This window comes from Pteronotus mesoamericanus, unplaced genomic scaffold, assembly GCF_021234165.1.
Source record: "Pteronotus mesoamericanus isolate MK-2021 breed Mesoamerican mustached bat unplaced genomic scaffold, CSHL_Meso_final contig_130, whole genome shotgun sequence".
Classification (NCBI taxonomy): domain Eukaryota; kingdom Metazoa; phylum Chordata; class Mammalia; order Chiroptera; family Mormoopidae; genus Pteronotus; species Pteronotus mesoamericanus.
Window position 1 is genome coordinate 62,071 of NW_026555060.1, and position 132,100 is coordinate 194,170.

General features: G+C 35.4%; 2 protein-coding genes and 2 pseudogenes across 5 annotated transcripts; all 4 read right to left on the minus strand.

The window, feature by feature from the left end:
• Positions 1–11,829: 11,829 nt before the first annotated feature.
• On the minus strand, positions 11,830–23,856 carry LOC129084929 (UDP-glucuronosyltransferase 2A3-like). Its single transcript, XM_054591248.1, has 6 exons — positions 23,100–23,856; positions 18,950–19,098; positions 15,608–15,739; positions 14,277–14,364; positions 13,665–13,884; positions 11,830–13,216 (listed from the first exon to the last, which is right to left on the minus strand). The coding sequence occupies exons 1-6, from the start codon at positions 23,821–23,823 to the stop codon at positions 12,937–12,939; spliced, it is 1,593 nt and encodes a 530-aa protein (XP_054447223.1). The 5' UTR covers positions 23,824–23,856; the 3' UTR covers positions 11,830–12,936.
• On the minus strand, positions 17,190–17,484 carry LOC129084935 (protein dpy-30 homolog; annotated as a pseudogene).
• Positions 19,939–20,649, minus strand: LOC129084915 (S-adenosylmethionine mitochondrial carrier protein-like; annotated as a pseudogene).
• Positions 23,857–34,195: 10,339 nt separating the features above from the next.
• LOC129083658 (UDP-glucuronosyltransferase 2A1-like) lies at positions 34,196–87,505 on the minus strand. 4 transcript variants are annotated; one of them, XM_054589536.1, is made up of 7 exons: positions 86,793–87,505; positions 76,112–76,743; positions 47,825–47,973; positions 44,732–44,863; positions 42,530–42,617; positions 41,601–41,820; positions 34,196–34,475 (listed from the first exon to the last, which is right to left on the minus strand). In XM_054589536.1, exons 1-7 carry the CDS (start codon positions 87,503–87,505, stop codon positions 34,196–34,198), a joined length of 2,214 nt encoding a protein of 737 aa, XP_054445511.1. The 4 variants fall into 4 exon arrangements, with proteins under 4 accessions (XP_054445511.1, XP_054445520.1, XP_054445529.1 ...); XM_054589545.1 differs by lacking the exon at positions 44,732–44,863; XM_054589554.1 differs by lacking the exon at positions 76,112–76,743 and having other exon boundaries at positions 86,791–87,505.
• Between the last annotated feature and the right edge of the window lie 44,595 nt (positions 87,506–132,100).

Below are 132,100 nucleotides of genomic sequence, written 5' to 3' on the forward strand. Positions count from 1 at the left end.
CCCTGTTTCATCTATTTACTCTTTTAATGGTGTCTTTAATGAGTTTAAGTTCTGCATTTTAATGTGCTTAAAATTTTCATTTTTTATGATTAGCACTGTCACTGTCTTGTTTTTAAAGCTTTTTCCCCATGTTGAGATTATGAAAATGTTGTTCTATAATGTATTTTAAAAATAGTTGGTGGTTTTGCATTTTGCATTTTTATCTTTAGTATGTTGGGTGTTGATTTTTGTGTATGCTGTGAGGCAAGAGGCCAGTCTATTTTTTTCTTTCTTTATAGGTAAGCCATTGTTCCAATGAAATGTGTTGACTTCCCCCTCTGATGTCTCTAACAAGCTCTATCATATAGAAAATATCTATGCATGCATAAGTGTTTTTCTGGGTCTGCATTTGGTTCTGTTGCTTAATCCGCCTGTCTTTGCTCTGATGTCATATTGTCCTAAACGTTATAGTTTTATATCATGTCACAGTTGGGTCCACAGGCTGATTTTCAGGTGTTTGCATGGGCATGGCTTTCCTCAGGTCTCTGGGAGGACTCCCATTGGGTCTCTGATGGGTCCTTGAGCAGGCAGGACTTGACCTGGACCACAGCTGAGTGGGTAGAGTCAAGTCATAGTGTTGCTTTAAGGTCCACATGCAGGTCCAAGGTCTGCAGGCCTGCCTCTGGGGGCATGACAGATGTCTCTCAGCTGGATCTCTGGGCAGGCAGGACAGATCCTGGACTGTGACTAGAAAAGGGTGGATCAGAATCAAAGGGTTGCTTTAGGGCCTGCGGTCATACTGAGGTCCTCAAACCTGCCTCCAGGGATACAAATGGGCATGTTTCCCACTGGATTCCTGGGCTGGCAGGAGTGCTCTTGCACCACAGCTGAAAGTGCTGGGGCCATTATAGAGCTGCTTCTGGATCCCCAATAGATGCCAAGGTTACCCAAGTGACGGGCAGGTGTGGTTCCTCCAAGGTCCCTTGGTGAATGATGCTGGAGGCAGGACCAGGGCCACTGAGGGCTCTAGTCAAATCCCCTGGGGTATGGGATCTGTAGTTAGGGTCATGGTTGGTCAGTATGGGTGCAGGCCTGCCTTTTAAAAACAGCCCTCCTCAGTCCTGGGCTCCATTGAGGTTTCACAGGCTTCATCCTGGATCCCAAAACCGTCTCTCGCACACACACACACACACACAAAACCAAATAAACTTGACCTTGGATGGCTGCTAAGTTATTGTCGTTGTGAGTGAATACAAGTGAGAGACTTCCTATATGCTATTGTAATTGCTGACATTTCTTGGCTATCTCTGAGCATTTTAATAGCTAAAATATTTGAACCAAGTCTCTAAGGTAGATTATTCCTTAATATAGTAAACAATAGTCCATTCTATTCTGTATTGAACAAACTCTATCTCCAGCATAATTTCAAATTCCAATTGCTGCAATCAAGAATTATGTTTAAAAACAGAATTCTTTGGAGACCAGAATTTCTTGCAGCAAAGAAAAGCTAAAGTGATCATTTATTTCAGATACAGGGAAGCTATATGAGACTTTATTATAAAGAAAATGTGTTGATGATTGAAGTTTGAAGCTTATCTGCCATGAAGTTATTTTATAGAATGCATTTAGAGAAAAGCTGTCAAATGGTATAGGTATATTTTTGTTCTCAAGCAATTTTTGAGGTATTTGTGGTTTGAATAAAGAAAATTAATCTTTAAGTGCATGATGGCAGTAGTAGTTGTTGGGTAGGAGAAAATTGAATACATTTCTCTGTTTAAGACTTAACAGGACAATGTTATTGTTTTTTTTTCCAAAGAAAAAAATTATTACCACAATATAAATCTATTATTTTCTCTGCACTTTACTGAACAAGAAATGACCAATAATGTGAAACTAATTACAAAAATTGAGGTTTTCAGATTTTTCTCCTGTGGTTTGGTATTGACATAACATATTATACAATACTTCTATTATTATAATTACTTTAAAACACTTAACTATAGACATTCTGGCATTGTGAGTATAAAATTGTATGTGCGTGTGTGTGTGTGTTTTCATTTATACCGTAGCAGCTGTTACCTAACATTTGGCATGACCTTATTAGATTGCATCCCAGAAGAAGTTCCTAAAGTCACTTTTTCATTTGAAAAGATCTTGATGTAACTAAACCTGGGCTCAGCCCAAGCACAGGAAACCTATGATCCATAGTTATGATAAGTGTATTTCATGCTTCAACGTCTCATCCAGTTGATGGTTAATGGGGCTGAACTTTGGACAGCCCGCCAATACCAGTGTTTGAGATTAAGAGCAGCTGCTTTGATATTAAAGGTCAATAATATTGAGCAACATAGTTCAAGTTACCAAAAATTTTCTAAAAGCAACATTTACAAGATAGGAGTGTAAGTGCTTAAAACTAAACACAAATCAAACTAATTTCTAATTGGGTATATCAAAAAGAAGCCTACCATTATGTCTTTTGTGTTTAAATATGATGATTTGGCTTCTTTATTTCTGAGATTAAGTTCAATGTTTATTTGAGCAGAATATTTTGTCTCACTGTATTTTCTTAATATTGGGGTGATGGTAGATGTATATTTCGAGGAATCATACTCTAATTAACTACTGATTTTTTGTGACTTGTTTATTTCACTTAGTATAATGTCTTGATGGTTCTTTATGTCATAGCAAATGACATGACTTCCTTCTTTTTTTAGGCAGAAAAATGTTCTTGTATATGTACCTACCTCCATTGTCTTTATCTATTAATCTGTTCATAGAGATTTGGGTTATTTTCTCTGCTTGGCTATTATAAGTACTGCTTCAAAGAACGTGAGTGTGCACGCATTTCTTCAACATTCTGCTTTCAATTCTTTTGGATATAAACTCACATAAGTGGAATTGCCAGATCATATGGCAATTCTATTTTTAATTTTTTGGAGAACCTCCATTTAGTTTTCCATAGAGTCTACATCATTTTACATTCTCACCCACAATGCACAGGGTTGCTTTATATCCACATACTTTGTCAATATTTGTGAGTTTTTTAGCTAGTGGCTAATGTGGATATGGTCCATAAGTTTGTTTATAAATTAGTAGTCCAGAATTTAGACTTTCGTTTTTCATAGAAACAACTTGCTATATAAATGTTTGCCTAAGTGATAAGGTAGTGAAATTTCAATATGTAATTATTGAATGAGTGTGGAAAATAGTATAGCTGCAGATTTAAATAAATGATGAAACAAAATTACTAAATAAAATAAAATTATTTTTAGAGAAGATTATATTTAAAATTGATGTAGAAGTCAATGATAAGCAATATAGAAAACCTGCTTGTGATGTCCAGGTATAAGACCTAAGTTTTTCCTATGTAGCTCCTTTCAAGATTAATATGCTGATATGCTGACTGAAAACCCAGATTACCATGTTCCAAGGATATTTGAGCTTATTAGTGACATTTATAAAGTGCAATGGTAATATCAATCATATGGAATTACTAACAATTATAATTTAATACATGAAAATCATGTAACATTATTCCTGGTAAATTGCAGTGTGTCTGAAATAATAGATATTATTAAATCACTAATATATATTGGTAGGATATTTATTGATAATAAAGTAAAAAAAGAAATAATAATGTTGAAACTTAGTAGTGCTATTTTTTTCAGAAAGCAGATATATGGGGAAAACCCAAATAGATTTTAAAGAGAAATTGGTTACCTATGATAAGGATTGTTTGAAAAGTATACAAAACTACAGTGGAATATGAGGAGAAAGTGGAGAGCAAGACATTCATAAAATAGGCTCCTTACTTCCACTATCACAGAAAGTTGTTTCTTAGGAGGAAGTATTAAATAACCTCATTTATCCACTGGCCAATAGATGACATGGTAGGACTGGACAAGATGAACAAAATAAGGCCAGGTGAATGTGGAAACAAAAGTGTAACTGAATTCATTTGTACCGATTAATGACATGGAAGCAAGGTGGTGCTACTTTTTTCCATAGCGTTAATACTTTGGAAGTAATTTTCATAAAAAATTTATTTGCACCAATTTGGTCAAACTTATTAGTAGGTTTTAAAGGCACATATATTTGGTACTTAGTTTAGACAGCAACAAAATGGCTCATGCTTGACTTAACCATTCCCCAAATTTATCTGTAAATTATGTATCTCAAGTAAAAAGTAACCATGTTCTTTGCTCATCTAGACCTTAATCAGTGTTTCACACTCTCTACTGCATATTGGAATTACCTAGGAAGCTCTTAAAAATATTAAATAATTAAAAATATTAAATTTTGGCCAAAACTCCAGACATTCTGCTTTTGTTTGTATGGAAATGAGCATCACACTAGTATTGTTAAAAGCACTCAAGGTGGTTCTAATATGCAACAAATATTCGGACTCACTCATTACCTTAATCAATTTGATGCACGGAAAACTCATTTTTTATTCATATCTGTTAGCTATCTATCTATCTTGAAAATGTAAATCCTTCCACTTTCCCCACTGATCACATATGAAAACAATAGTCTATTATTAAAAAGTCTCTCCTTCACTCTTCCCTTCTCTCTTGCTGAGAACTTGAGGCTAGGAGCTCCCACTAGGAGAGAGCCAGCATCAGCAGGCTCCTGGTGACAGATGAAGTGGTGAAAGTTAGAAAGTAATTATTTGATCAACTTACATTTCTTGAAGATAGCGACAAGAAATAATATAATGATCTTCTTACTTTTAGAATGTCTTTATTTTCTTCACAGTAAATTATACCTTTTATTATAAATAGTGTTTATAGATTAGTAATTTTAAACATAATGAATTGATATTTAAATTCAAGTTTTATCCAGTGTACTGTTCACTAAAATGTCATAAAATTATTAAAATAATTTTTCTATATTTTTAATAATTACATCTAAAATAATCTCTTTACCTTTAGCACATTGTTGACATTTTCTCTCTTTGGGAAAACACTGATTCCATTCATGGTCTGAAGGCAGTAGCAGATACAGGGAATATAAGATATACTGGTGGCCTAAGAGCAGAGTATAGGCCAGCATTATCTGGAAGAGCTCAAGGAAAATATAGTAAATCTTTCCTATAATTGTTATATAAATTCATGCTCTAATCCTAGCAATGCTGAACATGTAGAAGGGATCATTTTTATTGACAAAGGGATATCATTATTTCTCCTAACAAGGATACTTTCCTGATTTGTGTGTTCTATTGCCACTTGTGAATTTTGCTCTTCTAAATTCCTTACATCCATTGAATTTAAGTCATATATTGTGCACTCCCCAGAAATCAGCATATTACTTAAGGTTAAAAATATAAATAAGATATCATGAGTATAACGTTTTACGTATGGTGCTCCTGCACCAGGAGTGTGAGAGGAGGATAAAGACTGAGGGACTTCTAGATTTCTGTCTTCCATGCAATTTTGCCTCTCCATGTATAATTTGTAAAAATAGCTCTGTACTTCACATATTTCCAAGATAGAATTATTAGTAACTTTACTGAACATTTCAAACTGTGATTGTGAGAAGTCCTGTAAAAAATTGCAGTAGTAGGTTCCTAGTGAGTATGGCATGAAAGATTACACCTTCTTTTCTGAAAGATTGTTTCACACTATATTCAAAGTACTGTATTCTATGAAAAGGTTGTTTTCAAAAGAATAAGTTATACATTGAAATAAAATTGTTTGATCAACTGTTTTATTCTTAATAGAAAAATAATAAAATCTTTTTGAGGATTATTCTTATTTGATAGTAAAAGAACTTCTATTTCTTTATGACAGAATGAAAGAATTAGAGCTATCATATATCGTGACTATCTGAAGGGTTTCCCTTTAGAATCTCCCTGTTTTATTGCATCTAGGAGATAAAAGAGTTGGCGAGTGTGTTGGACCTGAAATAAGTTCATTAAATGTAACAGAAAACATATTAAGAAAGTTAAACACTGGATATTTTGTCAACAGGTTGCTCAACTACCCCAGCTGCAAAGTCACACAACTTTACCTCATTAGTCAGAGATGAGAGAAGGCATTAGGGATTATGTCTCTGCTTCCTATGTGACATGTGGTACTTACTCTTCAAATGAACAAATCCAAAGCAAGATACAAAGGCTTTCACTTTATAGTCACTGGTGTAATGATACTTGCCATTCCATGGCGTGCACAAATACTTTATTTGCTTTTCTAGTGACTAGGTGGTAGGAATCAAGTAAAAACATACAAACAAAATCTCAGTATAAACTGCAGTCTATACTGAGTTAAGAACATGGAAAAGAAAGGTTTTATGAGTTTTAAAAATGAGTTCATTTTTGACAAAATTCTCAGGATTATCCTAAGAAGATATGAGATTGCATTGACATATTAGGGAAGCAATAGGAAAATATAGGATTATGGGAGAAAGTTTGCTTTTTAGCACTCTGATTTGTCACTTGATAGGCATCTTTGGAGTAAAAAAACAAAGTAATCCTCCTGTATCTTAGGGCTTCTCTTCATATACGATAAGCAGTCACTGCTACGGAAACAAACCTCTCCCATCACCAATGAGAGTGGCTGAATACAAAAGAGCAGTGTGATCAAAGATGGAGAAGAGAGAGTATGGAGTGGTTCACAAAGCCTAGACAAATGCCCAGTTAAGCAGGAGGGACATGGAGTTTACCAGAAAACAAAAGATAAAATGTCAATAGTAAGTTATTCTATATCAATAATCACCCCAAATGTAAATGGACTCAACTTCCCATCAAAAGACACAGAGTGGTTTGATGGATTAAAAAATACTCAACCTTATGCTACTTTCAGGAGACCCATCTCAGCTCCAAAGGCAAACATAAGCTTAAAGTAAAAGGTGGAAAAGATACTCCAAGCAAATTATATCTGGAGAAAATTGGGGTACCTATACTTATATCAGACAAAATAAACTTTGAGTCAAAAAAGATGACAAGAGGCAAAGATGGACATTTTATAATGATAAAAGAGACAATCCATCCAGAAGGCATAATATTTATCAATATATATGCACCCACCATGAGCACCAAATTATATAAAACAATTATTAATGGTCCTAAAAGGTGAAATAGACAGCAACACAATCATAGTAGGGTAATGTTATACCACACTTACAACAATGGGTAGATCATCCAGATAGAGTCAACAAAGAAACATTGGCTTTAATTGATCTACTAAGTAGATTAATAAATATTTATATAACCTTCTATACCAGAGAGGCAGAATACACATTATTCTCAAGTACCCATGAAACATTCTCAAGGATATGTTGGAACACAAAACTAGTCTTGAAAAATTTAAGATTGAATTCATATCAAGCAATTTTTCAGACAACATCAATATGAAACTAAAAATCAACTACAAAGAGAAAGCTGGAAAAATCACAAATATGTGAAAATTAAACATGTTCCTGAATAACTGTTGGGTCAATGAAGAAATAAAACAAGAAATTAATAGATATACAGAGGCAAATGAAAATTAAAACATTACATACCAAAATTTTGAGGGTACAGCGCAAGTGGTAGTAAGAGGGAAAATTTTAGGAACACAGTCCTACCACAAGAAACAAAAAATTGTAAATAAACAATCTGACACTATACCTTAAGAAACTTAGAAAAGGAGAAGAAGGAGCCCAAAATCAAGAGAAGACTGAAAATAATAGATATCAGAATGGAAAGAAATAAAATAGAGACTAAAAATGCAATATAAAAGATTAATGAAACAAAGAGCTGATTCTCTGAATAAACAAAATTAACAAACCCTAGCTAGACTTACTAGTAAAAATAGAAGACTGAAGTCAATATAAACAGAAATGAAAGAGAAGTTGTAATGAATACTACAGAAATACAAAGGATCATATGAGAATATTATATAGAATAAGGATACTATGAGAGGCTATAAACCACCAAATCAACAATCTAGAAGAAATGGGCATATTATTACAATCATGAAATCTTCATAGGCTGAATTATGAATAACAGAGTTGAATAAACTAATCAGTAGCACAGAAATTGAAAGAGTAACCATGAATTCTACCAAATATTTGAAGATAATTTAATACCTGTCCTTCTCAAATCCTTCAAAAAAATGAGAAGAGAGACTACTTCCTAACTCAATTTATGAAGCCAATATTACTCTGCTATCAAAACCAGGCAAGGATAGCACATACAAAAAAGAAAATTACATGGCAAATATCTCTATGAACATAGGTGCAAAAATCTTTAAAAATAGTAATAGCAAATTGAATGCAACAATACATTAAAAAGATCATACACCATGACCAAGTGGGACTCGTTTAAGGGATGCAAGACTGGTTCAACATCTGCAAATCAATCAACATGATACACACTATGTTAAGTAAATGAAGTATACAAATCATATGACCATATCAATAGATGCAGAAAAAGTATTTGAAAAGGTACATCGGTTTATGATAAAAAAGTCAATAAAATAGTTATAAAAGGAAAGAACCTCAACATAAGGGTCATATATGACAAACCCACAGTTAATGTCATACACAATGATGAGAAACTGAAAGCTTTTTCTCTAAGATTAGAATAAGGAACAGAGATGCCCACTCTCTCTACTGTTAATCAACATAATGCTGGAAGCGTTAGCCAGAAAAAGTAGGCAAGAAAAATAACTAAAAATCATTTAAATTGGAAATGAAGAAGTAAAGCTGTCACTATTTGTGTATGACATGATTTTTTATATATAGAAAACTCTAAAGATTCTACAAAAATACTATCAGAAACAATAAACAAATACATTAGATTTTAAGGATACAAATTCAATATATAAAACTCTGTTGCGTGTCTATATTCTAACAATGAACTACCAGAGAGAGAGAAATAAAGAAAACAATTCCACTTATGGTTTCAACAAAAAGATTAAAATACCTAGGAATAAACTACAAGACATTGAAAGGAACTTAAGAAGACATAAATAAAGTCAAAATAGTCTATGTCTATAGATTGGAAAAATTAACTTAAAATAGCCATATTACCTAAAGAAATTTACAGATTCATTTTAATCCCTATCAAAATCTCAATATTTTTGTCCGCAGAAATTGAACAAAAAGATCCTAAAATTTGTGTAGAACCACAAAAAAATATCCCCAGCAGACAAAGCAATTCTGAGAAAAAAAGAGAAGAAAACTGAAGGTATTACACTTCCCATTTAAATATATACTGCAAAACTTCTGTTATCAAAACAATATGATATTGTCAAGAAAATAAAGAAGACACACAGACCAATGGAATGGAATTGAGGCCTCTGAAATAAACCTACACACATATGGATAACTAATTTGAGATAAAGGAGCTAAGAATCCACAATAGAGAAAGCAAAGTCTCTTTAATAAATGATGTTAGGAAAACTGGACAGCCATATGCAAAAGAATGAAATTAAACCACTAACTCACATTGTACACAAATATTAACTCAAAATGGATTAAAGATTTGAATGTAGGACCTGAAACAATAACATATACATAGAAGAAAACACATAGACACTAAGCTTCTGGAAATAAGTCTCAGTAAGCCTTTTAGTGAATTTGACTCCAAAAGCAAGAAAAACAAAAACAAATGGACATACATCAAAGTGAAAAGCTTCTGCACAGCAAAAAGACAAAAACAAAAACAAAAACAAAACAAAACAAAGAACCACACACAAAACCAAGAGGCAACTAACTGAATGGGAATAGATATTTACAAATGATATTTCAGATAAGGGCTTAATATCCAAAATATATAAAGAGCTCATACAACTCAACAACACAACAAAAAGCTAAATCTGATTTAAAAATGTGCAGAGTATCTGAATAGACACTTTTTTTTTCTGAGGAAGAAAGGCAGATGACCAATGGACATATGAAAGATGTTTTACTTCACTATTAGAAAAATGCAAATCATCATGAGATATCACCTTACACCTGCTAGAACGGCTGATACCAAACTGGCAAAATGAGACAAGTGCTAGAGAGGATGTGGAGGAACTCTAGAATACACTGGTGAGATTGTAAATTGGTGCAACCAGTATGAAAAACAGTATGGAGAGTCCTCCAAAAATTAAGAACCGGGTTACCAAATGAATCAGCAATCCCTCTGCTGGGTATTATCTAAGGAATATGAAAACACTAATTCAAGAAGATATATGCGCTCCTATTCTTTGCAGCATTATTTACAATAGACAAACTCTTCAAACAAGTGTTTAAGGACACTTACTTGACCCCAGGGACCAGTTCAAAAGGAGAGGAATATGAACAGCAGCTACTGAGGGGCAGCAATAAAAAAAAAAAATTCTATGCCATCATGGCCAGTCTCAGAGTTCAAAGGATGTCTTAGTGTTGAGTACTACTTTGTGTCACACTGGGAACAGTAGCCCCACGTGAGCCAGGCCCTGAGAAGGGTCTGTAAGCCCCGACTGGAAAGCCAGGAATGCTGGGTGGCAGACAGGACCCGATATTAGCACTAAAGGTTCTAGGGAGAGATCTGGACTAAAGAGTGCATTATATTTACTGAAGCTTGTTCTACTTTATACTGTCCTGATAAGGAAAAACCAAGTGTTTAGCCTCAAAGCAGGGGAAATGATTCCCAAGCCTCTGAACCCTGGCTTAATAATCATCTGGCATCAGTATGTCTAACAGACCCCAACCCAAGGCTGATCTATGTGTTCCTCTTATTGTTATCTATAACCCTCTGATGTGGATTGATAAACTTTGCACGTATGCTGTATACCCCTGCACATATTCTCAGTAAAAGCCACTTCAGAGAAGGGCTTGGGGCATTTTCCACTAGAAGGAATCAGCATCCCCTTTTCCTGACAGACAAATCGTTTCTGGTACAATTTATTTCTTCATCTACGGCAGTTGGGAGGACTCCGCTGGCCTCCCTCACCTTAGTGTATGCAAGGCTTAGCCTCAAAGGTATCAGGCAACCTCTCCCTGGATCTTAGTCATTTGTTGCATTTTGTTTGCAGAGAACAGACTTATCTTAAAGTAAATATAAACAGCTTCCCAGGATATAGTAAAATTATAAAAGTAGGTTTACAATTGTCAGTACATGAAACACAGAGTTTATTTTTGTATTAAATATTTTATTTATTTAATTTTTAGAGAGAGGATAAGGGAGGGAGAAAGAGAGAGGGAGAAACACCAGTGTGCGAGAGAAACAATCAGTTGCCTCTCCCATGGCACTAACTGGGAAACTGGCCCATAACCTAGACGTGTGCCCTGACCAGAAATCAAACTGGTGACCTATCGACTTGCGGGACAACACCAGTCAGAGCTGTTTTTGTATTATTACTTACTAATTATTATACCATTTTCCATGCCAACAACTGTAAACCTACATTTTCCTACCCTGTGTATCAAACATGGAAAGTGAACATTAAGTAGATGTATCGTTAAGATTGTGAGAGCATAAAACTTACTGCAATGTTTAATGTGTTTTTAAAATAATGTGTAGCTGATTAAAATAAGAATATTAAACTTATATTAGAGTACTGCCTTGATAAATGTTTAATATACCAAGTCTTCTAATATCTTATACTGGTAAATAACAATTAATTAATAAATTTACATTTGTAGAATTTAGAGACTAGAAAAATTGGAATAATTTTACAATCAGAGTTCATGGGTTTTTTCTGTAGGAAATTATTTCTTTGATTATACAGAATTATTACTTAAATTATGAATACTAGTAATTTTTAATTATAATGTATTGACATTTAACTTTAAGATTATCAATTTTACTGGTCTTTAAAAATCTTATTAAAATTAGTAAAATAATTTTTCTATAATTTTTAAACTTATTTCTCTTAAATAATTTTTTACCTTTAAGACATTACTGACATTTTCACTTGTTGAAAAAATAATCATTCCATTTATTATCTTTATTGTCTAAGCAAATGCTCACAGTTGTCCCTTGTATATAAAAGGCACATAATATATATTTGTTGATTTAAGGCAAAAAAAAGCATAACGGTTTTGTAGAGCTTGTTATGGACGGAATTATGTACCCCTCTCAAATTTATATGTTGTAGCCCTAACTCCCAATGTGACTATGTTAGGAGAATAGGCCTTTAACAATATATTTAATATTAAATTAGGTCATGAGAGTAGACTCTAATCTTACAAGACTTGTGTCCTTGTAAGAAGAGGAAGAGTCATAAAGCATCTTTTTCTTACCATGGGCATACAGAGAAAAGGTCACAAGAGGACAAAGGGTGAAGGTAAAGATGGCTGTCTACAAGTCAGGGAGGGAAGCCTCACCAGCCCTGCTGATATCTTGATCTTGCACTTGTAGCCTCCTGAATTATAAAAAAAATAAATTACTGTTGCTTATGCCACTGAGTCTTCAGTATCTTGCTATGGAACCTGAGCAGACTGATGCTGAGTTTTCTGGAAACTGTGAACATTACAAAGCAGAATGTCCCATCGTTATTATTTTCAATTTTGGCCTAATCCTAATAACATTGGGTAAGTAGAGAGGCTTATTTTTATTTAACTAGGAAATCATATTTTCATAGCAAACTAATTTTTGAGGCTACTGCCCTGACTCTATGATCTGTTGCAATTTGTGAACTGTATTAGTCTAAGCTCCTTATAACCATGAAATTCCCAAGAAGTTCATCTTTTGTTCTCTCCAGCAATTACCATATCACTGAAGGTTATAAAATTAAAATAGTCATGTCACGAATAGGACTTTTAGAGCTATTAATGTCCCTATGTCAGAAAGTAGGCAAAGAAGAAGACGATAACAGTAAACTGGGACTGGAAAAAAAGGAAGAATGGGACACGCTCACCAGTTAATGCTCTTGTGGAATTCTAGGCTTTTTCTTTAGGCTAAAGAAAACTAGGCTAAGGGGAACAGTAATTTGAAAACAGGAAGAAGGCACAGGAATAAACAGGATTTTCCACTAAGACCTTTGCCAAAGTTGGAAAGATCTATTCCCTTTTTTTCTTCTTTCCTGTTTTACCAAGTTTTTGACAAGAAAATAAACAGCATTTTGTGACCAAAAATATAGCAGCAGCCACACAGGCCAGCAGGAACCCAATCACATCCAAAGAGTGGTACTGGAACCAAGTGAGGTTGTGAGCAGCCGGCCGCAGGTGTTTGGCTCCTTTGTGGCGCATGACAAACTCGATCCAGAAGACTGCTCGATCCAGAGGCTTTACAGGTTGATCATGGTGAATCCTTGATAACCTCATAGCATTCTCTTTATAACTAGAAGGCAAATAAGAAAGAAGGTAAAAAAAAAAAAAAAAGGAAAGACATTAATGAAATTTTGATTGTTAGTTACATGACAAATGTTATTAAAATTGATCTAAGGGCCACAGAATTGTTGTTACATGAACTCTGCTGTTAGCATAGAATTTTAACATGTATAGTGGGGAGCTCATAAAAGAAATACAGTCTTAACAGAATGTAGTTAAATGCAGATATAGAAAAAATCAGAATAAAAGAGTTGTTAATTGAAGCCTAATTTTTCCAAGCAGGAAATGTGGCATTGTATGAACTATACTTTCCAGGAGATTTCTAAGACCCAGATAGTGAATGGCACAAGATTATGGGAAAAGATCCATTAAAAAATCTGTAAGCATAATCTCTAACATTTTGTTGTATGGTGCATAACGCAATTCGTGGTAATCCTTTCAAAAGCAGTAGTACTTACGAAGGATCATTAATGACTGTTCTCAAGGCGTTGAGAAAATCTGCACTTGTCATTGTGTTTATGTTCACCTCCACAGCTGCTCCTTTGGCCTTCATGTGAGCAATGTTATCATACTGATCAGCAAACATGGGAACTCCCACCATAGGGACCCCATGATAAATAGCTTCATAGATCCCATTTGTTCCACCGTGAGTGATAAAAGCTCTGGTTTTCGGATGACCTTGTTTGGGGATAGAATGAGAAGTGGGTGAAAATGTCATAACACGTAAACAGAAATTCAGAGACAAAAGAGGAAAATCTATGGGATAAACTACTGAAGAAGACAGGACTTTCTGTAGGGCACAGCTACCACAGAAAATTGCTATCCCAGGAAAACGAGGCACTAGTTCCCTCTGTGTTGCCTGAAATTCTGATCTGAATTATAGTAAGTTTGAATCTAAAAATTAACCATCAAATCTTTAATTACATCTTTTAAAATTGGAGGTAAAATGAGAAACATTTACAGTTGTTAACTATTTGTTGATAGTAGTTTTTACATCAATGTTAGCTGTTAAAGAATGAATCAACTTGTCCATCAACCAATATACAGCTTTCCCTCCCCCATAGTCTTACCAAGAAGGTCATTCTGGGGTATCCAGTCATAGAGTTGAGTGTTGGCTCCTAATGTGGCTGGTTTCTTTCCTTTGTGTCTCCATAAAACCTGTGGAAGACAGTGCGTATATTTCACTGGATAATGACATTTTAAGGTTGTAGAGTTATGTATAAATCATGCATTTACTCTACTTAAGGTGACAGTTGAGAAGGAAGCATGGAGGTGTACTTTGTAAACACTGAAAGCAATAGTGGGATTGTTTACAACCACCTTTTTAAAAGCATTTGTGGTAGTTGTCTATTAAGTATACTATTATCGTTTTGTCTATTAGCACTTAAGAACTTTTGGGAGTGAAAATATAAGTGAAGAATTAGAAAATAATGTGTATTAGCCTAAGGAATCAGAATTGGGAAGTTAAAATTTTTATAGTCATTATGACTTCTGTATAAATTTATGTCACTGGCATTCCTAGCTCTATCTTCAAATTACTGTTTCTTACAAATATCATTGCCTTAGATTTTCTCTGCTTATTTTTAGGGTAACTGATTATCTTTTTATCTTGCATTTCTTTTTATCTTCTTTTTCTCCCATAAATTCTTTTTATTTAAGTAAGAATAAGATAGTGTTTTTGCTTATATTCCAAAATTCAATGAAGCATTCTGTTTGGTTTTACAACGATCATGTTTATCTTTATATATAATTTTTCTATACTTTTATAGAATTTAACCAAATATACAATTCAAAAGCTCTTAGATTTTTTATAAATAGCAATATATAAAGAGCAGACTCTAGAATGGTGGTAACATTAAAATTAATTGAACATCATAAATTAAGACATACAAATTGCTAGACTATAATATTAAAATTTCTATGGACTTTTAATTCTAGAAAACTCTAATTAAAAAAAACTAAATGAATCTAAGCTTCTACTTCTATGCTCAGCTATGATGAATCAAGTCCTAATACAAACAAAGTTATGGAGGATATTCTTGTGCATGATTTATCTCTACTTTTGTCATTTCAATTTTCCTTTTTCCTGGTCAGGAGTGAATGCACTTCCAAACTATTTTAGGAGTAGTCAGAACAGGCCTTAAGAGTTCATCAAAAGGACACTTAATGTTTTCATCTCTATTTCATTAAAACAAATTATTCTAAAAAGATTTGTTTCCATAATAACAGCAAAATTCATCAGGTAAGGCTCAAATATGCCTAAACTCACTATTTAATGATTTACAAATTTTTATTTAATATGGTACCTGATATGTTAACTGTAAAATGAAATTCAGTTTTTATTTCAAAGGACACCATTAGTTAGTAAGTACCTGCCCAGAAGGGTTAAAGGTATACTAACCTTCTGTGGAATCTGGGCAAGGGCTGAGGCAATAAGATTGGCCTTTTCTTCTGTGATATATTGGATGATTGTTCCTAGAGAAAACACCACAATACCATCTTCACCTGAGCTCTGGACAAATTCTTCTATTTCCTGTAGAGAAAAAAATTTTTTGTATTGCAGACGTACAGCATCAAAGAGAATAAAATAAAATTCACTTACACTTCTAAAATAAAGATTCAAGAGAATTGTCAGAGGCATAGTTAGACTGTTTTTTATCTTTTGACACCTAGAACCATCTAGTCCCTTTTAGAGGAAGTATATAATGCAATATACAGATGAAGTATCATAGAATTGTATACTTGAAGTCTACATAATTTTATATAGATTTCTGTAATAAATTGAGTTTAGATAAATAAATAAATAAAACCCATGGCTTAAATACATAATCATCTATTAGTGAATAGCCATGGAGTCAAATAATTATACAAAAGGATTAGGTGATAAGAATACAGCACTTTTTATGGTTGATGGACACTTACTCACCAGGTTTAAAAACTGAATAGTTTGCAAACTCATAAAAAATTACTTAAAAGAAAGCTTCAAAATATGTCTGAATTAGGCATCTGACAGTTTACATCTAATAAACCATAACTGTGTTGATGTGCCTATTTTTTTATATATGACTTCAAAGGTAATTTTCTCATGTATAGGTCTCCCTTTATTTATAGTGCTAAGCAGATATTTGTTAGAATTGTGGTATACAGTAGTAATGTGTTAGAAAAGGAGATAACATATTTAAACTACTCTCTAATAATAAATTTCTTTTAGGAGACAGTGGCTATGTCTTCCTGATGTATAAAATCCCCATCTCAGGGGACACTAGCTGCATGTTGTTAATTTGAGCCTTAGCACAGAACTGATACATAGTTACCTTCTATAAATTAACACAACTGCCTCACCATTTAGAGTTGTGTAAGGTGACCATGGGAAACTCTAGGTTTGGGGCCAGTCAGATCATGTTCTGTGAGAATGACATCTTCTAGACATGCAGCATGCATTCCTTGTGAAATCTTTTGTGGCAGCTTTGGAGTCACATGTTCCCCAGTTAAAGGCTGTAAATGACCAGAAAAGAGCTGATGTCAAAATTGACAACATCAGCTTCAATAATGTTGGGAGGACATATCTAACACAGCAGAAATTATTTGTTATTATTTTGGTTCACCTTCCCAAACACATGAAGTCTGAATAAAATGTTTATGTGTGTGTGAGCATAAATGCTCATGTGTGAATATTTTTGATTGGAGGACCTCTCATCATTTTTTTTTTGATGTTATAACAGTTTATTTGGAAGGTCATTTTAAAAACAATGTTACAACATTAAAGACAATCTGAGAAAAAACTGCACAGAATACACTCATTAAATAAGCATGGTGATTACATCAAAATAAGTGAAATATGTTTTCTTTTTCAACTCTAGTAATAAGTTGTTATCCTGAAGGCTTTTGTATTTCCAAAAAGGGGGAAAAATTATGCCAACTGAAACTGCCTCTTAATCATGTAAATCTATAGTAGAAACCAATTTTTTCCTAATAAGTCGATTTTAGTCTTCAAACTTTGCCTTGTTTTTTAAAAAAATGTGATGCTAGAAATTCAATGGTATTTTGTGGGTTTTCCTTTGCCAGCACGGCAAGTTCCTGAAATAAGATAGATACATCTGTCTGATCCAGGTAGGCACGAGGTGGCAAAGGTTGGAGATCTGCTTTCTCTTTTGATGGCTTTTCCCCATCAGTATTTTCATTTTCTACTATCTCTCAGCATTATCTGTGAAACCATACTTAAGAGTGAGGATTTTCTGCAATCTGCACATGTCCCTCAAGCATCTGCTCTGGCTCCATGATGGACCCACCAGTCACGGTCTCAGATACCAGTCCATCCCAAGTCTTCCATTCTTAAGACCATTTGCCATGCCACCAACACTCAGAACAAACCGCTTCTACCTCATCATTGCTTTTCAGTCTGTGTATTCAGTGATTTGAGTAAGTCTTCTATAACAACCATCAGCCATGATTGGTATTCATACTGCACAAACTCCTTATCAATAAGTAAGCTGAATTTAGAAGAGGATACATTTCCTCCTTTCATTTTACCTAAGCTGATTTTGTGAAATTTGCAACTTACTGTGTGTGTGTATGTCTGTAAAAGTGGGAATGAGAGGGTGAAAATGAGTTTGGCATGGGAGATTATCTAAAGAGCCATAGAAATTGCCTCCTCTTTTTTTGATTTCTCAAGTTAGATTTTGATTCCTTATACCAAGTCTTAATAGAACTTTATTTGCAGCTATACTTGTAACTTGACTGGTAAGAAAAGGATATTCATGATTCTCAAATGATGTATCATTCATCAGTATACACCTTACCTTAAAATGAATCACGAATTACCCTGGGAACATCATATACCTTTCAAACTTCATAAAGATATTTTGTTAATATTCTCACAGTAGGAGTAAATGAGAGTTTTCCTCTTCAGTCCCTACTGATAGTTCAACACAGTGCCTGTGTAATACTTATGTATTACTTGTTCATTTCTCAGTGCTGTTTCCTTCCAACATCCCTGACACTCCACATTTTTTTTCTTTGAGGACTTAAGGATGTGGTATACAATTATCTTTTTCATTCAAAAAAAAAAAACCCCAACAAACCCTCTCATCGGATTGGAAAGAATCAGGCCAAATTCGGTCTCTCATTTCCATGAACTCTATCCTGATGACCTCCAAACTTTCCTTTACTGTATACTGAGACTGAGACCTGGTATTACCCAAATGACTTCTAAAAACTCATGCTTGCTTCTTTAAGTGAGTAGTTACAATATAGACTCATTCACCTCATGTTTCTTATTTCAGTAGAAGCCATCACTACCAAATAAACATGCAAACTGGAAGTCAAGGAGTCTTCTTTATTGCATTGTCTCATGAAGGCATGTGTATCTCTCTATCATCATGATAAAGGCCCTTGTTGGTAACTTTATTATGCTTGTGAGGAATACTATAGCAGTCTCCTTAGTGATTTTCATAGTTCCAGTTTTCTGTCACTCTTGTAAGTTATCCATACTATAGAAACAATAATATTTTGAGATGTACTTCAATCATGCCAATTTCAGCTTATTTCCTAATTTAATGTCTAAAATACATATATGCACACCCATACACATGTACATACAAGAATTCTTCTGACATGGAAAATAAAAATGGAGTTGACCATCCAAAGATATTTAGCATCATGTCTGTTATTGAGTGTAATCTTTAATGGGAAATCAGGTATCATATCATAAGGTACATAACATTTTTCAATGTTATAATCTTACCTTAGGTAAAGGTTTGGTAGGTTTGCAGTGCAGTCCTCCAACAAATTCAAAATTAGGTAGGTATGGACGAGGAAATTCAAAATCCCAGTATGTTCGAATTAGCCAAATTTCAGCTTTCCCCAGAGTCTCACATAATGTAGTGGGTCTTCCTGGAAAAAAAAAACATTTGTTTAAAGTTGGTTAGAAGGAATTAGACTAAAAGTTAAATGGAAAAATTGTACCACTAATTTGATGGTTAGCAATCAAGGGAAAAATAGGTTTAGGTCTTCTAAAATAATGCAACTTCTAGATCTGAAATGAAAAGGGGCATTAATATAATAACATGGAATAAAAGAAAGAGAAAACAGAAGTAATCACAAAAGAAAGTTAAAAAAAGGAAAAATGGGGTTATTTGTAAGTTTATTTTTTAAGATAAAATGAACCAAGCATTTGACTTCAACTCCAAAGTACTGCACAAAAAAATTTATTACTAATTTTTCTTTCCAATTGAATGGCAGATGATAGATTAAGCCCACAATATCTGCACTAAATCGCCTCTCAATAGTTTCTAGTCTTCCAGTCAAGAATATGTCCATGCCTCCTCCCTCTCCCACCCAACATATTTTAATGTCAGGAGTTCTCATATTATTATAGGATCCCATCAATATCCTATATCCTTATCCTTCTGAGTTATATTTCATCACTTCAATGGATGGGCCACTATTTTTTTTTTCAGCATCGCCATGTTTATTTATTAAGGGGTTCTGAGAAAACCATTCAAAGAACCTATGTGGATATCGTTTTCTCCCTTTTTTAACTTTCTGGCAAATAGGCTGATGACATCATTGCTGCCAGTCTGTAGCATGGAAGACACATTCTCCATAGGAACTTCACAGAGCTGATTCCAGTGCTGTGTTTCATGGTTCAGACAGTGAACAACAGCTTGTCAGATGAGAGCAGCACTCACAGCATGGCCTCTTCTGAGAGAAAGGGATGAGAGGCTATGGGATTCACAGGCTCTCTTTGCCCAGTTTCAATAGAAAGCTGTGAGTTCAGTCATACACACCAAGAAAATTGGAAACTCCCAGACTAATTGCTGCCATTCAAGGGAAAATACCTGCAAATAATCCTGACAGTCTTTGTGTCTGCTAGACCCCATGCAAGGTAGAGAGGACATTGCCACTAGCAGTGCTAGAACCTGCCTTTGCCAACATGATTCTTGTTTCTGCCATATCCAGAGGTGTGGTGACTGCGGCTGTGAATCTACCTGCAAAAGCTCCACAGACAGTTGACTGCCAAGAATCCACCACCTGATCCTGCCTCTAGGACAGGGGGATTTTAAGGACTCCTACAAGGGAAATTGGACCAATGATAAAGTAATCTCTCTCAAAACCATGCTTGCATAGCCTCGATACAGTCCTTGGATGCCTTCTTGATGTAAGATGTTAGATAAAATTTGAAATGTTCTTGAAGAAGCAGAAACCTGTGCCCTCTGCAACCACTTCTCCAGCAGAAGCAGCGAATGTGTGCTTCACAGGCATCAGATATGAAGATGGACCAGCATGCAAAAAACATTTCACATATTCATAGGTGATAATAAAGGCAGCTGTACCAGAGAGGCTATGAACCCAGGACAGTCCATAGTCCCCAGAACACCATTAGCCCTGTAACTCAAGGCTGAACAGAGGCAGGTTACAACCACATGCACCAGGTGCCGCCATCTTGGAGGTGGGCCTTAATGGGCCACTATTTTATTAGTAGGAACTCCCTGAGCAATTCATACTCAGTATGACCTTCTTTCTGGGATGTGTGGTACATAAGTACATACCAGGATTACTGCTCACTACTATAATTTACTGCTGCTTTACTAATGTGTTTTTCAAGGAGACGCATTGAAGGTGTTAATTTTAGGCTTTTATGCAGAAGAATGACTAATTACAAACAACCAAGTCAATAATTTCTGTTTACAAAAAATACATTTTTTGTAACTGAGAGAAAGGGAAGAAAACCGAGGTAAGAATATTTTTTACTTTAGGATTCTAATCAAAGTTTGTGGTAGCATACACCGAGGAAGGAAAGTCTCACTTTCGAGTCATCACTTTTTAATGTTGAAAATATTACCAGCTGTCATATAGTCCAATGGCTATAACTTGATAATAAAGAAACTTTGCCCGAAGACACACACTTTGAAATTGCCAGATTATGTTAGAATTCCAGTTCTTAGCTTCTGATTTAATGTTTATTTGCCCTCTAGATGCTTATTTTTTTGTGACTCAAATCCTGCATAATTACAAACCTTGAGGAGATAGTTTTATTAGTCATTCTCTTATTTCACTTAATCACTTTTCTCCCAAGGTGATTTAGTTTATATGACCTTAGCTTCATTTTAGAAAGACAGAACTTAAAGCAGTTAAAAGAATTTTACATTTAAAGTAATGATTCACAATAATGAGTAGAGATGGGATAAGAAGAGAATGAAAGTGAATTTAAGTATAAAATAAACTAAATAATTTTATAAATCATATTCAAAATGTTACATATGAGGAATTATGGAAATGAAACAGTAAAGTAAAATTGACAAATACCTCTTTTCTTTTAGTCATATAATTTGCATAAAATTGAGTTATATAATCAGAATGGATAATTCTAAATATACTGTATTATGTATAATATATATACACACATACATATATTTAATTAATGGGTTAAATTTTAGCTACCAAATAATTGTTATTATAATATGAACCCATTATGTTAAGCTACCCAATGAGTCAAGTGAGATGGTTTTTAACTTACAGACTCCTTAGGTGTTGCCTGAATGTATAGCCAGTTTAATTTTTGCTACATAGAAGTTGCTTTATTTCTCCTTTCTCCTTTGATAATGCTTCTGTCCTTTTTTTGTCAAGTTGAGATTTTTCAAAGGTCTTTACTCACAATCCAATTATACCAAAATGCAACAGTGACATGTTATAGTTTACAGTTACCACTGACGGTAGACTTGAGCCAAGATTCTTGTATTTTTTACTTAAATCTATAGAGCCTAGCATGTAGTGTGCTCCCAGGCATGAATTACTAATTATAATTAAGTATAATTGATTAATATGATTAATTAATTATAGCAGATCAGTACATTTAAGTTCAAATCATGTCTATATCAAAGGATCTTTGAAGTGGGTTTCTTTGAACATTAGTTCTGTGAAGCAATTAGATAATCAGTGACTTGAGTTAGATAATATATTTAGTGCAGATATGATCCTTTGTTCTTGTCTGTGCGGTTTAAAGACAGTTGAAGTAGAAGCCTATATAATTTGACTGATTCAGATCACAACTGTGTGTATGAAGTTGCAAATCAAAGCATTTTTAAGCAGAAAAGGCAAAAAATTAAAAATAGGTTTAATAGGTATATATCAGTGAAGTTAAAAAATCTTTTCTCTTTAACTGCTCGGGGTACAAAGTCCTTTTCAGTTTTCTAATTACTCTTTTAAGTTTTCGTGCAGCATTCTCCCAAGAAATATTTATAAACCATCCTAGGAATCTTTTTCATGACCAGCCACGACGAACCTGTCCAGATAAGACTTTTGGAAGCTTCACTTAAAGTTTGAGAGGGATAAGAATGGTGGTGAGCTGTTCTAGTAAAAATGGTATAAGAATGAGGGTAATCATCAACAATTATCAAAAATTTTTGTAGCTGATTCAGGTGAATTAAATAATCTCTTTGTTAATAATGATCATATTTTAGTTTATTACTGGTGTCAGGCAAGTAACATCTTACTCTTAAAATAAACATTGTCTTCTCTTTCCCAAGAATAGCTATAACTTCTTCTAATATGGAAACTCAGTGTACTGGACTTATATGTAATATCCGTATAGGGCAAACATGTCATCTTCTAGAGGTTTAACATTTTTTGGTGTATTTTGTATTGTTTTGGGCAGGAATCTAACAAGTATCAAGTAATCTTATGAGAAATGGTTTGGTGACTATAGAGACAGAGTAAACATGGCAAAAGATTCTTTGTTCCCATTTCTACTCAGGTTTTTTGATAACCAGTTGATTAGTGTCACTGGTAGAGTTTTAAGTGGAAGACATATTTTAAAGTGGATTCCTTTCCTCTACTTAGATTTCTAAATTTATTTTGATAACAACTTTAAAATAGAAAACAGAATCTCTTACCTAATGCCTCACTGTAAAACTGATCCCAAACATGAATGTCATAATCCCGGATCCAGAAGTCAAAGAAAACTGAAAGCACTGTGTTTTTAACTCTTTCCAGAAAGGTCATTCGGTCTGTTAGTGACACCATCTGAACAGGAACATAGGAAGGTGGAGCGGGAAGTTTCCCACAGTGCTTCTCCTTCATGCCTCCTACTGATGCTCTTAATGTGAGCACAAACGGGATCGCCAGTAATTCAGCAATCAGCTCTCCACAGGGCAACACAGGGTCTATAAGCATCACGTCGTAGTTGGTTTCCTGGAGCTTCTTCATGAATGTCTGATTATAGACTACACCCTCACAGAGGATTTTTAAAATTTCAGTTGTTTCAATAAAAAAATCCTTCAATTTTATCGTTGATTGCCAGGATGTTAAGTTTGGCAAGACATTAAGAATTAGGTACAGAAACTTGTCGTGTATATTATCCACTGATTCTTTCTGAACTTCTGAAGGCAATACCTCGAAGTTTAGTGGGGAAGTTTTCCTGTTATCAATGAGCTTAGTATGTGGAAAAGTTAACACTGTTACCTCATGTCCTTTCTCTGTGAGCTCCTCCAGAATGACCTCTATATTAAGCCAATGGCTCATGTCACAGGGCCACACCAGGACCTTCCCACAGAATCCACAGCCAGCACTACAGAGTTGCAGCAGCAAAATCGCCAAAGCCCACTTCTCGGATAACATGACAGCAGCTCCGTCACACACTGTTCTGCAGAGGTTTTAGGGTATTTCTGCTGCGTGCAGAGACCAAATGGGAAGTAAGACACATAACAAGTTAAAAATTAACTTAAAAAGGAAAGCGTTCATTCATAATATGCAAGGTTAATGTTTATTGAGGTAATAAAACAGAAATAAAAAGTATCAGAGAAAAACTTTTAACTTCTAGAACTTAAAAATTAAATACATTAGAGATACGTTTATTTTCTAGATTGGCAATAAGGAAAATAAGAACAACAAAAAGAAAACCCTAAAATAAATATTTCATACAAAGAAACACACACACCCATGCACCCCAACATCCATTCCGCTGTGTTTGCAGATGCCAAGTGGTTTAGGTGAAAACATATTGCACATCTTCTTCTCTATGTGAAACAGCAAATAATTTGTTTGGATACACATGGGAAATACTTCGATAACAGTAATATGACTAGTACAGGGTGTTTAGAATTCCAGAACAAAAAAACACAGTCCTCCATGGAATAATTAGACATAGCTTTAGTAAGGTAGATAATATATAAGGTGAGATGAAAGACTTGGTAGGCAGAGTGTGGCAAAAGGACAGATTTCACAACGAATACAGGAAAAAGAAAAATTCATGGATATTTGAAAAGCATTCTGGTGGGAATGGATCATAGATAAAGTTGTGGCAGTAGGTTATAGAAGAAAGTTAAATTGCAATAGGAGATAATAGGTACTGTTGAATGGTTTGGATTTTAATTTAAATAAGTATTATTATCATATGAATCCATTATTTTAAAGAAGGGCAATTGAAAGGTCAAATTTTTTCTTTAGCAAACAATCCTGGCAGCTAAACATAGAATGGCATATTAAGGCAAAAGGTTAAAAGAAGGGTGATTGATTAAAAACATATATTTAGTGACTTAAACATGAGACCCTTATAGCCTGAAACATGGATTGAAAATATCAAATGTCTCTCCTCAGGTGTCTTTAGCCCACTCTGCCCCCGCCTTTGCCTGAGATCAGGCTAAGTGGCTGCAAATAAAAATTTATGTATTGGCCCTTTAAACATTTCTTTGTGTCTCCAGCCTCCTGTCTCTGGCAGAGAGCAACCCTGCCGCTTTTTGCAGCTGGCTGTTTTCTGTGTACTTTTTGGGCTCTGGTGCTGTGGGCCACTTTTGGTTTAGACCCTGCTCTTCTCAGAGGAATCCAACTGGCTGTTTCAATATATCCTTCTGGGGCTGCTGCCTGTGGGTGCCCCCTCCTGCCTTCTCCAGTCTGTACCACACTCTTTACCTGTTAGATTGTGCTAAAGCCGATTCTTCTGTCTCCAAGGTTACAAGGCTCCTCTCTAGCTATTGCTCAGTTGTTTGTTTCAGGTGATTTCTCCACAATTAAGTTGTAATCCCCGGTTTGTCCTGGGATTCTATGAATACCCAGTTCCTTTCAGAGTTGCCAATACTTGATATTACCAATATTTTTAATACTCATTAATCTGATTGTGACAATGATGTTATTTTAATTGTTCCTTTACTATTTGTTAAAACTAAACCTGTATTTGTATATTTCTTACCTATTTCTATTATTTTTAAAAAAGCTTTATATGACTTTTTGATATTCTTTATCCATTTATTGATTAAACATTTGTAGAACTTTCTTCCCCCCATCAAAAAAAAAAAAAAAGAAAAAGAAAAACCACCTATTAACCATGTTTCAGATGTGTGGCAAATACTTTCCCATTCTATTCCTTGTTCTTTTAATTTTTTTATATGTATATTACTATATAGTCTTAAATGTTTAATATAGTCATATTGTCAACATTTACTTTATAGTTTCTGGGTTTGAATATTTTACTTCAGGTCATGACAAATATTAGTTCTATTTTCTTCTAAAACTCCTTAGATTCTACATATTAAGTTTTAACTCACTTGAATATTTCTTGCATAATGTGTGAAATAGGGTTCTGTATTTGTTGTATTTCAAGTAATAGTCGTCCATGCACCTTGTTTGTTGAATAAGCCTTATTTTACCCATTGATTTGAAATATCAACTTAATCGTATATTATATTGTTAGATATATATGTTTGTCTCTAGAATGCTCATTATATTACACTGATCTACTTGATTATTTCTGTTCTGGTGTCATGTTGGTTTAATTGCTGAGACTTTATAATGGTTTTAAAATTTTTAATGTTTTATAATTGACTTTGACATTTAAAAAATAAAATCAATCTGCATTTAAGAAAGAGAAAGAAAGAAAGAAAAGAAAGAAAGAAAGAAAGAAAGAAAGAAAGAAAGAAAGAAAGAAAGAAAGAAAGAAAGAAAGAAAGAAAGAGATGAACTCCTACCTTTTGCGACAACATGGATGGAACTGGATAATATTAAGCTAAGTTAAATAAGCCAGTTGATGAAAGACAAATACCATATGATCTCACCTAGAAGTGGACTCTATTCAACAAAATAAATTAATGGACAAAATAAATCACAGGCACGGAAATGTGGAACAGACTGAAAATGACCAGAGGGGATGGGGAAAGAGGATAATGGTGGAAAGAAGGGGAAGGGACTAGACCAAGAACATGTATGAATGACCCATGGACATGGACAACAGAGTGGAAATTGACTGTGGGAGCTGGGGCTGGGGGTGGGATGGATGGAGGGAAGTAAAGGGGTAAAAACTGAGACAACTGTAATAGAATAAACATGATTTACAAATAAAATAAATTAATCCTCTCAAAAAAAAGAAAATAGTAAATGTGACAAATATAGTTGAAATTTGTAATTAGTGATTAGATCTGAGTCTGAAAACAATGTATAAGAGCAAAGACATATGCTTTTGTGCAAAGATGTAAAGAATATGATTGCTGCCCAAAAGACCAAAATGCTGATGACATCATTAGATAAAAGATACATAAGATTAGCAGAAGGTTTAGGAATCAATATGATCTATCACAGAGGTCTCCAATATCTGGGAACTGGACCGTACAGTAGAAGATGAATAACAGGTGAGAAAAGTTTCATCTGTATTTGCAGCCACTCTCTATCCTTTGCATTACTGCCTGAACTCTGTCTCCTGTCAAATCAGAGGTGGCATTAGGTTCTCAGAGGAGCACAAGCCATACTGTGAACTGTGAGTGTGAGGAATCTAGTTTGCAGGCTCCTTTTGAGAATCTAATGCCTGATGACATTAGGTAGAGCTGAGGCAGTGATGCTAGTGGGGAGTGACTGCAAATACAGATTATCATTAGCAGTGAGTTTTGACTGCACAGAGACCATAATAAATCAGTTGCTTGCAGACGCATATCAAAGCCCTATTAGTGAGTGGCAAGTTACAAGCTGCATCAGGTGTCAGATTTTATAGTGGCAAATGAGTTGATGTATTTCAATTGTTCAGCTACATCTGGCTTTAAGTCAGAATCCGACACTTATTTTAGTCCACAGATAGTCCACCCACTATTTTCTTTACTACTTTTCATCCATGCCTCCTTTCCACACCGCGCACTTGTGTCAGTCAGTTTTGGTAAAGCTCACATGCTAACATATCATGAGGTGAGTTGTATAATTATTTCATTATATATTACAACGTAATAATAATAATATAAATAAAGAGTGTAATAAATATAATGAGTTTGAATTACCCTGAAATCTTCCCCTGCCCTGTCCATGAGAAACTTGTCTTCCACGAAACTAGTTCCTGATGCCAAAAAGTTTCGGGACTGTTGATCTATCACTTTTTTTTTTGAAGTGACATGGTTTAGTAAGACAACCTCATGGAAATATTTATATGCCCCTTGGATATTTAGATTTAGGCAGATGATAATGTTTCAAGATATGAAGTGAGTAATCTTTCATCCATCTACTCATTTGTCTATCCCGCTACATTAATAATATATATACATCAATGTAATTTCTTTTACATTAACACACTCAATAAATAATTTGTACCTCCCACATTATCCAAGTTTTTTCAGAAGAGCTGTAATTCATCATGGGTATGCACACTGCATGAATTTATATTAATAGATGAATTCTGGGGAAGAGAAAAATTTTTTTCATCGTGCATCACTTACGTGAGATGACTTTGTAAGAATTGTGGTTCATTGTGTGGTTTGTGTGTGTGCATGTGTGAAAGTGAGAGTAGAAGAATAAATATGATATTACAGACTGGGAGATTATTTAGAGAGTCAAGAAAAAATGTCATATCTAATTCTGTATGTCTAATAAATATTGATTCATTATATCCTATAACATCTCTCAGTAGAGGCTGAATAGCACATATAACTTGACTGAAATAAAAAGGATATTTAGTATCTTAAATAAAATTTCAAACATCAATACTCATTTTTACTATAAAAAGAAATCAAGTGCTCCTCTAGAAACACTTTACCTCGCAACATTCTTAGAAGAGATTTTGCTCATATTCCTATAACCCAAATAAAAGATAGTCTTTTCCTCAGTCCTTATTGATTGCTGAGTATAATATTATTACAGTATTTATCTATAACTGTCTTTTCTTCTACTATTGTTTCCTTCCAAAATCCATTACACTTCACATTTCTTTGAAGACTTAGAACGTGTTATGCAATTATCTTTATTACTTAAAAAGTAATTGGCCATTATGCTGGTAAAGAATTAACCCAATGTTTGGGTCTTTCATTTCCATGGTCTCCTTTACGCTGTTGATCCTTAATCTATTTCTTTTGCTGTTTGCTGAGATTGAGACCTTGTATAACCCAAATCACTTCTTTCTTAAAATAATATTTTTTATTCTTCAGTTACAGTTAACATACAATATATTAGTTTCAGATTTACAATAGAGTGATTAAACATTTATAGAACTTACAGAATGATCACCCTGATAATTATAGTACCCATCTGACACCATACATAGTTATTAAAATATGATTGACTATATTTCAAGTGACTTCTAAAACTTTCCACCTAAATATTACTTTGAATTTCTTGAAATAAATAAATCTGAAAAATAACACATTCATCTTACAGAAGTTGTCCCTCTAAATTGTTTCCTATTTAAGTCAAAGCCATCAATATTTAAATAACCCACAAGATAGAAGTCCAGTAGTCCACCTTAATTCCTCCTCTTCCCTGAACACTTCTTTTACTTACGAGACCTTTGAATTTATCTGAGAGTGTTTCATGCAAGGATCTTTGTCTCTCTACCATAATGGTAAATGCTTTTGTTCTGATCTCAGTCATGCTTGTTAGGATTACTAAAACAGCCTCCTTAATGATCTGCATGGTCCTACTTTTCTATGTCTATAATCCATTATCTAACTTTAATCCCAGTGGTATTTTAAAGATGTTACTTCATTCATGCCATACTTCAGCTAAAATTCTTGATGTTATGTCCATATGAGCTAATGATGCTATGAAGATCTTCTGTGATGTGGAAAATGGCTTTGGAGAGGCAAACTAAAATTTGCAGTAGCCTGTCACTGTTAAGAGGTTGTGTTCTTTAAAAGAATGTCATAAGGTGTCATATCATAAGGGATATTAAAAGCTCCACCACAGTAAGTAGAATTTTGATAGGTTTGCAGTGAAATCTTACAAAAGACTGAAAAGTATGTAAATATAGTTGAGGAATTTAATGTCCCAATATGTTCAGAGTAGTCAAATTTTTACTTTTTCCAAGTCTCACATAATTCAGTGGGTCTCCTTAAAGAAAACAAAGAAGACTCAAATGAATCCAAATAACATGTAAGTTAAAATGGAGGAAATTTTACCATTAACTTATTGATAAAGCTATTAAGGGAAAAATAAGTTTAGGTCTTCTAGAATAATTATGGCTTATAGATGTAAAAATAAAGGGGACATTAATAATAGGACAGAAAGAGGGGTAGAAAGAGAGGAAAAAGAAGGGAAAGAAGGAAGGAAGGAAAGAAGAAAGAAGAATATGGGAAAAATAAGAAAGAGGGAAAGGAAGATGGAGTAAGGTAGAGGAGAATAGAGAAAAGATAGTTATATGTTATTGTATTTTCACTATAAGAAGGTCAACCAAAAATTTAACCACAACTCCAAACCACTGATGAATTTAAAGCACATCCCCCCACCAATTAAATTTAAAATGATGAATTAGTCCCACCATATTTTGCAACAAATCAATTATTTTACAGTGCTGTAAGAGATGTTTTTCTGTCTTCATCTTGTTATATGGTCTCTGGTTGACTCATATGCTTGAAAGATTTTTGCCCATTTTATCCTCCTAAGTCAAATCTCATCACATCTCTTGATGGGCCACTAAATTTGTAGCAAGAATTCAAGGAGTATTTTACACTGACGACCACCACCCTTTCAGGATGTTAGGGACACATGCACATGCTACAACTGCTCTACTGTCTTTAATTTATGTCTCTTGAAGGGAAACAAATAGTAGGTATTAATTTTAGGATTAAGTACTTGCAAATTACCAGGTCAAACATTTATATGGACAAAAATATTCTTTTCAACTGAACTAAAGAGAAAACTCACATGAAAATTCTTTTCTCTTTAGGATTCTAATCAAAGTTGGTGTGACCTATAACCCAGGTTAGAACATTTCCTCTTAGAATCATCAAGTTTTAGGCTTCAGAGTTATGTCTGAGGTCAGACAGTTCCATGCTTCTAATTTGATAACAAAATTTTTTCCTGAGAACACTCACTATGATATTGTCAGTGACTGATGAGAACCCCAACTCTCAGCTTCTTAGCCAATGTGTTTACACTGTCTTGAGGCCTTGTTTTATGTGCTTCACATTCTGCCTTGACTACCAAACCCATAGGTGATTTTGATTTCTAAGACATTTAGGCCACATTGTAGGAATGACTAAGCTTATAGCATTTACCAACATTTTATATTTAAAGGGGTAATTCACAATAATAAATATTAACATATCCAGTAAAAGAGAATGAAATTGAATGAAAGCTTATGAAAGTTAATAATTACATAAGATTTATTTGAAATGCATCCCTGAGGTATTGTGGATCAAAAGAGTGAATTATAAGTGCCTATTAATCATTTCCTTTAGCTATTATTTGCTTACAATTGATTTATAAATACAATGCACTAATCTATAAAAGTAGTTAATAATCGGTATCTTATTCATTATGATATGCCAAGTGTATATTTTCATTTAATGACTATATTTTCTAAGATCACACAGTAATTTAAATGAAATTGTTTTAATTTCAAAGAATTTTTGGAATTAGCCTAAGCACATGGTGAAATGTTTTGCTATAAATGAGGCAAAAGGCAAGGGGAAAAGGGACTTCAGTGGTTAGCAATTACTAATATTTCAGATATCAGCTATTAGGTAGATGGATATCTAGAGACAACTTCTACTAGACTTTTTAGGTGTGACCATGTTACTAGGTTCTTGTCAAAAACAGGTGAGCACTCTTTGTACAGTGTCTTGATCACTTGATGACTTAAACCGGAAAATATTCTCCACAGCCTTAATATCATGAGTTAGATTATAGGTACCCTTACCTAAATAAATAGGCAAGAACAACATCCTAAGCTATGAAAGGACATCAAAGTAATGAATCGGTTCTTTTATACATGGGTGAAATCTTCAGTAGAGATTTCTTCCTTCCATAAGACATTTATATTAGAAATACACTGCTCTGTGACATGAAGCATGATAGTTGACCTCTCATTTTACTGAAGCTTATGCTGCAGAGTCTCATTTTACTCCAAGTGAGAGATTAAGGTACTTTCAACCAGGGAAAACCCATGAAGATGAAGAGTAGGGTACAAATTCTAGATATACAGGGTGGGGCAAAAGGAGCTTTACAGTTGTGAGTATGCAAAACACATTTTATTCTTTTATTATTATTTACTAATTATTGTGTTATTTTCCATATGAACAACTATAAACTACTTTTACTCCACCCTTTATTGTATAGCAATGCTGACAGATATTATTGGACAATTGTAAAAGAAAATAGATAAATGATGAATGTTTTTAACCTGGGAACCTGGAAAGACTGACTTGACTTTTAACTGATATAGGGACAATTTCAGGAGAACTGGTTCGGGTGAGGTAAAGCAGGAGATCACTTTCAAATATCAAATGCTTAAAATACATGTGAGCTCTGATTAGTGTGGCTCTGTTGATTGGGTGTCATCCTGTCCTGCAAAGTGAGAGGTCGCCAGTTCCCTTCCCTGTTAGGACACATGCTAGAGGCAACCAATTGACATTTCTCTCTCACATCAATGTTTGTTTCCCTCTGTTTCTCTCTCCCTCCCCCTCTCCAAAAATAAATAAATGAAATATTAAAATAAATAAAATAGCTCTGGCTGGTGTGGCTCTATGGATTGAGTGCCAGCCTGTGAACCAAATGGTCACCAGTTTGATTTCCAGTCTAGGGCACATGCCTGGGTTGAGGGCCAGGTCCCAGTAGGGGGCATTCAAGAGGCAACCACACATTGATGTTTCCCTCTCTTTCTCCCTCTTTCCCCCCCTCTAAAATAAATAAATAAAATCTTTAAAAATAAATAAATAAATAAAAATTATATGAAAAAATGTGAACATCCTAACATAGATAAAGAGATAGCAGAGATAGCAGTTGGACTTTTAAGTCTGGAGTACAGTATACATAAACATAAGAAAGGTAAATTTTTTAGTAATTGTCATACAAATAATTATTAAAACCATTTAATTGGGTGAGACCAAAAGAATAAGGTTGAAAACAAAGGTCATAAGCAAAGAAAACTGGTCCAATTCAAACCTAGATGCACATAAGCTTGAATGTGGTGTGGTCGTAATACATTTGAACATTCTTATATTGTTAAGTAATATGGTAAAGAAATAATCTTGATTTTTAAAAATGTTACTAAAATAAAAGAAATACGTTTGAATGTTTTCAATCAGAAGAAAAATGAAATAAAAAAACTTCATAAAAATAATTAAAATTTCAACTTTTGAAAATATAATAAAAAATAAAAATAAAAAACAGAAATAGAAACAGATAAAATTATCATAAAAACAATATATATCAGTTATCCTAGCAAATAAAATGTAAAAGATAATTTGTCAGGTAGAAGATAATTTGTAGAATTTATTTGCACATTCTGTAATGAACATATTCAAGAAGATATACATTTATGTTTTCATGATAGTTATTTTTAAATTGGATGTAATTTTTAATGTACCATATTAAAATGAATAAGAATTGCAAAGTTATCAGTAGCCCAATGTATCTTATTTATTTATCTCCTTAATTATACATTGAATACTGAAGTTAAATCTTTAGTTAGACATGTCATTAGGTTTATAAAAGGAAAAGAAAGTTTAATTTTTAATATATTTTTTAAATTAATGCAAAGCTGATTTAAACATGAACATTTGCTTTAATTAAGTTTTGCATTGACAAATTATTACTATAAAGTTTTTGTTCAAGGAGATCTGCTAATATCTTATTTTCTTGTGATAACAATTAATTGATGAATTTAAACTTGTAGATAATAGAGACTAAAAAATAATATAATGATCTTACATTCCAAGTTAATCGGTATTTTTTTGACAGAAAACTAAACCTTTGATTACAATGATTATAGGTTATGAGCATTAGCAACTTTTAAATTATAATGAATTAACACTTAATTTTAAGTTGATTAATTGTACTGTTAATTAAAAATTTCATAAAATTAATAATTTTTTTCTATATGTCATATTATTTTCTCTAAAACTGAGCTGTTTACCTTAAACATATTGCTACATTCTCTGCCCTTGAGAAAAATAATGACTTAATAGGTCTCTTTTGTTTGAAGCTAATATCCAGGGCTTTGCACTAAAGGCTCCCAAGAATACTTGTTGACTAAAGGTGGAACCTAAGTCACGATAATGTATATGTTCAATGGAAATTTGTAGACCTGTCCCAGTAAAATTAGGCAAGCAGAAGGGCTTAAATTTATGAAAAAAATCAATATTATTTTTATAACATACTAATCTATGTTTCCCTGATTTGTATGTTCTAGGGGACTCCTGAGAATTTTATTCTTTTGTGTTGTGTTCCTTACATCCATCTAATTTAGCTCACATTTTGTTTGTTCTCCAGAACTTAGCATATTGTTAGTCAACATATCACTTAGGGTTAAAAATAAACAAAATTTTGATATTGTGCATAGAATATACATAAAACTATTAGTGTTCCTGAGTCAGGAAAAGTGAGAGGAAGAGGGTAAAGCTATCTGGCAAAAGACAAAGGAAGAATGGGACATAAACACTAGTTAATGGTATTGTCCAATTCTGGGCTTTATTTGTAGACTAAATTAGAAAAAAATGAGAATTTTGAAAATATGATATATTTTCATCAGGTCTCTGTGGCTAAATTGTAAAAGATTGCCCATACAGGCCTTTATCACACTTGAAACAATCTATTCCCTCTTTTTTTTCTTTCCTCTTTTACCAAATTTTCGACAAGAAAATAAACAGCATTTTGTGACCAGAAATAGAGCAGCTGCCCCACAGGCCAGCAGGAACCCAATCACATCCAAAGAGTGGTACTGGAACCAGGTGAGGTTGTGAGCCGCTGGCCGCAGGTGTTTGGCTCCTCTGTGGCGCATGACAAACTCGATCCAAAAAACGGCTCGATCCAGGGGCTTTACAGGCTGATCATGGTGAATCCTTGATAATCTCATAGCATTCTCTTTATAACTGTAAACAAAGACATAGACAAAAATCAGAGCTTTTGTTTTCATTGAAGGTAAATATGTAAAACCTTTGCGTAGCATATTATATTGTGCAAAAGCCATAGACTTGCTGAGAATATATTTAATTCTTGCTGTGATGTGAACTTTGCTATTGTACAGCATTTTAAGAGTTGTAAAGGAGAGACTGTGGAAGAAATATATTTTTGACAAAATGTGGTCAAATATAAACATATATAAAAGGAATGAAGTTAATTTTTCAAGAAGGAACCTTAATATTGTTTGAAGTATGATTTTAACAATTGTTCTAAGACCAAGATTGTGTCTAACCCCTATTGCAGGAAAATATCCTTTAAAAAGTCTATAAGCATGGACCCTAATGTCTAACTAGTAAATAACGGCAGGCCGGGGAAACTGGTAGTTAACATCGATGAGTCATTTTTGCAATGTCTAGGATTCCTTCATTGCACACACTTAAGTTTTTGTGATAGAAAAGACATTGTCTATGTTGGCAATGTCAAAATTGGATAAAGTATTAGGGTAATTTCAGAAATGGAAAGGAGATGGAATTTGAGTTTTTGAGGTAATATAAATATTTTTCTAGAATTTGAGCCCCAAACTATTGTGGCATCACAGTGGTCATAGTTATAGATCTAATATCTCTAATGGTCTCTCAGACAACAATGGGCGTAGGTATATATTTGAAAGGCAGTTTATGTCTTCACTTGACATCTGGTAGTTGAGATGGAATTAGCACATATATTTTGGGGGGCAGGTTTGCGATAGAAATAAGTCCAGGAGACTCAGAGAGTCCCAAACAAGTTGGACCCAAACAGGCCTAAACTGAGACACATCATAATTAAAATTACAAAGCTTAAAGACAAGGGAAAAAAATCCTAAAAACCACAAGAGAAAAGCAGATAGTTACATACAAGGGAGCACCAATTAGACTGTCATCTGATTACTCAACAGAAACATTTCAGGCCAGAAGGGAGTGGTGAGAAATATTCAAAGCGAAGAAAAGCAAGAACTTACAACTAAGGCTACTTTATCCAGCTAGGTTATCATTTAAAATTGAGGAGAAATAAGGATCTTTCCAGACAAGAAAGAGCTAAAGGAGTTTGTTAACACCAAACCAGTACTGCAACAAATGCTAAAAGGTTTGCTTTAAGAAGAAGAAGAAAAAGAAAAAAAAAATAAGAAGAAAATAGTCTAACCATAAAATGGCAATAAATACATATCTACTAATAATCACCTTGAATGTAAATGGCTTAAGTTCTCTAATCGAAAGGCATAGGGTAGCTGAATTGATAAGAAAACAAGACCCATATACATGCTGTCTCCAAGAGACCCATCTCAGGTCAAAATATACACACAGACTACAAGTAAAGGGATGAAGAAAGATATGTCATGCAAATGCAAAGGAAAAAAAGCTGGGGTAGAAATACTTACAGTAACAAAATAAACTTTAAAACCAAGGCTATATTAAGAAACATAAAAGGCCACTACATAGTTGGTAAAGGGAACAATCCAATGAGAAGATATAATCCTAGTAAACATTTATGCACCCAATATAAGAACACCTGAATATGTGAAGGAAATCTTGATGGACATAAAGGGAGAGATCGATAGAATTACAATCAATAGTCAGGGATTTGAACACCCCATTGACTTTAATGGATAGATCTTCCAGAAAGAAAATCAACAAGGAGACAGCAGCCTTAAACAACACAGTAGATCAAATGGATTTAATTTATATCTTCAGAGCATTTCATCCCAAAGCAGCAGAATATGCATACTTTTCAAGTGCACATGGAATGTTTTCCAGGATAGATCACATGCTAGGACACAAAACAAGTCTCAATAAATTTAAGAAAATTGAAATCATATCAAGCATCTTCTCTGAACACAATGCTATGAAACTAGAAATCAATCACAAAAAGAACATTGAAAAACATGCAAAACCATGGAAGCTGACTAACATATTGTTAAACAATGAATGGGTCAACAATGAGATCAAGAAAGAAATCAAAAGATACCTTTAAACAAATAAAAATAAGGACACAACAACTCAAAATCTGTGGGACACTGGGAAAGCAATCCTAAGTGGGAATTTATAACATTATAGGTCTATTTCAAAAAACAAAACAAAACAAGAAAAAGCTCAAATCAATAATCTAACTTCACAGTTAAAAGAACTTGAAAAAGAACAACAAACAAAGCACAAAGAGTGTAGAGGGAAGGAAATAATAAAGATTAGAGCAAGAATAAGTAAAATAGAGTCTAAAAAAATAATACAGATCAATGAATCCAAGAGCTGGTTCCCTGGCAAGAAAAACAAGATTGACAAACCATTAACCAGACTCATCAAGAAAAAAACAGAGAGAACTTAAGTAAATAAAATTAGAAATGAAAGAAGAGAAATGACAACTGCCAACAAAGAAATACAAAGGATTGTAAGAAAGTATTATGAACAATTTTATGCCAACAAACTGGACAATTTGGATGAAATGAATAAACACCTAGAAGTATACTATTCCAAAACTAAATCAGGAAGAATCAAAGAATCTGAATAGACAGATTACAGTTAGTGAAATTGAAGCAGTAATCAAAAAAACTCCAAACAAACAAAAGCCATGGACTGGATGGCTTCACATGTGAACATCACCAAACATTCCATGAAGAACTAAAACCTCTCCTTCTCAAACTATTTTATAAAATCAAGAGGAAAGAAGGCCCCACACTCATTTTACAAGGCAAGCATTGTCCTAATTCCAGAACCAGATAAAGACACTACAAAGAAAGAAAATTATAGGCCAATATCCCTGAGGAATATAGATGCTAAAACCTTCAACAAAATATTAGCAAACCAAATATAACAATGCACCAAAAAATACATACACTATCATCAAGAGGGATTTATTCTGGGAATGTAAGGTTGGTACAACATTCACAAATATATAAATGTGATTCACCTCATAAACACAATGGAGTATAAAAACCACATGATCATATCAATAGATTCATAAAAATCATATAATGAAATCCAGCACCTTTTATGATAAAAATTCTCAGCAAAGTGGGATTAGGGGGAACATACCAAAACATAATAAAGGCCGTATATGACAAATCCACTGCCAGCATCATATTCAATGGGCAAAAACCTATAAGCATTCCCCTTAAGATAGGGAAAAAGACAGGGATGTCTGCTTTCACTTCTCTTATTCAGCATAGACTGGAAGTCCTAGCCAGAGCAATCAGATAAGAAAAAGAAATAAAAGGCATCCAAATTGGAAAGGAAGAAGTAAAACTGTCATTATTTAAAGATGACATGATACTGTATATAGAGAACTCCAAAGATTCCTCCAAGAAACTACTAGAACTGATAGGTTAATTCAGTAAACTAGCAGGATACAAAATTAATATACAGAAATCAGTTGCATTTTTACATGCCAATCATGAACTAAAGGAAAAGGAAATTAAGAGAAAAATCTTATTCACAATTGCTACCAAAAAAGTACCTAGGAATACATGTACCTAGAATGCAAAAGACCTGTACTCGGGAAATTGTAAGACACTGAAGAAAGACACAGAAGCAGGTACAACGAAGTAGAAGCATATACCACATTCATGGATAGGAATAATTAACATCATAAAAATGTCCATTCTAACCAAAGCATCTATAGATTCAACACAATTTCTATCAAGATTCCAATGATGTATCTCATAGAACAATAATAATAGTTAAAAAAACTTATATGGAATCACAAAAGGTCCTGCATAGCAACAAAGTTGGCGGAATCACAGTACCTAATGTGAAACTATACAAAAAGTCCATAGTAATCATAACAGCATGGTATTGGAATAAAAACACATGCACAGATCAATGGAACAGAATAGAGAGCCCAGAAATAAGCCCAAACCTTTATAGTCATTTAATATTCAATAGAGGAAGGAAGAACATAAAATGTGCTAAAGATAGTTTATTTAATAAATGGTGTTGGGAAAATTGAACAGAAACAGGCAGAAAAATGAAACTAGACCACCTTCATGTACCACACACAAGAATAAATTCAAAATGGATCAAAGACTTAAATGTTAGACCCAAAACCATAACAATCATAGAAGAAAACATAGGCAGCAAAATGTCAGATATTGTAGCAATATTTTATCGAATATATCTCCCCAGGCAAGGGAAACAAAAGAAAAAAAATTTGGAACTATATCAAACTAAAAAGTTTTTGCACAACAAAGGAAATTATCAACAAAATAAAAAGACAACCCAGAGAATGGGAGAACATATTCACTGATACATCTGATAAGGGGTTAATATCCAAAATTTATAAAGAACTTACAAATCTCAACACCAAAAAGCTAACAACCCAATTAAATAATAAGCAAAGGACCTGAATAGACTTGTCCATAGAGGACATATGGATAGCCAATAAACATATGAAAACGTGTTCAATGTCACTAAGCACCAGAGTAATGCAAATTAAAATGACAATGAGATATCATTTTATACCTGTCACAATGGCTATCATCAATAAATCAACAAAAAACAGGTGCTGGCAAGGATGTGGAAACAGAGTAACCCTTGTGCATTGTTGGTGGGAATGCAGATTGGTGCAGCCACTATGGAAAGCAGTATGGAGGTACCTCAAAAAATTAAAAATGGATCTGCCTTTTGATCTCATGATCCTACTTCTGGGAATATATCCTAAGGAACCCAGAACACTAATTCAAAAGAATATAAACATCCCTGTTTTCGTTGCAGCAGCATTTACAATCACCAAGATATGGAAGCAGCCCAATTGTCCATCAGTTGATGAGTGGATAAAACAACTATGGAACATTTACACAATGGAATACTACTCAGCCATAAAAAGAAGAAAATTTCACCCTTTGTTACAGTGTGGATGGACCTGGAGAACATTATGCTAAGTGAAATAAGCCAGTAAGAGAAAGACAAATACCATATGATTTCATTCATTGGTGGAATCTAATGAACGTACTGAGATAACAAGGAAAATGAGGGCAGACTCATAGATGGAGAGCAGGATGACAGCTATGAGGGGAGAGGAGGGAAGTAGAGGGATTGAGCAAAAAGGAAAAAGGACTCATGAACATGGACAACTGTATGGTGATTGCTGAGGGCGAGGGGTGTGTAAAGGGACGAAATTTAATGGAAAAAATACAATAAAAATGAAATCAAATTAAAAAGAACACAAATCTGATGTCTCTGAAATAGAGATTAAAAAATGGAACTGAAAGTAATTCTAATAAATAACATAAAGAATTTCCAAAAGAAAAAAGTATGTACTTTTTATTCTAGATTAACAATATTGAAAAGACTCACTACAATCTAGGGAATATTTTGAAAATAATTTATAAAGATCCATCATAAACTGTTTCTGAATTTTAAAAAAAATCATATTTTTCCATGTTGGAGAAAAAACAAGGAAATAGAAAAAATGATCAGATTGGCCTCAAAATCTACAGTAGCGTTTAAAGCTAGAAGACTATGGATAACTTTTACATACTTCTAACAAAAGAAAAGTAAGAGTTACGCATAATCATATAGATGTCATTCTCATATCAAGGCAGTAGGCAAGTATCACTAAACATGATCACAAGGAATTCAAAAACCATGAGTCTTCATTGAATGAAAATCCATATGATATATTCATTTAAAAATAACTGAAAATATTTTAGAAGACTCTCTGATTCAATGGAAAATTTGATTTTCTTAAAGTATTAAAAAAAGACAATAAAGGTGAAGAAAGTAAGTACCCTAAATATTGACAAATTAAAATTTTAAGTAATACAGATTAGAGATGAGATTGCTTCCATAGTGTGAGTTAAACTGGTATTGGCTAAAATTAAAACACTTAGTTAAAAATTAGCACTAAAAAAATAAACAAGCAAAACAAAAGCACTCAAAACTATATGTATATCTATTAATTCCTAACTTTGGTGAGATCTTTCAGAGAAAAAAAATTTAAGGTATAATTATATGTATCTAAAATTTAATTATAGTTTACAGATTCATTTCGATTAATCTTTAGCTAAGTCAGGTAAAAAATAAAATTTGTTTTAAAATTTATGCTATCTATATTTACAAAGAAGGGAACCAAAAAAAAAACCCCAGAATTTCTTTTATAAAATAATTGTATATTTATGCTTACATATTTAAATTTCAGCCACCTTCAAAATACCCTCCACTTGATGCAAGATACCTATCAAGACTTTCCACTGCTCAAAACAGTTATATATTCATTGATTTTGATGCATTTTAGTGCTTCTGCCATTTTTTGTTTTCTTTCTTCCACATGGGCAAAACATTTCCCTTTGAGGACTTTCTTCAACCAGGGAAACAAAAAAAGAGTCACTTGGGCCAATATCAGGGGATAGAGAGGGTGGAGCACAGGGGTCATGCCAGTTTTGGTCAAAAACTTCTGAACACAGTCTGTGAAGATGCACTCAAAAATCACCCATCATGAAATGGGCAAATGTGTGGAGTTTAAAAAAATAAAATAAAATAAAATTCACTAAAGCTGAAATCAGTCTCTCACAACAATGCCAGCTGGTAGACTGATACAGATGAGGCATCTGTAGCCAGGGAAGGATGTACTGCCAGGGGCCCACCCTCCAGAAAATAATTCCAGTTTTTTGGTGTACCCCCTCATATAAAGTTATAACTATTCTATTTCCCTGTATATATGCATATGCTAATGATAGTATGCACTCAGTGTTAATGACGGTTATTTTTGAATGATTAATATTTGGCAAATTTTCACTTCTATTTTTGTATTTACTGAACATTTATAATATTTAAAGATGGATGCATATTTATTAAAATAGCATAGGATCCAAAAATATTTGAGAATTTATATCATCAACATTTTTTTGAAAAAATGTTGATAGGCATTTGAATTCTGAGCGTTGTTTGTAATTTTAGCAAGTCACTTCATCAATTTGGGGAGTGAAATAATAAAGTGCTTTCTATATTAGTCATGTTATGTTTGTTATTTGAAAGTACACCAATTACAAATACACGAAACACTGGGCATCCTTGAATATGATGGGTAACATAATCAATGGTAATCCTTTCAAAAGCAGTAGTACTTACGAAGGATCATTAATGACTGTTCTCAAGGCGTTGAGAAAATCTGCACTTGTCATTGTGTTTATGTTCACCTCCACAGCTGCTCCTTTGGCTTTCATGTGAGCAATGTTATCATACTGATCAGCAAACATGGGAACTCCCACCATAGGGACCCCATGATAAATAGCTTCATAGATCCCATTTGTTCCACCGTGAGTGATAAAAGCTCTGGTTTTCGGATGACCTAGTTTGAGGGTCGGATGAGAAACAAATGAGGATTTCATTATATGTTAACAGGATTTCACAGAGAGATGTAGAAAAACTACAGAATAAATCTGTGAAGAAGGCAGTATTTTCTATAGAAACTGAACACAAGGGTGATTGCTACGCCAGAAAACTGTGATCTCAAGAAATGGCAGAATTAACTCCCTCTGCATTGTCTGGAAAGACTTTCCTGAGGAGGTAATATCTGAACTGATATTGAAATTTAAAAAGTAAAAAAAAAAAAATTAAAAAATAAAAATAAATAAAAAGTGATGAATGCTTTAACTGAAGATGCTCCTCTGTCAACCAAAGGAAGCAGGAATCTATAAATGGTCAATTGTTTAATTATATCTGCTATAAATTTAAAATATCTGCAGTATAATGTGAAAATTTTAAATTACTAAATGTTGCCCTGGCTGGGTAGCTCAATTGGTTAGAGTTGTCCTGATGTGCCAACGTTGTGGATTTGATCCTTGGTCAGGGCACATACAAGAATAAACTAATGGATGCATAAGTAAGTGGGGCAACAAATCAATATCTGTCTGCCTGCCTGTCTGTCTCTTTCTCTCTCTTTCTAAAAAATCAATAAATAAAAGAGTTTAAAAATTAAATGTTCATTATATTTAGTTGCTACTAGTTACTTAACTTCTTTATCATCCAGCTATATAGCTTTTTCCCCTCAGTCTTACCAAGAAGATCATTCTGGGGTATCCAATCATAGAGCCGAGTATTAGCTCCTAATGTGGCTGGTGTCTTTCCTTTGTATCTCCATAAAACCTGTGAAACAAAGTGTTTTAATTTTGCAAGTAAAAACACACAATTAAGGAATTTTAGTGCTGTAGAGTTATTTAAAAATCATGGAGCCTATTCTATGTGATATTTGAGAGGACTGTATAAAAGAGGTAGTTGGCAAACACTGAGAGATGCAGTAGGGAATTTACATCTACTTTTGAAAGGGCTTGTGCTCATAGTTAATTCAGTATATTATTACACCTTAAAGGTGATGTTTATCATTTAAAAGCTTAAAAGTGAATAAATAGAAAATAAATAAGACTAGTCAACCAGAGTTGGGAATTAAAAAACATTAAAACAAACATGAATGCTATGTAAATTTGTCAGAATGCCATCTTAGCACTCAAGTTTCAAATGCAATATTTTCCAAAAGTATAATTAGCTTTAGGTTTATTGTCTGTTTTTTTGACAATTAATTTCCTCCCTCCTTCCCTCCCTCCCTTCCTTCTTCCATTTTAGAAGGAGGATAAAATAGGACTTATATACCAATATTTAATTAAGTATCTTGTTAGGATGTTAAACTTTTGTTACATAATGTTTCTTTTGGGGGATTCCGTAAAACAAATTCCAAATTATTTACTAGTAGGTGGCAAACTCTTAACAGAAAAGCTTGTTAGAAATAAAAGGTTTTTAGAAATAAAAATCCAAAGTGTTAACAGACTTAATTTATATGCAGACTATCACAGAGTTTTATGTACTTTAACCAATACATAAATATATAGTGTCCTTGGATATTTCATGAATAGAAGCTGTTAAAAGTAACATAAATGCTCCACTTTGAAATGGAGTCAAAGCTGCTGTTTCAGAGCAATCGCCTTGTCTGTTTCTTCTTCAAACATTCTGAAGCTTTAAACTGGGCAAAATAACCTTTAGACTATGCCAAGAGTAATGTTATATTCCAAACAACTGTTTGCAGAGTTAACTGGAAAGCAGGCATCCTTCCTACTAAACTGAAAATTAAAGATATTTTTTAGAATTAGTACAACCACATGTAGCTAAAGAATCACTTAGCTTATTTGTACCTATAGAAATTTCTTTCTTGGTATATTAACATCAACAGAAGTTTCTTCTTTTTTTAATGTAATTATTCTCCTTTCCTCTTCATGAATACTCTTTGCCTTCACTTCCTAATCAGAACACTATATGGGTTTCTGTCTGAATCAATTCTCCTTTGATCTCAAACACTTGTTTCTCTCAGTTTGACCTTTAATTTTTTTTTTAGGTTAACAGAGTGTATACACACACACACACACACACACACACACACACACATATATATATGAAGAGTAGAAATCTAGAATTGTAATGACAACAAAATTAAAGTTAATTGAATATCATAAATTAAAAAATATATATTGTTTGACAATAATATGAGGATTTTGCATAGTTTTTAACTATAGAAAATCAATTTAGAAGAATAGGCTTCTACTTCTAAACCAACTACACTTTGACAGAGTCCTAATAAAACCTAGCAATACAAAGTATATTCTTGAGTAGGATTCCTTTCTATGTGCCTCTTTCCTTTCCTGGACTTTGGAGTTAACACACTTAAGAACGTCTAGGAGTAGTCATTGCAGGTAGAAAGATTTCAAATACTAAGAACTTATTAGGATTTTAACATTTTTATTTCCATTTCCTTGAAAATAAAAATAAAAAGATGTATTTCCACCCTGGCTGTGTAGCTCAGTTGGTTAGAGCATTGTTCCGATACTCCAAAGTTGCAGGTTTGACCACCAGTCAGGATACATGAAAGAATCAACCAATGAGTGCATAAATACGTAGAACAACAAATTGATTTCTCTCTCTCTCTCTCTCTCTCTTTCTCTCTCTCTCTCTTTCTCTCTTCCCCCACCCTCTATTCCTCCTCTCTCTAAAATCAATCAATATTTTTTTAAAGTTGTATTTTTATAGTATTGCAAAGGCTCCGTAGACAAATTATCAAATGTGCCTAAATTTAACATTTTACTGTTTTAAGAAATTTTTACTTAAAGGTGGTGTCAGTCACGCTCAACAGATAAAGAGTTTGAACTTTCATCTGGAAAGAGTACTCTCTGTAATTAGTAAAATGGCTGCTTACTGGGGTGGTATGTTGCACTAACCTTCTGTGGAATCTGAGCAAAGGCTGAGGCAATGAGATTGGCTTTTTGTTCTGGGAGGTTTCTGACCATTGATCCCAGAGAAAACACCACAATACCATGTTCACCTGAACTTTGGACAAATTCTTCCATTTCCTGCAGAAATAAAATTATCACTGTTATGTAAGTACAGGATTACAGGTAAATTTTCAGCTACATTTCTAAATAATCAGGGTCCAGAGAAGAGTCAGAGACATTGTTAGACTGGTTCTGTGTTTTACCACGCACCATCTAGATCTTTAAGAGACGATATGTTTCTGAAAACTATGGTTAATATATATAATAAGAGGTTGTAAATAAAGGCATGGAATCAAATCATTATACCAAATGAATAGATAATAAAAGGCAGATCTTCCCATGGTAAATGGAATTGTTACTCTTAAGGTTTCTGCATTTTGCTGTGTTTAATGCACACCCACGTTTTTTGTGTGCATTATACATGGGATTATTACACTCATTATTATATTCATGATATGTAACCATTCTAGCCATGTATAATGCACATCCTTATTTTTCCCTCAAAAATTTGGTCAAAAAGTGTGCACGATACATAGCAAAAATTATATAAACCAACAGAATTGTTTGCAAACCTCTAAAAATGTTCGTTTGATGGAAGCTCCACACCCTCCCCACCCACAAAGTGTTTAGAACTAGGCTTTATATATTTTTCAGCATGCCAGTTTACAGCTAATAAATTATTAATGAATTGATCCAACTTTTTGTTAGGTATTTAGGGTATTTTCCTCATATTTATTCTTTCCTTGATTCATAGGGCTACAAAGATTTTTTTAAATGGGATATTTAGTAATATGTTTAAAAGGTGACAACACAGTTAAACTTCTGCTACGATCATGATAACATCTATTATGAGACAGTGATTCTCTTCTCACACAAGTGTGATACAGACTGCATGTCCTTAAGTCGAGCCTTAGCATAGAAGTAAAATATAATTTCCTCTGCAAAATAAAAATTCTCTTGTTTATTGCTTGCAGTTGTGCCGTTGAGCACTGCAAAATGCAGAAACCTTAAAAGAGTAACAGTTCCATTTACCATGGAAAGATCTGCCTTTTATTATTGCTGGGATTGGAGTCTTTTACATCAGAATCTATGTGCATGTCACCCTCTAGACAGGTGTCATGCATTCTCTTTGTAACTATTCTTGGTTGCCCTGAAATCATTGATGTTTCCCAATGTACAGCTAGTAAAATTAGTAGGGGAAAGATGATGCCATAAATGTAGACTACTGTTTTTATCTTAGTTAATGTTAGGAGAATATCTCTCAAGTCCCAGGATTTAGTAGTTTTGCTTAAACAGATGATTGAATTAAAAAAAAAATACAGCGCACGCACACACTGTTTAAGGGCTTATATACCTATGTGTTAGATTTGGATTCTTGATTTGATTGCCTCACATTGCTTTTTTATTCTGTGTATTCAGTGTCTGGCATAATTCTTTCATCAGATATAAACCATGATTAGTATTCATGTTGCTTAAATCTTTATATTAATAATAAGGTTTGAAATGGAATAATTCTCTTCTCGTAAATAAAACATGTCTGAGTTGTTTTGTGAAATTGTGAAAAACATAATAGTGTGTCAAGATATTATGCAGTGACCCACAGATTATGTCATGTCTCTTACTCCACTGTTATTTAGATATTAGTTCATTATTTCCTGTAATAACACTCAATAAAGTTTGCCTGAAGCTGTATTTGGCTGGTGAGAAAACCACATTCAGCCCTGGCCAGTGTGGCTCATATGGTTGGAACGTCCTCCTGTAGACCAAAGGTTGTGGGTTTAATTCCCCATCAGGGCATGTACCTAGGTTATAAATTCAATCCCCACTTGGGGAGCCTGAGAAGGCAACCAGTTGATGTTTCTCTATCATATTGATGTCTATCTCTCTCACTCTTTCCCTTCCTCTCTCTCCCTCCCCCCTTTCCTCTCTCTCTAAAAGCAATGAAACAATGTCCTTGGGTGAGGATTTTTTAAAAAACCGGCATTCAAAGTCCTGAAATGAAATTTTAAACATAAATACGTATGTTACTTGAATCATAAATCAAGAATTCTACTGGGAACACAACTTAACTTGCAACATTTTACAGAGATTATGTTGCTTACTTAAAACCCCAGGCAAATGAGTGTTTCCTGACTCCCTATTAATATAGTTAAATACAGTGTTATTATGTTTACCCATTATTCTCTTTTACTTCTCTATATTGTTTTCTTCCAACACTTTTGATAGTCCACATTTATTCTTTTATAACTTTGGAATGTGTTACAAAATGTCTTTCTTTCATGCCCCCCCTCCAAGACGCTCCCCAAAAAACCCCCTGACATCATGGACATAAGGAACCAATTCAACATTTGGGCCTTTCAGTTCTATGACTCCTACTTCATGTTGATGACTCCAAATCTATTTCTAATGCCCTCTGCTGGGTCAGAAGTATTTATTACCCACACAATTTGTAGAAATCTCCAACTGAAAATTTCTTTGGACCTTTAAAATGAATTTGAAATTGAACTTATAATTGTCCTCTCAAAAAGTGTTTCCATTAATTGTTTCTAACTTCAGTAAAGGCCGCTGCTATCCAAGAAGTTGTTTCTGGTTCTGTGTCTTCTGACAATATATACTTCCACTGAGCAAATCCTGTGGAATCTATCCGACAGTTCTCACGAAAACCTCTTTATTACTCAAACAACCATAGTAACTATTACTATCCATAATACCACCATGCTCATTAAGATGACCACAGCAGTTTCCTCACTGACATTCAAGGCTCTAGTTTCCTATCACTTCAGTCTAGTACCCACACTATAGACATGCTCATATTTTTAACATGCTTATTATATCACTTCATTCTTCAGCTTAAATATCAAAGTGAAGTCTAAAAGAGGAATATCATTCATAAGAGATCCTTATGGCTTGGAAAATTGATGTGGAGTAGCAAACTGAAGATACTCAGTAGCACATATCTGTTATTTAGGCTCTAAAATTTAGAGGAAAATCAGAATGTTTATCATGGGTGCAAAAAGTCCTCCAGCATAATACACCTACCTTAGGTAACGGTTTGGCAGGTTTACAATGCAGTCCTCCTACAAACTGAAAATTAGGTAAGTATGGACGAGGAAATTCAAAATCCCAATATGTACGCATAAGCCAAATTTCTGCTTTCCCCATAGTCTCACATAATGTAGTGGGTTTTCCTGAAGAAAATAAAGTTTGGGGCATATTATTAGCTTATGTATTTTTAGAAAAATAAACATACCACTAATTTGCTGATATGCTATTAAGGAAACAATAAATCTAGGTTCTCTAGATTACTTACATGTCTAGATTTTAAAAAGAAGAGGAATTTGAAGTCATAAGGAAGGGAAGGGAGCGGGGAGGGAAAGAGAGAGGGAGAGAGAGAGAAAATTTGGGTAGTGAAAGAACAGTAGTGTATGAAATAATACATGCAATAAAATAAATTTTATAAAATCAAAATCAAATAAGAATGGATAAAAATAAATTAAAAAAATGAAATCAATAAAAAATTTAACCACAACTCCAAGTACTGATAAATTCAACACTCATTGTTTCCTTCCAATTAAATGGCAGTGTCAGAAAAGCCCCATCATATTAGCACCAAATAACCTCTCAATAGTTTTCTAGATTCCTGTCAAGAAAGTATTTCTACATTTTAGCTCATTATACTTTCTCATTCATTCATATTGTTGAAGAATTCCACCAATATCAGTTTACCTTATCTTCCTGAGTCAAATTCAATTACTTTGATTGATTTGCTTTTTTTTTCTGAAGCAAGAATTTCCTGAGTAATTCATATCCACTACAACTCCATTTGGAATATGAAGTACACATTACACATTACCAATATCAATACTTATTTTAGTGTTATCTTTAAATGATATTTTATGAAAGGGGAAGATTATAAGTATTAATTGTGGGAGATTTGTGGAGAAGTTTTTGCATTTACACACAGAAAACATGTTTTCCATCGAAGTTAAAAAAAAAACTCAGAGAATCAAGACGGCGGAGTGAGTGGAAGTCACGCTGACCTCCTCCCAGGACCAACCTGGAATTATAACTAAATCGTGGAGAAATCACCTGGAACAAACAGCTGAACAATAATAAGAGAGTAACCTTATTACCTCAGACAGACAAAAGAATCAGCTTTAGCACAACCTAACTGGTAAGGAGTGCGGTAGAGACTCGAGAAAGCAGGCAGGGTGCCCAAGGGTGGCAGCACCAGAAGGATATTGAAACGGCCAGTTGGATCCCCATGAGAAGAGTGGGTTCTAAACCAAAAGTGGGGATATCCAGCCTATAGTCCCAGAGCCCAAAAGGTGCACAGATAACAACCAGCTGTGAAAAGCAGCAGGGTTGCTCTCTGCCAGAGACAGGCGGCTGGAGATGCAAAGAGCCGTTTAAAGGGCCAATGCATACATTTTTATTTGCAGCCACTTACCCTGGTCTCAGGCAAATGCAGGGGTAGAGTGGGCTAGAGATGCCTGAGGAAAGACTGGGGGAGGAAGCTTTGGGGAGAGAACTGAGAGAGTAGTCGGCGGGATCCTGGTGCTGACTCATTCCCCAGGCAGCAACAGCCATCTTGCTCAGGCAAGAGACCCCTCCCCTGAGTGGCAACAGGTGAGAGGACAAAATAGCCCTGCCCCCAGGAGGGACTCGGTCCTGCTAAGTACAGAGAGGCAGCACAGATAGTAGATTGCTGATTAAAGTGGGTGCAGAGTGGTCTAGAGACTCTTGAGGAGAAACTGGAGATGAAAGCTTTGGGGAGAGAACGGAGAGAGTAGCTGGCGGGAACCCGGTACTGACTCCTCCCCCATACAGCAGCAGCCATCTGGCTCAGGCAGACCACGCCCCTGAGCAGCAGCAATGTGACAGAACCCAATCACCCCTCCCTGAGGAGGGACTCTGCCCCAACCTGTGGTGTCTCTCAGCTGGCCTGCTGAGTGCAGAGTGACTAGATTAATAGCTGGAGGAGACAACCACAGGCAGTAGATTCCTGCAAGTCTTGAACAGACTGCCTAAGGTCACACAGGGTCAACAGCTGACATCATCAGAGGCAGATCCAGAAAGAAAAAAACAGCAGTCTCCCACCCTAGGAGTTCACATAACCAAAGTCAGGAAATCAAGATAGATCAATTTAAGAAGCAGAAGTAAAAAAGAAGAGTCTCACAAATAATGGGAAGACAAAGAAACCCCCCCAGTCAAAGGGAAAGGAGGAATCCCCACAAAAAGAAATAAATGAAATAGAGTCAAGTAAACTCTCACATATTGAGTTCAAAACAATGGTTCTAAGGAAGCTCAATGAGCTCAGTGAGCTCAGAAAGAACTACAAAAAACTACAGGGAAACTACAAGGAACCTACTGCAAATTATATCAGCATGAAAAAGGACATAGAAACTATCAATAAGAGACAAAAGTAAATGAAGAACACAATTTCTGAATTGAAGAACATGGTAGAATGAATCAAAAGCAGGTTAGATGAAGGAGAGGATCAAATCAGCAAGATGGAGGACAAGGAAGAAAAAAGCTCCCAGAGAGAGCAAGAAAATGAAAAGATACTAAAAAAGAATAAAGAGGCATTTAGGGAAATACAGGACAATCTGAAACATAATAATATATGTATAATAGGGATGCCAGAGGAAGAGGAAGAGGAGCAAGGAATAGAGAACGTGTTTTAAAAAGTAATGATGGAAAACACCCCTAATGTGAGCAGAGAAAAAGTCACACAAGTCCAGGAAGTACAGAGGGTTCCATTCAAGAGCAACCCATGAGGCCCACTCCAAGACACATCATCATTAAAATGGCAAATATCAGACAGACAGAGAATCCTAGAAGTAGCAAGGGAGAAACAGGTAGTAACATTTAAGGGTGCCCTGACATGGCTAGCAGCTGACTTCTCAACAGAAACACTACAAGCCAGAAGGAATAGCAAGATATATTCCAAGAAATGAGAAGCAAAGGCCTGCATCTAAGACTGCTCTACCCGGCAAAGCTCTCAATTAAAATAGAAGGTGAAATAAGGAGTTTCCCAGACAAACTAAGGCTGAAAGAATACACCTCCACCAAACCAGTATTGCAAAATATGCTAAAGGGACTGCTTTAAGAAGATGAAGAAATAGAATCTATGAATACCCAGTTCCTTTCACAGTCATCAACACTTGATATTACCAATATTCTTAATATTTAATCTGATTATGACAACGATGTGTTATTTTAATTGTTACTTTATTACTTGTTCAAACTAACCCTGTTATTTCTTGCCTATTTCTATTATTTTTTTTAAAAAGCTTTAAATGACTTTTTGGTATTCTTTATCCATTTTTTGATTAAAAGGTTGTAGAATTTTTTCCCTAAAAAAAAAAAAACCCAAACACTATTAACCCTTTTTTAGATGTGTTGCATATACTTTCCTATTCTATTACTTGTCCTTTAGCTTTTTTTATATGTATATTACTATATAGTCTTAAATGCTTAATATAGTCATATTGTCAATAACTTACTTTATACATTCTGGGTTTGAATGTTACTTCAGGGTAAGAAAAATATTAGTTTGTATTTTCTCCTAAAACTCCTTAGATTTTACATATTGATTTTTAACTCACCTGAATATTATTTGTATAATGTGTGAAATAGAGCTCTATATTTGTTTTATTTCAAGTAATAGTGGTCCATGTACCTTATTTGTTGAATAAGCCTTATTTTTCCCATTGATTTCAAATATCAATTTAATCATATATTACATTGTTAAATATATACATTTGTTTCTACAATGTTCATTTTATTTCATTGATCTACTTGGTCATTTCTGTGCTGATGTCATGTTGTTTTAATTGCTGAGACTTTATAATGGATTTAAATTTTTTAACATTTTACAATGGATCTTGACATTTAATAATAAATAAATAAAATCAATCTGCATTTTAAAAAAAGGAAAGAAAGAAGGGACTCCAACCTTTTGGGACAACATGGATAGAACTGGAGAATATTATGCTAAGTGAAATAAGCTAGTCGGTGAAAGACAAATACCATTTGATCTCACCTATAAGTGGAATCTATTCAACAAAATAAACTAATGAACAAAATAAACCACAGGAAAGGAAACATGGAGCAGAATGAAAGTGACCAGAGGGGAAGGGGAAAGAGGTCAGTGGTGGAAAGAAGGAGAAGGGACTAGACAAAGAACATGTATGAATGATGCATGGACATGGACAACAGAGTGGGGAATGGACTATGGGAGAGGGAGTGGGGTGGGATGGATGGGAAGGGTGAAGTGGAAAAAACTGAGACAACTGTAATAGAATAAATGTGATTTTAAAATAAAAAAATTAAAAAAATAAAAAAACTCAGATGACATTCCTCTTTTCTTGAGGATTCTAATCAAAATTGGTGATCATACACACCCCAGGTTAGATAGCCCCTTTTTAGTCATTACTCTGCAGTGTTTAAATATGTGTCTGAGGTTATATATTCAACTGCTTTAATTTGCTAAGAAAGAAGCATTTCACAAAGATACTGAGCTTGAAATTGCTCAAGATTGGATGAGAACACCACCTCACAGCTTTCATACCAAAATATTTATGTCCTTTAGATGTCTTGTTCCATTTGTGTGACATCCTGCTTTGATTACCAACTCCCTGGGTGAAATTATTATGCATAACCTGTAGACCACTTCTAGTGTAGTCACACACTAGTGTAGTCCGCTAAAATTCTAATTTGCAGCAGTGACCCACAATATCAAATATAAAACCAATTGAAAGTGAAGAGAATAAAATTGAGCAAAAGTACGCACCAGAGAAACCCTGGTCTTCTTGCCAACGCAGGGAAGAATTACAGGTCAGTGAGCCTGTGAGCATGCACGCAAAGTTTATTAGTGCTAAATTCTAATGGGAGAGCAACAAGAGCGGGGTGGCCAAAGCAGGGTGGCCAAAGCCAAGGTGGCCAGGGCCCCTCTCTCCCCTGTGTGGCAAAAAGAGACAAGAAAAGAGAAGAGCCCTATTCCTTTGTTCTGAGGACTTCCAGTTGGAAGGGTGGGGATGAAGAAGTTATATATTGATTGATGGGTAAAGGTGGTGCCAGCTTCCCCGGGGGAGACATGACTATCCAAACATAGGCATGGGTGCGGGTCTGTTAGCTCAAATCATTATCTTGTTCCAGACTCTATCTGTTCATTTTGTATATATGATGGGAAGCAGGCAGTTAACCAAAGTTGTTTTAGGGGCTTTTCTTCGGGTACTATAGGCCCCCTCCCCTTCTAGGCCTTGGGATGAATACACAGCCTCAAGGTTTTCCTTTTCCCAGCTGGTGGGGACGATGCACACAGACTTTCAAGGGCTCCCCCTTACTCCCCACACCCTCACAGTTTGTGAGATGAGGAGATGGGCTTTGAGTCGTGAGTCCCCTATTTTCCAAATTGCCAGCATCTACAAATAAACCACTTTCCTTCACATCAAATATTTCTCATTCTCAAATATTACATGATGATTTTTGGGTTTTAAATTTAATGGATTTGAATTAATCATTTTATTTTTTTTCTTTATGTACTTGAGCAAATCTTTTTTTTTACTATGCATAAAGATATTTTATACTGTCTTCAAATAAGCTGTGGCTATGTTTTCTTCTGAAGGTATTAATCTCTTCAGTATTTTATTTTTGTGTATTTTTTAGATTGGGACAGTTTCTCTTCTTTTTACTTTTTGTCCTTTAGGGATTCTCTTTTTTCTTTCTATCCTGCCTCCCTACCTTTCTTCCCTTTTTCTCTTCCTTTTTTCTTCTTACCCTTGCCCAGGAACAAGGAATTGGACCACCACTATTTTTTCAAGGCTTCTCTTCAGTACTTATCTACAATGCTTATATATTACTCAACACACAAGTAGGCATGACTCTTCCTCATGGGTCCCTTGGCATGTGGAGCTGGTGACAGAACTAAAAGAAAGACTGTAGGTGAGTTCTCAGAGGTACAGAGCTGTTTTTGTGTTTATAGCCAGGACCCCAGTATATGAGTCAGATACCTGGTTGCAGGTCTGCCTTCAGAAAGGTCTTTCCTTGGTCTTGGACTGCACTGGGGTTTCACAGTCTGCTACATGGATCTCAAAACTCCCACAAAGGCACATTTCTCTGTGAATAGATTGTTCCAAATAGAATGACCCAAATTATTGTGGTTGGGTCAGGAAATGCATGAATGACATCTTATTCGATATCTTGCTAATGATTGGTTCTTGATATATGAAAGGATAATACCCTCTTCACTTCTATCTCTTCTACTAGAGTACCTTGGTTATTCTTAGCTCTTTGCTGTTCTATATAGATTTTAAAATTACATGTAAAGTTCTACAGAAAGTGTCAAGTTTCTTGAAACTTAGGTTTTGAGATTTTAAAGAGAATTACAATGAATCTATAGATTTATTTGGGGAGAACAGACATCTGTATGAATTTTTTTAATTAATGAACATGATAGCTTTATTTACTGTTCTATAAAGGGTTTGGGTAAGATTCATAAATGATTCATACAACTTTGTAAAATTATTCAAAAATTTTAAAGTGGAAGGGTACATTTTAATGAAATTATCTTTTATTTATGTACAGTAATTTCAGTTGCTTCTTCATATTGTTTTTTATCCATCCAATTATCAAGCTCTCTCATTCTTTCTAGTGATATATCTATATATTCTCTTGGAATCTACAGGGATTCTCAGCTTGCCTGAGCAAGCACTCAGCAGCAGAAGCTCAGGAATAGAAATCACTGCACAAGCAGTATCTGGGTAGGAAAACCTGAACCGTGATTTACAAATCCCGGAAGTTCAATGTGAACAAATCTGAGTTAAAAAGACCCCAAGGGGACCTGGTCATAAGGGGAGTCTTCACAATATTATGTGATTACTTCAAGGAGCTTGACCAATTTTCCACAGTAAATATTGATTTAAAAATATTCTTTTAGCTGGGGGAGGTAAAAAATTATTTTAGATATTCTACAACACTATTATTAAAATGATCTGCCTTCAGGGGAAACTAATTAACCACAGCGTATTGTGCTGGGGTTTTATCAGCTTAACTGACCTGGACAAAGGGAAATACTCAACTCTAGCTTTCTCTAGACTACTACAAGGATAAGAAGCTATACTCCACTCCAGACCATTCTGCTCCATGTAAAGTGGAAGAAAACAGTGAAAAACAACTGTAAAGTTTATAACCCAGAGGCACAATCACTAAAGTAACAAACAACTTAAACCTGGGTTTGGATGAATATGACATTGAGGAACTCCAGGAGATGGTTCCTGTGGAACTTGCAACAGTGGAAAGCTGTAACCCACCCCACCATTCTTTTGACATTGTTTCTTGAAGTGCTGACTCTAATATGTGGCTTGGAGATGAGCAGCATGTTTGTATAAGAATCCTAGGAACTAACTTCAAAAGGTACAGACTCTGACCCTCAGGCATACCAGCCCCAGGCAATTTTTTGACTTTCTACCATGGAGCCAGGATGACATGAAATCAGGAAGATGTGAATCCAGGATGACTAAACCAGGATGATGCACATCTTGCCTTACTGGAACGGACTGTGCTCTTCTGCATATAGAGAACCTTGCAACCTCCTCACTCGATCTCTTTCTTCTGTTCCCCTCTCCCTCCTTATGAAAACCTCTGACTCTCTGAGATGAGGAGATGGGCTTTGAGTCATGAGTCCTCCATCTTCCCAGGAGATGGGCTTTGAGACATGCATCCCCCATCTTCCAAGCTGGCTGGCATCTGCAAATAAGACACTTTCCTTTACATCAGTGCCTCTTGAGTATTGGCTTTTGTAGTGGTCAGCAGCCAGACCTGCATTCAGTTACAAACTGACTAATGAAGAGGTGTTGGGAAGGGACCAGGAATTCATAGCGTAAGAAGCGGCAAGAGAAGAGGGAACTGCTGAAGAAGAAAAAGAAAAAAAACTCCTAAGGAAGTTCACAATGAAGGGTTTAGTAGGGGCATTTTTAGACTTCAAGAAACTCCTTAAAAAGTTTTGAAAACATGGACCCCCCCAACATCAAAAACTTTTCATTAATAGAGAGGAATGTTCATGTTACATTACCTGCTATAAGCAAATCAGTGACAAAAACAAACAAACAAGAAAACCACCATGGACATACTTCTGAAAAGAGTGATACTTCCTCAAGTAGAGTCACAGGCAAGTCATTTCAGAAGGCATTCCAGAGAAGGCACTTAAGGACAATAAGTTTAGCGAAACATTTCTTGTAATACCCGAGTTGGAACAGCCAAAGCAGCTCTCATCATTAGACTAGTTCAATAACTTGATACATCCATTCAAATCAGTATTTCTAAGTCACTATAAACAAAACTTTGGAATGTTCTGAGGAAAGATGTCAAATCTATAGCAGGTCAAAAAAAGAGCCAAAAATGAATGTTTTGTAATTGTTCCTGTTGGTTAAAAAAAGAAAAAAAGACATATATGCATACTTATGTATAATAATGCATAGATGATATCATGATGTAAACATAAGTTCATCATGCTTACATAGGAGAAATATTAAACCAATTATCATTCATTATATGTATTTGTTCCATTTGACTTTTAAAGCCATTTTATTAGTTATTTTTATTATAACATCAAAACTGAAATTATACTTTTAGTGTCTTCAGAATTGTATAATAAAGAATATAAGCACATACAGGGATGAAACCAATGAAAATACATACAGCAAAATAAAAACCTATTAAGGCGATAAAGTTAAAAATTTGTTATTATCCTAAGGACTGCACTTATTCTGCAATATTTTATGTACCGAATCCTATAACTTTATTAATGCATAATATGACAAACATTTCAACAAAGTTATTAATTGGAACTAGAAAAGTGTCCCTAAATAGAAAATATGTTTACAGTTCTATGTTTTGCATTTGTTTCTCATGGTAGAACTGAGTCCAAGATCAGGTCTTATTTACTTAGAATCCATAGTACCTAACACACTGCCTGCACCTAGGTAGTGCTTACTGGTTGTTAAATTATTTACTGTGAAATCAATAGAACATAAATTAAAATCATGTATAAAGCTAAGGATTTCTAAAGTGGGTTTCTTTATTAGTTCTGTGAAACATTTATTGGAAAAACAGTGTTATAGACTAAATTGTATTGCTCTACCGTTCATGTGGTGAAGTCTAATTGTATTTGGAGATAGGTCTCTTAAAGAAGTACCTAAGGTTAAATGAAGTTTAAGAGTAGGACCTAATTCAAGATGACTAGTCTCCTTCGAGAAGAGGAAGAGACACTAGGTATGTACTTACACAGAGGAAAGACCATGAGAGGACTGAGCAAGAAGGCAGTCATCTATAAACCGGGGAGGCAGGCCTCAAGAGAAATAGGCCCTAACTACACTTTGTCTTGCATTACTAGTTTCCAGAACTGAGAAAATAAATTTCTTCTATTTATGCCTCCTAGTCTATAGTATTCAGCAATGGCAGCTCTAGTAAACTAATATAAGCAGGGGTTAAATTATTTAATATTTCTAATACTCAATATGACCTTTTCTTTGTTAGTTCATGTTCCTTAGTGATTCTCAGAAGTAGTTGGAGTGGAAAACAAACTCAGCTGATAGAATTAGATAAGAACAATACATGTGAAAATTGCAAAACAAAGCTATATTTTATTTAAGATGAAGCAATTAAAATAGATGGAATATATGTAATTAGTAAAGTAAAAAATGCTATCTTTCAAAAACTCAAACTATAATCTCTTTTAGAGTTTTTATTGTTTTGTTCGGGTTTCTGTACAATACTCCCCCAAGATGTATAAAACATCCTAGGAAACTTTTAATTTTGACCAGCTATTATAAAACAGTTCCCACAGGACTTACTGCAGTTTTATCATAAATTTGTGAGAGAGACAAGAATAACAGGCACTTTGGTCTAATAAGAGAATAGTATAGATTTTGAATGTAATAATCTATAATTCTCAAAATTTGTGGATCAAAATCCAGGCAAAGGAAAATAGATTCCAAACTTAATCCTGGTGTTAATAAAGCTCAGGTTTTAATTTATTACTGGAATCCAGCAAAGTGAAATAATCTTACTCTTACAACAAACATTACACTCTTTTTACCAGTAAAAAGTCAAACATCCTCCACTATGTAAACTCAGTGCACAATACTTATTTGTGATATCCTACATCTGACAAAAAAAATACATTTTCCATTAGATTGACATTTATTAGTATGTTTTATGTTTTGTTCAGTTTTGATAACAATCTATTAAATATCAAGGTATCTTACAAAATGCAAATGAATTTTGAAAATGACTGATGACTAATGAAAAAGTAACCACAAGATATTTCTTGCTTCCCCTTCCTCATTAATACTGGTAGCAATTTACTGCTATAAATTATAGACTTTTAACTGGAAATTAAAGTTTTAAAATATAGCGCTTTCATTTTCCTAGACTTTTCTTAAATATCCTGTTTCTTTTAATAACTACTTTAGAATGAAAAGTAACCTCTTACCTAATGCTTCACTGTAAAATTGGTCCCAAAGCTGAATGTCATATTGATGGAGCCAGAAGTCAAAGAAAATGGAAAGCATGAAGTGTTGTACTCTTTCCATAAAGGTCATTCTATCTGGTAGTCCCCCCATGACAACAGGCACATAGGAAAGTGGAGCTGGAAGTTTTGCACAGTACTTCTCCACAGTGCCACCCATAAAGAACCTCAGTGTGTACACAAAAGGGACTTCCAGCAACTCAGCTATCAGCTCTCCACAGGGCACCACAGGGTCTGTAATCATTACATCATAGTTGGTGTCCTGGAGCTTCTTCATGACTGACTGGTTGTAGACTACACTCTCTCACATAAATTTTAATTGTTTACTCAATTGAAGAAAAAATTCTTGCAATTTTGTTGCTGACTGCCAGCGTGACAATTTTGGCATGACATTCATAGCTAAATCTAAAAAGCCATTTAGTGTATTTGCAGCAAACTCTTTGTTATGAGGCACAGGGATCACCTCAAAGTTCAGTGTGGAAGGCTTATTGTAGTCAATGATGAAAGAGTTTGGAGAAACCAACACAGTCACCTCATGTCCCTTTTCTGTGAGTTTGTCCAGAATAATCTTTAGATTGAGTCAGTGGCTCATGTCACAGGGCCACACCAGGACCTTCCCACAGAATCCACAGCCAGCACAGCAGAACCGCAGCAGTAGAATTGCTGAAATCCATTTCTCAGACACCATGGCAGAGTTCTTTCACACACTGCTCTGCAGAGGCTGAATATTTGCTAGGCTCAGAGCTAAAGTGGCAGTTTAGATATAAGGTTAAAAATTAATTTCTGTAGTTAACTGACACATGCAGAGAACTTTGTCAGTGTTGTTCACTGGACATAGTGTTGCATGATACTTGTTCAGGAGGAGATATGAAATATTATTTAAAATTTTTGTAGAAAATGTTTGCAGCCTTTTTGGAGTTCATTTTAAATGTTAAAAGAGAAAAATATTTTTACTTGACAATTTTTAAACATAATAGAATAACTCATTTAAGTAGGTCCAGTAAATAATATGGTATCCTATGGAACAAGGTGATTGATAATTTGGGGAAACAGTAGATTTTTGTCATAAAACTGGTTACATGCTACTATAGCTAGTATGTAGCTAAGACACATACATTACATGATGACAGGAGAACTATACCGAATGTTATGTACAGGTATATTGTTTCAAGGCACCAAAAGACACTGTCACTCCAATGTGGAGACAATTAGACAAAGGTTCAGTTGGAGGAGGCATTTCAGCTGAGCCCAGACACAAGGTGAGAGACAGAGGGTTTTGAAAGTGAAAGGAAGAAAAGGAGAAAAGGAATGACTATATGGGCAGTTAGGTACACAGTTATCAGTTCAGCTTGAAAAGAGTGGAGGTAAACACAGAGCAGTGTAGAAAAAAACAGTAATTAAAATAAGACATTATAGAGAACCTTGAATACCATACTTTTGGTTCAGTTTTGACCTCCATAAAATGACATTTACTCAAATTTTCAATGAAGTTCAAAATATGGTCATATGTACCCTTTAGTAAAATAGTTGTAGCATCTAAATAGGAGTTGAGTAGTAGAGAAAAAAATGTCTAAAGCATGGAAATATTGACATAAATAAAGCCTCTTCAGAATGGAGTTGGAGCCACCATTCCAGAGGAAAGGTCTTGCTCCCTGAATCCTATGGAATGCCTGAACTGAACAAAATGACCTTTGTACTCAGCCAAAAAAACATTGTCTCATACACAACTGTTTACAAAGCTAACAGGAAAGCAGACGTCCTGACAAGAACTGATAATTCTGGACATTCTTTTTTTTGATAAACATCTATAATTTTGTGGGTTTTGAATTTTATAAACTGAATTGATTGAGGTTACATTGGTTAACAAAATTATATAGGTTTTATGTATACAATTCTATAATACATCATATGCATATTGTATTGTGTGTTCCTCTCCACTCCAAGTCAAGTCTCCTTCCATCACTATTTATCCCCGCTTTACCCTCTTCTACCTACTATCACCCACTTTGCCCTCTGGTGATCACCATACTGTTGTCTGTGTCTATCAGGTTTTGGGTATTTTCTGTTTGTTTGTTTGTTTGTTTGTTTGTTTGTTTTTTGCTTAAATCCTTCACTTTTTTCACCCAGCCTCCCAAGCCCCTTCCCCTCTGATAGCTGTCAGTTTGTTCTTGTATCTAAGAGTCTGGGTCTATCCTGTTAGTTAATTTTGTTAATTAGATTCCACCTACAAGTGAAATCATATGGTACTTGTCTTTCTCTGACTAACTTATTTCCCTGATCACTGGATCTGGTTTGCTAATATCTTGTTGAAGAATTTAGCATTTCTCTTCATCAGGAATATCGGCCTATAATTTTCTTTGTATTGTCTTTATCTGATTTTCTAATTAGAACAATCTTAAAGTGAACTTGGAAGTCTTCCCTCCTCTTGGAATTTTTGGAATAGTTTGAGGATAGGTGTTAATTCTTCTTTGAATGTTTGGTAAAATTCAACCTGTGAAGCCATCTGCTCCTTGGCTTTTGTTTGTTGAGAGTTTTTGATTATTGCTTCAATTTCATGAGTTGTAATATTTCCATTCATATTTTCTGATTCTTCTTGATTCAGTTTTAGAAGATTTATGTTTGTATGAATTTATTCTTTTCATCCAGATTGTTCAAATTGCTGGCATGTAGTTGTTTGTAATATTTTCTTACAATCTTATAAATACCTTTGGTGTATTTCTGATTTCATTTATTGGGGTCCTCCCTTTTTTTCTTCATGAGTCTAGCTAACAGTATGTAAATCTTGTTTATCTTTTCAAAGGACTAGCTTTTGGTTTCACTGATTTTATGGATTTTTTTAAACTTTATTTTGTTTATTTCTGCTCTGATCTCTATTATTTCCTTTATTTAATATGGGCTTTGTTTGTTGTTCTCATTCTAATTCTCTTTTTTTAAAGATTTTATTTATTTCTAGACAGAGGAGAAAGGAGGAGGAAAAGAAGGAGAGAAACATCAATGTGTGGTTGCCTGTCACATGCTCCCTACTGGGGACCTAGCCCGCAACCCAGGCATGTGCCCTGACTGGGAATCGAACTGGCGACCCTTTGGTTCACAGGTTGGCACACAATGCACTGAGCCACATTAGCCAGAGCTCATTCTAATTCTTTTTTTTTTTTAAGAGGAAAGAATGTCTAATTCTTTTTTTTTTAATTTATTTTTTCAAATACATTTGTCTCTGCCTACTCCCCACCACTTTCCCTTGCCCCCTCCCTCCTTCCCTCCCTCAGCTCTTCCCCTTTGGTTTTGTCCATGAGTCCTTGCTATATGTTCCCTGACTTTCCCATTCCCTTCCTTTTCCCCGCCCCCCTTCCCTCCTTCCCTCTTGTCTCTGTTGATTTCTTTTCCTTTCAGTGTTGCTGTTCTTATTTTCCTTTAAATGTAAAGTTAGATCATTTATTTGAGTTTTTTTTTTTTTTAATAAGCCTGTAATGCCATAAATTTTCCTCTTAGGACACCTTTGCTGTGTCCCATAGATTTTGGGTCACTGTGTTTTCATTTTTATTTGTTTCAAGATATCTTTTGATTTCTTCTTTGATCTCACTCTTAACCCATTAATTGATTAGTACATGTATTTAGTCTCCATGTCTTTGTGTGTTTTTCAGTTTTTCCTTGTGATTGATTTCTAGTGTCACCCATTATTGTTGGAGAAGATGCTTTATAAATATGATTTTAATCTTCTTAAATATACCGAGGCTTGTTTTATGTTCTAATATATGACTATCCTTGGAAATGTTCCATGTGCATTTGAAAAGAATGTATAATTTATTGCTTTGGGGTAAAATGCTCTGAAGATATCAAACTATCTGCTCTATTGTGTCATTTAGGACCATTGTCTCTGTTAATTTTATGTTTGGAAGATCTATCTATTGATGTTAATAGGGTGTTAAAATCCCTTATTATGACTGTATTACTATCAATCTATCCCTCTATACCCATCAAGATTTGCTTCACATATTTAGGTATTCCTATGTTGGGTATGTAAGTGTTTATAAGGATTATATCTCTTGTTGGATCCATCCCTTTATCATTATGTCGTGTCTTCCTTTGTCTCTTATCATTGACTTTGTTTTAAACACTATTTTTTTTTAGTTACATGTATTGCTACCCCAGCTTTTTAAAAAAATTTATTTGCATGGAGTATCTTTTTTTAATCCCTTTACTTTTTTAGTCTGTGTGTATTTTTCATTGTGAGGTATGTGTCTTGTAGAAGGTATATGTGTGGGTCTTGTTTTCTTATCCATTCAGCTACCCTATATCGTTTGATTGGAGAATGTATATTTAAAGTGATTATTGATAGGTATGTATTTTTTGCCATTTTACTCTTTTAACTACATTCCTCTTTCCTCCTCCCCCTCCTTCTCCTCCTTCTTCTTCTCCTTCTTAAAGAAGACCCTTTAATTTTTCTTGTAATACTGGTTCAGTGGTAACTAACTCTTTTAGCTTTTTCTTAACTGGAAAGCTCTTCATTTCTTCTTCAATTTTAAGTGATAGCCTTGTTGGTTAAATTAGATCCACAGTTTGTGCCTGCCTTTGTTGGGCTGAAAGGATCAAGCTGTGCAACAAAGCTGACATTCATCAGAACCAGGCCTGGGGTCCAGTCAGCAAAAGTCCCAAGGAACCCTGAGATCCCTCTCTACCTGCCTCTGCCTGCAGGTTGCCTGTTTCACTTAAGTCACTGAAAAAGCACTGACTAAGCCAAACAGTAGTAGGGTTTTTTTTGAGGTAGGTTCTCAGTGAGTCACTGGTTAGGGGACAATGGTGTTTACCAGATCCACGCGGGTTTAAACTTGGTATCAGTTCTGTGTTTGAGGCCACTCAACAAATGCTTCATGATATACCAATCTAGCTGCCACCTGCTGGGTGATTGCATACATTTGTGATGCAGCAGGGTCTCAGGGTGAGGCCAGTAGAGTTTATCATACCCAAACAGATCATGATTTGGCCAAGTGAGGGAAGGCTCTGCACCAGTCAGGTGTGCGATGGAAAAACGTCCGCATCCAAGAGCCACACAAATCAGCCCGGCCCACATTATGGCCAGAGCTCAATCACAGCAAGGTAGGACCACTGACAGTTGGGATGTTGGGGCTAGTGGAATTCCTGTGAGGAGGAGGTTTTGATTAGGCTTCAGTACAAGTTGGGGCAGTGGCCTCGGCCCCGAGCCTCACAACTCATTCTGCTCTAGATTCTACCCAGACCTCAGCAGGGTGGAGCCAGCAAGGTTTGGAAGGGTGGGGCTGCCAAGAGTCCAGAGAGTGGAGGTAGCAAATCTACCACAACAAGGAGGCACCAGTCAAGTTCATGTGACACTGGGGGAAATGGCCCCTGCTCAAAGACACACTGCTCTGTCACTGACACCGATGAACCTTCCCAGACCTCTACACCCTGGGCCAGGCAGCTGACTCCTCAGCACTGCACAAGCTCAGGGTCAGGAAACAGGGAATCCAGAGAGCAGGGCTATTGCATTTTCTCAGGCTGATGCTATAGGAGGGGAAGGTTCCACCCAAGAAAGGTGGTATCTGCAGCATAGGAGAGGGACTCAGCACAGGGATGCTTGCTGCTAACCCTTTAGTTCTTTCCCCAGACCACAGACCTCAGTCTCTTCTCATGTGACCTTAGTCTGCTCTGCCTTCCCTCTACCAGAGCCCAGGATGAATGGCTGTGAGTGAGATTTTGTGCATTGGCCCTTTAAGAGAGCTCCTATGTCTCTAGCAGACCCCTGTCTCTCCTTGGAAAGCAGAATATTTGCTGATTTTCACAGCCAGATGTTAAGTGGGCACCTGTCTCTGGCTCAAGGGCTCTGGGTTGCAGAGGATGGCTTGGGGTTGAGACCTCACGTTGCTCAGGAGGAATCCCCTGCAGCTGAGCTATCCCTTGGGAGTGAGGCCAGCTCTTTTCCCATCTCTGCCCTTCCTTCCACTCTCAATGTGGCTTCTTCTGTAAATCTTTGGTCATGACACTTTTTTTTCTGCCAGTCTTCAGTGTGTTATTCATGTTGATTGCTTTATATTTTAGTGGTAACTCTAGTTTGGCCTGGGGGAAGTGAATATAATGTCTACCTACTCAATTACCATCTTGGAGTCCTCTGGATATTCTTAATCGGTAACCAGCCATGTATAGTTAAAGAATTACTTAGTTTGTTAGCACCAATAGAAATTCCTTTCTTCTATTTGTATAATTATTTCTCTTACCTTTCTCATAAAAATCCATTTTCTTCACCCTGTAATTGTGACAAAGTTTGGATTTCTTCCTTCCTTTATGCCCCTAGATTTCAATTTTTTAAAAAAATCTCAAGTAAATACTTCCCTCTTACTTTGGCTTTTTACTTTTATGTTAACAAGGGTTAAAAGTAAATATTAGGAAAGCAAGATATGGTAAAGTGTCAGGGAGAATATAATATTAGTTTGTGAATGAAAGTCTTATGACTGATGAGAAGAAGTGACGAGTAGCTAAAAAACAAAGGAAGTACTCAATTTCTAGTTTAAGCAACCAAAGTGTGATAGTGGCTTTAGCAAAGTCATGAAACACTAAAGAAGGTGTAGCTATGGAAAGATTTCCTGCCCTACACTGTGTGAGTTAACGATTGCACAAGTCTGTGGAGATATCAGTTTGGCCCAGGAGCACTTAAGTCTCAAGGGGGACATACATATGGAAATATAGACTTTGTGTTTAATCACCCATCTATTCAAACCAACTCCTCTCCAAATCCTTTAGTATTTCATACTTTTAAGGAGCAGCTTTCGCATTTAGTATGGGCCAGATTCTATACAATGCACATAGAATAAAGAGGCAGGTAAGATACTATTACCAATATAAAATGAGTTTACAGAATTATAGGAAATAAATCAGTTAAGCCAATACTTATTGGACACCTATAAGTGAGATGGATCTTAGATGGCAGAGATGAACTGAGGAGGGGCAAATCTCAGGAAGGAAGTTGCTTGGTGGAGGAAGGAAATGAAGAAAGGACACTTTAAGTCTTTAAGAATGATACATAGCAGGTGAAGAAGTATCATTTGGAAGAGAGAACATTAATGTATTTGTGTCTTAAGTTTTATCAAGGGTTATATTCAGCTATAAAATTATATTAAATTCAATAATTTGAACAGGACATGTTATTGAAATTTTAAACCCCTTGAGAGTGTTTCTGTTTTGCTATAAAACAAAAAGCCAGAGTGTCTTTGTTTAGAAGACCCAAAGACAAATCTAGGGTCAAGGATTGGAGAGATGTACTCTGTTTCATAATTAGGCTTTGAGTAAATTCTAGTGGTAACTGGTAGAAAGCAGAGGCCAAACAAAAGTCAGAAACAAGAAGATACAACAGGGCCATAAATCTACTAGAAGAAAATTGAGGTAATATTATACTCTTAGGGTATGAAAGTCCTTTTATAAACGATAAATAACCCAGAAGTGATAGATAAGAAAGGCTGATAAACTTATCTACTCACTATATAACAAGGTTTATGATATATTATAAACAGTACAAACAAAGCCAAAGAAGAGTGATACACAACACAGCTCAGATACTGACCTAAAAATATGTGTTATTAGAGAAATATCTTTATTTCCTTATATGAAAAAACTAAGAATTTAGGTTATGTAGAGGATTCTTCTGAATAAATTTAGAAGTGTAGGCATGTTTTTATTTATGTCAAACTGAAATATTAAAAATTCTGGATGAAATATAAAATCACTACCCCTCCTTTTTTAGATTTGCCAAGAAAGTAAAAAATCAGCAGACTCCTTAAACAAAGTAAAAACAGAAATTCTGATGTACAAGTTTCCACCAAAACTCGACTTATTTCTTCAAATAATAGTATGTGGCAGGAATAGGGGAGTGAAAAAACCTGAGAGCTTGCCAGACTCTCCACCCCACACATACGTTTATCTAATGCCAGATTTCCAAGGCCTCTCCTCACCCGTACAAATCAATTTCTTTACACAGAAGCTTACAGTAAGGTAAATGGCTGGTTTTCACTTGGTAATCTTCCTTTAAAATTTTTAACACAGTCAACTGTCATATGGATTTCCAATAAAATTCGAATTAGAAAAGCCTATTTGAAGAAACTTTGACCCTGGCTTCAAAGGCTTCTCATAGAAGAAATTCCAAGGTGAATTAATCATCAGAATAATCTGAATGTTTAGAAAAATGCTTCAGTGGAAGGTTAGATCATAATAAATTTTAATACAAAAATGAAGCTTGCGTCAAAAAGAAAGATCATCATAAATGAACCATGTGGACATCGATATTGAGAAATAGTGTAGTGACATTTCCACATTCCCAAATATAACAGAATTTATAATATTATTTTGAACAATAGTACTAATATCATCATAAGATCAATAAAAAATTGACATATAAGAAAAACATACTGCTCGGTATGGAAAATATAAGTTAAGAATGAATGTTAAATATTGATTTTTTATTTAGCTGGCTGAGTTAGGAAAGGTAGACTAAATACTTAGAAGAACACAAAAAGAAGTGGAGTTTAAAAGGTGCAGTAAATATGAGATGATTTCTTTGAAATGAAAATTCTTTTCTTTAAGTTATGAGCATCCGAATTTGTTCTAAGTGAAGCAAAACTGGAGGTTGTGTGGCATTATAGACAGACAAGTGTTTTTTGAACCAGAAAGATATATTTTCAAAGATTATACATGAAATAATGAGAAACTTATTTAGTTTTCTGTGAATAAAAACAATGTTTATTATTAGGGTAGTTTAAAAAAATTAAGTTGATTATGATTAATATATGTTGAATATGTCTGATGACACCAGGCAGTTAGAAAGTACCCAAGATATGGTGTAAGGTGACTGATTGAGAGAGGTTTAGAAAACACAATGCCCATTTTAAAATCAGGAATGTGTTATAAGGCATGAGTAAAAGCTTCCTAAGAAATGTTGTTAAACATTTATAGCATGTCATTGCATACTAAAGTGCAGGAAAGAAAGTGCTTATGTAGAGGTGAAAGCAAGGTAGAATTCTAGGGTTTAACAAATAGAGTAAGCCAAAACTAGAAGTCTTTTTATCAGTTTTCCAATATTGAATGACAAACTACCCAAAGCCTTATTGTCTTAAAATAATGACGTTCTATTTAGCTCATGGCTCTGCTCACAATTCTGATGGAAACTAAGCAGAACTGTTTTGGGCTGGTCTAGTTCATGGTCATGTAAATGCATATTACAGAGGGCTACTTGATCTGAGGGGACATAATTTGTATGTTTTGCAGTAGTCTGGCTAATAACTTTGCGGATGAAGATCTTAGGACCAAGTGCACCTAACCATTTAGTATGCCAGATAAGTTAAATCACAAAACAAAGGGTTCACAGAGCAGTGAGAGTGAGCTTCAATTTTTAATAAACTTCTTGCGTTTTGCCAAAGCAAGATAAAAAACCAAGACAAGGGTCAATGGAGAACATCACTAATATATGAGTGAATATAAGAAAAGCAAACAAAAATACTCATAATAAAAAAGAACAAAAATGTAAAGACAGTAGAAATAAAGAAGACACTTTAAAAGATAGTTCTCAGAACTTTAAATAATATACTTTACAACTTTAATACGTAACAGTATATGCAGTATATGTTCTATCTATCTATTCTATCTAACATTAACAATAATTAACACAAGTAGAGAGAGAGAATTCCTACATTTTAGGAAATACAAAAATTGCCACAGATTCCTTTGCAATGAATTGCCAAGCCTAATATGTTTTATAAAAATACACCAAAAAGCACTCAGCTAATATCATACTCAATGGTGAAAGAGTGAAAGCTTTTCTTTTCTTTTAATATATAATCTTCATTATACATTTTTTTCATTCATGCCCACTCTTAACACTTATATTCAACATTGTAGTAAAAGTCCTAGCAGTCCTAGCCTGAGCAATCAGGCAGGAAATATAAATAAAAGGTAATATGAACAGAAAGGAAGAAGCAAAATTGTCTCTGTTTGCAGATGACATGATCTTATATATAGGAAACCCAAGACACCACCAAAAACCTGTTAGCACTAATAAATTAATTTACTAAAGTTACAGGCTACATTATTCAGCTGCACTTCTATAAACTAAAAATAAGACAGCTGAAAAATAAATAAAAAATATTTTTCTCATTTACAATAGCACCAAAAACAATAAAATATAAGAATATATTTTAACCAAGGTAGTAAAAAATCTGGAAAAAATTAAAACATGAGAGAAATTAAAGAAAACACAAATAAATGGAAAGTTATCTCATGTTCATGGATTGTAAGAATTAATAGTGTTAAAATATTCCAGCAAAAGCAATCTAGACATTCAACGAAAGCCCTGTTAAGATTCCAATGTCATGGACATGGACAACAGTATGGTGATTGAAATGGCAGTGGTGATAAGGGACTAAATGCTAATGGAAAAAATACAATGAAGATTAATTTTAAAAAGACTCCAATGGCTTTCTTTACAGAAATAGAAAAAAAATTCTAAAACTTATATGAAATCAAACCTGAGAAAGAAGATCAAAACTGAAGGCATAGCACATCTTAATTTCAAACTATATTATAAAGCAATAGTAATCAAAACAGTATAATATTAGCATAAAAACAGATGCATGGACCAACGGAACACAACTGAGAGCTCAGAAATAAACATATAGTCAACAAATATTTGACTAGGGAACCAACAATACTCAATAGAGAAAACATAGTCCCTTCAACAGTGGTGCTGGGAAAACTGAATATTCACATGAAAAAGAATGAAATTGAATTACTATCTTACATTATTCACAAAAATTACCTCAAAATAAATTAAAGTCAAAGACAAGACCTGGAACCATAGAACTCCTAGGAAAAAACATAGGAAAAAAGCTCCTTGGTATCGGTCCTAGCAATAATTTGATGGATATGACACCCAAAGCACAAACTAAAGCAAAAATAAATAAGTGGAATTACATCAAACTAAAAAGCTGCACAGTAAAAGAAATGTTTGGCAAAAACAAATAGGAAACTTACAGAATGGGAGAAAGTATTTGAAAACCATATATCTGAAAAGAGGTTACTACTCAATATACATAAGGAATTCATACAACTCAACAACAAAAGGAGAAATCAAATAATCCAATTAAAAATGATCATAGGACCTGAATAGGTATTTTTCCAAAGAAATCATTGAATGGGCAAAAGACACATGCAAAGGAGGGCAACATCTCTAATAATTAGGGAAATGCAAATCAAAAACAAAATGAAATATCACCCCACACTTGTTAACAATAATTATCAAAAGGACAAGATATAAATGTTACGTGTTAGTGAGGATGTGGAGAAAAGGGAACCCTTGTGCATTGTTGGTGGGTACATAAATTGGTGCACTCATTATGAAAAAAAGTATGGATGTTCCTCAAAAACCTAAAAAACAGATCTGCCATAAGATCCAGCAATTTCTCTTCTGGGTATAAATCTGAAGGAAATGAAATCACTATGGCTAAAAGATTGGTGCTCCCATGTTCATTGCAGTATTATTAGCAATAGCTAAGGCATGGGAACAACCTAAGCGTTTATCAATGAATGAATGAATAAGTTTTGGTATACATACACAATGGAATATGAACCAGCCATAGGCAATTTTGCCATTTGCAACAGCATAGATAAACCTTGAGGGCTTTATGCTATGTGAAACAAATGAAAAAGAGAAAAACGAATACTATGATCTCACCTATATATGAAATCTAAAAAAAAAAAAAAAGAAGAAGAAGCCAAACTTATAGAAATGAAGAGTAGAAAGTTGGTTTCAGAGAATGGGGTATGTGGGGTGGTAGAAATGGGTGAAAGTGGTCAAATGGTACAAATTTCCAGTTATAAAATAAATAAGTTCTGGAGGTGTGATATACAACATGTCTAGTATCTTTGAAAGTTACTATGAGAGTAGCTTTTAAAAGTTTTCACCACACACACAAAACTGTAACCATATGAGATGTTGGATATTTTAACTAATCTTATTTTGGCTATCATTTCACATTATATTCATAATTAAATCATTAGTTTGTACACCTTAAACTGGTACTATATTATATGTCAATTATAAGCAATCAATGATGCCAACAACAATAGAACAAGTGAAATAAATTTACTAAAATTAACAACAAATATGCAAAATCTGTGTAAGAAACATTGGTAAACCCTTTAGAAGACACAAAAGGTGACTTTTGAAAGTGAAAAGAAATAATATGTTTTTGAAGCAGAGACTCAATAAAAGTGTCAGTTTAAACTAAATACTTGCACTTTACTGTAACAAAAATAACAATAATTCTCTCTTCAGGAGCTAGTTAAGGATACAGTAAGTTCATACTTAACATCATCAGTAGGTTATTGGAGACTTTAACTGCAATGATGTGTAATGAAACCAATTTTACCATAGACTGATTGATGTAAACAAGAGTTCTATGCATATTTCTGGTCACAAAAACATCAAAAATCTTCTAAATGAAGACCCAAAATGCTCCTAATATAAACATTGAAATAAATGTGAGCTGTACATACATTTAAGAAAGATTAATATAAATGAGTAAGATAATTATTTCCAACCTACTTGTTCCAGTCAGAGTCATGGTGGCTGGACTCACCACAGCTCTGGACGCAGAGCAGAAACACAGTGCCGACAGGATACCACTCCATTGCAGTGTACGTTCCTACACACACCCACCTCGCTCACACTGGGACAATTTAGAAACACCAATTCACCTAACCTGCACATCTTTGGGATCGGGGAGGAAAGCAGGGTGCCTGGAGAAAACCCAGGCAGTCAAGGGGAGAATGTGCAGACAGTGACCCCTGCTGGGAATGTATAATTTTTTTCTCATCAACTTTCAGGCAAAACAACACTGAGTGAAACAACGTTATTTAAGGACCTTCTGTATTTCTAAATTTCTATGGCAATGCAAACAAGCAGGAGAGGCCAAGATCACCTGGGTATTTCGTGCTTTCCCCTGAGGATCCAGCCTTGTGAAGGGCAGAGCAAAGCTCTGCAAATTCAGGACCATACATTCTTCTATGAGAACGCAGACAGTTTGTACACAAATACCCAAAAGATTTTTAACTTGCAAAACAAACTGTGTCAAGTTAAAGGGATGTCATAGCAGTGTCCTCAGGAAAGTGGGATGAGAGAATGCTCATAGGACGCACCAGATCACCAAAGTCTGGGAGGGAGTTGTGTAGCCATGTTTCTTTCTCTTCCTTGTCTCTGGCTTCTAAAGTTAAAATCCTGGAAGTTATGCAGTGGCTCATTCCTGGGAACCATAAGTTTTGTTATGTAGTAAATTAAATATTTTTAGGTTCTTATCTTGTTCAATTACATATTTTGTGAGCTCAGCTATTATTTAACCTTTCTGAGTTTCTAATGCATTGTGTCTAAAAGGTAGATGATGATTTTTCTTGGATGTTTTGAGTGTGGATTAGCAACAGTATCTGCAATATATCTATCAAAGTGCTTGATACCAAGTAGGTGTTTAGTTAGAGTGACTGTTTATTAACAATAAAGATGGTACAACTAATTAATGCCTAGCATAGGCATTAATTAGCTGCAGAATCATGGAATAGAAAACCAAACCAGAGATTCTTGATTGATCCCAAACTGAACATGAATGACAACATAATCATATCACTATCACAATTAAAGTAATTAGAGGATGAATTAAAAAGCCAACAAGAACAAAAGTGAAAGAGAATGAAAGCTAAGTTATTAGTTTTCAGGAGTTATTCTGTCTAATAAGTATCTGAAAAATTATGGAGAGTAGTTTTTTTAGAGAGGGATCCAACAGATTGAGAGATGTGTTAGTTATAGAGGTATTTACGTTTGACAAAACAAATCACATTGTATATTTTATGCACTTTCTTTAACCATAGGTCATTTAACCTTTAATAATAAAAAATGGGATAACACTATCAACATCATGGTTACAATTTTAAAAATTTCCAAGTGTTGGTAAGACTAGAGAACAACTGGATTTCTAGTGAATGACTGGTGGGTTTATCGATTTGTACAAGCACTCAGGAGACTAGATTTTAGCAGTACCTACTAAAGCTAGATAGGCATATGTTATGACCTAGCAATTTCACTCTTATGAACATACCCAACAGTATGGCTCATGTATATTTACCAAAAGACATGTACAAGAATGTTTATAGCAGTGTTTATCATAAATAGCTAACACCAAAATAGTCTAAATGTCCATCAACAGTAGATTCGATAAGTAAAATGTGGTTTATTAATTCACTAAACTCTATAGAACTATGAGAGTGAAAAAAACTGCACCTACATTTAGCAACTTGGACAAATATAATAAACACAATGATAAGTAAAAGTAACAAAATAAAAAAGAGTATATAATGTGTCAGTCATTTATATAAAGTTTATAATCAGACAAAATTAATTTATGGTGTAAGAAATCAAGAAAGTGTTCACCCTAAGATGGGAGTCATACGGGCTGGTATGAGGAATGAAGTTCCTGAATTTGGGTGCTGGTTGCATGGGGGGGTTCACATTGTGAAATCTTCAATGAACTGTAAATGTTTGATTTATGTTTTACTTCAAAAGAAAGTTTACAGAAAATTTAAGAACACCTCAGCACTGACCACAGGAAAGCTACATGTGACAAAGAATTAGAAAACTCATGACAGGTAAACAGAGAGATTCAAGTTTTCCAGAAAAGGATAGGAGGTTGGGAATGGGGCTGAGAATGGGAATGGGACACAGAAAAACTAACAAATAAAATACTGGGCTCCAACAGAGAGCCAGAGATCAAATGTAAATAATGTTGAGTAATCTAGTCCAGTTCTAGGCAACTGAGTTAGGGGGAAAGTATTTAGAGGCTTTTTCTTTTCCACAGGCTGGAAAAAGGGTAGCATTAATTCTAGGAAATCTATCAAACATAGGCGGAGAGAGCAACATAGAACCAACACGGTACCAACAGGTAAAAGTAGACGACACTGGCCAAGTGGTGCTTAGTACAGAGCTTTCTGCTCCTGATCTGCAGTGCACGGGGAAAGATAGAGAAAGGCTAGGAAACCAAGGCAAGGACAAAATGGGGTCATAAAAGTTGCCTTACTGTTCAGCTATTTTCACTGCAGCATTCAAACCCTTGCCTCCCTACAACTGCAGCAAAGTCTAGTCCTAAATCCTGCCCACATTATTTACATGTTGTACAGCGTATCTCTCAGTTCAAGGGTTGGGGAGAGATCAGGCTCAGTGTAACTTGAAGGTGCTCTGCAGAACACTGGGTCTGGATGCGATTTGTTTTTAGATTTACTCCTGGAAATGAATAACAATGATTGTCATATTCTCAAATATGCCTGTTTTATTAGATGTTAAAAAGCGTTTTTAAAATTAAGTTGATGATCATTTTTATTTGCTTCATCTATAAGGTTCAGGATCTCCTCCCTGACAAATAAAACAGGATTTTTAACCAATAGAGTTAGATATTTTCATGTTATTTCCTTATCTTTCCTTAAATACAATTATTTGGGGTTTTTTTGTTTTGTTTTGTTTTTTTGTTTTTACCACTGTTAATCATGCTATTTTTCTGGTCTTTTTCCCACAGAACTGAAGAACAGCCATTGAAATAAAAACTCCACTAAAATTTTATGCTATTATATCTCCTGTGTTCAAAGATAATATCAAATATAAGGTACCTATCCTCTTTCGATATCAGTTTACAGATAGCAGGTGTTCTAAATACTTTAAAAAATGCAATTGAAAACAAAAGACATTGGATAATATTGGATTATACCAGGTCTTTCAAAGTTCTTTATTTACTTTGAAATAAAATATTTAACATAGCTATTTGTTGTTCAGCTAGGTTTAGAAACATGAGGAGCATGAAAGATTTAAGTAAATAATATACTTAATCTCTCAACATGTGAGATTTCTGAAATAGATCATCCTTTGAAAAGGGAGAAGTTGGGAACATGCTCTTTCACACTTTACTTAATTTTTCATGCCTTTACCTGAGAAAACAGTTAGCAGGTAGAATCTGAACCCAAAATCTCATGTCCTTTTCAAGACCCTTCACAATCTTACTTTTTGAAATTCCCTTATTTGAGGCATGTAAACTATTATTTTGGATGTCTTAGAAAATAACAATGTAACTAACATCTAAATTTACAGAAAATATATGTTTTTGAGGCATATGAAATTTGGAATTCAGAAGTAAAGAAAACATAGTTGTTGCCTTATAAAGAATATCAAAACAGAATTTTACTTTCAAATTTCTAATTACTGTATCTTCACAATTATATGCAAATTTTAATTAACTTGCATATGTTTTATTTGTATACAACATACAAATAAATGTGTGATATGTTCAATATTCCCCCTCTAGACCAATTCTATTAAGAAGTTTAAAAGTTTAAGTGATGGAAAATAGAATGAAGAATATTTCAACATCAAAGAAAGAAAAAATATATGTATACAAATTCTACTTGTGAAAGATAAGATTAATGTCAAGTTACAGTAAAAATATTCCTGTACCTATGGCTTACCACAGGTCTTTATGCTTGTTCGTATCTGTGTCTGAAGGGCTTTTCTTCCAGGGAGTCTACTGGCTCTCACCCTCACTGCCCGAGTGTCTTCGTTTGAATATCCTTTAACTTGAGACTTTTCTGACCATCCTATTTAAAAGTATAATTCTAGTCCCAGAACAGTCAATTTTTCTTATTCTACTATACTGCATATTTTATTTATCACCTTACTAGAATGTAAGCTCTATGAGGGTAGAATAGAGGTTTTGACCTATTTTGCCAACTGTTGTATTCCCAGTACATAGAAATGTTGTAGATACTGGGTTGTGGTTTGATAAATACTTTTTTACACAAAGAAAGCAAGATGGAAAGAAGGAAGGAGGGGAGGAAGGAAAAAAGGAGGGAAGGAAAGCAGGAAAGAAAAAGGAGAAAAGGTAAAGAAAGGGAGGGAGAGAGAAAGGAAAAGAAATGGAGGGAGTGGAAGGCCAAAAGTTGTTTAAAAGAACAATAGTTTGCATAAGAAAGTACCAGGGACAGTATCAACTATTAATTCATACAGCTGACATTACTTATAGATCTAGAGGGGGAAAAAACATGCAGGGAAAAAGAAAATAGAAAAATAAAGGAAAGAAGTCTCATAGAGAACAGAAAGAGGAGGAAACGGCCCATCAGAACTGGCCTTGACAGTTTGCATTATTTTACTTAATCCTCATAAGGAATCTGTGAGGTAAGGAAACTTGAAGCTTGCCAAAGGGTACTGAAAAGTTCTGTTGAAGACAGTACTAGCCCAAATACTCAGAGGAGTCTAAGGATGGAGAGATAATGAGAAGCTGAAGAGAGCAAAAACTCAAGTTTTCCATATTCAATCCTAGGTTTTTAAGTTTTCCATAAAGAAAAGAATGAAAAACCAAGGAGGGAAAGTAAATCATGTATCATTTCAAAAGGTTTGCCCAAGTGTTTTTTGGTAGTGCCATAATATATCTTAGTAAATGTACTTCTATTTATATTTGAAGGTTCACTTATGCATTGAAAAGCTATATCTTAAATAGGCATGAGATTATTTGCCTTAATAGCATACATATTCATACTAGCATTTCATTTTTAAGAAATTTATCCAAAGATAACGATCAAAGACTTGTGTGAAGATATAATAAGTATATTTTACTTCAGTTTGGCACATGCGGTGGGAAGGAAAGCTTTTGCTTTGTTGACATTAAAAATAAATAAGTTATCTAGAGTATTAATAACAGGGCATTTTAGCAACTTACCTAGAACTTTGCTGTAGTATAAATTCCATTGTCCCCAGTAGGATTGAAATATATAGTCTTGCAGAGGATAAGATAGGGTATTTTTGACCCTTTCGTCAAAGGTCATCTGGTCAGTGAGCTCTGACAAGCTTGCAGGTACATAGGAGGCAGGTGAGGGGATTTTCCCACAGTGTCTCTCTACTGTTGAGGCTGGAGAGAACTTCAAAGTGTACATAAATGGAATTCCTAATTTCAGAGCAACCAGTTCCCCACAGATTGTTACTGGGTCGGCTACCAGCACATCAAAAGCACCTTTCTGAAGTCTTGACATTAAGTTGGGGTTGTTTAGTACTCCATCACAGATCTGTATATTAATTTGAAAAAAAGTATCTAGAAGTTTTCCTAGTTCTCTGTAGAAAGTCCAGATTGTGAGAAGAGTTGGTCTATGGTCTAGCCATAGCATTACCATATGTTCAATTAAGGACTCTATATTGCTCTTCGTGAAGGAAACAGGTATCACCTCAAAATTCACAGGAGAATCAGGATTGGAGTTGATGAATAGAGTTGTTGATGAAGTCAGTACAGTCACATTGTGACTTCTTTGAGTCAGCTCTTCTAGAATGATCTTAATATTTAACCAATGGCTACCATCCGTTGGCCAAATTAGCACATTTCCGCTTTGAACAGTTTCAGTCAGAGTCAAATTAAAAACCAGCAGAAAGACAAATTTCTTACACTTGATGGTATCCATTATGGAAACCAACCTACTGTAGTTCTTTTCAGATGAAAATAAACTTTTAAAATAAAATATATTTAGGTTTTTTTCAAATAAAATAGTAACAGTTACACTTACTCATAGGTCAATTGATCTATAGGAAAAGGAAAACAATGTAATTAAAATTCTTATGTGCATTACCTTGATTATTTCAAAAACAGAAATGAAATATGGTTCTCTATTAAGAAAAAAAAAGCAAGAAGGTTATAAGCCTGGTATCTTTGTACTCTGTGATAATAAATATGATTTATAAATGTATCTCCAATTTAATATATCTTTTCAGAATTATGTTAAACTAAGTAAAAGTAATACTTCTTATTGCTAAAGCTGCTTTGTCAAACATATAGTACCTTCAATAAAAGATGTTTTCACCTACAAAATGGGTTAACTGTAGAAAATTTTCACCAATTAAAGTATTGTCCTTGTACTTTGAATCAAGTTTTTATTTTCATTCCCATCTGTTTACTTTAGAGAGAGGACTTCAAAGGGGGATAAAACAGATATAAAGTACTAGAATAGTATTTAATAAGACTTTGTACATAACACTTGCAGAAGAATGTTTAGTTCCTCTCCTTAAAATTAAATTAGAATAAAATTTCTTAAAATATGTACAATGCTACACCTGAATTGAGAATCTTTAAAACAACATTTTTGTAAAGAAGTTCTTTCTTACATATTTTCTACCCAAAGCCATGCCCTGACTTGAAGGTCTCTCCTCCTTGGGTTCTTCCTAAGCATCATACAGGATGGCTAGGATTTAATTGTGATTCATTTCTCATTGCTTCTCAGATTTGGAGGTGGAGCCAGCAGCCACGAGGGCCTGGAAACCGGCCTTCGCATTCTTTTAGGAACAGGAATAATCAACTCAGTAACTTTAAAGTTTTAACTTCACATTAGTGCTTCACTTTTATTTTTTATTTTTTGAGTTCCTTGATTGGCAGTTAGTTATTTCTTTTGAATGCTTACATTTAGATAACAGTTTTCTCTTTGTTTCCTTGAAACATGAAATGTTTCATCACTTTTGTGGTTATAACCTCAGGCAAATAACCGCTTTCTCATTACAAAGTCGCGGAGAATGGTGGGACCTACCCCTATTGTTATGAGGACTGAAGGAAACGGTGCCTACCGATTGTACAGAATAGCGTCTGTGTGCAATAAATGTTAGCTGTGTATGATATGGTAGGAAGATAATCTTACTTATCTCACCACCCCCTCTTGCTTCTTTCACTGAGGCACCCGAGCTTTGGTGCCAAAGGGAAGCAGGGTTTGCTACCCTAAAATATGCTTTTGGGATATTAATTATTTTAAGCTGGCTACTTTTAAGAAATGAACGACTGAAGAAAAACTTTGACTTCCCCCTAACTGCCTAAAAGAATTTAGATAGACTACTTGCTCCAGGAAGGAGGATATCACCACAGGCAACTATAATTTAATATAACTAGTGTGTGATAGACAAGGAGGAATCTGAAAAGGCCCCTTTGATCAAAGTCTTCTTCGTGTCCTATTGCTAAAGATGGGCCAGCAAACATTTATTTACAAGCCCTGGCTGGTGTGGGTCAGGGGACTGAGTGCTGGCCTGTGAACCAAAATGTCGCTGGTTCCATTCCCAGTCAGGGCACAAGCCTGGGTTGTGGGTGGGATCCTCAATTGGGGGTGTTCAAGAGGCAACCAATGGTCATCTCTTGTACATTGATGTTTCTCTCCCTGTCTTTCTCCCTCACTTCCCCTCTCTAAAAATAAGTTAATTAATTTATAAAATTGCTTCTCTATCTCCATGTGAATTGCCTTCCTACACTTTGAACAACATGGCATATAAGCCCAACTGCCTGATCTGTCCTCAGTCTCATGTTCTGTGGAACCTTCATATGTACGTACATAATAATTGTGGGCATTTTCTGCTGTTAATCCTACTCATGTTAATTTTATTATTAGTCCAGACAGGAGAACTTAGATAGAAAGAACACTATTTTTCCACCCCCCCAGGGCAGATGTTCTCAAGCACTGACTATTCTTCTGCACGTTTCATTCATGTTCAGTCTCCAGTACCAAAGTTCACAAATGTCTTACTTTAACAAAAAATATATGTATTTATTTATATATAAAGTGGAATATATATATTTATATATAAAGTGGAATACATATATAAAGTGGAATATGAATACATATATATGTATCCACTTTAAAATGGACAGTCAAAGCTGTCATCTCATGCCTCAAACCTTTGGAATGCTAAAACAGGGCAAAATAACCTTTGGACTGGGTCTAAGGCAACATTCTATCCCAAAGAACAATTTGCAAGTATAACAAGAAAACAGATATTTTGACTACTGGACTGAAAATTAAAAACATTGTTTAGAATTAGTGTCACTATATTAGCTTATCTGCACCAATAGAAATGCCTTCCTTCTCTTGGCATTTAGTTATTTCTTTGGAATTATTAGCTAACACACATGTTTACTGTTTTAGTGCAGTTTAATGCAGTGGGTTTTATGAGAAACAGAGTAATCAAGTCAGCAAATGAAAACCAGTCACACAATCTACTGCTAACTAAAAGATTTTTGCACTTTCTGTTACTAAATTCTCTCCAATACCATTATTCCCTTTCTTTTCTCATAAATACCCATTGGCTTGTCTCCTATTTGGAACATTATTTGGATTTCTGCCTGAATCAGTCCTTCCCGAATAACTATTCTTCTTGATACCAAAAAAAGTCTGTTGCCTCTCACTTTGGTCTTTTATTTTTTGGTTAACAATATAAAACTCAAGATTACAGTCATAAAATTATAACCTCTATCCTCCTTCATTGAGAAAGAGAAAACAAGAGTGGTAGCTCTCTCTGGGAACTGTGCATGTCCCACAAGGAATTCCACCTTGGACATGATACCTGTGGCTGTTATGTGGCTATGGGTCATCTTAGAAAAGGTAGTGCTACCAGCAGTTATTTGAAAGGTTAACAAAAAAATCAAGATTAAGTTAAGTTTAAAAATAACAGGGAAAAAAGGAACAAAGAAAGAAGAGGGGGTAGCAACAGGAAGACAAAGAAGAAATTGTAAAAAAAAAAAAAAAAAAAAAGATCCAAGCCAAAAGTTATTTACATAACTTTTCAGGGAAAAGACTCCAATACATTTTTCTCCTTTAAAATGTCTACTGTAAGTTTAACACTATGGAGATAGATATATATATATATATATATATATATATATATATATATATATATTCAAGTTTATTTAATTTCTTTTACTTTATTTTACATTAATTAGCTGTGCTCTGTGTATACTTAGTTCATGCAAAGATCTAAATATTAAGGTCATACCTTTTTCTTTTTGAAGATCTGATAATTTTTCTCTTTAATGTATTTGCAAGATAGTTTATTGTTATTACAGATGGCATTTGTTCTTAGAGATCTCTCACCTAATTCTTATATATAATACATTATGTATTTATACAAATCTAATATGTAAAGATTATTCTCATGCATACATGCACAACCTGTTTGTTTTTGTAATAGCTAAAGTATAAAACTGTTGGTAACAACAGCTAATGTGTATGGATTATAAATATTTTTTACTGGCATTAAAATGCTGCCTTATTCTTTCCTTAAATGTTTCCCTAATTTTTTGTGACTTTTTAATTGTTAATATGAATGTAAAAATAAAATTTACCTGGTTCAACTTTTAACAAATATTTTTGAAATCTGAAGCAGTCTTTTCCTTCTTTTAGTCAAGGAGAAGCTTTCCTAAAACCAGAGAGCTATCCTCAGGCAAATCTTCCCAGACAACAGTCACCAGGAGACTGTGCCTGAAGGAATGGCAAGTTCCCTAGCTATCACAAGGCCCAATTAAATTCCATTCAGCAAACTAATATAAGTGAGAAATACAACAGAAGATTTCAAAAGCTAAATACACTTGAAGGAAGAATAAAGCATGAAGAAAGTTTAAACTTAAAATATTCTAGATAATTGCTAGATTTGCACCTGAAATTTTAAAAGGAGAGGAAAAAATTTCTAGAAGCTTTGGTGTCAGAAAGTCTTCAGTTTGAACACTATTCTCAAACTGGTACCTATATGATTTTATCTTAACATGTTTGATAGTAGTTTTTTTGTCCCAATTTTATTGCAAGGATTAAGAGATGTGATACACATGAAGCACTTATCACAATGTCTAGTGCACAAGATGAGATCAACAAATGTTAACTGCTATTACTATAATGATATCTATGAGTTTGAACCAAATACCCATGATTTGAAACAAAAGAACTAATTTTGACATTATAATATCCAATTTCTAGCAATTAGCAAAGATTAAAAATTCACTTTAAGGTTCTCATTGAATAACACTGCAGAAAACTAATCTTACAGAAAGTCATTCTATTTATTTACTGAGGTCTGACAATTTGAGACCTGAGTGTATACGGATTCATGGGAATGACTTTGGTTAGAGCATTCTAGCTAAAGTAAAAGATGAATTCAAATTACAAATTGGAAACATTATTTTTATAAGTCAATTCTATCTATCATTCACAATTATCACACATACAAAGGCTTGCACAAAAATAAACTACTCTGCCATGTCAATACGTGTATTTCTTACCTGGTGTTTTGGAATACGAGTGTTCATGTCCCTGGGCATCGATAAGAATGTGTTTTAGTAAAACTAACTTAAATAGTCATTCTAAGTCAGTAAAGGATAATTTGATCAGAAAGATGATACTCTCAAAATCAGAAAGCAAGAACATTTTTAGAAATCTTCATTACATTCTCATGAACAAATTGTTAAGAAGTATTAGTCTCATGTCAAGACTCGAAGAATAGTGGAATTAGTGGAAGAGTGTGGTTTTATCACTAGCATTAACTTACAAACACAATGCAATGGAACATGTAATATCTATACCGCCAGCATGAAGGTTTATCTGGGGATAATCTCACCAATATGAATAAGGAGCATTGTAATCATGATAATTATTTCTCCAAGGTTTAGAAGGAGCAGTAAATAAAAATTTAAATGACAAGATAAAAATGGAGACATATGTACAGTGAACAAGGAACTCTCCACTCACTTCCCTCTACTTTATGAACTGAGATGCTGCACATTTTCAGATGTCACTGTTAGCTTACTGCATGCATGAGATTAAAGAGTTTTTGCAGATCCTAACAGCTTCGTTATCTCATAAAAGGGTCATTTCTTCATTTTCTATTTTTAACATTTAGCCCCATGACATTGACTATCTACTTCTATCATTGTAGGATCGTTTATAATCCTCATGATAGCTATGTTTATTCTCTCTGAATGACAGAATGCATAGGTCTTTGTTTATATTCCAAGAGAAAAAATCTTTTTTTTTAATTTGGAGACAACTATTTAACATATCCGGAGAAGATAATGCATGAATTATAGCTAATACTTCTCTTAGCATCATTCACCAATAAAACCCATGCTTATATGGTCAATTCATTTATGAAATAAGGTCCAAGGATAGACAATGGGAAAGGAAAGTCTGTCTATTTACTTATTTATTTATTTAAAAAATTCTCACTGGAGGATATATTTATTGATTTTAGAGAAAAAGGAAGGCAGGGAGGGAAGGGGCAAGGAAGAGAGAGAGAGAGAGAGAGAGAGAGAGAAACATGGAAACATTGATGTGAGAAACATCAATTGCTTCTCTTATCTGCCCCAATAGTCTATTGAACCTGCAACCCAGATGTGTGCCTGACTTGGAATTGAACTCACAAACTTTTTGGTATATGGGACAATGCTCCAACCAACTGAGCCACCTGGCCAGAGCAGACAGAAGTCTCTTTAATAAATGGTGTTGGAAAAAAATGGACAGCCATATGCAAAAGAATAAAACTGAACACTGTCTTATACCATACACAAAAATTAACTCAAAATGGACTAAAGATCTAATCATAATGCCTGAAACCATAAGATTCCTTGAAGAAAACACAAGCAGTAAGCTACTTGACATTGGTCTTAATGAAGATTGTTTTTTTAAAATTTGAAATCAAAAGCAAAGGCAATAGAAGAAAATATCAACAGTGGTACTACATAACTAAGAAAGCATCATCACAACAAAGAAAATCATCAACAAATGAAAAGGCAATACTGAATAGAAAAAAATAGTTGCTAATTATATGTCTGATAAGGGGCTAATATGCAAAATATATAAAAACAGATACAACTCATTACCAAAAAAAGATCTGATTAAAAATAGGCAGAGGATTTGATACATTTCCGAAAGAGACATACAAATACCCAACAGGTCCATGAAAAGTTGCTCAATATCACTAATCATCAGAGAAATGTAAAATAAAACCACAACGAGATATCACTTCACACCTATTTTCAAAAAGACAAGAGAAAACAAGTGTTGATGAGGATGTGAAAAAGAAAGGAACCTTTGTGCACTGTTGGTGAGAATATATATTGGTACAGCTACTTTGGAAAACAATACAGTCATGCATCACTTAAGGACACGTATAAGCTTTTAAAAAATGTGTTGTTAGGCAATTTTGTTGGGCAAACATCATAGAGTGCACTATACAAACTATGCATAGAGTGCATTATACAAACATAGATGATAAAGCCTGCTGCACATCCAGGCTGCATGGCATGGCTTATTGTTCCTAAGCTACAAACCTGTACAGTATGTTACTGTACTGAATACTGTATGTAATTATTTTAAAATGGTAAATATTAGTGTGTCTAAACATATTTAAACTTAGAAAAGGTACAGTGAAAACACGGTATACAAGATAAAAATTCAACGGAGTTTGCAGGACTAGAAGCTGCTCTAAGTGAGTCAGTGAGTGAGCGGTTAGTGAGTGTGAAGGCGTAAGATATTACTGTACACTGCAGTAACTAACACGCAAAACAGCCACAGAAACATAGCTAGAGAGTAGGATGAGAGCTGTTGGGAGGAGAGCTGTGGGGAGAAAGAGTGGAGGGCTTGTACAAGAAGAAAAAAAGAGAAAAAACTCATGGACATTCACAACAGTGTACTGATTGTGAGGGTGGGGTGGAGGTAGGTGAGGAGGGATGGGGGAATAAATGGCGATGGACAGAGGCATGACCTGAGGTGATGAACACACTACAGTGTACATGTGGTATGTTTTAGAATTGTGAACCTGAAACCTGTATAATTTTGTTAACCAGTGTCACCCCAATTAACTAAATAAAAAGGAAAAAAATTAAACACTACACTTTGGCTACACTTAGTTCACAAAACATCATGAGATTAAAGCAAGCACAAGAGAAACGATGCAATCAAGAGACACAGTAAACACAAGATATATGAGGCTGCTGCTAGTGTAACATGGCATACTGTTGTAGAGCAAAGTTGTTTTTTTTTAATAAGAAGAGTACAATCTAAAATAATAACTAGAAGTATTTTGTAAATACATAAACCAGTAACAGAGTTGATTATTATTACCAAGCATCATGAACTGTACCTAATTGTATGTGCTATATTTTTATAGGACTGTCAGCACAGGTTTGTTTACACCATCATCACCACAAACACAAGAGTAAGTCATTGCATTACAATATTACAGTATCCACTGCTGTCATCACTGATAGGAATTTTTCAGCTCCATTATAACTGTATGAGACCACCCTCATATATATGGTCCACTGTTGACTGAAACATCATTATGCACTGCATGATTTTAAAGAGATTACTCAAAAATTTAAAAAAAGAACTACTATATGACCCATCAATTCCACTTCTTGAGTATACATCCAAGGGAAAGAAAATCACTATTTCAACAAAATGCCTGGACCACTATGTTCATAGCAGTATTATTTACAATAGCCAAAATGTGGAAACAAATTCTCTATTGATGAGTGACTAGATCATTAAAATGTGGTTTATATATACCATGGGATATTATTTGGCTATCAAAAGAAGGAAATCTTGTCAGCAACAGCATAGTTGGAACTTCAGAGCATTGTGCCAAGTCAAATAAGCCAGACAGAGAAAGAAAAACACCATATGATTTCACTTATATATGGAATCTTTAAAAAAACACAACAACATAAAAACAAAAACCCAAACTCAGAGATAGAGAGAGAACAGATTAGTACCTGCCAGAGGTGAAAGTAGGGGGTAAGCAAAAATGGATTAAAAAAACATACACACTTCCAGTTATAAAAATAAATAAGTAATGGGGATGTAATGTATAACATGTTTTCTATAGTTAATAATACTATATTGTATATTTGAAAATTGCCAGGAGAGTAGATCTTAAAAATTCTCTTCTCAAGAAAAAGAATATGTAACAGTGCCTGATAATGGATGTTAACTGGGCTTATTGCAGTGATCATTTTGCAAGCTATACACATAACAAATCATTATGTTGTACATCTGACACTAAAACATTATGTTAATTATATCTCAATAAAAAGAAATAATGTAATCCCTTTTCACTCCTTAAAACATTGTTACCAATTAGCCATTAGCTTATATTAATTTTACCTGATAAACAACTAACACTAATTGAACAGTTTCTATCTCCTAGATACTATTCTAATTTTTAAAAATATGTTAACCAATTTAGTTCTTTCAGTAGCCCTGTTCAAATGGGGTAAATAAGTGTAGGTAAATAGTAACTTAATTTCTTCTTATGGTCACACATGTAAGCAGAAATTGTTTTTCAACAGCCTGCTCTCCTGAGCGTGTTACTATGTATTCCCATCTGCATTATTTTTCTAGTTATTAAGTTACTTCACTAGTACATGCTGTTACCATATCTTTCCTGGAGCCATGCAGTAGCCTACAGTCTAACATTTACTGTAGGCTACTCCAGGTCCACATCTATCCAGGTGTTTTATATAAGATGCAATATTGTCAAAATACATCCCTTTAAAATGTTTCCAGCTACTTGTTAGATACAAACCAAGATGCTTAGTAAGACATACAAGATGCTTTGAATATATTTATTTAATTCATTCATTCTTGCAATGCTGACATCTTCAGCATTCTTTCCCATATTTTCTTACCTTACACTTGACCTTCCTATATCTCAATTTAAACATTTAAACATTTAAATTTACTTATCAGTAATACTGACAAGCACATGTTATTTCTAGACTCCACAAAATTGGGCACACTGTTTCTTCCCCCACATATAATTTTCAGGAAAATTCATATTGTTTAAAAATTTCCTTATGTATCACCCTCAACTCAAATCTTTCAGAATACCACTTTGTCCTATCATATAGTGCTTATCTCCTTTATACAATTTCTATTCTTTATACACATTTTCACTATCTACATCATTCATATTTAAATATTCCCTGTCATGTCTAATTTTTCTGTTTGAAGATTATAAACTCTTTGAAGCCAGAACTTCATCTTAGTCTTTGTTGTAGCCTCCCCATCCAAGGGAGTACTTACTAAACAATAGGAAATCCATGATGTATAATCAGACATTATTCACATACATGTGTGTTTTTAAACACACACACAAAGACACAAATGTTTATATTAATAACTGGTTTTTAGAAAGCTTAATCTCTTTCAGCTTTCCCCACACATCGTTAGAGTTTTGAGGCAATGAGAAATGTTTTAATTTTAAGTTAAGATATTTGTCCCTATATGTTATGCATAAAAAACTTAACTGGTACTTTTAAGTCCATAAAATTAGAAAACAACATATATAAAGCATATTGTCTTTCATGTTCTTTCCTGTTATCACATGACAATAATAGATAGTAATCAAAATGTAGGATTGAAAACTCTTCATAGGAAATAAAAAAGAGGTCACACAAAGCTCTGTTTGCCCATGGAAAAAGCCAAAGTGGGAAGGTATTGGGGGAGGAGGGGGTAGAGGACAGCAGTGGCGGGAAAATGGAGACAGATGTATTTGAACAATAAAACAAAAGCTCTGTTTGCTTAAATTCAAATAATACAAAAAAAGGTCACTTACCCAAAGCTTCACTGTAGTAGGAATCCCATGATTCCCAAATATTATTGAACATGTAGTCCTGTAGAGAGTAGGAGATGAAATTTCTTATTCTGTCAGTAAAAGACATCTGGTCAGTGAGTTCTGATAAAATGGCAGGAACATAGGAAGGAGGGTATGGTATCTTCCCACAGTGTTTTTCCACTGTTGATGCTGGAGAAAATCTCAAGGAGTACATAAATGGAATTCCAAGTTTTAAAGCTATTATATCACCACAAGGAAATATTGGATCTGATATCACAACCTCAAATTTGCTTTTCTTCAGCTTTTCCATCTGCTCTTGGTTTTTTAGAATGCCATCACAGATTTCTCTACAGAGCATGTGGAAATCCTTGAAGACTTTGCCAATTTCATGATAGAATCTCCAAATGGTTGAAGGAGATGGTCTATTTTCCAGCCAGATCAAAATAATCTTCCTGATAATTTCTTCAATTCTTTCTTTTCCAAAGCCCACCTTAGATATTTCGAATGTCAGAGATGGAGTATAGGTGGGCTTGATGTAAAGTGAACCGGAGTAAGTTAGAACAGTCACATTATGCTGTTTTCTAATCAGCTCATCTATAATTACCTTAATATTTAGCCAATGACTACCTTCCGTTGGCCAAATCAGAACATTTCCACCAAGAGTGATTCCTAGGAAACTTATCTGAAGAGACAACAGTAGAATGTTTTTCAGCATGATGCGGTTTGATGTAGATTTGATGAGATGTGACACAAATGAATTTCTCTTCAAACAAAAAGGAAAGGCAAAATTATTCTTCAGTTTGATTAAAACCAATGATATCTTTAAGAACTTTCTCCCTATGAAATAATACTTGTCATGATAGCTTCATATTTCTTAATAATTACAAGTTTAGGGGCAACATGTATCTGTCAACATGTTGCTTTAGTTTCAGTTATGATTCTTTTTCTTGTTTCTTTTTAAAATTTTTATTGTAATTTTTGTATCTTTTTCCATTACCAGATTTCTCAGCCCTTTCTTTACATCTCATAATTGTTAAATTTTTGCTATTAGATTGTTTGAAGTCACTGTGTATCTGAACTCTGCACTCAAGCCTGGGAACTGAAACTTCAGATATGACCCAAAATATTGAGATGCTATCTCTGTAGTTAGCTTGGAATGTAGTGATGCTAATTCTATAGGTCTTTCAATATTATTAAATTTTATATAATGTCATTAGCAACAATTATAATTATAGTTACTAATTATTAATAGATAAGATTATTACAAAGAATACTTAAAATGTGAAGTACAAACATAGTATAATGTTTATTGCTACTTTACCTGATAAATCACTGAGAAAAAATTTCAAGTAAATAAATAAATTGTGTACAAGTATATATGCAGGAAATGATGGGTAGCGTTACTAGTGAATAAGTCTTTGAAGAGGATTGCAAAGTCAAGCATGCTTCTGTGAAAAGTGCTGTTCAAAAAGCTAGCTGGCCTGTGTAGACAACAACTACTTTACATCTAGATTCAGCCTTTTACCATTGTTAGCATTTCTTAACTGCTCAGTATATGTCAGGATTTGTACAATATGTTTCACATGTGTTAATATCATTTATTTTGCACTAAAAACTGTTAAACAAATATGGTATTTATTCCCACATCAAAGAAGGAAACATTGGTCAGAGAAGGTGAGTACCTTGCCAAATTCATAGAACAAAATAAGGAAGGAACGGATAGTAGCTGCCTTAAGGTTTTTTGGCCCCAAAGCCTTCTGTACTGAGAATATTGATATAAATTGAGCCATTTCAGAACAGAGCCACCATCCCTTGCACATCTTGTTCCTTAACAGTTGTAATGTTTGAAATGAGCAAAAAAACCTTTGTCCTGAGCCAAATCAAGATTGTCTTCAAAAGAAGTATTTATGAAGTTCACAGAAAAGCAGATCTCCTGATTATAAGGACTGATGACTCTGGACATTCTTAACCAGTGACCAGTATGTACAGCTAAAGAGTAGCTTAGCTTGCCAACATCAATATAAATTCCTTTCTTCTATTCTTCTATTCTCTTTCTCATAAAAACCCCTTTCCTTCACCTCCATAGTTGGGACATATTTGGAATATAACTGTAGATGTCAATGCCCTAACCCATGACATCAGGGGACATAAGCTTACCCCAAATGCAGGCTCCAAAACCTTCCTATGGCAAAGATGTCACCCAGGAAAACTCAGTGGATGGAAGTGAGCTCTGCCCAGAACCTGGGTGCTGAACTGAACATTTGTTTGTTTAAAATTGCTGGTAACAACCCTGTGAGTGGCATTTTGCAGAGTTAACTATGTGTTTACCCCCAGAGTCCCATTGCTTAGTACAGTGCATGTTGCTTGAATGTGAGGTAGTGATCTGCTAAGCTGCTTCCAACTTCACCTTTGAGCTCTGGAAAGCTGCAGTATGTGGGTGAAGAGTCATAGTCTTACAGGGACCCCCAACACTCCATTTAGTTGCTTGCCATCACCATACCCACTGGATTGGTCCACATTTTGCATCCAACTAGGAGTTAGTGAATTTAATTTTTGTTGGGAGCACCTTTCCTGGCTGTGTAGCCCCTCATCACCATAGCCCCCTCCCACAACTCCCCAAGACCATAACCACAAGGTCACCTTCCTGCACTACCTCATGGAAACCCTTCCCCACAGTCTCCTATGCAGGGCACTTGTTTTACAGTATGTGACACCTGGAAGGAGTCCCCCATGTCTCCCATAGTCCCCCATATCTGACCAGGCACCAACACTACACGAACATGACCTACACCTTGTCTAGAAAAGCACATTCCTCATAACCTTGGACCCCATTGTCCAGCCATCTGGAGAAAACCCAAACTTATTCTGGCCCCTTTGAGCACATAGTTAGTGTGCAACATAAACCTAGTACACTGGGGTTATCACACATACCTGGCTTTCCAAATGTGTACTTCTCCCACTTCAACTTCTAAAACCTCTGCCTGTGTGCTCACTGCCAAGTACTGTCTTTCCACTCTTATTTACTTTAGTCTGCCTGGGTTTACCCTTACAAATCACTGAGCAGGGCAGCCAATCCTCTCTTTTTCTGCTCTCTCACATCAAAAGCATGCAATATCCATATCCATTATTTTGGGAGCAGGTGCTAGAGACAGGTGTGTTAACACACGAGGAATGTAGCAACAAATCATTAACGTAAATATGAACCTATCAGCCATCCAGGGCAACATGCCAGGCTATTAAATCAGAGCCTTAATCCTGCAATAATATGATTCTTCAGTTTTGGATAACTATTTAGCTTTGGATTATTTATTTTTCAAGGAAAGGTGTATGTACTTGTAAAGGAAACCATCTGCTGCATGGATATTAAAAATTCTGGACAAGTTCAAACACATATATCAAAAGACAGCTCCATAAGTATAAGTATTACATAATCTTACTCTTAAAACAACATTTGATGTTTTGATCAAATACCTACCTTAACCTTATCCAAGGGCTTTGATTTATTTTATTGCCTGGACCCCCCAAAAAGGAGGTGGGTGATGGCTAAGGAAATGATTTCAAACTGTCATTTGTCTATGGATATTGGTGATTGTTATTTTTTCTTTGCTTAAATATTCCATGTGTCAGGGGACCAAAACCTTGCCACTGGCTTTTAATATCCCTAATGTCCAGACAGTGCCTATGATTTTCCCTAATGATTAGTGTCTAGGCATCATGAAGTCAACTGCAATGAGAAAAACAGCTATTGAGAAAGAGTGACTTTGTTTTTCTGCCTAGGTATTTTACAGTATGACAACCCAACTCATAGTCAGAAAGTGGACATTTAGATAAGGACTTGGGTTTAGGATGACTGCCTTAAATTCTATTTTACTTTTCCTGGGGCACCTTTTAAAATAACCATGGTGAAAGACAAGCACCATATGATCTCACTTACATGTGGAATCTAAAGAACAAAATAAACAGATGAAAAAATAGAGACAGAGGCATGGATACAAGGAACAAATAGACAGATGCCAGAAAGGGTGGTGGGGGTACCTGATGAAGTTAGATAATGGATTGGTTAGCCAAAGAACATGTGTATAATTCATAGACACAGACAACAGTGAGGTGAGGGCCAGAGGGAAGGGAGGTGAGGATGTGCAGGAAGTGGGCAAAGGGGAGGGATAAATTAGAACATCTGAAATACTGTAAACAACAACAACAAATAACCACGTAGAGCCCTCGATGGTGTGGTTCAGTGGATTTAGCACCGACCTGTGAACCAAAGGATCACTGCTTCGATTCCCAGTTAGGGCACATGCCTAGGTTGTGGGCTAGGTCTCTAGTAGAGGGAGACTGAGAGGCAACCAGACATTGATGTTTCTCTCCCTTTCTTTCTCCCTTCTATCCATCCTGTCTAAAAATAAATAAATAAAATCTTTTTAAAAAACCCAAATGACTACTTAGAGTTAAGGTTAGGGGTGGTGGTGGAGTTAGTGACCTCTGCTCCAACGAGCTTATAAGCAATTAAGTACTTGCTACAGTGCTCTCTATCTCCTGCTGGCTAAAAATAAAGTGATGGAAAAAGATATTTCATGCAAATGGTAATGAAAGTAAAAAGGCTAGGTAGCAATACTTAGATCTGATGAAATAGACTTTAAAACAAAGGTTATTATAAGAGACAAAAAGGACACTACATAATGATAAAGGAATAAAACCCTTGTAACATTTATGCACCCAACACAGGAGCACATAAATGTATAAAGTAAACCTTGATGGCCATAAAGAAAGAGATCAATAGTAATACAGTCAGAGTAGGGGAATTAATATTCCATTGACATCAATGAATTGGTCTTCTAGACAAAAATCAACAAGAAAGCTATAGCCTTATATGATACACTAGATCAGATGGATTTAATTGATATCTTCAGAGGATTTTATCCCAAAGCAGCAGAATATACATTCTTTTCCAGTGCACAGGGAATATTTTCTATAATATGTCCATGTTAGAACACAAAAGTCTCAATTAATTTAAGAATTTTGAATCATATCAGGCATCTTTTCCAACCACAAAGGTATAAAACTAGAAATCAATTACAAGAAAAAAATTGAACAAAACACAAACACATGGAGGCTAAATAACATGTTACTAAACAATAAATGGATCAACAGTGAGGTTAAGTAAGACATCAAAAGTTACTCTGAGACAAATGAAAATGAGTGCACAACAACCCAACCCTACAGGACACAGCAAAAGCAGTCCCAAGAAAGATATTCATAGCAATACAGGTCAACCACCTGAAGCAAGGAAAAATCTCAAATGTACAATCTAATGTCACACCAAAAAGAAGTAGAGAAAAAAAAACAAAGTCCAAAGTGAGTAGAAGAAAAAAAATAATAAAGATTAGAGTGGAAATAAATAACATAGAGATTAAAAAATATATATAAAATAGCAATGAAACCAACAGCTGTTTCTTTTAAAGGCTAAACAAGGTTGACAAATCTTTAGTCAAACTAACAGAAAAAAAGAAAAAGAGGGCCCAAATAAATATTATCAGAAAAGAAAAATGAGAAGTAAAAACAGACACCACAGAAGTCAAAGGATGGTAAGAAAACACTACAAACAAACAACTATGTGACAACAAATTGGACAATCTGGAAGAAATAGATAAAATCAGAATGAATAAAAAACCTGAATAGACTGATTATAACTACTACTATTAAAGTAGTAATTAAAAACTCCCAACAAACAAAAGTCTTGGACCAGATGGATTCACAGGTAAATTTTTCCATACATTCAAAGAAAAACTAACATTTATCCTTCTCAAGTTACTCCAAAAAATCCAAGAGAAAGGAAGACTCCCAAGGTTATTTTATGAGGCCAGCATTATCCTAATTCCAAAACAAGACAAAGATACTACAAAGAATGAAAATTATAGGTTAATATCCCTGATGACAGAGATGCTAAAATCCCCAACAAATATTAGCAAACCAGATACAGCATCACATTAAAAGATCATGCACCATGATCAAGTGGGATTCATTGTGGAGATATAAGTTCGGTACAATATATGCAAATCATTAAATGTGATACATCTCATAAATAAAATGAGGGATAAAAACAACATGATCTTATCAATAGATGCATAAAATAACATTTGATAAAACACAGCACTCATTTATGATAAAAACTCTCAGCAAAGTGAGAACAGAAGGAACATACCTCAATGTAATAAAGACTATATATGACAAACCCACAACCAACATCATATTCTATGGGAAAATAATAAAATTATTTCCCTAGGGAAAAAAACAGGAACGTTTGCTTTCACCTCTCTTATTCAACATAGTATTGGAAGTCTTAGCCACAGCAATCAGGCAAGAAGAAGAAATAAAATGCATCCAAACTGGAAAAAACAAGTAAAATTGTCACTACGTATAGATGGCATGATACTATATATAGAGAACCCTAAAGATGACACCAAAAAAAATTAAACTGGTAAATGAATTCAGTAAAGTATCGGGATATAAAATTCATATCTAGAAATCAGTTGGATTTTTATACATCAAAAGAAAAATATCTTTACAATTGCTTTAAAAAATACCTAGAAATAAGTTTAATCAAGGATGTAAAAAATCTTTACTCAAAAATTATAAGACACTAAAGAAAGAAATTGAAGAAGATACAAATAAGTGGAAGCATATACCGTGTTTGGAAGGGAAGAATTTACATCATTTAAATGTCTGTACTGCCCAAAGAAGTCTATGGATTCAATATAATCCTTATCAGGATACCAACTGCACATTTCACAGAACTAGAACAATATTCCAAAAATTTACATGGAACTACAAAGACCCTGAATTAGCAACAGTGATGTTTAGAAAGATAAAACAAAGTTAGAGGAATTATGCTACCAGATATAAACTATAGGCCATCATAATCAAAACAGCATGTTACTGGCACAAAAACAAATATAGATCAATAGAGCAGCATAGAGAGCCCAGATATACACCCACACCTTTATAGTCAATTAATATTTGACAAAGGAGGCAAGAGCATACAATGAGGTAAAGACATTCTATTCAACAAGTGGTATTGGGAAGATTGAACACGTCTGTAAAAAATTGAAACTAGACCACCTTCTTACAGCATATACAGCAATTAACTCAAAATGGATAAAAGGCTTAAATCTAAGGTTTGCAACCATAAAAATCCTAGAAAAAAATATATGCAGTAAAATCTTGAACATTTGTGATAGCAATATTTTTTTCTGATATATCTTCTCAGGCAAGAGAAACAAAAGTAAAAATAAATAAATATGACTAAAACAAACTAAAAAGGTTTTATAGCACAAAGGAAACCATCAATGAAAAGGAAAGACAGCCCACTGAATGGGAGAACATATTCCCCAATGATATATCTGATAAGGGGTTAATATTTAAATTTATAACAAACTTATACAACCCAGCACCAAAAACAAAAATTCCAATTAAAAATGAGCCAAGGACTTGAACTGACACTTCTCTAAAGAGGACATATGGATGACCAACAGATATGTGAAAATATGTTCAACATAGCTAATCATTAGAAAAATGCAAATTAAAACCACAATATCACTTCACACTTGTCAGAATAGCCATCATCAATAGCTCAACAAGCAGCCAGTGTTGGGGATCATGTGGGAAACCCTCCTGCACTGTTGGTATGAATGTATATTAGTACAGTTACAGTGGAAAACAGTATGGCATTTCCTCAAAACATTAAAAATGAAACTGCCTATGACCAGGCTAATCCACTTCTGGGAATATATCCAAAGAAAGACAAAACACTAATTTGAAAGAATATATGTATCTCTATGTTCATTGCAGCATTTTTTTCTAATAGCAGCCAAGATTTGGAAGTAGCCAAGTGCCCATGAGTAGATGTGTGGATGAAGAAGCTGTGGTACATTTACACAGTGAAATATTACTTGGCCATAAAGAGAAAGAAACGTTACCTTTTATGACAGCATGGATGGACCTGGAGAGTATTATGCTTAGTGAAGTAAGCCAGTCAGAGAAAGAAAAATACCATATTATTTCACATAGACATGTAATTTAATGAACAAAATACACTAACAAACAAAATAGAAACAGACTCATAGATATAGAGAACAGACTAATAGCTGGTTGGGGGGAGGGTGTTTAAGGGTGGTTGAAAAAAATGAAGAAATTAAGCAAAAAATTAAACCTCAGAGAGAGTGACAACAAATCGGTGATTGCCAGAGGCTAAAGTGGGGTAAGTGGGGACGGAAGTTGCTTTGACTTTGTGTGGTAAACACAGAGTATGATATACATATGATGTGTTTTGGAATTGTACATTTGAAACATATAATTTTAGTAACAAATGTCACTCCAATAAATTCAATAAAAATTAAAAAGTAAATATTATGCGGTGTTCAACAAAGTATAAATATAGACTTAAAACTTATATAATATCTCATTTAATAGAAAAACATAGTAATTACATAATATAATTAATTGTCAAGAACTTTATGACAGTTATTAAAATAGCTAATGAGTAAAACTATAGAGGTAAACATAATCATGTAGAGAGGGAAATACGAGACCTGAAAAGAGACCCATAGTAAACTTACAGAGATGAAAAATACAGTATCTAAAATTTAAAATACATTGGATAGGATTAAAAGAAGATTAAACACAGTATAGAAAAAAATAATGAATTTGAAGACATAGGAACTGAAACGCCACAAAATGAAACAGAAAATCCCCATCTAGCCACTGCACAGCGCAACAACTGATTGATTTTATTCATTGATAAGTCTAATAAGAAAGTTAGATAAAGAAAATGGACAACTAAGTTACAAAAACCTATGTAAGGGTAAACCGATTTGTCCTTATGCCCATACAAGAAACTGAATCAATTGTTAAATAAATTCCCCCCAAAATACTCCAGGTCCAGAGCAGATGGGTTCCTGAACATGTTTTAATAAATTTTCAAGAAAAGGTCATTTTTAAAATTTTCTCCTATGGAGGTAGATAACCATATTACCAAAACATGATTTGGAAAGTACAAAAGAGAAATTACAGGAAAATCATATTAATATCTATAGGGCAAATAATAAGAATTAGCACAATATTTTCAGTAATGTATAATAAACTTCATGTATAAATCAGGGTTATTCCAGGAATTCAAGTTTAATATTCAAAAACCACTAAGATAATCTACAATATTAACAGATCAAAGAAGGAAAAGTATGACTTTAATAAATGTAGAAAAAGCCAATAGTAAAATTCAACATCACTTCATGATTTTTAAAAACTATAGGATACTAGGATTAAAAGGACCTTCCTTAACCTGATGAAAGGTATGTACAAAAACCAAACTCTTCTAAAGAACAGCTCCTTAAAGATATAAAAAGAGAGCAAAATTAAACCTTTGTCTGGTAATGAATATATATCTAGTAAAACTATGAAAAGAAAACAAAAGAATTTATCATCACAAAGTGAGGATAGTGGCTGAATCTGAAGTAAAAGGAGAAAGTGATTGGTGAAGATGTGATCCTCCAAGCGACCGAAGTTTTCTAGTGCTAAAATGAAGGATGGTTACACAGATGTACACTTCACTGTTGAAGAGGCTATCTATTTTAGTCTGTTATGCAGCAATGCTCTTTGCCTCCCTTTAGAGTGGAACCTCCCACTAGATTGCTTAATTTGATTTTGTGGAGTTTCTGGCTCTATTTACTTTCATGTTTGGAAAAGATTTTCAAGAGAACTATAACCACCCCCATCACATTTAATGCATGCCCTCCCACCACACATACACACAATTCTTTGCAGGCCCATTTCTCTATCTATGTAGGTGTCCAGTATAAAGAGAGAATCTTGCCTTTAATTTGACTGTACCACACTGTATTGAAAAAAATAATATATTGTAGTCAGTTGATAAATGTTCAAATTTTAGTTTTACTATACACCCCCACACGCTCTTTGATAAGAATTTTCATTTCCTTATGTGTGACACATTTTTCTCATAGAATTATAAAGTTTATATAAGATGTATATTAAATTCAGATACAAAAACATTCAATCCAGTTTTTCTGCAATTTTAATCTATTTGGACTCCTAATTGAACGGTTTTGAAATAACAAATTTCTTAGGTTTGGAAAATTTCTCTCTTACTAAACTGTCAATGTTAATCATTTCCAAAAAACAAATTAAAACATGAAAATGTTAAAATAATGACACCTTGTTTATCATTGTTTTGTTATTATTATTGCTGTTGGTTTTGTTAATTTCTTATGGAAACATGGAGTGAAATTTTGTTGGTAAGACAAAACGGTTTTCCAGCTGTATTTTAAAACCCAGCTATATTTTATTTCAATAGGTAAGAAAACTACATCAGACAGTATTAACTATTAATTAAACTATAATGATAATATTTTTAGGAATGTTAATAGCTAATCATAAATATGTTATATGATTTTTCTGCTTTGTTATTTTAAACAGCATGTCAATGGGTCCTATATTTTGTTAATGTAATCGGCTTTAACTTTAATATATTTAGATTATTGTTTTAATGTATAATTAGCATTGTCCATAACCTGGAAAGGTATTTCTTATTAGATATGTAGGACACTTGTGATTGAAGGATAGCTATGAAATTTCCTATTACATGCTGAGTGTGTTCATATTGGTTTTGTATATTGGTGTATACATATGTACAGATAATTTGCTTCATATTATATATTTGTGTTATATTATATCTATCCATATATTTGTTACCTATTTATATAAGTACAACATGTCTAATTACACAAGTCTATCCAGATGAACTTTATTTTTACTTCATTAAAAAAATTACGAAAATTATAATTTGGACTCCTCACACCTACTCAGCATTATTTGCCACGGTCCACGTGGGGGCAGCATAGCCTAGAGCCGCATACACTACTGGAAGGAAAAGAAGTCAGGAGTGAGATCAGAGTTTCACCTAAGGCCTAGAACATACAGCTGTCACATGATACTTACACACTTGTATATTTATAGTTTTGAAAGTGCTTTTACAATTTCTTATTGAATCCTCACAAATTTCTTATACTTTAACTTGGTTTTACAGATGAAGATACTGAGATGAGAGAAGTTGAGAATTTTCTGACAACTGGTGGTTTTGTAATTATATCCCATTTCCATAAATTATATATTTCATATTCCTCTACATTTTTGGCTACAAAATAATGGTAATATCATGGGCAGAAAATTCTGGATGTTTTTCTCTACTTCATTGTCATTAATTTGAGATGCCTCCTATACAGGAAATTTTTTCTAAGGGTAAATGAAATTTAGAAAGCATGGTTAACAAATATTTAAAAAATAAATGTTGGCAGTGAAATCCCAAGGTGTCATTAGCCTTTTATTTTATTTTATTTTATTTTAATTTTTATTGTTATTCTATTTTAGTTGGCCCAATTTTTCCCCCTTAACCCTCCTTCATCCAACCCATCCCCGACTCCCACAGTAAATTCCAGACTGTTGTCCATGTCTATGAGTCATTCATACATGGTTTGTAACTAGTCATTAGCTTTTAATTTCTGTTTGTACTTGTATCTACCATCTTAGCTAAATGGAGGAATTTGTAGCTCACACTTTTTCATTCCTTAACCTCCATAATAAGTGTTTCACGTCTCCTTTGGAAGACAAAGTTTCCTGGCTTCGTGTCTCGCCTAAATACATTTGCACGGACACTCAAGTGCTTTTTCCAAGAAATTTAAGCTGGAAGTACTAAACTCTTGAGTCTCCTCAACCCCTGAGAATTTTACCATCTTTTGGCTAAAAAATCACAAGTAAACAATCTTTCTAGTCAAGCCTTCAATTGTAGAAGCATTATGGATGCTGTGGTTATGTCAAAATCAAGGTAATGATGATTGCCATCAGTTCTAATTAAAAGAACCCTAAAATATTCAAATTAATTGTTCTATGTAGGAATCATCTGTATAGGAGTAATTTTCTTATGGAACTCCAGGTTTAGAACACAATGTACAGGTCACTTAAGAGAAAAAATAAAGAAACTTCTATTATTAATATACTTATTTTCTGTTATAATGGAATCAATCTTATTTCCTATTTCCTATACATATAATTATACTTATCATATTTACCAACTTTTAAATCCATTTTCTTATATGATCCAGAAAAAAATATATTTCCTCTGGGCCTGGAATCTGGGAGAATATTGGTGAAAAAAATGATACTTTAAAGTTAGTACTTTGAGATTTGCAAACCTGAAAAATACATTTGGGGAGAGTAATTTTTAAATTTCAAGGTGACGGGGATTTTATTTTCACTTTTAATAATGAATTTCCAGTACTGTGCTTGATCAGAAAAAGTGTAGTCTGTGTGATTTCTTAATTTGGAATATACTTACATATTGTATTTTGGGATTATTATATGACCCAATTGGTAAATGCCTTACAAATAAATAAAAGGACTGCATTCACTGTAAGAAAGTTGAATATCACTCAATTGTGTCAAGCATATTAACGATAATATTAAGATTCCCAATATCTTTATTTTTATATGTTTATTTCAAATATTAATTTCAGACTCACATTTTCTGCTTGTGATTTGCTTTATATGACATGTCATTTAGATGTTATTCTGTCTTGTTAGTAAAAATGCTCATTTTATATGTTTTTGCTAGAATTTTTCTTCCTTCCTTTTTTTCTCTCCTTCCTTCTTTCCTTCCTTTCTCACTTTTTAAATTTGTTTAGATTGCTCAAGATTTTTAACATTTTTAAAATTAAGATTTTTAATTTTAAAAAGTACTATAGTAGTAACTTGGTATTCATCATTAATTCATTCTAGAATTCGTGAGGAGTGCCAGAACCTACAATAACCGAACGATGAAGGACTTTCTCTTGCAGGGCAGCATCATGACTCTTCAAGTTCTAGAAAGTGCTACGAGTCCCAAGCAAGCGCTGCACTCTGTAACAGTTTTTTATCGTCAGTTTGACAAGTACAGGGTTTGACAAGTTCTGAAGTTCTGAGGTATGACTGTATTTATTATTTCAACTCATTTTGTTCTCCCATGTCATTTGTTAAGTTTTAATATCTTTTACATTCCTACCTATATATTTCTATAAGGTAAACGTTTTTCAAATTTATCAGAGATGTATAATTCCATACATCAGATAAAGTATTATCCTACACAAAAGGAAATTTTTACTAGAACTTTATTTCTTTATTCATAGCTTTCTTTCACACAACATGTAAAATGAGAACTTTAATAAGGTTTTTCCATTCCACTTTCCCCCCCTTCAACTCCTGGGTTTTATTGGAATACTTGAGGATTCCTGGTCATAGGTTATAATTAAATTATTCCTTAGGTATTAAATTTTTCTTTTTTCTTTAAATTTTCATTTACTTTTACATTCAGGTTTACAACTATTATATATGCATGATTATGGCAACCAGTAAAGGACTTCAGTTATTTAATAAAAATTTTGATATATTCTTTTTTTCCATCTCTCACAATTTTCCTGCTTTTCCTATCCACCTGGCTAATGTTAATCATTTGAAGTGCATTTTTCCTGACTATTTCTATACTCCTACATATATACACCCACATATACTTCAATGTGTATGTGTGTGTGGGCTTTAGGTGAACTTCGCAAGAGTAGTCTAACAAAATGGTGGAGGTGAAAACCTCACTGCAGTAGATTCAAGGAGGAGAGAATCTGGAGATTTTGAATACAGTCAACACTCTAATAGTCGATGGTAAAGGAGCAGAGAAATGAAGTGATTGCTGGAGGCTTTGAGGGTAAGGAGATTTTTATAACTTGTTTTTAATATGGAAGAAATAATATTCTTGAAATGAGGGAATTATTGTGGAGGAAGGAGGAAAATGTTGGTACAGTGATATTCTTGAAGAGTCAAACTTTTCAAGGATTTGTAAGTGGGCATGGGAGACAGTACGTCCACAGAAAAAGATGAGGAGAACATTAGGAATTGGTAGCTCGTTGTTAGTAAGAAATGAAGGAAAGGGAATTAAACATTGAGCTCAAAAAACTGAGAAGCTGAATCAAGTATTGGGCCTGCTTCATTAGGAAGTTACAGCATTTCATAAAGCTTGATCTATTAGGAAGCTATAGAATTCAGACTCATCCACACACTGCAAGGGACCACTGCATCCTCCACTGAGGGGACTTAATCCTTGAAACAGGCAGGAATAATCTCCCCAGGGGCCTTCCAGTCAGGCCCAGATTACCAGTTTTGGGAAGGAGCAGGAGGGGAAATTCTTCTGGGGGCACACACACTGTAGAAACTAGATGATGCAGTAGAACTTTAGGACATGCACAAGTCAAGATGGAGCAGGGGGAGGTGCTTCTACGTTGAGGCATGCATAGTAAGAGCCGCAATGGTGACATAAAGGGGTAGACCTAGCCTGGGAAATTTTGGGAAAAGAATCAGATTAGACAGGAGATGCAGAACCCCCATAGGTATAGGAAAGGGGAGGGGTGAATCTAGGTCCAGGGGAGAATTAGAAAGTGGGTCAGATGGTTTGAATAACAGTTTGCTCATTATCAAGAATGAAGAAACCATATAGAGGTTTATCAGAAATCTCAGGGCAGATGCTGCTAGAGCCTGCCTGCCCTCTATATCCCCAAGGATGTCTTACCTCAATTCACCCCCATAAATTCTTCTTCCCTGTGTGTACATTTTGAACTTCCTTTCCTGTGACACCTCAAAAGAATTCATTTTCTCCAACAACAGGGTTAGACACACACAGGCTGGTTGACAAAAGTTTGTGGTAATTCTCTTTTGATTGTGTGTTGCAGCCTCTCTAGGCTGGACAGGTCTGCTTGGGGCTCGGGTAGATGGAAGAAGATGATGGAGCCTTGGGGATGCTTGACATGCCTTTATTCTGGAGAGTCACACAGGCACAAGCCTGGTCCGGGGAAATCACACAGGCCACAAAGCCCATGCCCAAGTCGGCGCCCCAACTTCCCACCCTGTCCAAAGATACTATCCCTTTTATACTAGCCCCAAACAAAGCAATGTAATCAGGCCAGAAGGTGAAGTAACTATCATGAGCTGCACATGCGATCCTATTCAAGGCTACAGGGCAATTTATCGCACCCGGGGCTCAAGGCCGTGAGATTTGAGCAAAAGCCTCTGGGAACACTGCTTTATCAGACTCCCCCAAGGCCCATGAGGCATTGCTCCCTCCGGTTACCCACGCATCTAGGTGAGGGAGCCAGACCACCTCCACCTACCCTACAATTGCCTTTTACATGACATGTAAGGTGGTTTTTGAGGCTTGAGAACAGCAGAGGAAGTATGAAATAGTCTTAGAAGAGTAGAAAAATGAATGAAATCAGATTTCATGAAGGGTAATGAATATAAAATTATAAATATAAATGATACTATTAAGCATGATTACATGGATTTCCTAGCCACCATTAGCTGCCAAGATTGGGGTTCTGCCAGACAAATATGAGGATGGGTTAGAAGAGCTAAGATGTAAGATTGATAGAGAGACTGATGTAAAATAAAACTCTTTCTGGGTAAAAAGGTAAATAAGAATGTGAGAGGAAATGAAGAGCAGTGACAAGTGGCAAAATCAATGGATTATTTGTTCTACTGTATTAAAGGATTTTTGGAAGACAAATACCATATGAGTTCAATTATATGAATAACTGGAATAATATGGAATCTAATGAACAAAATAAACAAAAGAGTAAAAGACCCATACATGCAGAGAACAGACTGACAGCTAGCTGTCAGAGGGGAGGTGGGCTGTGGAGCTGGGTGAAATAGGTGAAGGGATTAAGTAAAGAAAAAAATCCACATAGACACAGACAACAGTGTGGTGATTACCAGAGGGAAGGTTGGGTGAGGGCAGGTGGAAGAGGATGAATGGGGTAAATGGTGATAGAAGGAGACTAGACTTTAGATGGTAAGCACATAATGCAATGTGCAGATGATGTATTGTAGAATTGTACACTTAAACCTATATAATTTTGTTGACCAATGTAACCCCAATAAATTCAATAAAAAGTTTGCTTGAACTATCATACTAGAAAGAGTGAGTTTAATGAACATTTGGATATCTCCTTCTGAAAATTTTTCTACTTAGCTTCACATATTTTTAAAAAGACGATTGCTCTGTCAATTTTTATATTTTGAGTAATAGTATCTTATCTCTCATATATGTTAAAATATTTTTATGAATAGATTATAGTTTCTTTTCTACTTTAAAAATCCTTCTCAAGCAGTTTCCAAGCATGTTAACAGTGTGTACATTTCACTGCTCATTTTACTAGTTTCTGCTCAACTCTGTTCAGGTTCACTTCATCTTATTTTGAGATCTTTATACTAGTTATTTTTGGTATAAATATTTTTTTTTCTTTCTTTCTTTATTTATTTTTAAATACATTTGTCTCTGCCTCCCCCCCCCACCACTTTCCCTTGCCCCCTCCTTCCTTCCCTCCCTCAGCTCTTCCTCTTTGGTTTTGTCCATGAGTTCTTGCTATATGTTCCTTGACTTTCCCCTTTCCTTCCCTTTCCCTGCCCACCCCTCCTTCCTGCCCTCCTGTCTCTGTTGATTTCTTTTCCTTTCAGTGTTGCTGGTCATATTTTCCTTGCATCTTTGTATTGTTGGTTAGGTTCCGCTTATAGGTGAGATCATATGGTATTTGTCTTTCGCCCCCTGGCTTATTTCACTTAGCATAATGCTCTCCAGTTCCATCCATGCTGTCGCGAAGTTTAGTAGTTCTTTTTTCCTTTCTGCTGCGTAGTATTCCATTGTGTATATGACACACCATGACTTTTTGATCCAATCATCTACTGATGGACACTTACGTTGCTTCCAACACTTGGCTATTGTAAATTGTGCTGCTATGAACATTGGGGTGCATAGGTTCTTTTGTATTGGCGTTTTGGTGTTCTTAGGGTATAGTCCCAGCAGGGGAACCACTGGATCAAAAGGCAGTTCCATTTTCAGCTTTTTGAGGAAACTTCACACCGCCTTCCACAGTGGCTGTACCAGTCTGCATTCCCACCCACAGTGCACTAGGGTTCCCTTTTCTGCACAGCCTCACCAGCACCTGTTGTTTGTTGATCTGTTTATGATGGCCATTCTGACCAGTGTGAGGTGGTATCTCATGGTGGTTTTGATCTGCATTTCTCTGATGGCTAGTGATGCTGAGCATCCTTTCAAATGCCTCTGGACCCTCTGTATATCCTCCTTGGAAAAGCATCTGCCCAGGTCCTTTGCCCATTTTTTGATTGGATCGTTTGTCTTCTTGCAGTGGAGTCGAGTGAGTTCTTTATATATCTTGGAGATCAAACCTCTCTCTGATGTATCATTAGCGAATATATTTTCCCATAGGGTTGGCTCCCATTTCATTTTGCTGATGTTTTTTTCAGCCGTGCAGAAGCTTCTTATTTTGATGAGGTCCCACTTGTTTATTCTTTCCTTTATGTCCCTTGCTTTAGGAGACATATCAGTGAAAAAATTGCTGTGTGGGATATCTGAGAGTTTCCTGCCAATGTTCTCCTCTAGGACTTTGATGGTGTTGTGACTTATATTTAAGTCTTTTATCCATCTTGAGTTTCTTTTTGTGTATGGTGTCAGCTGATGATCCAATTTCAATTTTTTGCATGTAGCCGTCCAGCTCTCCCAACACCATTTGTTGAAGAGACTACTATGGCTCCATTTTATTCTTCTGCCCCCTTTGTCAAATAATAGATGCCCATAGACACCTGGGCTTATTTCTGGGCTTTCTCTTCTGTTCCACTGGTCTATGGGTCTGTTCTTGTGCCAGTACCAAATTGTTTTGAGTATAGTGGCTTTGTAGTAGAGTTTGATGTCCAGTATTGTGATCCCTCCTACTTTGCGTTTCTTTCTCAAAATTGCTGCAGCTATTCAGGGTCGTTTATGGTTCCATATAAATTTTTGAAATGTCTGTTCTATTTCTGTGAAATACGTCATTGGTATCTTAATAAGGATTGCGTTGAATCTATGAATTGCTTTGGGTTGTCTGGACATTTTGATGATATTAATTCTTCCAATCCATGAGCACGGTATATGCTTCCATTTATTTGTGTCTTCCTTAATTTCTTTTTTCAATGTTATATAGTTTTCTGCATACAGGTCTTTTACGTCTTTGGTTAAATTGACGCCTAGGCATTTTATTTTTTTCTTGCTATATCGAATGGTATTTTTTCTCTGATTTCTTCTTCTTCTATTGCATTGCTGGTGTACAAAAACACCTTTGATTTCTGAATGTTGACTTTGTATCCTGCTGTTTTGCCAAATTCACTTATGAGGTTGAGGAGTTTTTTGGTAGAGTCTACAGGGTTCTCTATGTACACTATCATGTCATCTGCAAACAATGATAGCTTTACTTCCTCCTTTCCTATTTGGATGCCTTTTATCTCTTTCTCTTGTCTGACCGCTGTGGCTAGGACTTCCAATACGATGTTGAAAAGAAGCGGTGAGAGCGGACATCCTTGACATGTTCCCGATCTTAGTGGGAAAGCTTTCAGTTTTTGCCTGTTGAATATGATATTAGCTGTAGGTTTTTCATATACGGCCTTTATTACGTTGAGGAATGCCCCATTTATTCCCATTTTGCTGAGTGTTTTGATCATAAATGGGTGCTGTACCTTATCGAATGCTTTTTCTGCATCTATCGAGATGATCATGTGGTTTTTGTCTTTTCTTTGATTTATGTGGTGTATCACGTTTACTGATTTGCGTATATTGAACCATCCCTGCATCCCTGGGATGAATCCCACTTGATCGTGGTGGATAATCTTTTGAATGTATTGCTGGATGCGGTTTGCCAATATTTTGTTGAGGATTTTAGCATCTATGTTCATCAGCGAAACTGGCCTGTAGTTTTCTTTCTTTGTAGGGTCTTTATCTGGTTTTGGGATCAGGGTGATGCTGGCCTCATAGAAGGAGTCTGGGAGTCTTCCCTCTTCTTGGATTTTTTGGAATAGTCTGAGAAGGACAGGGGTTAGCTCTTCCTTAAATGTTTTGTAAAATTCTCCTGGGAAACCGTCTGGCCCTGGGCTTTTGTGTGCTGGGAGTTTCTTGATGACGCTTCAATTTCCCCAGCTGTTATCGGTCTGTTCAAGCTTTCTGTTTCTTCCTCCTTCAGTGTTGGAAGATTATACTTTTCTAAAAATTTGTCCATTTCATCAAGATTTTCAAATTTCTTGGCATATAATTGTTCATAATAGTTTCTGATGATCATTTGTATTTCTGTGGTATCAGTTGTTATTTCTCCTCTTTCATTTCTGATATTATTAATTTGGGTCCTCTCCCTTTTTTTCTTGATGAGTCTGCTTAAAGGCTTGTCAATTTTATTGATCTTTTCAAAGAACCAGCTTCTGGATTGGTTGATCTTCTGAATTGTTCTTTTTGTCTCTATGTCATTCAGTTCTGCTCTAATCTTGACTATTTCCTTCCTTCTACTGCTCTGGGATTTTTTTGTTGTTCTTTCTCCAGTTCTTGAAGTTGTAGTCTTACGTCTTTTATTTGAAATGTTTCTATCTTTTTTAGGTAAGCCTGTGTTGCTATGAACTTCCCTCTCAGGACCGCCTTTGCTGTGTCCCATAGGTTTTGGACTGTTGTCTGTTCATTTTCATTTGTTTCCAGAAATTTTTTGATATCTTTTCTTATCTCATTATTGACCCATTCATTGTTTAATAGTGTACTGTTCAGTTTCCATGAGTTTGCAAGTTTTTGAAGTTTCTCTTTGAGGCTGATTTCGAGTTTCAAGGCCTTGTGGTCTGAGAAAAACTTTGGTATTATTTCAATTTTCCTGAATTTGCTGAGGCTTGCTTTGTGTCCTATCATGTGGCCTATCTTTGAAAAACTGCCATGAGCATTTGAAAAGAATGTGTATTTTTCTTCTTCGGGATGTAAGGTTCTATATGTGTCAGTTAAGTCTCTTTGATTCAGTGTGTCATTCAGCACCACAATATGTTTATTAATGTTTTGTTTGGAAGATCTGTCCATTTTTGACAGTGGGGTGTTGAAATCCCCTACTATCAATGTGTTGCTGTCTATATCTTTTTTGAAGTCATCCAACAATTTCCTTATAAACTTGGGGGCTCCTATATTGGGAGCATATAAGTTTACAATGTTGATGTCTTCTTGATAGATTCTTCCTTTAAGTATGATAAAGTGCCCCTCTGGGTCTCTCTTTATGGCCTTTGCTTTGAAATCGACTTTGTCTGATACAAGTATGGCAACCCCAGCCTTTTTCTCATGTCCATTTGCTTGGAATATTTTTTTCCATCCCTTTCCTTTCAATCTGTGTAGATCTCTTGCTCTGAGGTGGGTCTCTTGGAGGCAACATATGTGTGGGTCATGTTTTCTTATCCATTCAGCTACCCTGTGTCTTTTGATTGGGGCATTTAGTCCATTCACATTGAGAGATATTACTGATAGAAACTTACTCATCTTTTCTCTTTGTACCTGTGTTCCTCTCTGTCTCATTCTTTTCCTTCATCTTCTTAAACCAGTCCCCTTAGCATATCTTGGAGTGCTGGTTTGGTAGAGATGTATTCTTTTAGTCTTGTCTTGTCTGGGAAACTCTGTATTTCCCCTTGTATTTTAATGGAGAGCCTAGCTGGGTAGAGCAGCCTTGGCTGTAGGCCCTTGCTTTTCATGGCTTGGAATATTTGTTGCCATTCCCTTCTGGCTTGTAGTGTTTCTGTTGAGAAGTCAGCTCCTAGGCGTATCGGGGCCCCCTTGTATGTTATTTTCTCCTTCTCCCTTGCTACCTTGAGGATTCTCTCTCTGTCTTTGACATTTGCCATTGTAATGATGATGTGTCTTGGAGTGAACCTCCTTGAGTCCCTCTTGAGTGGGGTCCTCTGTGCCTCCTGGATCCATGAGAGCCTTTCTCTCCTCAAATTAGGGAAATTTTCCATCATTACTTTTTCAAGGAGGTTCGCTATTCCTTGCTCCTCTTCTTCTCCTTCTGGTATCCCTATTATATGGATATTGTTGCGTTTCAGATTGTCCTGCATTTCCCTAAATGCCTCTTCATTCTTTTTGAGCCGTTTTTCCATTTCTTATTCTTTCTGGGAGCTTCTTTCTACCTTGTCCTCCATCTCACTGATTCGATCCTCGGCTTCATCCAGCCTGCTTTGGATTCCTTCTACTGTGCTCTTCAATTCAGAAATGGTATTCTTCATATCCTCTTGTGTCTTCTTGATAGTTTCTATGTCCTTTTCCAGGCTGATATAGTTTGCTGTAAGATCCTGATAGTTTCTCTGCAGTTTCTCATAGTTCTCTTTGAGCTGGCTGAGCTCATTGAGCTTCCTTAGAACCATTGTTTTGAATTCAGTATCTGATAGTTCCCTTGCCTCTATTTCATTGAGCTCTCTCTGTGGGGAGCCCCCTTTTCCACTCATTTGGGGGGAACTTCTTTTTCTTCCCATTTTTGTGAGAGTCTGTTAAGTATTTTTGTCCTTTACTTTTCTTTCTGGGCCTGCCTCTCATGATGTCAGTTGTTGACCCTATAGGACCTTGGGTTGTTTGTTTGAGCCTTCCAGGAGTCTAATGCCTGTGTCTGACTCCTGCTTGGAGCAGCTCTGTGACCCCTTCGGTCAGGGCTGGGCTATTTTTTGGGATCTCTCTGCACTCTCATGCCGGCTCCTTGAACGCGCTTCCAGCGCGGCAGGATCCTCCCCCTGCCTGGGCTCGCATGTGCTTGCCCCAGACCAGGGGCTTATGTGCGACCTCAGGTACTGATCTGGACTCCCTGGCACGCGAGCTTCGCGGCACTGGTCAGTGTAGGGTCTTCTATTGTGTATTTTCCCTGCTTTTGGCTCTTTGGGTGCGTTGCTTGACCTCGCCAAATGGGGACTACTGAAATGGGAGGAAGTCAGCTCCAAGACTCTTCAGTTAATCCTGTCTCTGGTCTCTCCTCCAGGGACTCTGGGCAGCTCTACTAATTTTGTGGGCCGCTCCGCAATCTCAGGTGGGCGGGTCAATTTACGCCTGCCCTTGCTCCTCTGCGCACTCCCTCGCAGGCCGTATGGGTGCCAATCTGTGGGAGGCCTTGCCGGCCAGTGCAAGCGTTCACCAGCCCGCGCGGGTTACACACACGCTCGCCAACCCTCGCCGGTCCCTCGGCACAAGCGTGCGCGCCTGCACTGGGTGTTTTTGGGGGAGTCTATGTGTGCTTTTCGGCTTTTGGCTCTTTGGGGGTGTGGCCTCTTCCCACGCAATGGAGACTACCGCAAGGAGAAGGAGTCAGGACTCCCTGGTTCCTCCTCCCATTCTTTCCCCAACGCCTCAGTTTCTAGTCTCTCCTCAGGGGTCTCTGGGCAGTTCTGTGACCCGTTTGGCCAAGGATACACCACCTGTACAGACTGCGTTTCAATCGCAGGCAGTCTGGTTCCTGCGCGCCCTGCTTCTGCCTCTTTGGGTCACGCCTTTCCAGCCCATAATGGAGACTACAGAACGGGGAGGGAGTCAAGACTCCCCGGTTTCTCCTCCCGTTCTTTCCCCAATGCCTCTGTCTCCAGTCTCTCCTCAAGGCTCTCCCAGCCAGTCTGCACTCAGCCCTGCAGCTCACATGCATACAAGCTGTGTGCGGAGCGCACAAAAGGCAGGTTAATTGATTCCCTTATGCCTGAGCGAGATGATAGCTGCAGAGTGGGAGGCATGCCATCACCGGGGCTCCACCGGCCCCCGTGTCAGTTCTCTTCACAAAGTTTTCCTCACCAGTCTTTTCCCAGGCACCAGCCCACCCTGCTGCCGCCTCTACCCAGAGATCAAGGAGGGTCACTGCCACTGCAACTTTTGCATTTCCCCTTTAAATGTCTCTGCATCCCCAGCCACCTGTCTCTGGCAGAGAGCGCCCCTAAGCTTTTTGGGGTTGTATTTTGTCTGTATTTTCTCGGTTTTAGCTGCTGTAGTTTAGGGGTCCCTGTTTATGATTCAGACCCCGTTCTTCTCGGGGGAAGCTAACTGGCCGTTTCAATGTCCCTCTGGTGCTAGTGCCCGTGGGCACCCAGTCCACCCTCTCGAGCCTCCACCGCACTTCTCACCCGTTGGGATGTGTGAGAGTAGAATCCACTGTCCGCGGCTCCAAGGCTCCTCTCCCACTATCGCTCCACTGCTTTCCAGGTGATTACCTGGTATAAATATTTCTAATGATTTTCTCAAAATGTAAATGAATGGAATACTGTTTGCACCTTTAAATGTTCTCAAAATATTTTACTTTGGTCTTTCTATATGAGTAATATTTTGGCAGAATATTTAGGGCACAAATATTTATATTTCTCAAAAGCTATAGATAGTATAGTTTCCATTATTACAGATGAGAAATCCAATAACAGTCTGATTTCTCTCCCTTCGAAATAAAATAAATCAATTTATTTTGACAGAGCATAAGCTTTTATCTCTTCAAATGTTGAAATCTTTCAGTGTGAGCCTTTTTTTTTTCTTAAAGACTGCCTTGGATCTACTGGGCACATTTTTTCTAAAATTTTAAAACATTCTCCAGCATGGCAAAACACTTTTCTAAAATCATTTTTTGATTATGATTTTGTTTTCTTATTTTTCTGTCTTTCTGAGTCCCTTATTGTTTTCTACAGGGTGTTCTTAACCTCTCCTCCAAATATGTTACCTGTATTTCCTTTTTTTTTTTTTTTTTTGTATTTTTATTTATAGGAGAGTTCTTTCATTTAAGTTTTAAGATAACTCAGTTTTCATGGGTATCTATTTCTTTTCCATGACTAAGTTTTTTAATTTGGAAAGTATGATATTTTAAATGTTCTTTGTCATGTTCCTAATTTTTTAATTACATTTTAAAACCTTCTGCTTTTTCATTAAGTCTATTAAATAGAATCTTTCTGCTTTGTGGGTTTATTGTAGTGTTACTTAAATAAGATCTTCCTGTTGGAGTATTTCATGTAGCCTTCCTGCTTGAAGAGACTGCATCTCCAAAAGTGTTTTTTTCGTGGCAATTTACTTATTCTGGTCAGCCTGCCCATTTTCTTCTGTCTTGCTAAATAATCACCAGTTAACTAGTTCCAAAAATATTTTTGTTCTATTTTAGTTGTATACTCTAAGTACTGCTGTTATTTCCTATATTCCACAGAAAGATCTATCTTTCCAACCCCAAAATATTGTATTAATTATTTACTTAAAAATTTTACACAATCTTGATATAATCTTCATTGTATTTCCTATAGGTTTTTCATGACTATATCATACTTAATAGCTAGTAAATGAGCTATCTGATTTAGAGTATTTAATCAGTCTCTCCATTTATAAAATGAAGTTAAGAATGGTGCTTATCTAAAAGAGAATTTTTAAGATTAAATGTGCTTAGCACATAGAAAGTAATCTGTGCTAATTATTATTGTTACTTTGTGGTTTTTAATAACCACATCCTAGAGAATGTATTGAATAAATACGTGATGATAACTCATTCTAGTTATCCCTTTTTTACTACTCAACTTTGTTGCTTCTGCCGCTCCTCATCTTACTGGTTTTTTGCAAAACTTGAATCTGATTGAATTAAACATTCTACCTACTTTGGGCTGAAACAAAGTTACAGAAAAAAACACTGTTCTGGTAGCTGGTCTCACTTTAAATCCAAGTCCACAACCATGTCCCCAGGCTTCTTTCTCTACTTCCCTCTCACTCTCCCACTCTCCCAGAAAACCCTCTCACATCTCCTTTTCTGTTTTCCTGTGCTCTGTTTTCTGTTTTATTTTTTAGGCTACCACTCCTGATCTTCATTCTTGTTGAAATATTTCTGTTCACGCTATTCATTATATGATGGGGGATGTGTCCTAAGCAATATGTTTAATCAACACAGATATATGGCAAATATATTTACATGACTTTTGTGGCAAGTCTGCCCAGGTTCCATTTTTGGAGGCTTAATAATAATGTAAAATGACTATAAACATTGAAGCTGTTTGTCAGCACTTTGAGTAAGACTTCTCCCTCAAGGTAAAAAACAAAACAAAACAAAAAAAAAACCTTTAAACACATTAGATATATACATTATGCTAAAGGTACTCATGTGTCATGGTAGCAAGTAAAGAGGTCCAAGTTTATTCAGCATTCTCAGAGGACTGTTGAGAGTAACTAAGTGTGGCAACCCTCAGATATTAAGACCTATCCCCTTGAATGAGCCACAGAGTACTAAAGAGAAATAGTTAAAAATTATTATAAAATAAAAAGCTATATCATATGCACTGTAACAATAGTGAAAGTTGTTTTTATCAAAACACACTATATTTTATCAATACATGTTTATTTCCAAAACCACTCTAGCATTTGTCAGAATATATATGATTTGAAATGAAACAAAGATAATATATTCAACAATTTTATAAAAACAAGAGAGAAATCAAAATGGCAGAAGAGTGAATGGAAGTCACACTGACCTCCTCCCAGAACCAATCTGGAATTACAACTAAATTGTGGAGAAATCACCTGGAACAAACAATGGAATGACAGTGAGAGAGGAGCCTCATAACCTCAGACAGACAGAAGAACCAGCTTTAGCACAACCTAACTGGTAAGGAGTATGATAGAGCATTGAGATGTTAGGTGGGGCGCCCATGGGAAGCAGCACCAAAGGGATATGAAACAGCCAGTTGGATCCCCCTGAGAATAGCAGAGTCTAAATCATAAGTGGGGATCTCCAGCCTATAACACCAGAGCCCAAAAAGTACACAGATAACAACCAGCTACAAAAAGCAGCAGGGTTGCTCGCTGCCAGAGACAGGTGGCTGGAGATACAAAGAGCCTTTTAAAGGGCCAATGCATAAATTTTTATTTGCAGCCACTTACCTGGTCTCAGGCAAATGCGGAGGCAAAGTGTGTTAGAGACACCTGAGGAGAGACAGGGGAAGGAAGCTTTGGGGAGAAAACTGAGAGAGTAGCCAGGGGAATCCCACAGGTGACTCCTCCCTCAAATGGCAGCAGCCATGTGGTTCAGACAGATGACACCCCTGAGTGGCAGTAGCGTGAGAGGACCCAATAACCATGCCCCCAGGAAGGACTGTGCCACACTCTGTGGTGTCTAAGCCTGACTGCTGAGTGCAGAGTGACTAAATTAACAACTGAAGCAGACAACCACAGACAGTAGATTGCTGGAAGTCTCAGACCACCTAAGGTCAGACAGGGTCAACATCTGACATCATCAGAGGCAGATGCAGGAAGAAAAAATAGCAGTCTCCTACCATAGAAGTTCACATTACAAAGTCAGGAAATCGAGACAGATCCATCTAAGAAGCAGAAGCCAAAAAGAATAGTCTCATAAATAATGGGAAGACAAAGAAACACTTCCCAATTGAAGGGAAAGGAAGCATCCTCAGAAAGAGAACTAAATGGAACAGAGGAAAGTAAACTAACAGATATTGAATTCCAAACAATGGTTCTAAGGAAGCTCAATGAGCTCAGTGAGCTCAGAGAGAATTACAAAAACCTACAGGGAAACTATGAGGAATTTACTGCAAATTATATCATCATGGAAAAAGACATAGAAACTATCGATAAGAGACAAGAAATGAAGAATACAATTTCTGAATTGAAGAACACAGTAGAAGGAATCAAAAGTAGGCTAGATGAAGCAGAGGAACGAATCAGCGAGCTGGAGGATAAGGTAGAAAAAAGCTCCCAGAGAGAGCAAGAAAATGAAAAAAGACTCAAAAAGAATGAAGAGGCATTGAAGGAAATGCAGGACAACCTGAAACATAATAATATGCATATAATAGGGGTACCAGAAAAAGAGGAAGAGGAGGAAAGAATAGAGAACTTGTTTTAAAAAGTAATGATGGAAAACTCCCCTAATGTGAGCAGAGAAAAAGTCACACAATTCCAAGAAGCACAGAGGGTCCTATTCAAGAGGAACCTAATGAGGTCCACTCCAAGACACATCATCATTAAAATGGCAAATATTAAAGACAAACAGAGAATCCTAAAGGCAGCAAGAGAGAAAGAGGTAGTAATATATAAGGAGGCCCTGATATGGCTAGCAGCTGATTCTCAACAGAAACACTACAAGCCAGAGGGGAATGGCAAGAAATGTTCCAAGGCTTGAAAAGCAAAGGCCTGCTACCAAGACTGCTCTACCCAGCAAGGCTCTCAATTCAAATGGAAGGCAAAATAAGAAATTTCCCAGACAAAAGAAGGCTAAAAAAATACACCTCCACCAAACCAGCATTGCAAGATATGCTAAAGGGACTGCTTTAAGATGAAGAAAAGAGTCCATGAATACCCAGTTCTTTTCACAGTCATCAACGCTTGATATTATCAATATTTTTAATACTTATTAATCCAATTGTGACAATAATGTGTTATTTTAATTATTATTTTATTCTTTGTTGAAACGAAAACTGTTTTTGTAAATTTCTTGCCTATTTCTATTATTTTAAAAAAGCTTTAAATGACTTTTTGGTATTCTTTATCCATTTTTTGATTAAATGTTTATAGAATTTTTTCCCTTAAAAAAACAAAAAAGAATTAAACCTTTTATAGATGTGTTCCAATACATCTCTATTCTATTATTTGTCCTTTAACTTTTTTTATATGTATATTACTATATCATCTTAAATGTTTAATATAGTCACATTGTCAACATTTTACTTTACAGCTTCTGGGTTTGAATATTTACTTCAGGGTAAAGAAAATATTAGTTTGTATCTTCTCCTAAAACTCCTTAGATTCTACATATTGATTTTTAACCCACCTGAATATTGTTTGTATAATGTGTGATATAGGGCTCTATATTTGTTTTATTTCAAGTAATAGTGGTCCATGCAGTTTATTTATTGAATAAGCCTTATTTTCCGCATTTATTTGAAATATCAATTTAATCATATATTACATTGTTAGATAGATATATACGTTTGTTTCTAGAATGCTCATTTTATTTCATTGATCTACTTGATCATTTCTGTGTTGATGTCATGTTGTTTTAATTGCTGAGACTTTATAATGGATTTAACTTTTTTAATATTTTACAATGGATCTTGACATTTAAAAAAATAAATAAACAAAATCAATCTGCATTTAAAAAAGAAAGAAAGAAAGAAAAAAGGAACTGCTGCCTTTTGTGACAACATGGATGGAACTGGAGAATATTATGCTAAGTGAAATAAGCCAGTTGGTGAAAAACAAATACCATATAATCTCACCTATAATCTATTGAACAAAATAAACTAATGAACAAAATAAACCACAGGCACGGAAACATGAAGCAGACTGAAAGTAACCAGAGGGGATGGGAAAGGAGAACAATGGTGGAAAGAAGGTGAAGGGAGTAGATGAAGAACATGTATGAATGACGCATGGACATGGACAACAGTGTAGGAATTGGCTCTGAGAGTGGGGACGGGGGCATGGGATGGGTGGAGGAGGGCAAAGGGGGAAAAATTGAGACAACTGTAATAGAATAAACATGATTTTAAAAAAAAGAAAGAAAAGAAACTATTTTTGAAAACCTAGAAGAGAAAACAAACAAGAAAAGGAGCACTGACAATAAAAGTTTTGCAAGCCTCAAGTATTCAGCCTTTAGAGTTCTGTCTCCCATAAGGGACCCTCATAGAGCTGAGAGGCATCCTGAACCAGATCTAAACTAGCTACCTTAATCCGAATCACTGTTTCTTCATTTTTGTACTCTAGCCTTCTGAAAAGTTCTTATATAGAGATAAAATCAAGGTAAATGGTACTATTTTAATGAGGAAAATTTCAAGTGGTAAACTTTTTCCTGTTTATTACAATGTAATTGACCATTTTTAAATTAATGAAAGTCAAGGAATTCATTTGTAAATTACATATTTTAGAACACATTTTCTGGTTTTACCTGTTCTAGAGTTTGCAACCAGCCTAAATAAACACCTTTTTTTAGAAATAATTAACTTCTTGAAGTATTGTACACAATAAACTATGATATATGCCTTAATCACCATCCTACAATAACCCTGTGGAATGTGCACTCAGAGTCCCAACTTGGAGTGCCAAAGGACGTGAGAGGCCCTGTCGGTGACTGTACACAATGACCTTTCATTCAGACAGGTAATAACACATATGGGTCAAAAGACATCGACATTTCCACCTCTACTGACTCACATGTCAGGAAAATAATATGTCAGTATGAAGACAGGCTAGGGAGAAAGAGCCATTTTATAATTTTTAAAAAAAATTTTTACCAAACAATAAACAACCTGGAACTTGCCCACTATGAGTATTTGTGAGGTCAGAACAAGATCACAAATAAAAGCCCCACAGCCACTTCCAGCTCCATTTACCACCCAGAAGGGCTTTATATAAATGTATTTGGACAAACTAAACCTCAAGTTGAGGCTCTTTCCACACTCTTCCTTCCAGGCAAAAAGCCACCACTTGCCGTCCTTCAAGCCCATGGGATGAACAAGCCTACAGCAAAGGTGTGCCCTGAGGAGGACTGACCTGGGAAGAAACCTTCGTAGATGTGGCAGTGGGCAGAGTCAATATGGGCAGGGAATTCCAGGGCTGGGAATCTCCTGCAGAATCTCCTTTAGGAGTCTTCCAAAGGACAGATTTCCTGGTTTCCCCAGAAAAAGATACATCCAGAGAAAGGCCAGAGTTTGGCCCTCTAAAGCTTATGAGCAGGTAACAGCCAAGAATGCACTTCTTCCGATTAAAGTAAGACTAACCAATAGGATAAAGATTCTGAAGGACTACAGATATGAGGATGTGAATAGCAAAGAACTGTGGTACCATAAATGCCCAGTCTGGCTGGGAATGGGGAGTGTGCGGATAAGCAGTGAAGAATAGTTTTCATTTTGCAGCATCATGTAAATGTTTGATTTTTTTTTTCTTTTATGAATCACAAGAGTTTGGCTCTCTGGCTCCTATTTCTATACTGGGCACCTAATACTTTTAACCAGGACTCTGCTGTCCCTTTACCCACAGCAAAAATCAGCTGTCTTACAATTTACCTGAAGATTTTTAGGAGACTCACAGAATAGTTTAGTGTGATTTCAGTACTGGATAGAACACATAAGGGATGTAAGTGATTGACACCCCTTCCTAGAGATCTCACTGTTCTTCTTTTATTGAGAATCAACAGGAAAAAAAAAGTCATAAGTAAAATATAATGATATTTTTATCCCAATGAATAAACTAAAGTGAAATCAAGATTTCAGTTGTAATAGGAAATTTTTTTCAATATGTACCATTAATAGCATTCTGGTGGTGTTTTAAAATGGCTGTAAAATTTTTCATGCTCTTCTCAATTAGAAGGATCTTTGTTACTTCTCTTGAGTATGGGTGACCTTGTAACTACTTTAAGCAAAAGAGTACATGAAAAATGTTATTATTTGACTTCTGATGGGGAGTCATAAAATGCTATGTAACCACCACCTAAGCTGCCATGTTAAGAAGTCAAGCTACACTGAGGCCCTTATGCCTTAAGGAAGGAACATGTAGGCCCCTGATGTTCCTCAACAGTTTAATGCATTTTTCAAATCAGCATAGCCCAGGCACCCAACTTGGGATTGAAAACACCTCCGGGGGATTTCAGCATCCAGCCATTTCAGATCTGAGTCTTCCCAATTAAGTTCCCCAATATCTCCAAGCAGAAACAAGCTGTCTTTTTGCTTCTTGTCTGGATTCCTGATCCTCGGCATCTTTTGAGGATAATAACATAGTTTTATTTTACATCCCTACATTTTGGGATAGTTTGTTACATAAAAATAGATAACCTGAGCCCTGGCTGGTGTGGCTCAGTGGATTGAGTGCCAGTCTGCAAACTGAAAGGTCACCAGTTCAGTTCCCAGTCAGGTCACATTACTGAGTTGCGGGCCAAGCCCCCATTTGGGGGCATGCGAGAGGCAGCTGATCGATGTATCTCTCCCACATTGATGTTTCTCTCTATTTCTTTCTCCCTCCTTCCCCCCCAAAATAAATAAATAAAATCTTTAACAAAAATCGATAACCTGAAATCCTAACAACTGCCTTTGTGTTTGTATTGTGTCTATGTTTATTTTGCCTACATATGAATATATGTCAAATGAAAAATGCCAAAATATTACATTAAGTAATAAGGCTATTCATCATTTGATTCTATAGTCAATTCTCTGATCACTCTTAATAAAATCACTGAATATTTCACTGCAATGTATTAGGTGTCATAGACCTTTCCTGACTTTCCCATTTCTAAAGTTGTATGATTGGTTTATTTGTATAAGTGTGTTGAAATTCTTAGATATTAATGCTATGTGCATTTTATTACAGTTTGATAGAATAATTTGAAAAACACTTGTGTTGCTTGTAGTAACATTTATCATAAAATGTATATACTTGGGGGCAGAAGAAACAGAGGTTCTTGATACCCAAGCTGTTTGACATAAAGTGTTATAGACAATCTGAGGCAGGAGATACTCAGGAAAGAGGAAGCTCCAGAGGTGCCCCAGGGCTAAGATAAAGGACATTGATACAGGGCAGAGACCCTATTCTAAGACCAGTTGTTCTCACTTTCTGGAAAAACACTGAATTGTTCATTATAATAGCATTATAATAAACTAGCATTGTGGGATCCCTTTCCCTGGTGGCCAACCAAGGAAAATCATGGGAGAACACATGTGCAGTAGCTTTAAAGTAATATATAACTACTTGTACATGTACAATAAAAACCAGCCAAAGCTAGCCAGGAAATATCCGCCTCATAAGAATAGAAGCCCTCCAGCCCCTGAGGTCAATCTCTGCTTAGAGCTGACCCCATGTTGTGTGGAGCGTACTATTGCTTAATAAATCTACTTTCTCTTTCGGCTATACACTGTGAGTGTTCAGTTCAAATCTTTGTCTGCGATCAACAAGAACCTGGTTACCTGTGCCCAACTGTGACAAATTTTCACAAGAAAACTTTCTTTCAAGGCTCAAATCACAAAATTGTTATTCTGTACAGAAATTACTTATCGGGCTTTAGAAGACTTTACCTCTCTTCCCCCTACTAGCTGTCACCTGCTCTCCATCTAAGAGTCTGTCTCTGTTTTGCTTGTTAGTACAGTTTGTTCTTTAGATTCTACCTATGAGTTAAATCATATGGTATTTGTCTTTCTCTTACTGGCTTATTTCACTTAGCATAATGTCCTCTGGATCCATCCATGCCATTGCAAAGCGTAAAATTTTCTTCTTTTTTATGGTTGACTAGTAATGTTGTGGGAGGTTCAGGGGTGGAGAGCTTGAGCAAAAATGAAAAAGGACTCATGGACATGGACAGCAGTGTAGCCATTGCTGGGGGGAGGGGTCCATAAGGGAGCGAATGGTAATGGAAAAAATACAGTAAAGATAAATTTACAAAAAGAAAAAAAAAAAGAAGAAGACTTTACATTTTTTACCTAACAGTTCTGATTTAGACCTTCATCATACTTTTTCCTAACTTCTTTTTATCATTATTTTCTGGTTTTCCTCACTTCTCATTTGCTATTGTCCACTGACAATAAATGTTCTTGAAGGAAGAATCTAAGTAATGCACACACAATCCCACAATTCTTTTTATCTTTCTCTTGCTTTTATAGTTAGAATTTTTTTTCCCGATTCTTATTTCTATATGTGATTTGGTCATGTAAGCCTCAAAAGCTCCACTTTCATCTCAATGCAAACTGTCTGCTTAAACATCTGTGATATTTTCTTCCTCTAGAGACATTTTGGCTTTTTCCCAGCAGACATCCTTAGAGGAGAGCCACATTTGGAAATTTTTAATATTCATCTCAATGAGAGAAGTGATTTTTGTGACTACGGAGAATCACACTCAGACAAAATATGGTTATTCCCATTGGAAGAAAGAAGAAAGTAGGCACAGAAACATGAAGTGAGTTTTTTATGATTACACAGGTTTTCAGCAGAATTAGAAATCTGGTTGCAGTTTGGAATGTCTCTTCTCAATTCACGCTACTTATTTTTGTCACTTCGACTTTCTAACTTGACTGTATACCCAGTTTTTTATATATAAAAATTATATATATATATAAATAAAATTCTGGTTAAAAGCTCATTAAAATGTATTTTTAAAAAATTGAATAAGCATTTTTTAAAGAAGTAAACTGGTTGTCCATTTTATTGACTGTAAGATTTTCATGTACTTATTCTCAATTCAAAATTATCTGGAAATATGGAAAAATTATTGGGATTATTTTTAACATATGTATAGTGAGATGGAAGGGACAACTGTGCTTTAATATTGTGAAAATAAGGAAATGTGAGAGGAAAATAAAAAAAGAAAATTTCTTTTACAAATACCCCTCACTCAGCTGTATTATAACCTTGTAAATTGTTTTTGCATAGTTTTGAATATAAGGACAAAATGCAAAAATACACAAGAAATCTATTAGAATATCATCCATACCTCTTTAGTGGCCTTCAATTTATCAAGATTATTTTCATATCATAGAAAGAGTGACCAACTTCTCATCGATCTCTAGGACCCAAAAGTTCTTTTGTCTCTCATAAACAAGCGATGAAACATAAAATTAGACTTTTGTTTATTTTGGGGATTTATTACTTACACTTTAGAGGAACTACACAAGAATGTTGAAGCTGGCTTGCATAACATTGTTTTTGGCAACCACATCACATAGTATCTCATTATTACTCGTGTCAGAATGTTCTCAATATTTGGAATCTTTACTTATCGTGCAAAGTTTTATCTTCGCCAACATTGTTAAACTCTGAGTGATAATGATAAAGGGAAATCTGAATGATAGTTCCCATACAGCATTAAGAATCACTTCACACCAAAGAACATGTATAGAGGACCCATGCACATGGACAACAAGGTAGGGATTGTTTGTGGGAATAAGGGGCAGAGTGCACAGACCAGCAGAGAGCAATGGGGAAAGATGTGGGACAACTGTAATTATACAATAATAAAAAAAGAAATAAAAATACCTCACCCCACAGACATTGGCCTACTGTCTTGTGAACCAAATTTGTGCTTTGACTCTCTCCTCTTCCTACATAAGCTGTATGAGCCCACACATGGGAAGGCATATTTAAATCCTTCAATGCCACCACAGACATAACTAAACAAAGTACACAACAGTCTAAATTCACTGTCTACCAATACACCCATCTGTTGAAGGTCTCTTATAGTAGAAAGATTATTAGTATCATCTTATGTAGGGATTTATAAATCCCTATTAATAAACCTGGAAGATAAAGCTTCCAACTTGCAACTTATAAGCCAATCTATTTATCACCCTCACTGATGTAAAGTTTGAAAATGTTTTTATACCAAACTTTAACAAAACAGAAAAAGCAACAATTGTCTTACATTCTAAAATTAAGAAAATATTTTAACAATACCCATAATCACTTCCACAATTTATATTTGTTTAAAGTTTATGATTTATATGGATATATTCAACAACACTTCAGTTTGTGACTTTACTGTGCTAGGAACTGAGAAAAAAATAGATAAGATATATTGTCATTTATAGACAATTAATAACTTTTATCAATACATAATTCAGAGTTGTGAAGAATAGAAGTTAATAAATGTGTTTTGTGTTTCAGTGGAGAAAAATCACAATAAATACAATACATATATATATATATAAATGATTCATGACTTCAGACTGCAATTTTTCTTTCTATTTCCTCTATCCAAAAATTTGTGTATGTATATGTTTAATTAAAAACATATATGTTTGACAAGTCAATGGGGAAAAGATTATCTGATCAATAAAATGGTAGTAGGAGAGCTAGTTAGTTAGCTTCATTGCTCTGATATAAATTTTGTGCATTAGAAATGAACAATAGGCTTCTGGTCAAGATGGGGGCATAGGCAGACATGGCTCACTTCTTCATACAATGACATCAAAATTACAACTGAAATATAGAACAACCATCACTCAGAACTGTCAGAAAATGAGTTGAATGGAAGTCTTATAACTATGGAATTGAAGAAACCACATTCATACAGACAGGTAGGAAGGGCAGAGATGCAGAATGGGCTCGTCTCTTATCCACATGTGGTAGATAAAAATTCAGCAGGGATATCTCAGGAGCAAGGAGTCCCAGCCCCACACCAGGCCTCCCAGCCCAGGGTTCCAGTGCCAGGAAGATTAGTCCCCAGAACTTCTGGCTGCAAAATCCAGCAGGAATTGAGTCAGTAGAAGAAACTTCTGGAGCCCCAAGAAGTTCCTCTTAAAGAACCCACACAAAGATTCACCTACTCAGACTCATTCCCTCTGATCCCCAGCACTGAAGTGGCAGCTTGGAAGGCACCAGTGGCATAAAAGGAAGAAGCGAAGTGTCTGGATCTGGGTGAGCAGAGGCCATTGTCCCTTTCTGGAGCCCTTCCCCTGCAGAAGCATGGAGCTGGCTGGCTTGTGCCATATTTGAGACTTCATCAACCTGGCTAACACTGTTTGACCTGCCTTGGAGATCCCAAGAGACTACACCTCACCCAACTTAGAGGCTCACCCAAGCTGCTTTTCTATATGAATGGTAGGTCTTGGCGTATGTTTCATAACTTCCAAAAGCTTATCAAACAAGCAACAGCTGGCCTCAGTGAGCTCCAGACAAGGGACTTGCAGCAGCCAGATTATTTTCACAGCTTGACTTTGCCTGGGAGTCCTCAAATCCAGCACAAGTAGCAGCTTTCTCAGAATACTTTATAGCTCAGGGTAGGTGGCTCTAGGCAAAACATAGGGGGGTAATGACCTTGGCCTTCCCCACTTGGGAAACCCCAGAGCCAGTGCATCCAGAGGACAGCTACAGACCACTTCAGAGCACTGCCACCCTGCAACTGCACAGATGATCTTCCACAGAGGGCAGAGATTGGTGGTAAGTGGTCACAGTCAGTCCTTGCAGCTGACTGGCCTGGGTAAATCATTCCTATTAATCTGCCCACACGAAGCCAAGTCTCAACTACAAGAAGATGATGTGCTCAGCCCACACGAAGGGCACAACTTGAGTACTCAGCTTGGGTGATAGGACAAGCTGTGCCACTGGGCCTTAAGCAACACTGACTGAATTAGGCCACACCACCAAGACACGGTGTCAAAACAGCTCTACCTAATACATAGAAACAAACAGAGGGAAACTGTCAGAATGAGGAGACAAAGGAACATGACCCAAATGAAAGAATAGATAAAAACTCCAGGAAAAGAGCTAAATGAAATGTTAAACAATTTATCAGATGCAGACTTCAAAACACTGGTTATTCAAAAACTGGTTAAAGGATGCTCAAGGAACTTAGTGAGATCCTCAACAGCATAAAAAAGATCCAGTCACAAATGAAAGACCCAGGACTTCAAACCAAGATGGAGGTGTAGCTAGATACACTTTGCCTCCTCACACAACCAAAAGAAAGAGAGCAACAAATTTAAAAACAAAAAACAACCGGAACTGCCAGAAAATGGAATTGTAAGGAAGTCCAACAAACAAAGAGTTAAAGAAGAAACATTCATCCAAACTGGTAGGAGGGGCACAGACAGGGAGCCATGGTAGACAGGACGTACAGCAAGGTGGTGGCTAATGGACCGGGCAGTCCTAAATTTGCATGTGGATAAACTAGGAGGAACAACTGGCGAGCAAGATAGACTGTACAACCCAGGGTTCCAGCACAGGAAAATAAAGCCTCAAAACCTCTGGCTATAAAAACTGTGGGGGATGTGGCACCAGGATAAACTCCAAGCTGCACAAGAGAGTTCATTGGAGAGACCCACAAGGTCCCAGAATGTACACAAACCCACCCACTCTGAAATCAGCACCAAAAGTGCCCAATTTGTTTGTGGGTAGCAGGGGAAGTGACTGAATGTTGCCGGGAGCTGAGCAAGTGGCATTGTTCCCTCTCTGACCCCTCCCCCACAGACAGCACCACAATACAGATACATGAGATGGCCTACCATGGCGAATACCTAAGGCTCTACCCCTTACAACATAACAGGTGCACCAAGACAAAGAAATATGGCCCAAATGAAAGAACAGATCAAAACTCCAGGGAAAAAAAATTCAACTTAGTGATGGAGAAATAGACAACCTATCAGATGCCGAGTTCAATCACTGGTAGTCAGGATGTTCACAGAAATGGTTGAGTATGGTTGCAAAATAGAGGAAAAAGTGAAAGTTATGCAAAAATGAAACGAAGAAAAATATACAGGGTACCGACAGTGAAGGGGAGGAAACTGCGACTCAAATCAACTATTTGGAGCCGAAGGAAGAAATAAACATTCAACCAGAACAGAATGAAGAGACAAGAGTTCAAAAAAATAAGGAGGGACTTAGGAACCTCTGGGAGAACTTTAAACATTCTAACATCCAGATAACAGAGTGCCAGAAGGAGAAGAGGAAGAGCAAGAAAGTGAAAACTTATTTGAAAAAATAATGAAATAAAATTTCCTCAATCTGGAGGAAGAAATAGACATGCAAGTCCAGGAAGCTCAGAGAACCCCAAAGAAGTTAGACCAAAGGAGGAACACACCAAGGCACAATATAATTGCATTACCCGAGAATAAAGATAAGGAGAGAATCTTAAAAACAGCAAGAGAAAAGGAAAGTTACCTGCAAAGGAATTCTCAGAAGACTATCAGCTGATTTCTCAAAAGAAAGCTTGCAGGCAAGAAGGGGTTGGCAAGAAGTATTCAAAGTCATGAAAGGCAAGGACCTGCATCCAAGATTACTCTATCCAGCAAAGCTATCATTTAGAATGAAAGGGTAAAGTGCTTCCCAGATAAGATCAAGTTAAAGGAGTTCATCATCACCAAACCCTTATTATATGATATGTTAAAAGGACTTATCTAAGAAAAAGAAGATCAAAACTATGAACTAAAATGAAAACAAATTCACAACTATCAACAATTAAACTTAAAACAAAAACAAGAACAAACTAAGCCAACAACTAGAACAGGAACAGAATCATGGAAATGGAGACCACATGGAGAGTTATCAGTGGGGAGAGGGAGATTGGAGAAGGGGGTAAAAGTTGCAGGGAATAAGAAACATAAACAGTAAGCACAAAATAGACAGGGGGATGTTAAGAATAATATAGGAAATAGAGAAACCAAAGAATTTATATGTATGACCCATGGACATGAACTAAGAGGGGTAGGAATGCTGGTGGGAGGTGGGTACAGGGCAGAGGTTCGGAATAAAGAGGAGGAAAAAAATGGGACAACTGTAATAACATAATCAATAAAATATACTTTAAAAAAAGAAATGAAGGATTCACTAAATGAAATAAAGAACAATTTACAGGGAAACAACAGTAGAGTGGATGAAGCCAAGAATCAAATTAATTATTTGGAACATAAGGAAGAAAAAAAACAACCAATCAGTACAACAACATGAAAAAAGAATCCAACAAAATGAGGGTAGAATAAGCAGCCTTTGCATCAACTTCAAGAAGTCCAACATTTGCATCATAGGAGTTCCAGAAGAAGAGAAAGAGCAAGAAATTGGAAATCTACTCAGAAAAATAATGAAGGAGCACTTTCTTAACTTGGCAAAGGAAATAGACATGCAAGTATAGGAAGCACAGAGAATCCCAATCAAGTTAGACCCAAAGAGGTCTACACCAAGATACATCATTATTAAAATGTCAAGAGTTAAAAATAAAGAGAGAATCTTACAAGCAGCAAGAGAAAAGCTGAGAGTTACCTACAAAAGAGTTCCCATAAGACTATCAGCTGATTTTTCAAAAGAAACTTTGCAGGCAAGAAGGGGCTGGCAAAAAGTATATAAAGTGATGAAAAGAAAGGACCTACAATCAAGATTACTCTATCCATCAAAGCTATCATTTAGAATGGAATGGCAGATAAAGTGCTTCCCAGACAAGGTAAAGTTAAAGGAATTCATCACTATGTGAAATGTTAAAAAGCCTTATTTAAGAAAAAGTTCAAAACTATGAACATTAAAATGACAACAAACTCACAACTATGAACAACTGAATCAAAAAAACAAACTTAGCAAACAACCAGAAAAGAAACAGAATCATAGGTATGGGGATCATTTGGATGGCTGTCAGCTGGGAGGGGGAAAGGGAAAAATGGGGAAATGGTGTAGGGATCAAGAAGCATAATTTGTAGGAACAAAATAGACAGAGGGATGGGATGTTAAGAATAGTACAGGGAATGAAGAAGCCGAAGAACTTACAGGCAGGATCCATAGACATGAACTAAGGGGAGAGAGATAGCTGGAGGGAAATGGGGTACTAGGTGGAGGAGAGCAAAGGGGAAATATTGGGACAACAGTAACAGCATAATCAATAAAATATACTTAAAAAAAGAAATGCATTATAAGTTCTATTTAGGGAAAGAGGGCAGTAGAGAATGTGTGGATTGTAGTTTAATAGTTGTACTTGTCGCAATCTGGAAAACAGATAAGTTCTCTGAATAGAGCTCAGTAAAGACAACTCCTGTTTTTCTATCTATGTTGTGAGAAAGGGCATAAGAGGTAAAGATAAAAGCCAAAATAATTTTATTATTAGTTGAAACCAAGTCAGTAGATTTAATTTTGTGTTTGTTGGACAGATTGGCCTGTTAATACTGACCTCAAAATTTGGCAGATTTAGATGTAAGTAATTCTGACCTGGGGTAGGTCTATATGTCTATATGGGGGGTCTACACTTGGAGGAGCAAAGAAGAATATTTTAGGTGCCAGAATAGCTATCAGTTGGTAAGAAAGCACGGCTGAACAGAGCTTGCCTGTCTCAGGGAATGCCGCGTGGGGTGCCCCTGGAACTGAGGGTTACTGTCCTGGGCCAGCTGAGGAGGGAGTGGGGCTCTGAATCCCGCAGAGCCCATCCAGGGGTTGTCACAGACGAGGGGAATAAACATGAGTCTTTGCAAACACTTCTCTGTTTGCCAGGGGAGGGGAAACGGCTCTTCCCTTTAGTGGAGAAGGTCCCGAGCCCCTGTGTCCAAAAGCTTTTATTGAGAACCATATGCACATAGGTATACAGCAAAGCTCATCAGTCAATGTCAAAAGGCTATGTTAACAGAAAAAAAATAGATCATAGATAACAATTGGAGGAACACGAGAGATCTGCTTCAGGTCAGGGTCTATGAATAATGTAAATCTCCTTCCCAGTATGAGCTGATTATCATAGCTTTTGAGGGAAGCATGCTTAGAGGAACTTATTTCTAGGCCTGATTGCCCCCCCTCGTAACCGCCTGATCCAGTTTAGGGCTGTGCCTGCCTTTAGTATTGATACAAGCCTGAGCCAGGCAGGCAGGGAAAAGCCACCAAGAGATAAGGAGACTTCTTTCAGATAGAATGAGGACTCCAGCTATGTCCAAGCCGAGCTGAGGGGTGTGGGCCTTTTTGCCCTTTCTCCGTGTCCCCCAAGTCCTTCTCCCACTGCCCATACTGGCCGATGTCTGCCTTAGGTTGTTTCTCTTCAGGAGAAAACTTATCCATCATCAACAACCAACCATCACAGGGCCAAGCGGGATGATATGAGGGAGGCAGGAGCTGCACCCCTGACAGGGGGACAGGTTTTGTCTCCTTAGCGACCTGTTTTCCCAAGGCCTCCTTGATTAGCTCCAGCCTTGGGGTCTTCTTGCCTGTTGACAAGGCCACAGTCCCTGAAACCAGGCAGGGTATCTCCCAACACTTGCCCAGTTTTTTCCCTCCAGTTTCTAATAAGATAACTGAATTAACTGCACTGGTGTTAGAGTCAGCAAAGTAGAGGAAAGAGTCTTAGAATAATTAATGGAGTTTCTTTCACAAAAAGGAAACAGCAATTGGGTGGAAGAAACATTCCACGTTAACACTCTGTCTCTGTGAATTCTCTTTACTCATTGGGCTTAACCATTAAATTATGATTAACCAGGGATAAAATTACTAACCTTGAGGACTGAGACCAGCAGTTTAAACCAGAACTGCCTTGGTACCAACTTTTCGAATTCATTCCTCCAGTAACAGTCTATTCTCCTGGGACTGCTGGTAGGTAGTCAGATTTTTCCTGTAGAAACCCATAGTTTGACTCAAAACAGCACATTAATTCAACTTAGAGACCATTCTATAATTTACTCCCTATTTATTTCCCAATCAAATTATGTCTAGCCTTGCTGATCAAAATAGATTATCAGAGATTTTGCAATGAAGTTAAATGATATAATTAGGATAAAAATGCAAAAAAAAAAATGCCAACAGCATAAAGATATCCTAAAATTAACTATGTTCTTATTTGCTTTATCAAAGTCCTAAGGAAAGTTAAAAATTAAACATTAAATTCCATTGAAACTCTAAGTCCAAAGAAACCAAAAACCGAAATAAAATTTTCTTGACGTCGTGAAATAAGATTTCATAATCCAGAGTATATTTCTCAATTTTTAATTCTCAACAGTCACAGCAAAATGGGTTTTTAATAATTTAGTAGAATTAAGGTTGTTTTTTTTTTTTTTTAGGAATTGCAGACTAAATTTTTAGTAATTAGAATGGGTCTATTTCCTTCAGAGTCCCATAAAACCCAAGGGAAGGTTCTGATAAGGATTTCATTAAAAACTTCAAAAGGTTAATAAGACACACACACATAAAATGTGTAGTAGAGGTACTACCTTTACTACATTTAGGGAAAAAAAAAAATCCCTAAAGCAATTATTCCAAGAAAAACTGGGTTTCTGAAACCTGATACTTAATATTAATCAAGACTATAGCGGGAATCAATAGTATTTGGTGCCAATTCATTTATATCAGTTGTCTAGAAATTATGTGAATCCTTCAGGGTTCTCTAGAGAAACAAAACAAATAAGACACATGTATGTATAAATATATAGTTAGTTCTCACTTAAAGTCATTGGTAGGTTCTGAGACTTTAAGCTGAGCAATGTACATAATGAAATGTATAGCCAATTTTACAACAGGCTAATTGATATAAATAAGAAGTTCCTATAGCATCTCATCAATATTATTAAGAAAAACATTGAGCAAAACAATGTTATTGAAGGATCTGTTTGTGTATGTATGCATGTAATATGTATAATATGTACATATAAAAATGAAATAAAAATAAATATGTATTATATATGTACATATTGATATAAACACATGTATTTATATACACAACTGCACACATACATATACATAGGAAGGGGTAATGGTGAGTATGGGTATATATGAAGAGACGTATTTAGAGAAAATTACTCACAGAATTTGGGGATATGCAAGTCCAAAATTCATAGGGCAGACTACCAGACTGGATGGATATCAGGCAAGAGTTAATATTGCTATACAGAGTCTGAAATCATTATGTGGGCAGGCTGGAAATTCGGACAATGTTTCTATGCTACAGTCTTTGAGCAGAATTTCTTCTCAGAGAAACCTAGTCTTTTTGTTCTTAGTGCTTTCAACTGATTGGAGAAGACCCATACACATTATGAAAGTAACCTCTTTTACTTAAAGTCAACTAATTAAAAATGTTAATTACATTTACACAATATATTTACAGCAACATCTAAACTGGTGTTTGACTAAACAAAGAGACTCCATTGTCTAGTTACATTGACACATAAAATTAACAACCACACCATGACTCTAAATTTAAGTTCATCTGTGAACAAACTCCTAGAAGGATGTTAGTTTTGGCTGAAGACTTGCTACATTTGAGCTGGCATTCCTCTTAGAGATATTTTTTTCTAATATATCTCCTTGGACAAGGGACACACACACACAAAATAAACAAATAGGACTACATTGAATTAAAAAGTTTTGGCACATCAAAGGAAATCGTAAAAAAATGAAGAGACAACCTACTAAATACAAGAAATTATTCTCCAATGATACACTTAGAAAATATTAATATCCAAAATTTATTAAGGACTCATACTACTCAGCATCAAAAAAATTCAATTAAAAAATGGGTATAGGACCTGAATAGACATTTCTCCAAAGAAGATATACAGATGGCCAATAGACATATGAAAATATGTTCAACATCATTAATTGTCAGAGAAACGCACATTAAAACCACAATGAGATATCATCTCACACCTGTCAGAATGGCTACCATCAAAAAATCCACAAATGACAAGTGTTGACAAGGATGTGGAGAAAGGGATCCCTAATGCACTGTTGTTAGGAATGCAGATCGGTGCAGCTACTATGGAAAACAGCATGGAGTTTCCTCAAAAAATTAAAAATAGACCTGCCTTACAAACCAGTGATTCCACTTCTGAGGATTTCTCTGAAGAAACCCAAAACACTAATTCAAAAGAGTATATGCACCCTTATGTTTATCACAGCATTATTTGCAACACCCAAGCTATGGAAATAACCAAGTGCTCACCAATAGATGAATGGATAAAAAAGTTGTGGTACACATACAAAGCGAAACACTACTCAACCATAAAAAAGAATAAAATCTTACCATTTGCAACAGCATGGACAGACCTAGAGGGTATTATTCTTAGTGAAATAACTTTTTCAGAAAAGGCAAATACCATATGACCTTACTTACATGTGGAATCTAAAGAACAAACAACAAAATTGAAATAGACTCAGATATAGAGAGAGAACTAGCGGTTGCCAGAGGGGAGGGGTTTTGGGGGACTGAGTGAAAGAAGTGAAGGGACTAAGAATCACAAGTTGGTAGTTACAAAATAGTCACAGGGAAGTAAGTAAAGGAAATAAACTCAATGATATTGCAGTAACTATGTATGATGTCAGCTGTATTACAGAAAATATCAAGGGAGGACCCTATGTAAAATATATGATTGTTTAACCACTAAGCTATATACCTAAAACAAATACAAAATAAAATTTAAAAAAAGAAAAAGTATTGCTGTATTGGAGAGAAGTGAATACCTGGAGGAATCCATCTATGCTTCTCCTTATTAAATAAAGTAGTAACCAACTAAAGTCATATCATGGGAGGAGAGTGTCCCTTGAGTTTAGTTCAGCATCAGACGAGTCCAAAGGTAGCCTTTTTACAGCTCCATCCATGGCTGTAAGAACAGAGTAAGATCTGGATTAATGGTTCTACAGCTGCCTAGATCCTGCTAAAACTTGATATCTGTAATCCCAGGGAACCCAGCTGTTTTGCAGTTTAGAAGCAGCCAGCCAGTATGGCTCTGCCTACCAGTGATTAAAAGACCTTAAGGGCTCTTTTACCTGTATGGAACTTTGCCTCAGCTACTCCAGTTGAGGAAAAGCAGGGCCTGCTAAAGAGCCTCAAGGCCACCCTTTGCTGAGGCCCTATCTCTGGTGCTGTTGCATACCTGTGCCTGTAATGAATCCTTGACTCCACTAAGGCGAAGGAGAAAATTCTGCTGGTATCAGCAAACTCTGTGGTGCAGAACCACTTGCATTCCCTGAGGTTATTCACTTAGCTGCCTTTTGGCAGCTAAACAAGAGTAAAAACCATGCTCTCCTGGCTCTAACCAAGTTCATTCTGATGGACCACACCACCTTTTCTATGACTCCATTTTAAAAGAATCACTCATGTATGGTTAAATCACAGGTAAGCTGCAGTCGTCTCCAAGGCCACTACCATTTGATTAATATAAAGCTTCTTACCAAGGCTTCATGTGTCAAGACTGGCCCACTGTGGTCTTTATTAAAGCACCAAGATCAGTAAATATCTCCCTACATACTAAAGTTTAAGGGGCAGAACCAAATGCCTTTATTATGCCAAAATGCCTTTCTCCTTGTGTATGTTTTACCAAAAAATGTTTACTTATTTTATATTTCAGTGTTCTTAGCCCAGCATGTATGGGTCCTTTGGGGACCCACTAACATTACTCTTTCTGGCCCAGCTTCAGTATGACATAAAGAAATAAAACAAATGTTTAGAGATAGAGCCAAATTATTACCATTATTATTGTGAGAGGCCAAGCTGGAAAATATAACTTCATGTTCTAGCCAAAGAGTGTTAGGAGGAATTTATCTCAACAAAGAGCATAGGCTCACTCCCAGGAGAAGAGGGAGGTGATGAGCAGAACATTTCAGTCATTCTTTTCAATTTATTTGTTAGCTAAGACACTTCACCTCTCCGGGGACAGAGTGAGCAAAGGAGAAAATAATAATTCATAATTAAAACAACCATGGCACCTTCACTTTAAGGAAATCCCAGGAGAAGCATCTTCACTACCACTGGGCAATGCTCATATGGTTACTTCCCCTCACAAACTCATCCCCAAAATCAATTTTATCATTTTGAGGTAAATGAGATGTTTTCTGGTGCTTAGCTAGAAAGCATCAGAAGCACTATTGTACTGAGAATCATGCAGTGGAGGAGAATTCTGCAGATAGAGATTTTATTATGGGTTTATCTTATTTTTCTCTTTAGTTTTATGGTATAGCTGTTAATCTTGGGAACTTTTTCTTACTTTTAAAAAA

Bases quoted from the DNA above. Each gene is read 5' to 3' on its own strand.
- LOC129083658 (XM_054589536.1), bottom strand. From the start codon at position 87,505: ATGCTGAAAAACATTCTACTGTTGTCTCTTCAGATAAGTTTCCTAGGA. The intron at 76,744-86,792 runs GGGTAAGTGACC...AATTTGGCCAAC, and splicing joins TCCTACTACAGTGAAGCTTT to GGATGGTAGCCATTGGTTAA. The intron at 42,618-44,731 runs GTTAGTGCAACA...TTTGTTTCACAG, and splicing joins TTGCTCAGATTCCACAGAAG to GTTTTATGGAGATACAAAGG.
- LOC129084929 (XM_054591248.1), bottom strand. From the start codon at position 23,823: ATGTTATCCGAGAAGTGGGCTTTGGCGATTTTGCTGCTGCAACTCTGT. The intron at 15,740-18,949 runs GTAAGATTATAA...TTTTCTCTACAG, and splicing joins CTACCAAACCTTTACCTAAG to GAAATAGAAGAATTTGTCCA. The intron at 13,885-14,276 runs GTAAGACTATGG...TCCCCAAACAAG, and splicing joins ACCCCAGAATGACCTTCTTG to GTCATCCGAAAACCAGAGCT.